The sequence below is a fragment of the Schistocerca gregaria genome, chromosome X, assembly GCF_023897955.1.
Source record: "Schistocerca gregaria isolate iqSchGreg1 chromosome X, iqSchGreg1.2, whole genome shotgun sequence".
In the NCBI taxonomy this organism is placed as follows: Eukaryota; Metazoa; Arthropoda; class Insecta; order Orthoptera; family Acrididae; genus Schistocerca; species Schistocerca gregaria.
The window spans coordinates 47,051,501-47,195,679 of record NC_064931.1 but is presented as its reverse complement, the minus strand read 5'-3'; the positions used below and the strand labels follow the sequence as shown (position 1 = coordinate 47,195,679).

General features: G+C 39.8%; 1 protein-coding gene across 1 annotated transcript; it reads right to left on the bottom strand.

Annotated features, from left to right (window-relative positions):
* Positions 1 to 29,388: 29,388 nt before the first annotated feature.
* Positions 29,389 to 96,208, bottom strand: LOC126299484 (uncharacterized). The gene is made up of 8 exons (XM_049991421.1): positions 96,094 to 96,208; positions 86,574 to 86,700; positions 85,179 to 85,325; positions 63,142 to 63,330; positions 57,471 to 57,575; positions 45,932 to 46,093; positions 30,122 to 30,344; positions 29,389 to 29,936 (listed from the first exon to the last, which is right to left on the bottom strand). Exons 2-8 carry the CDS (start codon positions 86,670 to 86,672, stop codon positions 29,905 to 29,907), a joined length of 957 nt encoding a protein of 318 aa, XP_049847378.1. The 5' UTR covers positions 86,673 to 86,700; positions 96,094 to 96,208; the 3' UTR covers positions 29,389 to 29,904.
* Positions 96,209 to 144,179: the final 47,971 nt, after the last annotated feature.

Sequence of the window (144,179 nt, the reverse complement as noted above, 5' to 3'; positions counted from 1 at the left end):
TCTTGCAATACTGTTCCATACTGTTTGCCCTTCCTTTCATGTATCTCCTGGATTTCTATTTCTTGTTTCCATAAATGTGACTTTATATCTTTATTGGTTTTATTTTGTTCTTCCAAGAGTAATTTTGCTTCCTCATTTCTTTTGATTTCTACCTTTTAAATCTGTCACTTTAAGAATATCTCTATTCTTACCTTTTGTTCTTCCATAGTGTGGCTTAGTTCTCTTACATCAGATACCAATATCTGTTTGTACTTCTTTAGTGATTTTCACATTTGTGTCAAATTTTTCTTCAATTTCCTTAAATGACAAATTTGTTTCTTCTAATTTCTTCATGTGACTTTAGAAACTTTCCATTTATTGCTCTGATTCACCTTCTGAATGACAATTTCTGCTCTTCCATGTTCTTTGCTTGCCTGTCAAAGTAAGTTTTGACCATTTTAAATATTAAAGATATTTCTGTCTTTGTCAGTTAACTGTATTTGACCTAGCTGAAACCTTTTCTCTTCTCTATTTCTTCTTGCCCTATTGTTTGAGATGTGACCGAGTTTCCCATGCTTATTGTTTGGGGTGTGTTCATGATTTTTACACTTTCTCCATTGTGCTATCTTACTATTGAAAAAGCTCTTGTCTCTTTTCTCGGTGAGTAATTCTTCCTTTTTGATTAAAGTTTTTCTATTTATTGCCTTATTTGCAGCTAGATCTCATACAACAGGTATTACAATTCTATTACACTGGGGTTCATAACACACATTTTTGATACACTTCATAGACTATTGTAGTAACTAAAAACACTCACCTAGTGCATCATCTCTGACTACTTGTCTACAGCAGTGATTTTAAAGTAATTAATGGCCTGCAGGAAAATTGAAACACTTATATTTGGTTGTTTTCTGTTATTGGTGGCTGTTGTGTGATGTGAAGTGGCCTCTGTTGGAACCATTGGTTTATTGTGTAGTCCATCTTCTTTTCATCTCTCCTTTATTGTAGCAGGTGCCTCCATAAATTTTGAACAGTTGTTGTCCCTGTTGTGCTCAGAGATTTGCAACAGTTTATTCCAGTTATCGCATTTGTAGAACATTGTCTCCAAATATTGAAAACAGTTTGATCAGTCATTATCACTTGTAATCTGGCTCCTTATCCTTCTATCCAGGCTCGTATCAAAATATTAAAATAGTCAACATTTGTCATGCAGCAACACTTGTAAGCTGCTCCTAGAAGTATTACATTATTGTAGCATCAGACTTTCAGATAATAACAACACAAGAAGGTAGCCTTACTCTCAATACACATGCCAGTTTACTAAAGTTACTAAATGTGCACCTACTGACATGTGTCCTAACAAATCTTTCTCTCCTTCTACCCATGAATTTACACCGAAATAATAAAATATGATGAATGGGTGCTTCTGAGAAAAGACACAGTTGAAGTTAACACTGAATTTGTTCTCATTGAAGCACAAGCAATGTGTCCCTACTTGGCCTAATCACACTCATACCACAACCACACTCATTTATTTTTAAAGCTTTTCAGAGTTTTCCATTCCTGTTATGTACTTTATGGTTGCTTATTACTGATGTATGCCCTTATTACTTATGAACCTATATCAGTTCTTCCAACTATACACTTTTATATTATCTCACACATCCTCACAACCAGCACAATATGTTGGCTCAAGCTGGATGTAAGTATTCACTGACATCAGTATCCTTACAAGTGGCAGTGCCTAAACATTGTGATCATGCAGTGGCATGGCCTGTAAGAATTTTTAGTGTTGGTCTGAGATAGTGAAGTATCAGTGTGCTTCTGCCTAGTGACTCCATATGTGCGGTACTGTAGTGCTGCCCTGACACGTGGGCTCAGTATTTTAAAAGTAAAGGGGCTGATGACCTCAGATGTTAAGACCCATAGTGCTCAGAGACACTTTTTAAAAGTAATGTATCACACCTTCTCTGATCTCAGAAATACATTGCTGCATAGTATTCAAATAATTTCATGCTGGCTTTATATCAAAATGAAGATTATTGTAGGAGAAGAAACATTTACATGTTTCTAGCACTTTGTCTGCACTTGTCATATCCTCTTATGCCGCCCAATGATAGACACCAAAGAAACTTCTGTATAACTACAAGCCAAAAATGTAAATGTAATTATATATGAATTTTTATTAAGTGTTTGGTAAATTATACTCTTTAAGTACATACAAGTTTCTTGAAATGCCTTGGTAGTTTCTTAACCAGTTTTACTTTTATTAAGCTGTCATATTATCTGTCACTGACTTAATACATAAAAAATCAAACTATAGCTGGAAAAATGCTGAAATGAGCCCATTTTGATTAATTATGATCATTCTGTGATATTTTATCTTGCAATTTCAGATTCACCATAACATTCAAACTAGGTGTTGATATTTGGACAATTCTCCTCAAGTGAATAATTGATTATGTGGTAAACACTATTAAGGCAATTGAGAATGAATAGTGAGGTACTTATCGCCAGGCCATCATCATAATTTAGATCATAGATCCCTCCCAAAAACTGACAGTATAGTTCCTTCAACAACAACATGGCAGATTCCAGATCCCCTTTCCTTCCCAGTTCAGTTCAAGCTGTTTCTCTGTCTCTAACGATTGTGATGCTAATGGAATGGTAAACTCTCTATCTCTTTAAAGTTTATTAAGTTTTTGCATTTCAGTCAAGAATATAGCACTGTCACTGTTATGTATAATATGCTGACTTTATTGGGTGGCCTACATGGAAACCAAATCATAAGAACTATGTAAAAACATATAAACTGCTGCCAACTTCAGAGAAGATTACATTATAATCATGTCAAAGAGTTTTATATCAAACCAAGGAAAAAATTTCATCAAATATAAACCCTGTATAGCTTTAACAGTTCCCTTCATTCAATCACAGTGAAACTAAATAGTTCAGTTAAGAAAGTACAGTTTTACAACATAAAAACAATAGCTTGGTATGGTCAGAGGGTTTATCATTGAGTCTGCTAATCTATCCCACGTTGAAATACACTTAACACTCAGATCTTACACCATCATTTTCAAATGAAGAAAAATGTAATTTTAAAATGTTTTGTATGATAAAATTCAAGATTTTGTGTCAATGTCACAGATGCTTGATTTTTATTCTGAAGGGCTTGTGCTTGTTTCAAGTTTCCCATTCCTCTGAATAAATAAGTCTGTCAGATAATTTCCTTACAGTATAATTTGCAGCAGTAACTTCCACTCTGTTGGTAAATATATCAGTGATAAACTGTCTTTTAATTAGCCATGAAATAGCTCCACCAAAATCTATTATAACACCATCTGATGTTCAGTGAGCTGTCATACTACATCCACCAAATGTAGTATGATTATAGCACTTTAACACCCAATGCTCATGTTCGGACAATAAATGATAGCCATATCATATGGTAGCACCAATATAGCATACCACCCTTTTCAATTGCACTATTCTATTATACTCTGTGGTAGCAGAATCAAGTTATCTTGAAAGAAAACTTACAGTATTGGCGAGATTAGCTCCCACTAGAATCATGAAGCATGTAGTAAGTGGGCTACTATAGTGGTAGTAGCCCACCAAGAGAGACAACACACCCAGATAATGACAACACTATTTAGTAAACAGAGCACTAGAACTGAGCATATAGTCAATTGCATTGATCAGTTGTCACTAAAGTCAACTAGTGCTGTCCCAAAGAGTTTCAACACCAATCCCATTAAAATGTTTGGTTCCTCTAGGACAAATTTTCCCACAGCATCCCCCACCAATAGTTTGGAACACTGTGAGTTGTGACAACTGGTCTGCATTGACAAGCATGAAAGCACTGAGCAGCATCACTGTTTGCAGTGTCACAGGTGCCTGTGACCAAGTGAGCTGTGTGTGATATCTGCAGATGTCCCAAACAGACCATTTCTCATGAAGTGTGCAGCAGCATACATGACTGATCACAACATGACTGGCAGTTGGACAAGGTGTGATCAAACCGTTTCTTGCAGACAAAGAAGTAGCATGGCAGAAGTCTGTATACATGGTAGAGGGTGAGGTGTTGTGATATTTTAGTGTGGCTTGCTTTATTGTGACATTAGAAGTGTGTGTAAGTTAGTCACCTTGTGCAGAGATATGATAGCATAACATAGGGGTTATGGCACCTGAAGTGAGTTGTGTGTGTCAGTTTTGTGGTTGTTGAGGTGGGTCTCATTGTCATTCAGTGACAATGGAGGATGTCCATCTAGCAGTATCCATGCCAGTTTGATGCAGTTAAAGCAGACAGTGGTAGGTTTCTCATTAGTCAAAATGTCAAAGGTGTGGGTTGCATGTCTGAGCACCTTTTAAGGTCCTGAATAAGGAGGCTGCAATGCAAGCTGCATCCTGTGATTATGCATCACCTGGTCACAGTGTCTGAGAGCTCTATGAATGAATAATTTCAGTATGGAATTTGTGTTGATAGCACAGGGATCCATTTGTGGTGGGTGTAATTTTTGATGTGTCATACCATTTGTGGAAGAGCAAACTTGCCAACATCTGTTGCAGGCAGAGTATAATCTACAGGGATTCTCTATACACCACTTTCTTGAGGGAAGCATGAAGGTCCTCTTTATATGCAGTCCATATGCCTAGTAGGTGCCATGGAACTGCCTCAGTCCATGAAGCTCCAAGGTACATAAGTGCCAGTTTCATTGTTTTATACCACCTCTTCACCAGGTCATTGTTTTGTAGGTAGTAAGCAATGGTGAGCATATGTTCCATCCCTCAGGGGTGGCAAAGATCATTGGAAAGAGCTGAATAAAACTGCCTGATTTGGTCAGTCATAGTATGGTCAGGTATGCCAAAGCAAACAATCCATAGTTTGACAAAAGTGTGTGCGATGGTTCCACCGTGATGGTGGAGGGGGGCCAACTCCATCCAGCCACTCGTTATACCAATGGCAGAGAGAGTGTAACTGTGCTCGCATACACCTTTGCCAGCACACCAATCAACACTAGGAAACATTGTAAAGCAGGTGCTGAACTAAGTGCACCTGTGGCAAGAGAAGACCAAGACACACCCCCAGGCTATGTGCTGATAACAGCCCCTGGGCAGCATGCATATAGGCCACCACTGCCGACCAAACTCTCTCAATCTCTCAAGTTGAGCACCTCAGTACATCACATCATGACTCAGTTTGCATTGCACCTCAATACATCACAATGTGCTCTAGTCTTCCACGTGATACTTGTTGCCTGGCACCTTAGCTAGCTATAAGGGAACATTAGTCATTGTATATAGTTATGATGTGGACACAGAGAAGATTTAAGAATTGGTACAAGTTATTTGATTGCTGTTAACCACAGAACTTCAGACTGGACATCATTGAAGTTAAGTAATCAATTGGTTCCTGTAATAAAGTGTATTTTAACCACATGTGCATTTTGTATTGTAGTGAGAGGAAATTGGCCACCACCTATCATACCACTGTCTCCTCATCCAACCAGGAACCACAAGACATAACAACAAGTCACAGCCACAACAAGTTGCAATGAGTCTGATTAACAAGTTTTGTTTGTTTTTCATGTGTTCTAGGTTGCTGCAGGGGAGCTGTCATTACAGTGATTCTATTTGTCCATTTATTCTTGTTGTTTGCATGTATTACAGGAGGGAAGCTGCAGAGCTAATCTATTTCTCTTTTCAGAGCTTTTGCACATTGCTTTTCCATTTATCTTTTCACATTTTGCTGCAATTTGTTAGCATTAGAAAGGCTACCCTAACCCCTCCACCCACTGTCCCTGTGCCTCAGCCACAGATTGCTCCTGCTCTGAAACTAAATGAGATTTTTCAGTTTCAGAACCAGAAAATCACCACATTGCTGCTTACTGCACTGCAATTGCTTGCCATACAAGCTGTGACAACTGCCCAACCACCCATTCAACTAATCCAAGAAGTGCTGCTAAACAGTATTCCACCATTTCAGTACTCTGATGAAAAAGAAGAGGAATGGCTTGAATATCTCACCCAGTTCCATGCCCACTGTCAAGTCCATCTAATTGAAGGTACTCTGAAATCTCATTATTTCATGTCCATCATGGGAACCACTTAAATAATGGCCAGCAGCATAAACTGTGACCAGCATGTGGTCGAATGCTGACCATTATGAATGTGTGGCTGACAGTTTCTTGGAGAAAAATCAAAGTGGTTGTGGCTCACTATTAACAATCTGTTGAAGAACTGCTAAAATTGCAGTGTCACTCATGCCCATTGCAAATGTCTGTTGTGCACCCAGTTGTGGATGTGCCATGTAACAGCTTGAACTAGGCAGTTTTTAGTGGAATGAAACATGTCTGTCATTTCTGTGATCCAAGGTAATTTCCGTTCCCTGTGCTTTTCGTTGCCTTTCAAGGGATTTTTTAGCAGGATCTTCACTTCATCTGGTTGTGGAAATAATTGGCAATAAAAGTTGAGAATCCTGAGGAATTGTATGTCATGATGCATTTCTGGTTGTTCCATTGTCAGTTTGATGCCAGCAGCATTAAGAATGTGCCTGAGGAAGATGACTTCTATCAGCTGATGTAATTTCACCTTGTTAATGACCACTCCACCCTTCTGCAATGCAGCTAGATCTTGTTCTAGGTGCTGTGAGCGCTTGTCCACAAGTCATGAGGAATGAGTATGTTTTCAAGGTTCACATAGCACAAGGTGGAGCAGAATGGGAGACTGCCAATAAATTTCTGCCAAATCTGCACAGCATTTTTAAGCCAATTCAGCATAAGAAGATACTCAAACAGTACAAACTGAGTCATAACAATAGCCATTTTTGATGTCATCAGGGTGCATCAGCATTTGTAGGTAGGCAATCGACTACACTGAAAATTGTAGTGCCTATGAAGACATGTATAAACTCCTGTATGTAGCAAATGAAGTAGTGGTCATGCTCTGTTCAAGAACTGAGGACAATGTAATTGCCACACAATCTGTTGAGCCATCTTTCTTAGGAACAAGCTTGATTCTGGAAGCCTAGAGACTACCTGAAGAGTGAATAATTCTGGCTTGAAGGAGTTTGTTAACCGCAGGTTTTGCAAGTTGTAGATCTGTTGTGGCAAACCATTGTAGTTTATTTCAAACTGTTGGTCCTTGCAGGGCAAGTAGTAACTATGTTCAAAATTTTCAAAGTGGATCATGAAGTAAACTGTCTGGAGAAAGAAGTTTTCAGTGTAAATAAGCAGATGCTAATATCCAGTGTGAATATGTTGTTCAATGCAGTATTCTTTGAAAAATGTAGTATGTTCATAGATTGAAGATTGAGAATAAAGGTGCTTGTGAATCCACACCACACAGTGACATACGTCGAGTGCCTGGGCTTTTCCTGCACAACATGCAGTTTAAATGTACCCCAAATTGGCAGTTTTGCATATTCACTGCTCTCTGTAGTATAAAATGTGCCTCGTCACTCCACATAATATTGCCCGGCCATGGCCATCAGTCCATGCCAGAAACTGAAGTGCAAATTCAGAAGGTTGCTGTAGGTCATGAGGTTTCAGTTATCTTGTACAGTACTTGTGTAATATAAACCACAAAACTTTCTGTACTGTTTACCATGGGATCTGTTCTGGCATAACCACAAATGCCAGAACGATGATGGAAATAAAACTAATAATGTTATTTCTATGAAATTGTTGTATAGCATTCCAAGAATTCTGCATCCCATAGGCACCCTATTAGTGATGGGTGGGCAAGACCTCTTCATTTGGCTGCATGTTTTTGGGTACTTGCATAGTTTATTTCACAAATTTTGGACGTATTATAGTATTTGAGAGTTGTATCATCGCGTTTTAGTACCTGTATAGTGTAAATTTTGCGTAGTCATCAGTCTTCTGTTTGTTTTGAACGGCTTGTGAGATAAGAGACAAGAAAAAAAAAATGTTAGGGATGGATAGGGACTGCGCCTGTTGTGTATGGATTCAGGAGGAATTGGCCACCATCTGTAAACAGCTGAAAGCTGTGTTGGCCATGGTCGACAGGCTCCAGGGTGTTGCACTGGGCTGTGGTGACATTGGTACACCCGAGGCAAGTGCTTTGGAACCTCTGGAACCTATAGCATCGCCTGGAAACTCTGATGCCACTATGACCTCAGATTCGTACGTCCCTGCCAGTCGACACTTGCCTGATGGTGATTGGCAAACCGTGGCTAGGTCGTAGGTCCCTGGTCCGAAGACAAAAGTTGGTGCTGGCTGCAAGGCTGTACCCTTATGCCTCCGTAACAGGTCCAAAGTGCTGCCCACTGCTGAAAGTACTTCTGAGCCAGCAAGGGCAGCCTCATCTGTTGCGGCAGTGGCCAGTCTTCCTGAGAGGTCTGGACAAGCACAGAGGGTGGGATTACTTGTCATTGGGAGCTCCCATGTTAGCCTTGTCTGTTGCGGCAGTGGCCGGTCTTCCTGAGAGGTCTGGACAAGTGCAGAGCGTGGGATTACTTGTCATTGGGAGCTCCCATGATAGGTGGGTGATGGAGCTCCTTAGGGATATGGCAGCTAAGGATGGAAAGAAAGCCAGTGTGAACTCCTTGTGCATACTGGGGGTTGAGTGCAGTCATCCAAGATGTGGAAAGGGTCCTTCTGGATGCCATGAAGCATACAGGATGCAGCCAACTGCAGGTGGTGGCTCATGTCAGCACTAATGATGTGTGTCACTATGGATCAGAAGAGATTCCCTCTGGTTTCTGGCAGCTGTCTGAGTTGGTGAAGACTGCCAGTCTTGCTAGTGGGATAAAAGCAGAGCTCACCATCTGCATCATCATCAACAGAACTAATTGTGGACCTTTGTCACAGAGCCGAGTGGAGGGTCTGAATCAGAGGCTCAGACGGTTCTGCGACTGTGTAGGCTGCAGATTTCTTGACTTGCGCCATAGGGTGGTGAGTTTTAGGGCTCTGCTAAATAGATCAGGTGTCTACTACACACAGGAGGTGGCTACATGGGTAGCAGGGGCTGTGTGGTGTGGACTGAGCGGTTTTTTAGGTTAGATAGTGTTGGGGAAGATCAAAAAGGGCTTCTGTCTCAAAGGGTACAGGGCAAAGAAATAATGAGAATGGACCAGGCAACATTCAGTACTGTAGTTGTAAATTGTCATAGCTGTATTGGAAAAATACCAAAGTTTCAAGTGCTGACAGAAAGCACTGAAGCTGAAATCGTTATAGGGACAGAAAGCTGGCTAAAGCCAGAGACAAATTCTGCCAAAATTTTGACAGAGGTGCAAACTGTGTTCAAAAAGGATAGATTAAATGAAGTAGGTGGTGGTGTGTTTGTGTCTGTTGGTAGTAGTTTATCTTGTAGTGAAGTTGAAATAGATAGTTCCTGCGAATTACTATGGGTTGAGGTTATACTCAACAGTGGTACCAAAATAATAATTGGCTCCTTCTACTGATCCCCCAACTCAGATGATATAATAGTTTAACGCTTCAAAGAAAACTTGAATGTCATTACAAATAAGTACCCCTCTCATTCAGTTACAATTGGTGGAGACTTCAAACTACCCTCGATTCATTGGTGAAAATACATGTTCAAAGCTGGTGGTAGACAGAAAACATTTTCCAAAATTGTACTAAATGCTTTCTCTGAGAATTACTTTGAACAATTAGTTCATGAGCCCACACGAATTGTACATGTTTGAGAAAACACACCTGACCTCTTAGCCACAAATACTCCTGATCTAATAGAGAGCAACATGACGGATACAGGGATTAGTGAACACAAGGTCATTGTAGTGAGGCTCAAAACCATATAAACCAAAATCATTAAAAATAAACACAAAATATATCTATTTAAAACAGCAGATAAAAATTTGCTTCATGCCTTCATAAGAGGGAGTCTCCATTCCTTCCAAGCTAATTATGTAAGTGTAGACCAGATACGGCTCAAATTCAAAGACACAGTATCGACAGCAATAGATAGATTCATACTGCATACGTTAATAAGAGACGGGACTGATCCACAATGGTACACGAAACATGTCAGAACACTGTTGCAGCAGCAACAAAAAAAGCATGCCAAATTCAGAAGAACATTAAATCCCCAAGACTGGCTAAGTTGCATGGAAGCTCAAAATTTAGTACAGATGCCAATAAGAGATGCTTTTAATAGTTTCCACAATGAAAAATTGTCTCAAAATATGGTAGAAAACCCAAAGAGATTCTGGTTGTATGTAAAGTACACCAGTAGCAAAAAACAGTCAATATCGTCACTGGGCGATAGTGATGAAAATGTAACGGATGACGGTGCCACTAAAGCAGAGTTACTAAATACAGTTTTCCGTAATTCTTTCACAAAAGAATAAAAAGTAAATATTGCAGAAGTCAAAACCAGAACAGCTGTTAGCATGAGTGACATAAAAGTAGATATCTTAGGTGTTGCAGAACAACTCAAATCATTTCAGAAAGGCAAGTCTTCCGGTCCAGATTGTACACCAATCAGGTTCCTTTCAGAGTATGCAGACACAATACCGCCTTTCTTAGCAATCACATACAACCGCACACTTGATGAAAGGTCTGTTCCTAAAGACTGGAAAGTAGCACAGGTCACACCAATATTCAAGAAAGGAAATAGGAGTAACCCATTGAATTACAGACCCATATCACTGACCTCGATTTGCAGTAGGATTTTGGAGCATATACTGTACTTGAACATTATGAATCTCCTTCAAGAAAGTAACTTCTTGATACATAACTAACACAGATTCAGAAAATATTGTTCTTGTGCAACACAGCTAGCTCTTTACTCCAATGAAGTAATGAGTGCTGTCGACAAGGGATACTAGATCGATTCCATATTCCTAGATTTCCACAAGGCTTTTGATACCGTTCCTCACAAGCAACAATTAATCAAATTGCGTGCATATGGAGTATCATTTCAGTTGTGTGACTGGATTCATGATTTCCTCTCAGAGAGGTCATGGTTCATAGCGATAGACGGTAAATCATTGAGTAGAACAGAAGTTATATCTGGCGTTCTGCAAGGTAGTGTCACAGGCCCTCTGCTGTTCCTGATTTATATAAATGATCTCGGTGATAATCTGAGCAGCCCCCTTAGACCATTTGCAGATGACACTGTAATTTACAATCTCGTAAAATCATCAGACAATCAATTCCAATTACAAAATGATCTAGAGAGAATTTCTGTATGGTGCGAAAAGTGGCAATTAGCACTAAACAAAGAAAAGTGCAAGGTCATCCACATGGGTACTAAAAGAAATCCAGTAAATTTTGGGTATACAATAAATCGCACAAATCTAAAGGCTGTCAATTTGACTAAATACCTAGGAATTACAATTACGAGCAACTTAAATTGGAAAGACCACATAGAGAATATTGTGGGAAGGCGAAACAAAGACTGCGCTTTGTTGGGAGAACACTTAGAAGATGCGACAAACCCACTAAAGAGACAGCCAGCCTACATTACAATTGTCTGTGCTCTGTTGGAATATTGCTGTGTGGTATGGGATCCTTACCAGATAGGATTGACGGAGGAGGACATAAAAAAAGTGCAAAGAAGGGCACCTCGTTTTGTGTTATCATGCAACAGGGGTGAGAGTGTCACTGATATGATACGAGAGTTGGGGTGGCAGTCACTGAAACAAAGGCACTTTTCTTTGAGGCGAGATCTATTTATGAAATTTCAATTACCAACTTTCTCTTCTGAATGTGTAAATGTTTTTTGACGCCCACCTATGTAGGGAGAAATGATCATCATAATAAAATAAAAGAAATAGAGCTCGAACAGAAAGATTTAGGTGTTCCTTTTTCCTACGCACCATTTGAGAGAGAAATAGTAGAGAAGCAATATGAAAATGGTTCGATAAACCCTCTGCCAGGCACTTATGTGTGAATTGCAGAGTAACCATGTAGATGTAAATGTAGATGTAGACACTGCACAAGCACTAGCACTATCCAGGGCACATGCAGCATGGTCAGTTACAGCAACAGCGATCTCATCAATAACTTCCACCAGCATTGTGTGCCATACTATACACTCGCGTTATGGTTTGTCAGATGGCAGTGTCGATATCGTACAAACAATGTGCAGCACCAACTCTGCACCTAATAGCCAAAGTTGGAACTATTTTTTCCAGCATAAATCAGTTCCACATTAATGCATTAGCATATCCACCAAGTTTCATTACCATACAATAATTATAGCCAACATTGGACCTCTGTGAGTAGAGAAACTTTAATTATAACCACTCAGTATAGCGAAGTAATGAATCAACAGAATATGGTGGTTATATTAATCAACAGCCGTAATGAAGTAAATATGATGGATATGAGGATTTTTATATGAAGCAGTGACAGTTAGGGACCCTGTCTTTGTAGTAGTTTGATTTTGCAAATGCAGTTCTACAGTCAACATGGATGTAATGAAAGAATGTGATGAGATAGTAGATATGAGTAAATAATAAGATACAGCTATGTGCAGATAAGTACATTTTTGTTGTGATAAGATAACTTGATTTGATGCAACACATGATTTATGGTACTGTAAGTAAAGTGTCACTCACTGGCCTATTCTATTTAACAACTAATCAAATACACACTGCTGCATTTTCTATTTTCAAAAATTAAAACCTTGGTATACACATTTCGAGTTGAATGATATCAATTAGTAATATTTCGAGAAAGATATAATGATAATTAACCAGTTTCAACCAATGAATTAGGTATGAAACTTGATTGTTTGAGAACAGCTTCCATTCCCTTAAATGAGTTAATTTTTAAGTATGTAAAGATTTTGCGTATACTTATAATCCATATTTCACCTAGAATAGTGATTAATTTATTTGAGATTCATAAATAAATGTTCTTATTTCTCTAATACATAATGTTTCATACATTCTGCATCCTTGGAGGCTGGGGGTCGGACTCAAAGCAGAAGTTTGTTCCAAAACTCAATGATACAGTGAAAGATCAAATCTGTGAGGTGCATCTTGTTGTGTATTGTCTAATGTGTCAAGTTTGAAAAGTAATTTCTTTGTTTAATTCTTTTATATATGTATTTATAAAGGATTGTGCAAAATTTTTGTGTAATGAAGGCCAATGTCCTGAAATAATTTCTCTCTCATGTTTCAATGCTATACAGAAATTTAAAATCTCACATCTGTACTTAATTTAAAATATATATAAGTGTCTGGCATTAAATCATCGACCCATCTGTTTCTCAGTACTTTCCTGTGTAATTCAATTTGGGTAGGGGTGGGGGGAGGGGGATGATGAAACAAAGCAAGCTATCCTATCTGCTATTACTGCACTCCTGTTAATAATTATCTTTTTTTCTGTTCCTCATTTTGTATTTTTTAAGTCAAAATGTCCATATCATGTATATGAGGCGTAGCCCAGACCTGTCAAAACATTATTCAGACCACATTTCATTACTCAGATGATACTTTTCAGTATGCCGATTACACTGTTGTGTTTAGTTTTTCTGGATACCATAATAATTAATAAAGTGTTGACTAACTGAAATCATCATAATGGCATGTAATGTTAGATTATGATTGAGCTAATCAGTAGTTTTGGACATATTAGCATATATCATTACAAAGATATGACCACAGACTTAACTGTAACAGAACTTAATTTTACGTAAAATAGTTAACTTAACAGATAATTAGTGCTGAAGTTCGGTCACACCTAGAATTACTGTTGCCTTTTGGGCCTTCATACATTTTTAATTCCCAAGTTTACCTTTATTCTTCTGTTGACGTAATTTCGTTGGACAGAATGACACCCTTTATGAAATGAGAATAGATTGGCAAGTTCTTGGAATGGAACTGAAGGAAATGATTTCCTCAGTGACACATTTTTATTTTTCAGTGTAGGCTCTCTGTGCACTAGTGCACCTGGCCCATCTAGAAAATAAGTCTGCTCCAGGCCTGCAAAATAACCATAAACTTCAGCTGTCAGTTCTTAATTTGATGGGAATCGCAGTCCACTGAGGAAATGTTTGAGCTTGAGGAAGAGACGGAAGTATGATGGAGCCAGATTATGTCAATAAGGCAGGAATAGTAACAATGTGTATCTTTGTTTGTGTATTTTTGCCACAACAATAACTCTCGTGTGAAGGCGTGCACTGCATTAATGACAGATTACTTTATTCCTTGCCAAACCTGCACATTTTTTGACTATTTTTGCTGCAGTTGATGCAGGTGTTTGGTGTAGTATTGTCTTATAATTGTCTGACCACTGGTAAGATAATCTATCAGCAGAATCCCTTTTGCATTCCAGAAAACTGGTGCCATGGCCTTTCCGGCTGACCGTACAGCCTTTGCTTTTTATGGTGGTAGTGAATCAGCATGTTTCCACTACTTTGACTGTTGATTTATCTCTGGAGAATAGTAGTAGACCCAAGTTTGATTGGCTGTCACAAACCAGTGCAAAAAAAAAAAAAAAAAAAAAAAAAAAAAAAAAAAAAAAAAAACTTGATGGCTCCTCCAAATATAGGTCAACCACTGTTCAGAAACTTCCATTCGACAACACCCATCTATCACATAATTTTCTCAGCTACAGTTCCATTGTTAAAATGTGATATGCCCACTCAGATGATATCTCTACAGTTTTAGCAATTTCTCATACTTTCAGTCGGGGGTCCTCCATGATCATTTTATGCATATTCACAATAATTTATGGGATTGTGACACATCTTGGCTGACCACTATGTGGATCATCATCTAAACTTCACAAATTACTGCACATGAACAACATCCACACTGCAGATCTCTACCCAGAGCACAGATGTGTCATGTGTTTACTCATAAAGGGTTACCTATAACTATGCAGGAAACTCATTACGCTAGTGCTGACACATGGCAACATGGCGTCTGGTACAGTTGTTTATAGTGAGAAAGTGAACAAAAGTTATAGTTGTGTGGTGAAAACCGGAACATACGTAAATTATAAGAGGGAAATAGTGAAGCTAAATGAACATGTATCAAGCCTGCAATTAATTGTAGATGTACTAAGGTGGGACATTGTGCATTTAGAAAATGAAAAAGCCGAACTGAAAAAGGCACGTAATATCCCGATCGCCAAAGAAAGTAAAACACAAACTGGGAGAACAGGACTAGCATGATCACGGAAGAAAGAAGCGAAAAGGTGATAAATACAATGAATGGAACGAACCACGGCAATAAAAGCAGATTCAGTGTCCTACCTACAATAAACGAGTGCTCTGAAGTGGATACAGGCCTAAAGGCAGAAACAACAAGGCAACATATGTTTACTAGGCCAAAAATGGGTTGGTCGTGTGAAACCCAGTGACTGAAGAATTCCTGTGGTAACAAGAAACCGTTTTCATGCACTAGATTCAGATATAAATGTGGAATTCACGGAAAACTGAGATGACAACACGCCGAATCTATATAGTGACAAGCACATGAGCAAAAACTTCCGCAATAAACGTGAAAACAAACTCGAAGTGAAAATATTCTCTGATAGCCATGGCCGTGAGATCGCAAAAATACTAGGTTACAGTCATTGCATACAAGTAACTAGTATTGTCAATTCAGGTGCACCCATCCAAGAATTCATTAGAAACATAGAAACTGGAAATGATCGTCATATTATCATCCTAGCTGGAGCCAATAATGTATATAAAAACGAGCTCCACAGTGCAACATGAAACCTTAAGGCAATACTAAATTCAGCAGAAGAGAAATCAGTTTTTGTAGTCAGAATTCCACATAGGCATGACCTTTCGGAATGGTCATGTGTGAACGTGGAAATCATAAAAGCAAACAGGCAATACTCAAAGATTTGCAGGGCTGTAACAGTTCTGCCACTAAATGTTAGTGGGTTTTCTCTTTTGATGCTAGTTAATTGTCAGGATGGGCATTACTGCAAAGGACATTTGAGTCTAAAGCATTATGTCAGGGTGAAAATACTAAATTAATTAATTTTTCTCTCTTAACAACATATGGGCAGGGTGGGTTCTTCCTTGGCTTGGGTATGAGGTAGAATCAAACAGCATTTTTTCGTAAGATAACTTTTATTGAAGATTTGTACAACTGTTTCCTTACTCGCTGTTCTGGTTCGGAGAGCGGCAGCTGTGTCGTTTGCGAGGCCTTCTTCTGCACCAGCAGCGGCGTCTGATAACGCGTGGCAGTGTGTATCTCGTGTCGCCGTCTCACCCAGTTGACTGGAGACGTGCAGTGTGAGGTGGCCCATTTAATTATTGGGAGCGAAATTGTGCATCTGATGGTGATACCTTGCATGTGGCATCCCAGTGTTAATCTTCTCTAAGCAACCACGTGCGTTGTGCGTCGACCAGCAGGTGACTGCTGATGTGAGGCCGTCTCCTTCCCATCCTCACGAGTCACCCGGGTACATAGAAATCAGACTTCAAATACCTTTTAACTTCTGTCTTCTGGCGCCGAGGCTGCTGCAGACTACTCCATTACAACGGCGGACTTGGTGCATCTGTGTATGATGTAGTCTCTTCTTGCATGATGGTCTTCAGCACCGAAACTGACTGAAAACTACTGCTACTCTTCTTCACTTCTCTTCTTCTTACTCTATCAGGCCCACTGCGTCTCGCATATTTATTCACTTCAGTCCACTGGTTGTGAACAACTTCATGGTCATTACCTCGTCTGTTACGTTGAAAAGCTTCTCGAAGAATCTTCTTAACGTCGGTCATTGGCTCTTGGAATGTAGGCGAGGTCCTTTGATCACATGTGATGACTGAGAAACACGTGAGCCGGTCATTGCCTCTTCTGTCACGTTGAAAAGCTTCTCTAAGAATCTTCTTAATGTCGGTCATTGGCTCTTGAAATGTAGGCGAGGGCCTTTGCTCACATGTGACAACTGAGAAACACGTGAGCAGGTCGGGCGATGCTCTGACGGCTGAATCGACAGCATCCGCTTATGTGGAACTTGCTGACTTCATGGTCATTGTCTCTTCTGCTCTGCTGTTCTGACCGCTGTTTCCCAGTGTGTAATTCTTCTAAACTAAACTATGTTTTTCATTTATTTTCTAATTTCTACTTCACTTTGATTTCACTAATTTATTTATCTTAAGTACCACTCAACAGGGCCTACCAAAATGCATATTTTATAAGTATGGACTCCTTGCAAAGAGACTGTTACACGAGACATGGCATGCACCTTAATAACAGAGGCAAGAAGATTCTGTGCCAAAACATCAGCATGATACTGAAAGCATCTGACAACCAAGAAGTAATTGCTGCTCTTCCAGTTCCTTGCTTGATGCAAGCAGAGCCTGAAGAAATGGTTATTTCTATTGCAGCAGTAGAGGTGGAAGCAGCAGTTGTACCTACACACATAAGAAATGCTGCAGCAGCAGTACCTACCACACTTCATCTACAGGATTCAACAGCAGCAGAAGATGAAACAACATCCAAATCTCCACTGTCACCAGCTGCCACAAAAATGCCTACAGCAGCAGCAGCAGCAGTACCTATCACACTTCATCAGCAAGATTCAACAGCAGCAGAAAAAGAAGCAACCACCTTATCTCCTGCGTCACCAGATGCCACAACAGTGCCTCCAGACAACATAACGGCAGTTCCATCAATTCCTGTAGTAGCAGCCGTATCTACAATATCATCACAAGGAGGGAAGAGTAGGCATACAACAGTAGATGTGCTACCACTCCAAGTGAACAATTTTTTAGTAAAAGGCAATAAGAGGCAGAAATCCAACAGATAAGCCCTGAAAAAGGTTTGAAAACCAATCACCATAGTGTTCAGTGTGTAAGCAATAAGAGCATGGATCTTAAAATATGTTACCTTAATGTTCAAGGACTGAAAGATAAAGAACTTATCATAAATGAGTTTGGTCTTGATAACCAGTTTGATATTTTTTGCCTGGGTAAACACTGGGCTAATGAGAATGAACTTGCAGTTGCCAAATTTGACAATTTTAGTATAGTAAATAGCTACTGTAGGAAAGAGCACGTTAGAGGTGGTGTGGCAATTTATTCCAACCAGTCACTCAATTGTACAATAACCAAACTAGACCTAAATTCCTTGTGTGATGAACAGCACTTTGAAGTTACAGGTATAATCATTAATAGTCATAAGCTAGTGGTAGTATCCATGTACAGATCACCAAAGGGAAGCATTAACATATTTTTAGGAAAAATGGACATGCTATTGAGTGAATTAAGTAATATTAAATGGCTATACTATGATATTGCAATAGGAGGTGATTTGAATACTGATTTTGATGTTACTAAATGTAAGGGTAGTGTTGCAGATCTGGAAAACTTACTAAGACAATACAATTTACATCATGTTAATAACAGGCCCACAAGAAACAAAGCATGTTTAGATAACATCTTTGTAAACTTCAAGACCACTGAAAACACATGTGAAGTTGTAGTGTTCCCATTCTCTGACCATGACTCCATATCTCTAAAATATGCAAGTAAAATTCCCCTCAATAGGAGCAATGCAAGCAGACCTGTTCCAACAGTTGTGATTACCACACTCGTAACTGAGGATAAAATTAACACATTTCGTAATTCCCTTGCTGACAGAGACTGGTTTGGCCATTGTAGTGTCGATGGACATTACACATCAAGTAATGACCTGCCAGCCAAAACAATATTTGATAGATTTTTTAATGCATTCTTGATCCTATTTAACCACAGTATTCCTATAAAGAAAATCAAAACAATGGACAGCAGCCACAAATCAAGATCTCAAAACAGACAAAATATATGGTACACTAAACAGCTGACAGATCTAAAGAAACAAGTTTTGTTACTGTACAACATATACAATAGTATGAAGTCTGACTGTGCCAAATCAGCCTATGTGGAATGCAGGAATGAATACAAAAAGCTGTCCTGCAAGCCAAAAAAACCTACAATGTCAACAGCATACATAATTCCGCCAATAAATGTAAAAACACTTGGAAAGTAATTAACTGTGCTGCCAAAGATACTAAAAAAGACAAAATTAATATCCCACCACAAACACTCAATGAGTTTTTTTATTAATTCAGTGAAAGAAATAGGAGACACAATTGTCAAACTAGACGTTAGTCCATCAGAGTTACTCTCCCAAAATCGGGGTAGCCAGTCACTAAATACAAGCATGCTAACCTTCTCCGAAGTATCACCTAGATATGTACTAGGGGTCGTAAAAAAACTGAAATCATCTGATAACTTAGATATATATGGCATATCATGCAACCTGCTAAAAAAAAGTCTGTGATTGCATTCTGTACCCTTTAATCCATTGCATAAACAAGTGCTTACTTGAGGGATATTTTCCTGATGAGTTAAAACTGTCTAGGATCGTCCCAGTATACAAAAAGGAAGATAAAGACTCTCCATCTAGTTACAGGCCTATTTCAATCGTACCCGCATTCTCCAAGGTAATAGAATGCATCATGTACCAACAATTATCATCTCACTTTGAGAATCTAGGAATTATTAATGCTACACAATACGGGTTTAGGAAGAATCTGTCGACCATTGATGCATTCAACATGGTAGTCAGTTACCTCCCCTCGTCCACCAATGTATTGTATGCAGATGATACGACTTTTCTTCATAGCAGTAACAATCTTAATGATCTTAAAACCTGTGCTGAAAATACACTCACTCATGCAGCATATTGGTTCAGAGCAAATGGTTTCCTGTTAAATGAAAATAAAACTCAGCAGATAATCTTAACTCTAAGAGACAAGCCACTATCTGATGACCCTAGTTCTGTTAAATTCCTGGGAGTTTATCTAGACAAAAAGTTATCCTGGGGCCAACATGTAAACTATATTAGTAGTAAGCTATCTAGAGTAATTTATTTATTAAGACAACTCAGAAATTGTGAACCTGAAACATACATCAGATCATCTTATTTTGCATTTTTCCAAAATATAATATCCTATGGCATTATCTTGTGGGGTAACTGTAGTCATATACATGACATCGTATTATTGAAGAAGAATGCCACTAGGATAATTACAAATTCTTCACATACGGCTCACTGCAAACCCTTATTTACTAAACAAAAAATTATGACAGTAATAAACCTCTAAATATACAATGTCTTAATCTTTACGAAGAAGAACCTACAAGATGTGAAACGTAGAGAAAATGTACATTGTTACAACACAAGAAGCATCAAACACATATACACGCCTTACCACAGACTATCAAAATCAATAAATAGCTATGAAGTCACAGGGAACAAACTATTTAATAAGCTGCCACATGTTATACAGGATCTTCCTGAACATACATTCAAAGAAAGACTGCATGAATGGTTTATTGCCCACCCGTTCTATGATATCAATGAATTTTTCAACTGTAAAATGCAGTAATCCAACAGATGACCCACTGTACCTTTATTGTAATTGTAATATAAGCTAAAATATTTCAGTAGTCAATACCTTATCACACTGTATTATAAATTGTAACTCCATTTGATGTTGTCAATTGCTGTAATGGTGTAAAGACAATAAAATCTTTAATAATATTATTCTTATCATAGTGGTGGTTCCATGAATTTTTCAAACTACTCTCATACAATTAAGCCATTAATTAGGAATTTACACAAACTACCATTATTTCAAATATGACAACCATAGTAATAAACACATAATTTCCAACGCAGACACACACAATAGTTTTGTAACTTTTTGTAATTTACTTACAAACCTCTTATTATGTAAACCATAATATTGCCTGAATATATGAAGTGTGTTCAAAAAGTAAGGTGACTTAATATTTTTATGAAAAAATATTTATTTATTAATCAAAATTCATGTTGTCCCCTTCAAAGTGATCCTCCTCAGATACAACAGACTTGTGCCAACCTATGCAATTTGATACAATTGAAATCTCACCGTCTTCTCCCTCTGAAAATAGGAAAATAATAAACTTGCTTAAAAGCAAAAACTCACATGGAATTGATAGCATTTCGAGCAAAATACTAAAAGCTTGTTCTCAACAGATAAGTAAGATTCTCAGCCACCTGTGTAATAGCTCTCTGGAACGGGGCATTTTCCCTGATAGACTGAAATATGCTATTGTTATACCTTTGCATAAAAAGGGGGATAGATCTGATGTCAAAACAATTACCGTCCAATCTCCCTTCTAACAGCTATATCCAAAATTTTTGAGAAAGTGATGTATTCAAGAGTAGCTTTACATATCTGTAAAAATGAAGTACTAACAAAATGTCAGTTTGGTTTCCAGAAAGGTTTTTCAACAGAAAATGCCATATATGCTTTCACCAATCAAATTTTGAATGATCTGAATAACTGAACACCACCCATTGGGATTTTTTGTGATCTCTCGAAGGCTTTTGATTGTGTAAATCATGAAATTTTGCTAGACAAGCTCAAGTATTGTGGCATGAGTGGGACAGTGCACAAATGGTTTAATTCGTACCTAACTGGAAGAGTGCAGAGAGTTGAAATAAGCAGTTCTCATAATATGCAAAGATCAGCACATTCCTCAAACTGGGGAACTATCAAGAATGGGGTTCAACAAAGGCCAGTCTTGGGTCCTTTGTTGTTCTTAATATATATTAATGACTTGCCATTCTATATTCATGAAGAGGCAAAGTTAGTTCTCTTTGCTTATGATACAAGTATAGTAATCACACCTGACAAACAAGAATTAACTGATGAAATTGTCAATACTGTATTTCAGAAAATTACTAAGTGGTTCCTTGTAAACGGACTCTCACTGAATTTTGATAATACACAGTACATACAGTTCTGTACAGTGAATGGTATGGTGCCATTAATAAATATAGACCTTAATCAGAAGCATATGGCTAAGGTAGAATATTCCTAATTTTTGGGTGTGTCCATTGATGAGAGATTAAATTGGAAGAAACACATTCATGATCCATGGAACTAGTATTAATCTAATCTAATCTAATCTTCCAATCCTCAAAGCACTTCTCATAAGTAGTTTTTTTTACAGCCTTGAGTATTTCAAGTGATGAGTTTTTATTTCCTCAGTTGTTGAAAATCTTCATCCTCTTGTAGGTCTCTTCACTTCTGGGAACAGGAGAAAGTCACAGGGGACCAAATCCGGTGAAGATGGTGGCTGAGGCATCATTGTCATGTTGTTTTTGGCCAAAAAATCTCTAACAAGTGACGATGAATGAGCAAGTGCATTGTCAATGACGCAAAAGCCATGGATTGTCTTTCCACAAATCCGGACTTTTTTGTTTATTGCTTCTCACAAACAGCACATAACATCAAGGTAATACTCCTTATTGACCATAAAACCTTCAGACAAAAATTTACGGTGCTCTATGACACAGCAACTGAAACTGAAAAAACAGGACAGTGAGCAAAACTTTGACATTTGATCAAACTTGGTGTGCTTTTTTCGGTCTTGGCTCTCTGGGATGCCTCCATCAGGACAACTGGGCTTTGGTTTCGATGTCATAACCATAAACCAATGTTTCGTTACCAGTTATGATCCTTTTGAGCAAATCAGGATTATCATTGACATCATTCAGGAGCTACTGAGGCATGCTCACACGATGGTTCTCCTGATCAGAATTGAGAAAGTTGGAACAAACTTCGCTGACACGTCTCATGCCCAAAACATCCTAAAAAATTGTGTAACACAAGCCGATGCCTATGCTAACATCCTCAGCAAATTTTACAATTTTCCAAAACAATTTTCTTCACAGCTTTGACATTATCATCTGTTGTTCACGTGCTGGGACACCCAGAGCGAGTTTCGTCATTGGCATCTTCTTGGCCATCTTGGAAGAGCTTGTACCACTTGTAAATTTTTTTTTTAGTTAGAGCAGACTCACCATATGCCACTGTGAAAATTTGAAGTATTTTAGAGAACGTGATTCCATTTTTCAAGCAAAATTTGATGCAAATTCTTTGCTCCATTTTTTTTATAATAATCAAAAATTGCTGAGCACACTAAAACAAGTCTAACATTTCTATCTGTCAGAAGCAAATGAAGTATTCTGTACACTTGAAACTGCGAACATATGTTCGGGACATGTGTACCAACATAACAAAAAAAGAAAAACAAAATCAATAATTGAATGTGCGTTGCCCACACAATTTGAAAAGTCATCTCACTTTCTGAGCAGCCATTGTATAGCTCATACACTCTATTTCAATCATCCAATTTTATAACCAAATATGTATTTTCCTAAATCCAAAAATATTCACACAAAAGTCTATTCATACCTCTTCCAACCCAAAAATATTCAATCTGCATCTGGGAATTACTCAAGTAAGACTTACGCATAACACGCCCTGGGCGAGCTAGTACATGACTAATATCTGTGTGAAAGTATGTGTCAGTCATGATGTAGTAAGGTTGCTGCGTAGAAAGTACTCAACTAACATTTTGATGAAATGAGTGTTCATTCAGATCGAGTTCTGCAGTAAAATGATAAGTCTCTTAGTATCATATAGGGAACAATTTGCATCATTCCTCTCATAAACAACTTGTCTATGTAAAATACGTCTATGGAAATATTTGGTTGTAATTAGTATGGAGTGTGTTAACGAGGCTGTACTCCATGGACAAACTTTTGTAGCCCATGCCACACTGAATCATTGTAGTGTCATTGACAACACAATGTACTCAGAAATGTGTGATCAAGTGAATCTAAATAACAGCAATGTTGCTTTAATTACTGTATAATACTGTTAAATCCCCTAGAAGTTTTCAGGGTGTTTACAGAAACTGGATATGCTATTGAGGCTTGAACCAGCTTAACACTGTCACGCAGATAGATGTTACAAAGGTCATTGGAGATTCTTGATTTGTGGCAAGCTAGTTTTCTCATGTAGTCTATTTCATCTCTGCTAACACATTTTCAATGGAGCTGAAGTCTGGTGCGAAAGGAGGCCAGCTCAGATAACAAAACTAATTCTGATCTGCAAAAAGCTCGTGCATGCACCATAGCAGACATGTACTGTAGAACGATACCGCTGGGAGTATAGTTGTCAACATTACACATGAAATGAGTGTACTGTGTAGTAAAACACACACACATTCTGCAACAGGTCTCTCGGGTATATTTTGGGTTAAAATGGGCACCTTGTGGCCTATATATTTGCACTGGACTATCATTTGTTGTGGAAAATATTGATTCATCAAAAAATATTACATTCAGTCAGTGATGATAAATATCTTCCACAATAAACATAATTGGTAAGAGCTGATCGTCACAAAGCTTCCCCTCAACAGGCACGCAGTTTACTTTGTACTCCAGCATCCTGAAGGTGGGTCTGCATCACATTCACCAACCTGGGAAACACAGTACTGTGTCTCAGTTACATCATATTTAAAAGATGATTTTGCTGCAGTGTTTCCCAGTCCATCATCTTGGACTGGTGGTGTACATCAACATCCAGTTCTCACATACCTATTAGATTATTCAGTATCACAATCTTTTATCCATTGTTACACAATGCTCTTAGGAATGTCATACCATGCCCCAGCCTCTGACAATATCAAGTTTGCTTTATTCACAGAAGGAGTGACGCACTCACAGATAACGTGTTTGAGAGACATGGTGCATGAATAAAGCAACTGGCTTCAAAGTGAGGTGAATAGTGTGCTGTTATTGGCTGTGTTAGACTGTGGGTCAATGCAGCAGAATACCACCACCACACATGGGGTAAATTACTCCAGAATGATGTTCCTCTGCAATCCTGTAGTATTGATGGCAATTTTGTTAACCACACCTGGTGTGCCGCTTACAGTTACATGGGAGAGGACACTTTTAAGCCTCTCACAAGCACACCACTGGATGAGCTTGCTCCTCCGGCACTTGCTGTTTTCTGACAGTTAGCACCACTCATACACACCAGTAGAGGACGCTAAATTGACACGATCTCACTGGTTACGACTGACTGGCCGACATGTTGAGTGCGGCTTCAGTTGCCTGAGACTGCAATCGCGTGTGTGAGTTGCATTTGCGTGTGCATGCATGCTTGCTTTTTGTGTGTGTGTGTGTGTGTGTGTGTGTGTGTGTGTGTGTGTGTGTGATTTATTTTTGACAAAGGCCTTACTGGCCGAAAGGTTTGTGTGTGACAGTTCTGTGATTCAACATCTAAGCTATATGGTGAGTGGCAACTCTTTCCTTTTCATAATAATGTTACATTTCGTCTTCTCATAATATTGTTACATTCCAGACTGGATTTTCCATTGTTTGATTATTTGTGAGTTTTTGTACTGGCCCTCTCTTTCCACCTAGCTGGGGAGTCTGCAGAAAAATGGTACATTTTGAGGCAGTTATTGATTTCCTCCAGTAGACACCAATTTGATCTGTGACATCATGATCATGTCATTCAATGTAGACTCTATTCCATTGTATGACGTACAGCCTGTATGTCTTTTTCTACAGTGATTTCCTTCGGTTGAGTGATGGGTACTGCTGCTAGCGCTTACAAAGACTTGGTCTGAGTTGACAGGTTCAAGAGGAAAAGCCTTCGTATAGCACCACTCACAAAATACATGTTTTTCTGGCAACATTAGCGGCCTACACAAATGAAGAAAAGTTTTTATTTGCAGCTGACATTTTAGCAACGCCACCAGATGTGTGAATGGAAGATTCAATGCTTCAATAAGTGTAATGTTGCCCATGTCCGGTGAGGGTGCCTGCAGTGGGAACACAACTGATACCATTGGCCCGTCACTCACATCCACCTACGGACTCCGAATGTTGCGACTGTTTATTGTATGCACAGTGCTACGAATTTTTAACTTCGTGGAAGAATGATTACTAACTGCAAGCCTATTGGCAAATAGTGCTTGGACTTTACTCATCTTAATCAGGAACAATCTCATATCATTTCTATTGTGGCTCAGTTGAATATTCTGTCAAGATTATTAAATGTATACAAAGCAATACATTAGGATCAAAAAGTTCGACATGAGAAGCAAATGGGGGCTTATTTCCTGCACAAGACCAAAGTAAAGCTTTATTGCAGAGCATATGGGGTACAATAACGACCAAAAGAAGTTGTCACTAAAGTTCTTGAGCCATATAGATACATTTGAAAAACAAGTAACAATAATCAGAAAATGTTTTCCCTAAAACAAAACCATTAATAGAAGAAATTATTACAAATAGGTGTCACACATACTTGACAGTGATATGGCGCACTGTCTACAAGGCAGTGCTCTAATGATAGCCTATCCCATTCCTGAGAAGACTGTGAGTGGAAGAGACACGTGGGACAGCTGACAGTTCAACTCTCAGATGCATCCATGATATAGTGCATAGGATGCAACTATGGATACCTTGCAAGTCAGTCCTTGTAATGTCCATCTTCAAGAGAAATTTGTTCATCAGAGCACCTCAGTACAGAAACGTACCATAGAAAACAAAAAGAAGTACGGATAAAATACACCCCCGAAAAGTTGCACATAGATCACCAGAGAAGATGCAAAGTTTGTATGGCCATCGGACATTGCTCCTAGTGACAATGGAGTTCTGCCACCACCAAATCTGTGTCTTTCACAATGTTCCTGAACTAGGAGCCACTTCAGCTCTAAATGAATTAAGGTTCCACAAATAATTGTCTTGGAGGTCCTCGAATTTTATTTTGCTCTTATCCCTTTAACTGCTCTGGACATGTTAACGCGTGTGCCTTTGTGCCTGTCTCTGTGCTCTGAACATGTTTACGTGTGCTACCAGTCCTTCTACTTGGTACTCTGAACGTGTCTATGCGTAGACACAGATTTCTAATATATAACAATAATTTAACCATTTACGCAAAAGACAGTAATGATTTCTTTTTTATTCTGGTGTATTACTCTACTTCCACGTATTGTCTAACACAACAAGATTAGGAAAAAATAAATGTTTAACAAAATCACATGTAAGGTCAGCATGTTGACAAGTTTGCATTGAGAGAGAGTACTATAATTGTAAGACTGATTCGTTCCACAGCATAGCAAAAGATTGCAAGTATGATTAATTGGACATGCAAACAACTGAACTAAATTACACTGTAGATTTAACATGCAAAATTTATTTTTTGCTTAAGCAGCAGATGTTAGATGCATTAATGAGTTGTTCTCCTGGCAATGTAGAATGACATAGATTGCACGGACATTCCGCCTATGCTCTGGAAGTATTCTTCTACTGCACAGTACACATTGGCATATCCCAGAACCAAAGCAGTGAAACAAAGCCCTGTTTCTGGCCTGCACCTGAGAGGGAAATGAAGGCATCTCAACAGTGTTCACTACAGCAAACAGCTCCACAAAGTTTTCTCCTCATAGCCACAAACGACTGACCCTAGCATTGTTTGTATGTAGACTTTGCAGTCCCATTTATCAATGCAGTGTGGTCAATTATTTTACTCATTTAGAAAGTTTCACAATGTCTGCAAATTACAGTTAACAGCAGCAAATTTGGCAGTCAAGATGTCATCCAACTTTTCTGTTGTAGAAGGCCTCCCAAAGCAAATTTGAGTTGCAGCAGGCAGTTCAGGTACATCATGAAAGATGAGCAGTCTGCACCCCAGAGTGACCAACAGTTCCTGGTAACAGCACCCAGTCTCTGACACACAGGTCTTACTAACAATTAAAGGATTTACTGTTAATAACAATCTTTTCTTCTAAGGAGAAGCAGTTCATAACAATAATTGTCTGCATTTATGTTCCTGTGTTATTCAACACTTTTGTCTGGGAAGTTTAAACAGCTGTGACAACCTTGCTGTGCTACACATGGTTCACACTGACGTACCCAGCCAGTTATAAGACCAGCTATAGTTGAACCAGGACTCCGAACCAAGGCAGACCTCAACATTTTTTCATATACTCAAATCATTGACAGAAGTGAAACAGAAGATAATGACAGAAAAAATCCCAGAACTGATTGGTTTAACAACGAATCTTCTGAATAGTCAACCAGAAAGTAATGTCCCACATTTTTTCTCCAATGGTTATTTATTTCACACAAGGAAAATTACATACAAAAAAATGTTTTATCTATACATCTTATTTTTCCACGTAATCTTTATTCAGCTGTATGGCCTTCATCCAACAAGGTATGTCCTTGTGGCACCAATCCATGTTCTGGTCATGTAGCCATTTCTTTACTGCGTGTATCACCTCCTCATCATGCTTTTCTACAATTGTTTTCCTTTAATGGCCCAAACAAGTTGAAGTCTGAGGGAGCTACATCATGGCTGTAGGTGGATGAGATAACGCTGTACAACACTGTTTTGCAACATGTTCATAAGTCCTAAGACCTGTGTAGGGCTGAGTGTTGTTATGTTTTATCAAAATATCCCCTCGTTTCTTACAGCACCAAAGTCACCGTAAACACTTAAGTGCAGTTAATGCGTTCGCATAAGCCTCAGAATTAATGCTTATTGTGTCTCTTGGCACATCAATGAGAATCACATCCTAACCATAATAAAACATAGTTATCATGATCTTACTGGTGGAAGCCGTTGCTTTGAATTTTTTCTTCTGTGGAGAGTGAAGGTGATGTCATTCCATCAACTGTGTTTTTGTTTAGTGTTCAAGTTGGTGAACCGAGGTTTCATCACTTGTCACAGTCTGGGACAAGATGACCTCCTCCTCTGCTTCAAAATGTTGCAAAAACTGGGAAAAATGTTTTTATGTTAAATATGTGTTCCGCCATAAGATTGCATAGAACCCATCTTGCACACACTTTTGATTATCCAGAGTGTGGATAATTGCAACAATAGTTCCTCTGCTGAGCCATAATGCATCCATCCTCACAAATGAGAACATCAGCACGCTGCAACATGTAAGGTGTAACAGCCACAAATGGTCTCCTCTATCGAAGCAAATAATTGAGCTACACCAAACTGTCGACTGATGGCCTCACCCTCTATGACCAATGGTCAACTATATTCCTGTTGACAGTAGATGTTTCATAGATTTCATACAAACATTAGTGAATATTCCCCACAGTTTCTTTTACCATAGTGAGAAATTCAATGACATGCTGCTTGTAAAATGTATCACTCACAGATGTCATTTCGAAACACTGGTGAAGCTAAGCTATTTGTTGGAGGAAATATACGTTTTGCATGCACATTCAGGAAACTTCAAAGAATTCATACTCATTGCTTCTCACTCACAAATTGTATTTGGCAGATAAAAGTGGGCCACTACTCTCTGGGGCAACCCTCGTACCTTATTAGGCACAGAAATGTGTAATGCAGTTCACATTCATAAGATGGTATTAAAAAAATGAAAGTACTTACTTTTGAAAACTGAAGCACTCTGTGGAATAGCATCATCTGGAACTATTATTTGAAGGGGTTAAAACATACAGAGAGCACTGTAAGGCAGTTAGCATATGTCATGGTTGAAACATTACAGGCACATGTAATACAAAATTCTCTGTAATCTAACAACAAAGTAGAAATAAAGGCCACAACGAACTGAAATAAATGAAGCATTTATTAAATATAAAAAAAGTACAATATGTGGTATAAATTGCACTTTTTACATAAAACAATACAAATTGCATAAAAACAGCTTTACTTGTCTCAAATCAAACACTTATTTCAGTCAATTACAAAACAGTCAATTACAAAAATCATCATCAAACAATTAACATTAACATAAAATATTCTATATAAAACATATAAACAAAATTTAACAAGAGATAAATTACGAAAACAATAAACTTTTTAAAAATAAATAAGTTATAGCTATTAGAGAATACTGTAGAGGTCCACTGGATCTTTTGTACTGAAAGTAACTTACATTCAACAGATTTTTCACTAAAATCATTCCACTTTAAGTCTTATTTCTATTTCATTAGACAAATGACTACCATTCATGCAGTGAAAATGAAATTTATATTTTGCTTTAATAACTTAAGACAGTGGTTCATCTGATGACCATTTTGATGGTTCACCACAATAGTGAAAAAAGCTTCAATTCACTCTCTCATTTTTTCTTTCCAAGAGATGTATTTCGATCTGCACAACAAAAAGGAAGATGAGAGGATGACTCTTCAAATAACAGCAAAGAAATATATTGAGAGGATAGCAAATTACAAAATAGGAAATAACAATATAAATTCAATCTTTGTAGTACACAGTAATAAAAAGAACAAATTCCTCAGCTTTGTTGTCAGGTAGATCCTTATCATTGTTAAACATACCTTTATCAATTATCCCCAGGAAGTGATTAACCAATTCCAGTCTTTCTGCATTCAGCTGTTTGCAAATTTTGCATAGCTGGCATATCTTTTCACCCCCTTTAATAGCTTGAGTGTTAAAAATTCTTACATCGTCCAGAATTTCACATAAGATGTTGTGATGTGCTTGCCACTGACGAAACATGGCTGTGTTATTCATCTCAATTTCCTTAAGATCAAATGCCATCTGAAAAACCATAAAAAATATTTTTTGATTATTGTCTTCATTTTGAGGTAGGTGTCATGACAGCAGATTATTTTAGTTATAAGAGGTAGTCAAATGTAAATTAGACTCATGGAAAAGTACATAAACTGTTTATTATTTCAAAGATAATTGCCATAACTGTTAATACATCTATCCCACTGAGACACAAGAAGGTCAACACATTCTGGAAACACTGTTTGTGGTTGTCTACAGAACCACAAATGCACCCTGGCATGTACTTCTTCCTACCTATGAAACAAATTGGCACCCACAAATGTCTTTTTTCGGGATCCAAAAATAATGGAAACAGCATGTGGAGAGATCAAGACTGTATGGAGGACATGTAAGAACTTCCCAGTGGAACTTCTGTAGTGGATCCACCTGTGTCCAAGATTGTTTCAACTACCCTTCCATCTGTGAGAACATGCAAGCAGTGTGCTTTTGCCATACCATCTGGCCCATAGCATACCACTGTTTGCAATCAAAATAATTCAATTAGCAATAAGCAATTAAATATTCACTTTTTCTATCTGCTGATGGCATTCCATTTATGCTTCAATTAAGTCACATTAACATTGCTGCACAAACATTATTCCTGCCTACATTCACTCTTTGATTAACAATGTGACATTGAAAAATGACATCAAAGTTTTCAAGTAATACTGACAAATTTTGTTATAAATCATGTCAATATATTGTCCAGAACTAATTAACATCAACTTTTCATAACATTTCTCAACTGATCTAAGTGGAAAAGAAAAACTTAGCCCTTTCTAACTGTAGTACATACACATAAGCAGTAACCAGTTAACACATTACAGTATCTTTGTAGATCATAGAAAACATGTAGCTTCAGTTCACCATACCATTAGTCACAATGCTTGATGGACTCCTGGAGCAAGCAATTACAACATAGGTTTAACCTCAAAACCACCTTGCATCTGAGGTAATTACATAACTGAGATGAATTAATACAGTAAACATATCAAACTGACATCTCCATTCACCAGTGTGCATTATTTTCTTCTTCTTCAAGGAGTAGACTTATAGTCTGTTCCATCCTCATAAAAGTCACCTTTTCCTTGGTCTTCCTGTACCTCTATTTCCTGTAGGTCCGTAGTCTGTTACATGTTGGACTACTCTTTCTGTCTCCATTCTTGGTGGAGCAACATTTTACCGCAGTTAACTGCTTACTTTGCATACTACCCATCAACTATACTGCACCAGTGTCTAGCTACAACTAACTGCTAGTGACTGCAAATCACTTTATGCATTGGTGCAATATTTTACTGCACTTAACTGCTAACTGTGCATACCAGCCACAAACTACACTGTGCCAATGTCTAGCTATGACCTACTACTAGTGACTGCAAATCACTTTATGCACTGCATGATAAGGCAAGAAAAAGGTGCCAACCTATAAGTCGTAGTACATCGCCTACTTTTGTGGTTGAAGACCATGCTCATGTATTTATTGGAGAATTGTTCCCACAGGAGGTGATCAATCATTTACAAACATTAATAATGAAAATAATTTGATGTAAAAGTTTCAAAACTCGATAAATGCAACAGATACAGTTTTTCATAAAATGAGTCTCTGTTTTCTGCTAGATAGATATGCTGGAGCTTTTGTATTTTCATATGACTACTAGATCTCACTTACATTAATACAGCATTGTACTGAAATATATTAAAATTTAACTTTTATAACAGTACATTAAGGTGTGAATTTTCCAGCTTTTTTTCAAAAGTCAATAAATGCTTACAATTACTGTTGGTATCAGTTATCCTGTCTTCTTTAATTCTGTCTATTTTTTCCCCACAGCTAATTTTTTATGTGCTGCATTGGTTATTAAATGCCTGCATTGTTGTATCTTACAAAGCAATTTTTTTAATTTATGGCCTTTGACTTTATTGAGAATACAAACAATAATAATATAAATACAGCGGCACAATACAATAATCGCAGTGATAACTGTTACAAATGTTAGCTTATATTATTATCATCATCAAAACTACATGAAATAAGAAATAAACACTACAAAAAGTATTGCATGTTACAATCACACTGTTGTTGTCCAGTTTTTCCCTTTTACATGTATACATTATTTGTTTACAACATCTTCATAAAACTCCTTTGTATCATCTGGAATATCAAAATACGTTAGCAAGGGACACACATCTTTCTTCTTTTCTTTGCATACCATATTCTGTTTTCGTAAAAGTGTAGATGTTACTACAGTCAGTGGCACAGGCCTAGGGGCGGCACTTTAAGGGGGGGGGGGGGGGGGGCATTTTTTGCTCTGTAATCATTTTAACCTCTTATATTTTTTTAAAAATTACAAAAGGCAAAAATTTTTAATATTGTTAAGCAACTAGCTAGTTTGAATAAGCCTTAAGAATGAAATTCAACAATACGAGCTTGGAATTTTACACGTTACTTAGTGACTGAATGGAAATTTAACATTGGGTTTCTGTCTGGTATCATCTTCATGATTGTTCAAAATACACTCCTGGAAATGGAAAAAAGAACACATTGACACCGGTGTGTCAGACCCACCATACTTGCTCCGGACACTGCGAGAGGGCTGTACAAGCAATGATCACACGCAAGGCACAGTGGACACACCAGGAACCGTGGTGTTGGCCGTCGAATGGCGCTAGCTGTGCAGAATTTGTGCACCGCCGCCGTCAGTGTCAGCCAGTTTGCCGTGGCATACGGAGCTCCATCGCAGTCTTTAACACTGGTAGCATGCCGCGACAGCGTGGACGTGAACCGTATGTGCAGTTGACGGACTTTGAGCGAGGGCGTATAGTGGGCATGCGGGAGGCCGGGTGGACGTACCGCCGAATTGCTCAACACGTGGGGCGTGAGGTCTCCACAGTACATCGATGTTGTCGCCAGTGGTCGACGGAAGGTGCATGTGCCCGTCGATCTGGGACCAGACCGCAGCGACGCACGGATGCACGCCAAGACCGTAGGATATACACTGTACTAGTGCCGACATTGTGCGTGCTCTGTTGCCTGTGTCTATGTGCCTGTGGTTCTGTCAGTGTGATCATGTGATGTATCTGAACCCAGGAATGTGTCAATAAAGTTTCCCCTTCCTGGGACAATGAATTCACGGTGTTCGTATTTCGATTTCCAGGAGTGTATTTTGAGGTAAGCTGTCAGGACGGCAATCTACAATACAGTGTTTGAAATGTTATTAGTCCAAGAATGTCGTCAGCTTCTATTTAACTCTACCAATTTCCACTGTGGAAATACCGGGACCCCTGAAAAGCTGTGATAACTAATCGGTAGTTTCTTACATGTGTGGACCTCAGTATGAAAAACCTGACTCTACTTAAATTTCTTGTAGAAATTATGGGGAAGTATCAAGTCAACCCCACCATTACTGTAATTAATGTGAAAGCTCTGTGGTTTTCAATATCTGAGCTTTGATTTAATGGCACCTGTTTCACAAAACATGTTGATACTGGGAATGTTTTACATTTTGAAATACATAAGCAGAATATCTGATAATGTGTGAAATACAATTCACAACAGTTCAAAAATTTATTTTATTTATTTACTTACTTAGTTACTTTTTCAGTGAAAAAAGAAGAAGAAACCAACTTTTGTTTGTCTCATTTATTGTGCTGCAGCCTGCACGATATCAAAGTTCCCACTCTGTGCAATCTAACAGCACATGGCATTGCAAATTTTATATTAAACTTTTTAACTAGGCTTTTTTTCTTCGAGGAAAGGTTATTTTTATTATATGTTGGAACAAAAGGTGCATTTGCATGTAGATATAACAGCAGTGTTCACACAAATGACAACACACCACATCAACTGCCAACAAGACTACTTAAACTTTGTAGTCTGCCTTCTCTGCCCACAGAAACTGCTAAAATGTTATAAGAATAAGTGAGATAAGAGTCGATCCAGCACACCTCACTGCAAGAAATTGCAAACATTTGCTTTTTAAATTAGAAGGACAGTGCCAAGAATATTCAGAACATATTTGCGTCCCAGCTAAAAATTCTGGCAACGCACGAAACAGAAGCCAAAACAGGGACTGTCCCGTTTTCTTTATGAGGCAAATTCCAGCTGGCAGCTGTGCTTCTACTGTTCACTGATAACAGAGAAAGAGGCGACAATTAAATTAAATTATTTTGCGTTATTGTTCTTTCATAGCACAGCTACATCAAGTAATCCAAGTCGGTCAGTTCATCATTCCGTGTTTAAAGGAAAACTCTGTGTGCTTGTGTGCCGTGTTTAAAGTAAAAAGCTTTGTGCTCAATGTGCGGTTTAGTATGATTGAAACTGGATACAGTAATTCTTTCTTTCTTTTCTTTTACAAACTTTTTGTTTTGTTTTGACTGTTGGTTGACAATTTTTTATGTGCCTTAACATGAACAACAGTGAAAAAAGCAAACATGCTAAATTAAGTGGGGCGGCATTTCAGAAATTATCAAAAGAAAGGTGAGAACAAGAAGATAATGTTCTAAAAATGTTTGGCAGAGTAGCTACATTTTTCACAAAAAATGTCGGTGGTTCCACTTCGAGTTCAAGTAGTGTGGATGATATTTCTGTCACTGCAGCTGTTGTAAAAGAAGTAAATACAGATGAAACAAAAGTTAAAAATGAAGAAAAATTGTTCCCGATTTAAAGTTTCATGAAAAACTAAGCGTCGAGTCAGACATTACAAAAGGAAATAACCTCATTAGTGATGATCCTGCAAAATGGTGTGTCAATAAATCAACAATCAACATTCTCTTACAATGTGGCATTAATCAAAATTGTAACTGTTATTTATCTAATTCAAGAAGATCAATAGGTGATCAAATCAGATATTTGAACAAAAATGTATTTTACCATAAATTTTTAAATGGTGAATCAACTTTGGATCATTTTCTAGTATACTCCTGTAGCAAGGGTGCTGTTTTTTGGGTACCATGTAAATTGTTCGGAGGTAAGGCCGCTATTGCTACTAATGGTATTACAAATTGGAAAAATATTGCTAATATTTTATCTCATCATGAGAATTCACTTGAACACAAAAATTCTGAGTTATCACTTGTTAACAAGGAAAAAAAGTCACTTGCAACAACAGATAATCACTTAGAGTCATATGTTGAGACAGAAAAAATGTACTGGCGCAGTGTGTTGAAAAGGGTGTTTGCACTAGTGAAGATGCTAAAAAGTCATGGACATGTTGAAGGATTCCATTCATTACATAATGGTCAATTTATGATCTCTCTTTCTATATTAGTAGATTCTATTGCAGACATTTCACATATTGATCAATTATCTTTCATATTAAGATATGTGAATGAGAATGGTGCACCTGTTGAACATTTCCTTCTGTTTTTACCAAACCCGGGACACAAGTCTGAAAACTTAGCTGAGGCCCTACTAAAAGTCCTGTCTACAAATTCCATTGATATTACTGACTGTAGAGGCGAGTCACATAACAACGCAAGCAATGTGTCAGGAACTTACACACATTTGCAGGCACGCATTAGAGAGCGAAATTCGAAAGCACATTATGTGCCTTGTCCAGCACATTCTTTGAATTTAGTCAGCACTAGTGTAGCAAGCTGTTGTTGGGAAGCATGTTCATTTTCCAATGTAGTGCAAAACCTTTATAATTTTTTGGTCTGCTTCTACACAGCGCTGGGATAAACTTCTCTCTTTCACGAAACCAGGAAGCAAAATGGTAAAAAGTTTATCAAAAACACGTTGATCAGCAGGAGAGGAAGCGTGTGTAAGTCTATATGAAAACTGGGAGGGCATTATCAATGCCCTCACACATATTGCCAAAAATACGTTTGAAAAACCATTTGTGCGAAATGTGGCTTCAGCTTTATTGAATCAACTCAGGAGACTTGAAACAGTATTCATGATGACGGTTTGGAAGGACATACTACAGAGATTTAATAGTGTAAATCTGAAATTGCAAAGTGTAAATACTGATACTGAAGTAGAACATGAATTATACGAATCACTTGTAGGATTTATCGCATCTGTTTGTGGCATGTTGGACTATTATGAAAATAAATCCATGGAGATTGTGACTGATATAGACTATTAATGCACCTATAAAAGATCACGAAAACACAAACTTCATGATGACAAAGAATCGGACTCTGAAGTTTTTCTGACTGGAAGGGGAAATTTTAAATTTGAAACATTTCTCCCAGTACTCAAAAACTCTTACACCAAATTAGTGAGGAGGAAGGAAAGCTATAGAACACTGTTGGACTCCTCCACACTTTTCAGTAACCTTAAGAACAGTTCACATGACGATATTGCTGAACGTGCAGCAAAATTCCAAGTGTCATACGACACAGATTTAGAGCTTTCCTTCCCTAGTAAATGTGTACATTTCGCAGAACTTTTGAAATCTTCTGAGATTAGTGATATACCTGTCCAAATGATTAAATTTTTACGAAAAGAGAGGTTATATTCCGTGTTTCCGAATGTTGACATTGTTCTTAGAATATTTCTATGCATGGCACTTACAAATTGTTCAGCAGAATGCTTGTTTTCGGCTCTTAAAAGACTGAAATCGTACCTACGTTGTCTGAGGAGACATTGAACATCCTGTCCATTCTTCACATCAAAGCCGACCTCCTAACTGATAACTATCTGAACTCTGAAGATATGATCAATGAGTTTTTTGCCATCAAAGCCAGACGCAATCTTTGCTGACTGGTAAATTTGTTTACTTATTAATATTAGTTTTAAAAATTTAAGATTATAATGTGATTTTTATTATAACTTAGAGCACATTAATTGGATTTACAAACTACATATTACATGTTTATTTACAATTGCCGGTGACAGAACATGGAACTAAACCGTGTTTGCGTGCAGATGTGACCAATGGTGCCCGGCAATACTAAACAATACCCGAATGAACCAGGCCACTCGGTGCTGTACAGTCAAGTCATCTGATACTGTAGTATATTACAACAGCTGCGTATTCTTGGCGTCTGCTAAAATGTATAGTTATCGCGGTAATATACGTTAACAGAGAGTACACTCAGATGAAAAAGTGTTAATAAATAACATAGTTCAGTTCTGTAAATACGTAAAAGTATTGCTAATACCATTAGAAAGAGCTATGGTGAGTGCAGTAGCTGCAGTACAAAACTGTTCAGCCTTACATGGATTAAAGGTATTGCATACACTTATTATGCAGCATCTCACAGACCTTAATGCTTTACACATTAACTATTACATTATAAAACAAATTCGATTCTTCCACACTAGTCGGTAAAATTATGTAATAGCAAATCCAGTTCTGTGTTTGTTCCTCTGTATTTAGTTATTAGTTCATGCTCTGAAATCTCTATTTCTTTTTCATTTCTTACGGTTTCCTATAGATTCACACATTAATGCAGAATGTGTTTTTTTATCTGCTACACATTCAAGTTATTGGATCATAAAACAACAGTTTAATTTTAGTTTTGAACAGATCTATGTGAAAGTATGTATTAATATCTAATTTATGACACATTCACTTCAATTTTTAGATTGTAACACAACTTTTTTATTTTCATTTTCAACAGTTTCATGTAAAAGAACATATTAAAAGTGCATGTGTAACAAAAATCCGTTGTCTCCTACATGCTCTGCTGAATTTTTGGGCTATAAAAGAAAAGTTATTTTCCTTGTGTTCATTCCTGTTGTCTTTTGACAGAAGAATGTGTTAATACAATGCAGATTTAAGTTTGTTTTATCTGCTGCTATACACTAAATACAGTTCATGAACCATATTACATTTTGATTGAGCATGACTAGACTGCTGACTCATCTTTCAGAACAATGAATAGCAGAGTACGGAAACAGCTCACAGCACTCCCACCCAAAACGGCAATTGTAAAGTGATCAGGTAATAGTTACTATTTAAAACTTTTTTTTTTTTTGGGGGGGGGGGGGGGGGGTTGGGGGGGCTAGATGTGCATATAATATGGTGTGCCTGAGGGTGCAAAATTTTTAAATCTGCCACTGAGTCCTGTTGGATGGAGTGGTTGCTTTCAACCCAGGATGTCAACTTGTACTGGACCTCCAGAGTATGTATCACTTACTGACACATGGTGGCTCTCCGTGCAATTTTTTTTTTTTATCATACTTAATAGCAATAGCTACTTCCTTATGAACCCTTCCTATTGTGTTGCCTCCTTTCCTTTCCTTTGGAAACCACCTTCCTTCATGGAACCTGCTTGCCTTTGACATACCACTTATTTATTGGAAAGTGGCAGCAGAAAGAGGCACTATTTCATCATTCTTTTTCTACTAGCACTTAACTGTCACTGTTTTCTTCCTTGTTGCATTCTGGGTGTCCATTACTCTGTGCCGAGGTGAAGAAATAGTAAGAAATTTGAACAGAAATTTATCTTGATCTATTTTATCTATATGATGTCATGGGTTGATGAAGTTGATAAATGCCTTCATAGCAGAGATCAGTAGCTCTGCATTTTTTAATTCCTTTAGCTTTAGAAGGAGAAACCTCAAATCCATGATCGCATTTAATGATAATTTCTTTTATACACTTCTTGCTTTACACTTCAGGTTGGTGTAAGCTTTTCTTGAATTTGGATTTTCTTCCATTGGAACATTCTTTGATCTATATGGCGTTTCCAGAATCACAAGAATCATCATCCATTCTTCTTCCACTTGCGAAACTTCTTTGTAGACGTACACCTGAGTGTCAAGTGAATATTTGTCTAAAACTAAACTACAGGTGTGACACCGACACTGTGGTCTGGTTGCAACCCTATTCCCACCAGTAAACATTGTTACGGCACCAAGTAACAATGCTCACAGCAACCACTATACTCCATTATAGTTTACTACTTGATGCAACAAGAGACAATAGGGAGCAATTATATTGCATTTGTTGACTTTTGCTGTAACTGTAGGTATGCATATATCATGTTTTACTAAAACCTTGTGATATGGAGTGTTCATACATACAGCAGTAGTCAACTTTTGCTAAAACTTGGTTCAGGGGTTGATGTAAAAGGCCAACAATATGGCATTACCATGTCTAACTCAATTTTGAAATTTTCTGCATATAGCGAGTTTTGAAAAAATGCTCCTCAATATCAATAGTTAATCATTGGTTTCATAGTAAAAGTATACAAAGACTAATCAATATTAAATTATGGATGTATAATCAAAATTTTGTGTTATTATGTCATAATACACTCCTGGAAATGGAAAAAAGAACACATTGACACCGGTGTGTCAGACCCACCATACTTGCTCCGGACACTGCGAGAGGGCTGTACAAGCAACGATCATATGCACGGCACAGCGAACACATCAGGAACCGCGGTGTTGGCCGTCGAATGGCGCTAGTTGCGCAGCATTTGTACACCGCCGCCGTCAGTGTGAGCTAGTTTGCCGTGGCATACGGAGCTCCATCGCAGTCTTTAACACTGGTAGCATGCCGCGACAGCGTGGACGTGAACCGTATGTGCAGTTGACGGACTTTGAGCGAGGGCGTATAGTGGGCATGCGGGAGGCCGGGTGGACGTACCGCCGAATTGCTCAACACGTGGGGCGTGAGGTCTCCACAGTACATCGATGTTGTCGCCAGTGGTCGACGGAAGGTGCGCGTGCCCGTCGACCTGGGACCAGACCGCAGCGACGCACGGATGCATGCCAAGACTGTAGGATCCTACGCAGTGCCGTAGGGGACCGCACCGCCACTTCCCAGCAAATTAGGGACACTGTTGCTCCTGGGGTATCGGCGAGGACCATTCGCAACCGTCTCCATGAAGCTGGGCTACGGTCCCGCACACCGTTAGGCCGTCTTCCGCTCACGCCCCAACATCGTGCAGCCCGCCTCCAGTGGTGCCGCGACAGGCGTGAATGGAGGGTCGAATGGAGACGTGTCGTCTTCAGCGATGAGAGTCGCTTCTGCCTTGGTGCCAATGATGGTCATATGCGTGTTTGGCGCCGTACAGGTGAGCGCCACAATCAGGACTGCATACGACCGAGGCACACAGGGCCAACACCCGGCATCATGGTGTGGGGAGCGATCTCCTACACTGGCCGTACACCTCTGGTGATCGTCGAGGGGACACTGAATAGTGCACGGTACATCCAAACCGTCATCGAACCCATCGTTCTACCATTCCTAGACCGGCAAGGGAACTTGCTGTTCCAACAGGAGAATGCACGTCCGCATGTATCCCGTGCCACCCAACGTGCTCTAGAAGGTGTTAGTCAACTACCCTGGCCAGCAAGATCTCCGGATCTGTCCCCCGTTGAGCATGTTTGCGACTGGATGAAGCGTCGTCTCGCGCGGTCTGCACGTCCAGCACGAACGCTGGTCCAACTGAGGCGCCAGGTGGAAATGGCATGGCAAGCCGTTCCACAGGACTACATCCAGCATCTCTACGATCGTCTCCATGGGAGAATAGCAGCCTGCATTGCTGTGAAAGGTGGATATACACTGTACTAGTGCCGACATTGTGCATGCTCTGTTGCCTGTGTCTATGTGCCTGTGGTTCTGTCAGTGTGATCATGTGATGTATCTGACCCCAGGAATGTGTCAATAAAGTTTCCCCTTCCTGGGACAATGAATTCACGGTGTTCGTATTTCAATTTCCAGGAGTGTATTTCACAAGTTCAGCAAATCACCTGCCAGTTCAGTGCAGGACAACTGGTAATCAGCAAAATTATCCACAACCACCACCTCATTATCTGGTTCAAAACCCATCCCAGCATACATCAGACAGTACAGAAATTAGCATGGACACCTACCAGCAATACTGGAGGTTTAAATTATGGAAAAAAGGCTGCATGGATTGATAAGTCACAAGACCAGTTGGTATAATACATTAATTCCATGTTAGAAGTACAATGGTGGGCAAAATTGAAGGACAAAACTAACTTTCACACGATGAGTCACTGTCAAGAGCACAGTTTGATGAAATTTGGACAATACATAGAAAAATTTCTTACAGTATACCAAAGAAGGTAACTGAAAGAATTATACAATGAGACAAATAGAAATGGCACTTTTATTAAAGACAAAAATTGCAATGAGTTCACTGCAATTAACGATGGTCCCCTGGACATTACAAAAGGTGAGAAAGGGTTCTTAATAGGGTGTGTGATCACCACAGGCATAATTGCATGCTCTCATGCTGGCCACAAGGTTAATAAGGAGTTATTGTGGTAGGACATTCCCTTCCTCTACCAACACACTTTACAACTACTGGATAGTCTTTGGTGCATGTGGACATACTGTACTACATCTCTGCACAGCATCCCACATATGCTCAATGGGATTTAAGTGAAGAGAATGGGCAGGCCAGTCCATTTGCTAAATATCCTTTTGTTCCAAGAGCTCCTCCGCATGTGCTGCCACATGCACATAGTTATCTGTAAAAATGAAGTCAGGGCCAAATGCACCCAAAAAGAGATGGACATGGGGAAGGAGTACTGTGCCACAATAAGGTTCACTGGGCAGTGTACTCTGTTCAAAGGTCAGGATATCAGTGTGCCCACGCAACATTAAGGGCACACCCCCCCTCCCTCCCTCACCATAAAACCTGGACCACCAAAATGATAATTTTCGACAATGTTTCTGGCTTCATTACGCATTCCATGTGAAGGTACATCCAGAGTCACTATTCAGATTGAATTAACTCTCATCTGAGAGGAGCATGCAACCCCACTCCCTGTTGGACTACTCCCTATGCTCAGGGCACCACTGCAAACAGTGTCACCAGTGTGTGGGTCTCATTGGATCACATTGTACTGATTGTCTGGCGAAGAGATCATCTCCATGTAGTTATTTTGTCACTGTGGAGCATGATATTGCATGCCTTGCAGTCCTGTTAAATGTAGTTCCAACTGCACCCACTCTCTGGTCTGGGTCCCTTCTTGCAGCAGTCATCTGCTACTGTAGCAGACCGTGACTGACCACTACTTCTCCCTTTGGACAGTAGTGCCCACAATTCGGAATGCTACCCACGAACAAAAACAATGCTATGAGCAATACCAAACTCCTCGGCCACTCTTGTCATACTTTATTCTAATTCTTCTCCCTCTCCCCTGATGATTTTTCCCCATGTGAAATGATCAAAACATTGTTTCCTGTATATGTTGTAATGAAGAACACCAGCACAGTATACCATAACTGCTCACTGATTGACACACACTATCTTTACCCGTTCCTTCAACTGCCTCCTGTTACAGAGCCAACCCCATTCAGCATTACAGTTGCACTGACATGCCATGTGACACCAAACTTTCTGTACATGACTGGGTGACCTATGGCAACTTCCTCCTGCACTTTCATTCATTTCCCCCAAGTATTTAATATGTTATGTTACTTTATCTACCTCATCCTTAAGTTCTGCAGAGCAGGGTTCGTTGTAAGCCATATGATGCAATGCACCCAACTTGCCAATAGGGCATCACACCGACTGGTAATGGAGGTTTCTTGTGTAGAAGACATTTATACGGCATGAAATGAGGTACCCTGATATTCATACAATTGGTTTACAGTGGTAAATAGTACAGGAACATACTGTTCCATCAAGGATAACTGGGTCACTAAAGCACCCACAGCCAATCAGTACTTTCAGTACAATGCACCTAGCTACCCAGTTCATTACTCGCAAATTTTTTCAGTACAGTAAACACTGTAGATATGAGGATGCTTGGCATTCCAAATATTCTAACGATGATCCTGTTGAGCACATCTGATATACTGTTATATGCTCCTTGGACCCAGCTTTGCCAAATCTTGAGCTGGAGACAGGCTAAATGATCATGGGTCAATATGGCTCCTCAACACTTCTAGTGTCCTTTGGAACCAATGCCACGAAATGTTTCACCCCTCATCTGAGCGAAAGGGGATTTTACAAATTTCCATATAAGTATGGCTAATTCAACTACTTGTGGATATAAGACTAGTGTAAAAATAACTGGCTATCCTGATTGGCTGACAACACACATCAGGAACTAATGATAGGTTGGGCACATACAAGGACAATAAAATGGTCTAGATCTGGTACCAGGCAGTCACACAACCCTCCATCGCTGACACAGGTCTCCGCAGTGAAGTGGTGCATATGTACTAGTCGGTTGTTGGCGTTGTCACAATACGCTAGATCAAAGCTACAGAAGGGCAGAAAGGAGTTACCCATTTGGAACTGCCAACGACAACACTGCGTACGAAGCTGTCCAATTTGTTGGGATATTGAGACAGACTATTCAACTCGTATACAAGAGGTGGCATGCCACTCGCAGATGAGTATCTCGGCTTAAGAATGGCTGAAATGGCTCTGAGCACTATGGGACTTAACGGCGTAAGAATGGTAGTCTTAAAAAGATCCTAGTCAACAAAAACCCGAGACAACTGTCACACCTTACCACAGAAAATTGGTTTCAAACCCAACAGGAATTGCTGCTCTATGTGAATGCAGGTCCACCTCGATCAGTTTACAAGTGAACACTGATAAGAGAACTGTATGCAACAGAAGAGACACGTAAAGCTGCATATCTTCAACAGGCCAAACAGTATAGAAACTATGTAGTAGTTGACTGAAAGCATGATTAGCAGTATCTCCAAGAATAAGAAACCAGACAATAACGGGACAAGCAGCGTGCTGACCGTATGCCCCTTTACAGTGCATTCAATGGCGCCATTGGCAGAGAATGACAAGACAGTCAGTGGGTCGCACTTGCGCCGTCTAGGGCCAGAATGCAGAACTTTATCTTTACCTTTTACCGATAGCATATATGAAGAAAACTGTCGATACTCTTCCAAGCGGTATTTGGAGCATTATCGAGGCTAGGAGCTGTGTTACACGGTATTCGCTTAATGTCTCCTGGGGAAGCTAAATTTTTTATCCTGGGTGCTTACTTTGGCACTCCACACTCCAATTCTGTTTTTAACTGCACTGCCCCATACTCTTCAGCTTAGTGTGGCAAGTTTCCATACCAAAAATAAACATTTAGTCAATCAACCTGCTGCACCAGTTTTTACTACTACTGTGCAAGACATTGCTACATACAAGCACGGTCTGTGATACAAAATGCAGCAGTTTGTGTATTTCGAAAGAAACAGAATTCACAATGGAGGGGATTTATGGAATGTGGCATTACAACACACTTGAGTAAGCAGAAGTTAACAACACGGTGGTAAGAGATAACTTTTAGTTCAAGCTTCGGCCAGATTTTTTCTGTTTTAGTGATGAATACAATACAGGAGAACAAGGAAAGAAGTATCCATATACAATGCAGCTTGAGAGGTCTTCATATGGATCACAAGTTTCTGTAACTGCCAAGAGAAGTTGGGCACTATTGCAGCATATCTGCATCTGGGATAGCCACAGTTTCACAGGGTAAATTCTTGTTTTTGACAGAAAGATTATTTTCAATATTATCAGATATTTATGCCCCACTGTAATAATGTTGATACTACTAGAACTACAGATGTGAACATGTCACACAACGTGTGCTTACATGCTGATACCTTTGCAATTTACCAGTTTCAATGTAAATATATAGGCAGATATTGGGCATTGTCTCTAATATGCATATGCAGGTTTTTTTCAGTGAATGAAAAGTGTATTAAGCTTATCCCTACTAAAAGCACTATGCATCAAACTAGTCTATAAATTCACTTGCTTTCAGGTCGTGTCCTTTGTTTTTTGTTTGGGGACTTTGTAATTTATTTGAGTATAATCACAATTAATCAGGCAAAATCAATATTATTCTCAACTAACTACTAAACTCAATTATACACCTACAGATAGCTCTTTTGGTATCTTATCCCACACTGTTAGTGTACATGGTTTGTCATGGCTGCTGAAGGCATTTTTCAATAAATGGGTGGCTCCTACATTTATCATTGTATGTAGTTGTATTATTCCACCAACAGAGTGGGTCTTTAGACGTGTTTCCTCAACTTGTTATTCTACTTCATATAGTGCTATTGTCTATCAGATAAGTTTATTAGTACTGGTATTATTCTAGAGGCAGCAGTGAAATAATTCACAGCCACAGTCTGTGTTCTTCATGCCATACACGACCGAGAAATAGGCACTCATCCGGAAATCCCACATGAAATGACCTGTCAGTTTACCTACTGCCCTCATGATAGCTGCAGTTTACTTTACAATTGCTACATCCCACCCATAGATATAACAGATATAGCATGCTAATTCCTTGTGAACTATGTCGCATGGCACCATCTGTCAAAACTGTATACATTAGCTGCCCATGTCATCCTACGTACAGTAAAAAGATGCACCTGTATACCAACTGAACTTTTTTTGATTGAAGCAAAGTATGATTACTTTTTTCCAGACCTTGGCAAGAAGTTTTCTAACAGCTTTCCATAGACAACAGTTTATACTCCCTTCTATGGAACTCTTCTCAACAATATTGATTTTCCTAAATTGATATCATTTTATGATAAACATGGCAAAACATTACTGAAATAATCTTCTGAATTAACAATAACTGACCAAACATAATCTGAAATTCAGTTTTGTTAACAGAGAAAGTAAAGAAATAACAGCATACTTCAGAATACCTTATTTATTTCAGTTTTAACAGGTGCCCAAAGTGTACTAGTGCATTTCTGTAAAATATTTTGCAGTCTGCGACACTCATCTTCATATCCACTCAGATCAAGTTTAATGCGAGCAAAAGTTGAAAGTGTTCTTTTCACTTTTTCTTCCAACTGAGCACGTTCCTGGAAAATCAGAAACTTTAGTTAACAAGTGTTTTACATTGTGGTACAGTATTATGTAACAGCTAGCATACAAAAACTACACAGTAACATCAAGTTAAAAATAAATGGTTTAAGATTATTTTCTCCAAAATTCTGCAAGATATCTTTAAAAAATAAGGGGTGTTTGTTTATATTACAATTCTGGCAGTTCCGAACAAAGATCCATAGACGTTCTCAATCTGATTCAATAGTCCTTTCACTGTGGGTGATAGCAAACAACAATGGCTTCAAAAATTGTTGCCAGCATAAGTTGTGTGTGAGCAAAAGGATCTCAAGCTACTCAGGTTAGCCAGGGGTTGTGCCTAGTGCATGGATCTATGGTACTGAGTGAAGGAAACGTAAAATTATGGTGACTTTTAAAGCAGCTGTACAAATGTACATGACTAAGACAGGAGTGGCTCACTCAATAACCAGACTGGTGAAATAGTGCAACAAATAGATCAAAAACTGCAATCTGATTCTCAATTAGTCCTCCAACACATTAATTTCCTGATGTTGGACACATCACTCTCTACAAAATTGTCACAGAAAAGCTCAGATACTGCAAATTGTGTTCAAGGTGGGTAACAAAATGCTTACAGAGAGCAATGAACGTGAAGACGATGAGTGTTCCTGAAATACAATCAACAAGTTTGGATGATTTGTTTTTCCACGTTGTTACAGGTGATGAGTCGATAATATTTTGAACAAACCTGCAGTCAAAGAACAGTCACTGCAGTTTTTTTTTTTTTGGTAATTTCATGGAACATCAGTCAACAATTACAGGTGTCAGTAAGAACAAAAATCAAGTCCAAGTTGCAATTTTTTTTTCTTTTTATTCATTTGATGACTAGTTTTGCGCTGAATCCATTTTCAAATCATGATATTTGTATGCACTGTAAAAGTACAATGCACATTTCTGACATCTCTAGAAATGCCACATTCAATTACATTATGATGATTTGAAAATGGGTCTCAGCCCAAAACTAATCACCAAATCAATAAAAAGAAAAAAAATTGCAACCTGGAGTAGCTTTTCGTTCTACTGATTAATAGATGTTGCTGACCCAAGCTACTCCAGCATGGTGGAAGTTCATAGTCAGCTTGGAGATTTAAAGGGCGAAAGACTGCATTCATTCAATTTCTGAGTGCAAGCAGCAAAAGTAGGCGTTTATTCTCAATGTAAATCCTTTGCCGATTGGTAGTAGATTCTGACTTCTCTTTGCATGTGTCATTCACAAATGAAGACAATCACACAGGATATCCTGCAATGCACAGATCTGGTGAAGAAAATGGGGATGTGTCACATCCACATGTCTACCATTAATGATTCTCCATCAGCAAATGGGTGGATATAGTACACAATTACACATACAACACCATGCAGATTTGAAAAAGTGCATATACAGGGCGTAAATTTTAAGCTGACAAACGAGAATAACTCGAAAAATAAGCTTCACAAGAAAAAATGTGTAGAATCCAAAGTTGATTATTTTCGAGGGGGACATCTGCTGCTCCTAAAATTTGCCTGCCATCCCAGCCCCCTGGGGATTAGCAGGAGGCAACATTAAAATTTCAAATGGGAACCCCCACTGTTTATTGCACAATCAGATTCTACATAAAAAACTACGAACATTTTGTCTTTTATTTGTTTTGATTCTTGGTAGTTGGCACTGTAATTCAAGAGAATCCATGAAATCATTTTTGTGTGGAAAATGGTTACTGATAAATAAAAAATACTTATTTACTTCATAAATTTTGATTTGCTAAAACCAAAACTCTCCCTCTCTCCTTTTAGTGAGGGGTTTGAGAGAGAGGAATTAGAGTTTTACAAATGTTGACCCAAATATTAATTTTTTCCGCAGATTCGGATAAGTTTCATTTGTTTCATGGTTATGAGGGCACACAACTTTTACTTACCAAACAAATCATCTGACTAGCTAACAAACTAACTAAACATCCTACTTACTAATGAGCAAACTCATTAACTCTCACAGAGTTAACAGACTAACTGAGGAAAGGATTAACCCACTCACTAACTAAAGATGAACGTATTCCCATTTAAGATTTGGTGGTCCTGAAAAGGAACGACTGGTTTCGTTTTATTGTTGATTATTTGAAAATACTTGCAAGTAAACGAATTTTGGGGTGCTTGTTTCCAGCTAGTACCCTCGCCTCTCACTTTCGGCCTGCTTGTTGTCCAGAAATTCCTTGCATCTCACCGTTTTATGAAATCAAATTTCCAAAGTGATGACCTCGAACTTCGATGCATTTAAAGACTTGTGCTGTAAATCCCTGCACACACCTTGATAAAATGTCTGGTGTAATTGCAGCACAAGAATCTCTTATTCTTTGCCTCATGTTTTCGCAAGTGGTAAGCATTTCCTGATAAACGATATCTTTTAGATAACCCCATAAGAAAAAATCTGGCAAGGTAAGGTCAGGCGATCTGGCTGGCCAATTCACAGGACCTGCCCTGCTGATCCAGCGACCATGGTAAAGTTGATCTAGTACATTGCGCGCTACTAATAAATAATGCACTGGACAACCATCACGTTGAAACCACACATTTTGTTTAAGTTCGATGCTCACGTCTTCAAGTAGATCTGGCAGTTCATTTTCAAGTAGGTTCCGATATTTGTTGCCATTCAAATTACCATCGATAAAATATGGACCGATCAGTTTATTGCTAATTGTACCACACCAAGGTCGCTGATGGTTGACTTCTCAAATCCAGTGTGGATTCTGTTCACTCCAATAATGCATGTTATGGCGATTAACTCGGCCATGGTTTGTGAATATTGCCTCATTGGAGAAAAGTACTCTGGCAAAAAAAGTTTTGGTTTGTTTTCATCCGCTGAACTGCCCAGTGACAAAATGTTAGATGGTTTTGGAAGTCATTGCCATGTAGTTCCTGATGCATGGATACATGGTTTGGATGAAATTTGTGGAGCTTCAGGATTTTCCAAACAATCATGCGTGAAATTTCTGATTGCCTCAATATTTCTCTTCTGGTCGCATGTGGGTTGTGAGACACAGCAGCAAGGACTTCCACTTGATTGTTTTCTCCACAAACAGTAGCTGCATCATTGAGGAGAGACAAATCCCCCACTGTGGGTGGTGGGCATGAAGTCTCCTAAGGAGGAGAAACATGGGTGTAAGTTGCTATATTAAGATAGACAGTTCAACAAAAGGAAGTGGCCTATCTGGAGAGAAGTAGACATTGCAAACAGTTATTGCCAGAGTCATTTGCACTCTAACCACTCTTGTTTCCAGGCTGGTACAAAGGGGATCAATTCACTAAATAGGAGCAAATCAAAGTGCAGACTGTGCTAGACACTACCCGGGGGCCAGCACAGTTGCGACAGAACTTCATTATATGTAACTGCATCACCTGCAAAATGTCTGAGGTCACTATCAATATTGTCTGCAAGATCATTAATATACAACACGAACAGCAAGGGTCCCAACACACAGCACCAAATTTGTTTTCAGTGTGTTTTATGAAGATCAATGGTTTAACCATTTTCCTAGAGCACAATATATATTGGGCAAACTTGGCCTACATGCTAATTATTCAGATCCAAGATCCTCCTCACCAACACAGTCACTACCTGGCATAGTACCCAATGCCCAGATTCCCAGACTAGGCCAACACATACTTCACAGCATATACATGGAGTTCACAGCACAGTTGTGAACAATGAAAACTATTGTAAAGGATGGGGGGGGGGGGGGGGGGGAGACATTACTATAAGGACATGTTAGGCTTCCCTTCCCTTCAGCCCACAGAAAGGCCAGATACCGGGTGCTGGCAATGACTCATTAAGATGAGGGGCTCTCTGGGATATAACACCCAGTGCATGATTGGTTTTACACTTTGCAAGACATCCCTGTACAGATGGCTCACATACCAATTGTGACAATACATTTTATAATCTAAAAGTGTTCCTTTTTTTTTAAGTAGCCTGTTACAGCAGAAAGGATACACTGCAGATTTCTTCTAGGCCCTGGTTGTACAGTGAGAGTTATAATCAGAGCCCTTAAATTCAAGCACTATATGCACATTTAGCAACATCATTATTCTTTATAAGATAGTGTTATTTTTAACTGTAAAAAAATATTGCATTTTTTTAGTTCACTCTGAATGCCATTCTCCCCAGAAACTTCAGTTACATAAAACTGGCATATTGTTGTTGTTGTTGTGGTCTTCAGTCCTGAGACTGGTTTGATTCCTTCTGAATCTGCTTAGTGAATTCATCTCTTGGTCTCCCTCTACAATTTTTACCCTCCACACTGCCCTCCAATACTAAATCGGTGATCCCTCGATGTCTAAGAACATGTCCTACCAACCGATCCCTTCTTCTGGTCAAGTTGTGCCACAAGCTCCTCTTCTCCCCAATTCTATTAAATACCTCCTCAATAGTTATGTGATCTACCCATCTAATCTTCAGCATACTTCTGTAGCACCACATTTCGAAAGCTTCTATTCCCTTCTTGTCTAAATTATTTATCGTCCATGTTTCACTTCCATACATGGCTACACTCCATACAAATACTTTCAGAAATGACTTCCTGACACTTAAATCTATACTCCACGATAACAAATTTCTCTTCTTCAGAAACACCAGTCTACATTTAGTATCCTCTCTACTTCGACCATCATCAGTTATTTTGCTCCCCAAATAGCAAAACCCATTTACTACTTTAAGCCTCTCATTTCCTAATCTAATTCCTGCAGCATCACCTGATTTAATTTGACTACATTCCATTATCCTCGTTTTGCTTTTGCTGATGTCCATCTTATACCCGCCTTTCAAGACACTGTCCATTCCGTTCAGCTGCTCTTCCAAGTCCTTTGCTGTCTCTGACAGAATTACAATGTCATCAGCGAACCTCAAAAGTCTTTATTTCTTCTCCATGGATTTTAATACCTACTCCGAACTTTTCTTTTGTTTCCTTTATTGCTTGCTCAATATACAGATTGAATAACATCAGGGATAGGCTACAACCCTGTCTCACTCCCTTCCCAACCACTGCTTCCCTTTCATGTCCCTCGACTCTTATAACTGCCATCTGCTTCTTGTACAAATTGTAAATAGCCTTTCACTCCCTGTATTTTACCCCTGCCACCTTCAGAATTTTAAAGAGAGTATTCCAGTCAACATTGTCAAAAGCTTTCTGTAAGTCTACAAATACTAGAAACGTAGGTTTGCCTTTCCTTAATCTTTCTTCTAAGATATGTTGTAGGGTCAGTATTGCCTCACGTGTTCCAACATTTCTACGGAATCCAAACTGATCTTCCCCGAGGTCGGCTTCTACCAGTTTTTCCATTTGTCTGTAAAGAATTTGTGTTAGTATTTTGCAGCTGTGACTTATTGACTTATTAAACTGATAGTTTGGTAATTTTCACATCTGTCAACACCTGCTTTCTTTGGGATTGGAATTATTATATTCTTCTTGAAGTAAGGGTATTTTGCCTGTCTCATAACTGGCATATGAGAACTGTAAATTTGTACAGTTATTCCTATCCATCAACTTCAAGTATTTCTAAACTTTACTACAAAAAACCTCTGTTCAGCATATGATTCCTCATTAAATCAGGAAAATGACTTTTTAGCTTGAACGTTGGTGGTTTTTTTTTTTTTTTTTTTTTTTTTTTTTTTTTTTTTTTTTTTTTTTTTTTTTGCTCTATTATTATATTCTCCTGTTTCCTTATGACACCTCTACTGCTAGATTAGTGAGAACACAGCAGATTATAAATTTTAACATTTGTGGTATGCTCCCCACTTGATCTTTGGAATTTTTCTGCTACCTCACATGTAACTTTGAGATCTATCAAAACTTTTTGTATTTAAAAAGGGGAAGTTGCACTGTGGGTCAAATTCCACATTAACCTGTACTTCGTTCTGTCAGAACTAAATTAATGTTCTGTTTATAATACTGGTTTTCTTATTACTATCACATTTTTGATTGATTTGACATGGTGGTGTGGGCATGAACATCAAGGTCTTTAGTGCTCATACTAAAATTTTAAGAGATAAGTGTGGAAGAAGGTCACATAATTAGTAAAACATAAGCTGTAACGAAAACCATATTGAAGTCCTCAAAATCTTTGGCCAGAATACAGATACTTTACAAAATTTTCTAAATAAGCTTTAACACATACAACTCGTCCATCAGCTGAACTAAAGGGCATACTCCCTCAGCCCCTCCTAAATTTGCTTCTGCCAACTTATCACAATATAAAATACACTCAGTTAAAATGTGGTGTTCAGTGATTTGCCAGAGTGATTGGCATGAGAAACACCACAGGCAGATAGCTGGCTTCACCAACTGCAGCTTACTGCCAATCACTGCCAGCCACCACTCTCCAATTGTATGGATCTTTGACTCACCAGCAAAATGACAGCCTGCAGGGGAATAGAACACTGTGTAATAATACGCTCCTTAAGAGCTTCCTCGTAAGCTCTGTGTGCCTGTTCATTTCCCCAAACTCCCATGTATCTTGATACCTTGCACAATGACACCTGCTTCCATCACTACTTGGGATGTACAGTTGGACATGTATCACCTGGACCATTTTCTCTGCTAAGAGCATATTTTGCAATGATTGTTAGGCACTAAGGGGCTCATTGCAAATGACAAACTGTTTGCCATGAATGTATCTCATTTGCAGCATTGCCTTCAGTATCACATGGATCTCTACAAAAAATACAGTGCGGTAAATCCTGATGTCGTGGTTAGAAAATGCTCCTGCACAGCCAAGGGAAGAACCTTGTTTGGAGTCATCAGTGTACACAAATTTAATAATGTGATGCCTATCTAAAAAATGTTAAAAAATGGAGATCAAAACCTGAAATCCAGAGTGCAATCTTTCTTAAAATTCATCAAATCTCAAATAATTCTGCACCTTTGTAACAGCCAAAGTAAAGACCTACTACAACCTTGGTGTGAAACATTAAAAGCGGCCAAGCCCATCTCTAAAAGGCAATCCTTAGAACAAATCCCATACAGCCTACACACTTAGTGTCGAGTAAAAAATAGCTGTTATGTCACAGAATAATTTCATTCCACATGTTTAAAATTTTTATAAATTTCTACCCAGCAAGCTCAGAGCCGAGAAGGTTAACCTGGGGTCAATGTGCCAATCAGAATGTCAAAAATACATACTGCCCATGAAGTGGACAAGATGGCATCCAGTAAGCAAGGCAAGCAGAAGTGCAAATACTGCAGTGCTACATAACAAGGTAGTATGAAGTACACTATATAACTTCAGCCTCAGAGCGCCATTGCAATAGTCAAATGTTGCATAAAGACCTAAGCTCAGTGACCTACAGTAATTATTGAATTACCTCAGTGAGACACGGAGCACTGATGAGACCAACAAACAGGGGCAAAAGCGATCACACACCCAGAGCCACCACATCATAGGTGCAGGCTCAGCTCTTTAAATAATGACGTTTCTGGAGCTCGAAAACACATCCAACCCTGCTGCCATTCTGTCCATCTCGCTAGAACAAGAGAGAATGATAGTACTAAGTTTCAGTGAAACCACAAGCCAACTAACAATGGTCTGCCTGTTGACTTCAACACCAAAACACGACCAACCTGATGCAAACTACAGCCACGGTCTGCAGTTACTGCCTACTGGGACACGGTGGGTGTGGAGAAGACTGGTGTGCAATCATTACCCCTCCACTGAGGGTCAATCGTGGATGACCTGCCAGCAGCGAGCTGTCATCTCCTGAACAACCAGGTGCTCAGCCCCCTGTCCGACTCACGAATATCTGCCACAGTCTTGGTCGACTCGAGCCTAGTCTTCACAACAACAGACATCCTGGACCACACAGTCGGCTGTTCTCAACTGAGTGCATGACGAGCTGTCTATGAGAGCGCTGCAGTGTGAGCCACACTGTACCACAGAACATCTGGGCAGGCAACACATTCCCAACCCCACACTGCTGCCAGCACACTATGTGGCCGTGACTCACTCACTTGGGCCTGTGACATCACGACTCACCTACGAGGCATCAGCACTTTTTTGTGACACGTGCTTATGCCTGGCCGCTGTCTGATGCACTGAGACAGTTTGTAACTCTGTAAACTCAGCCTGGGAAATAAAAGTTATTACAGATACTGCTGTGACACTAACACCTCTGGATGTGTACTGAACTCCTCTCTCTCAGTGCCCAGCCTCCCGCATACACTGCAACCCCAGCTCCCCCGGTCAGAACACAGCCTTTCCAATGGTGGGTGAGTGGCAGTATGGTATGCAGGTGTGTATGGCATGAACAGTGTTTTACAGACCTGTCGCAGCATTTGTAGTTGTTGCCTCATGTGGAGCTATGGGTCATCAGCCTCAGTCTAAAGGCTCGGTATGGGGCTTGTTTCTAGAGGCCCCTGCGGCCAGCCAAATTTCTTTATAGCGTGCTCCACATCCAATGTTCACAAATAAGAGTGTCATGCAGTTACATGCACCACACATCCATAATGAGGTTGAGATTGCACAAGGCCCTGTAAAACTGGAGCAGACACGTTTGGTCTGCTCTCCACGAATTATGATTAAGCCATTTTAAAATACTTAGTGCGATGAGGAACTGTCTTTTCAGGTCCCTGAGGTGTGGCAACTATGTAAGTTTAGAGTCAAATGTGAGACCCAGAAACATCATCGTGTCTTTAAAATTAACAAGTGTCCTTCATCCTCAACTCAGAAATGTTTAAAACAGAACTTGAACAGTTAAAAAGAATACACACAGACATTTTAGTTGATAATTTAAAACCCCTCCCTCTTCTCCACCTATGCATCCAGCTGAGGAACCAAAGACACAAAAGTCACTGTCACGCAAAGAACACTGGACAGGATATTTACAATTGATGTGATACTATCAATAGCAGTGACAAATACATTCACACTTAAAACGCTACCTTGAAGGACACTGTTCTCCTGCTCAAAGTGATCAGACAGGACATCGCTATCTAAAATAGAGTGGTGTGAGGAAGGACTGTATACAGATAAGAAAACATCCTTGAAAACCCCATTTGTGGAACTGCCCGAGGATAAGGCGCCTCCAAGTAGTATTGTAGGCCTTGTTGATGTAAAAAAAATATACCCAGGAGGTGATGCTAATACAAGGAGGACTGTCATATAGCTGCTTCCAGGATGGCCAGGTTATCAAAGATGAAGCAATACCTCCTGAACCCACACAGAAGGTGACTAAGGTACTATCTGGAGTCCAAGAGCCAGACAAGGTGGCAGTTTACAATCTGCTCCAAGGGCTTTCACACGCAGCTAGTGAGAGAAACACTATGATAACTACTCGAGTATGTGTGGTCCTTCCTGGGTTTTAAAAGTGGAATTAAAACTGCCTCTCACCACAAGTTAGAAAAGTGACCTGATGCTAAAATGAGGTTAAAAAGGGCGAGGAAGATTTCTTTTCTCCACCCTGCAAGGTGCCAGAACATGCTATAACGGACCCTATTGTGACCAGGTAATGTGTCATAAGCTGCAGATCAATTTGGCTTCCAGGTGGACAAGGGGTAGGTAGTTCTATGCTTCGTCAGTGGTATAACTGAAGTCTCAACTACCCCTTTCAGCAATCAATTGTGGTGCCTGAAAACTGAATCATGACTGGCAGTAGCAGTAACTGTGGCAAAATAGGCCACCATAATCTGGGTAATGTGTTGTGGGTTCATCTGGAGACTGCCATTCCCCACTACAGTAGCCATCGGGTACCTCCCACATCTCCCAGGAATCATGCTGATGGTCTCCTGTATGACCGTACTCTTAGTGGAATGGTTTATGGTGGTCAAAAACTGACAGATCTCTTCTTGTTTTCTCTAATAAATCAGTGACATTTAGCTTTTGCTACCCAAAAGGCTATGAGATTCTCAGCAGCTGACCCGCACTTTAACCAGTGTAGCATTGCCCACCTGATCCTGACTGCAGTATGACATTCATCACACCAGTGATGGAAAGACCGCCAATTCAGCTGGTCTTAAGACTGTGGAATGGATGCTTCAATAGTGCGAAGGATCATTTGGGTAATATGATCCACCAATTCCTGTGTTCAAACACAGCAAGTTGCCTATAAAGTGTCCAGTCTGCTCTACTGAGCTCCCATCATTACAGCTTTCTTTTGGGCACCAAATTGAGAAGTGATCACTTGAGTGCAAATTATTGATTACTTCTCACTGAGCAATTTGTGTACCGAGAGACTGATAGCAGAATCACTCTGTTGCAGTGGTGAAGTGTGTGCTCCACCACATGATCAACATGCACCAGAGGACATAAGAAGGCTCTCAAATTCCTCTACCCCTGTGCCAGGTGGTTGCACAGCCCCAAAGAACATTGTGTGCAGTAAAATCACCACATAGGATGAAGGGGTGGGAAAGCTGATTAAGGAGCTCACAGAAAACCTCTTTTTTAGGCACAGTCCTTACATCAATTTTGGTTTTGTGTATGCATTATCTTCCACAACCCAAATTATTGTGCCCATGGTTCCTATCAATACATTGAGTTGAAAGCAGTATGCCAGCAAAAACTAGAAGCCTTTTTACACCTGAATAGCATCAATTATGCACTGTTACAATATTTTACACCTGCATATTAGATATTTGTCTATGGCTGGCCCCTTTAATCTGATGTTTCTTACATTCACAGGAGTTTGTTACTTAAACAATGTGCGACAAAGTTTCAAAGAGTTTCATTTTGAGTTTATAAACTTATCTGAAAGTATACTATTTCTGTAATGTGTCCACCTCCGAACCGTAGTGGTAGTGTTTCCGCCTATCACGCAGGGGGCCCGGGTTTGATTCCCAGCAGGGAACTGCGTGCCGTGTGTCCATCACCATTTTCATCATCATTGACCCGCAAGTCGCCGAAGTGGTGTCAACTGAAAAGGACTTGTGATACGGCGGCCGAGGACCCTCCCCCGCATGGGGCCTCCCGGCCAACAAAGCCATACGCACATTTCCATTTCTGTTATACCGACACACTGCCATTTACCCTACTGACTGGTTTCAGAGCCCTGTGACACAGACCTACACCATTACAAGTATAAAAGGGAGCAAAACTACCCCTCTTATCTCATTCTTTTTCTTTATAACTGTGCTATTAATAAGAAACATTAGTTTCATGTCTCTGTCATATGGGAGACATGATCAGGAGAGCTGCTTTAAAACTGTATTAATAAAAGTTGTAAAGCTTGACTCTCACGCAGTTCACCCAAGCCATAATGTTGATTCTTTTTTAAATTATATGAGTACTGCTCTGGTCCACAAAAAAGTGTACATGATATAACCATATCAAGAATTTATAGCTATATAAAGGATAAGAAGGGAACTGTTACAGACTTACCAAACGCAGAAGCTTGTTTTGGTTTATAAGGTCCTCCTCCAAAACCGCCAGAACAGGGAAAAATTGCAAGCCCAAAGCCATTTCTGCCGATAACAACCATTTTGCCTGCAAAGGCAGACAATTTATGTCATGAAAACAGTATGTAAATTTTTTAAAGTGCAGTTTCAAATTTAATAGGAATTTTAAAAATTGCCATAACATGGCAGTTATAAATTTGTGTGCAGTGGAAGTTGTACACAGGATGGACAAAAAAGTACTTTTTACTTTTTGCAAATATCTCACATTATTTATTAGTTATTAGAAAAATGAACCAGCATAGCTGCTTATAATAACTGATCTTCATTCATGACAGACTGTTTCAGCATTTATTGCCATTGTCAAGCACCTACAAATACAATTTTGTAAAGTAACCATATTGTACTCATGTCTAAGCTAATGTGACATCCATATTATGTCATTAGTGAACTGTCATAACTATCACTGTTTTGATAAGATGGTAAGTGACATAAATATATTGAAATAATGTTAATTATGGTTTGCCAGTTCAACTCTTACAGCGATGTATGTATACAAAGACTATGCAGACGAATAGCGCAATATGTACTTCTGATTTATCCATCTAAATGCAGGCAAAATATAGTCATTTTAATATAAATTACATCCACATTCATGCAGATTCTCACCATAATTGTATTCACAGGTACTTGACAATGGTGATAAAGGCTGAAACAGTCCGTCATGAATAAATACTAGTTTTTATTAGCAGTTATTCTCATGCATTCGTCTAACAATCATGCCATTATCTGAAATATATTATGCTGCTGGCCCTAAAATAGAAAAACTCTAATTAAGGCACTGGCATAAGCTGCAGTAGAGAAAGTACCAGACATATACCATTCATATATGTGCTACACATAATGGAATCAAACCAAAAATAATAAAATGACATATTTCATGGATCTTCTCTGGTTAAGATAGTACCTCGGGAGCATTTATACAGAACTAATGTGAGAGAAAATACTGAGAAAATGTATGTCAACACAACAAATTTTGTCACTTCTGATTTTTCAGTTATGTGGAATAGTTGTAATAATTTCTAAATGTGATTTCTAATTCATCTTCATAAAATTTGCACAAACTGAGTGATATTTTCTACCTATGTAAAAAGCAGCTATGAACCTATATTACTCAAGTCCATCAGAAATGAACCAGCACCAGCCAGTGTTTGTGGGAACATTGATGAAAGGACAAAAACTCACATTTGACTGTTCCGCTGCCAGAATTGTAGTTATTATTTATTAACAGTGAGGACATCCATAACAAGGCCCCTACTAGAAGGCCGATGTGACAACAGTTCCTCAACTGACAGATTTCCTCAGCACTTCATTAGGCAATGGCAGTTCAAACAAGACAGCTGATTGTATACACCCCTCAACTGTAACTGTATCCACTAGACACACAAATAGCTAAGTAAGCATGTGAACCTTAAGAAATGCCAACATCACCACAATAATTTTCAAGGCAAAGGTCAAATCTCACTTATTATCTGTATTACAACATGATGTATACTACCTATTACGAAATAAGTCAGCAGAATGCCTGTTGCACATTAATTACCAATCCACATGCAGCTTGTACTGGAGTTTAGAGAACTTGCTCACACTTGAGCAACACAGCTGCTATTCAAATTTGTATTGTTTAAATGAACAAGAGTGTCTTTCATACACCCACAGAACAATTAGTCATAAGCCTCAATGGCTACAATGTAACTATGGAAATAAGGATTTATGTAGCTCTATTTCAATCAAGGATTGCATTCTCATCATACATGTAGTGAAACACATGTTGCAAAAATGTTATGTCATGAAATAAAACATATGAGGGAGGATCAGAAAGTAAGATTACAAATTTTGCAGTGGAACATGTACATTTTATTTGATACAATCAATACAGCCAACTGATAGTTTATACATTAGGTTATTGGTCTCTAAATCAGTTTAGGCACTTGTCGCTTCAATGGACAAGTTTGAGTATATCCTCCTGGTAAAAATCCTGTCCTTGCATGTTCAGCCATGTTGTTGTTAAGTGTTTCACTTCCTCATATGAAGTGAATAGTCAGCCTCCTAGGTGCTCCTTCAAGTGAAGAAAATGGTGGAAATCATTTGAAATGCAGTTCTGGCTGTATGGAAGGTGGTCAATGATGTCCCAGCGAAACTGTTTCAACAGTGTGGTGGTCTTCTTGGCTTTAACAGGTTGCTCATTGTCATTAAGGAAGATGATGATGCCTTTGGTGAGAAGTCGTGGCTGTTTCTTCCTGACTGATTCACACAATTTTGTCAAGGTTTCACAGTACTGGTCAGCAGCCACTGTCTTCCTCTTTCCATAAATTCCTCGAGTACAACACCTGTGCTGCTCCAAAACAGTGTGGCCACCACTTTCGTGGCATATGATGTCACCTTAAATGTCTTTGCCTTTGGAGAGAAGGGGGTGTTTCCATTCCAGTGATGACTGATTACTGTTGAGGGTGTAGTGACGGATCCATGTTTCATTACCCATGACAATGCAGTGAAGAGAACTGTTCCCTTCCACGGAGAACCATTCCAAAAGTTGCAGACTTGTCCCCATACACTTTTCCTTGTTCAGCCCTAAAGACAACATCGGTCGAATTTTGTGGAACCCATTGGGAACAAACTTTCTGGTACTGAAGAATATTGTGAACAATGTGATAAACACTTCCAAACAACAGTCTCAGTTCTACCATGATATGCTGTAACATGTCCTAAATCAGCTCCTCCGTGTGAGCTGTGCAAATCTGTTGATGAACCTCATCATTGACATTTTCCCTACTGGTTGCAAACTTTTGACAGCATTCTACAACATGCTGATGAGGCACTGCAGTCTCTTCACAATCTCTTAAAGATGCCACTGAATTCTGAGCTATGTTTACATGTTTTGCCCACAGAAATCAAATAAGTGAGTGGACTTTTTCACGAGACCAGTTTTCCAAATGAGTCACCTTACCTACAGCTTGCACTGTAGGTGGAGGGTGTCAAAACTGCCCAACTGCCAGCTGCATGTATCAGAATTACCACTTCAAAAATACGGGCCTGTAATCTTCAGTTCTGATCACTCCTCTTACTTACCTGGTTTACAATGTATATTAAACACTTGTCTTGAGGGTCTCTGTACAATTTAAACTAGCTTGTGAGAATTTCACAGTAAAACCCATAACATTCCATTACACACCAATCAAAACAATTTTGCTCCATGCTCATGGCTAGCATATTTTGTGATTATTATTATTATTACTACTATTATTAGGAACTTCTTTTTATATATTCTTTTGACCACAGGCAATCACTACGTGTAACATAAATGGTCTCAGGGGAGCACAGAAACGTATGCTGTTTCTCGAACATGAACAAGACATTGCAGCTTATGTACACTGTTCATTCTCAATAAGCCTTGAAGAGTCATTTCAAGTTTATACTGAGTGTAAATTATCACTTTACGACACGGTGGTTTGTCAGCAAAGGAAGTGTTGTTTTGAGCTGGTAAACACCACAGAAACTGCTATTTTGAGACACAACATGACGAAAATATGCCTCAGTGGTCACCTGTGGGAAATGGCACTACCTGATGATGTGTTCCCACAAATCATGGCTTTTAGGCTCTCCAAGAAGAAGGCGACAGAACCACAGCATGTGTGCGTGTGTGTGTGAAAATCAACAGCTAGAATGGAACCTGGAGCAATGGCGTTGTGTGCACTTCACCAATGAGAGCAGGAATTGTATGGCAACTGTTGCCAATGAGCGTGAATGCAGGCAGATGCCAATGCACATCTCGAGGCATGCAGTGTCACTGTTTCAACTGGGAGGTGCATCATTCATCTTTGAACCAACTATGCAGTACAGATGCCAGGTGGTTTACATCACTATCAAAGGTAATTTGAGGGTTTCCAGTATTGTGACAGGATCTTGCAGTCTACTGTCCAGCCCTACTTACAACATTTCAGCAATGAGTTCTTTTTCCAGGATGATAACACAGAGGCACTCCATACCCACATTGTGAATACCTTTCTCGGGGAGGCAGCAATCAACCCAAGGGGATTGCACGCAATATCTGTCGACAGAAACTCTACAGTACGTTTGGAACCACTTGAAACTTGCCATGCTTATCACAGGAAATCTTCAAACACACTAGATGAACTCAGGAGTGCATCCAACGAAGAGTGGAAAAGGCTACAGCAGCAATGTGGTGGCAAGCTTTGTGGGCAGAACGCCATGTTACAATGCACGGGGTGGAGTGACTCAATAATGAATGTTATCTAGCAGCAGATTCTGATTTCACAAATCAGCACTTTTCGACACACTGCATTTTTAAGACATTATTTGATTTCCTGTCCCACTTGAATGTCAGGCCACAAATTTCCACACATGTGTAGGGAAAGCAAAACATATTTTAAAAATTCAGAAGCTGAGCTTGAGATGATACAGTATCTTGGTAATAACTGAAACACATGACCCTGATCCACATTCTGAATGCCAAGACTTGCACCTGCTTTTGTGCTGTTAGTTGCACAAAGTCACAGATAAAACACAAGACTGATATTTCAGTATAAAATGTTAGCTGCTGCCTATTGATGAATGCAGTGAAAACTCTCTTCAAGATAAGTTCACTTACCATGAGAGCTATATGCCAGCAGATTTTTATAGAAACACTGGGTCAGCACTTGATAAAGAGATTTAGGTTCACCTTTTTAACGTCTATTCTTAGGCATTTTCCAACTGTTTACTTTAGTTGTTGGACAAACAAATGTACAAATTTAATTAAAACTGATTGTGAACTGTGCATCAAAACATATTAAGTTTTTTGAAGAACAACAATGATGCATCAAAAAACAAATAGTATGAAGAAAGACAGGTACATGTTCTGATGTGAGCATGACAAGAAGCCTGTCCCACCCTCTTTTAAGAGGAAAAAATGTTTAAAGAGTATTCACTGATTTCTTGAAAGAAGGCCAGGAAAAATACACACAGAATTTTGTGCAACGAATTACAGATATCAGTGAAACAGCTGTGCATGTGCTTTGAAGATACAGGTTAGAGCTAAAAGGTCTACTGATTACATTACTTTCCTCTCTTTCATTAGTTCACTTTGTTGCTACTGTTAGTGGGTAACTTTTGAAATGAGAAATACTATTGACAATACCATACCCATGCTACAGTTCCCTTGATGCTAAAGATTTTAATTGTCTTTAAAAGTTTATAAGTAATAAACATTATTATACACACCACACACAAATGTAACAATTTCAACAGCACTTTCATTCCTATAACTTTAGTTTCCCTCTTCTGTTTATTCCATGACTCTTGATCAAAATACAGACAGTCAATGGCCTTTCTGAGGTGGATATACCAGTTTTTACCAGATAACTGAAGTTAAGCACTGTCGGGCAAGGCCACTTCTTACATGGGTGACCATCCGGGTATGCCACACAACTTTACTTTTTACTTTACACAAAAAACACATTTTCTTAACAGTACCTGTACACCAAGCACACACACATTGTAAGAGTGGATAGGCATTTAAAGTCGTAAACTCAGTTCAGCATTACAAGGCTGAAGTACTTCTCTTATATTAATACAGAAAGGAATTCACTAACACTTACTTCGTTTCTGCGATCTTCTTGCTGATGGCCTGAACCCACACCCTGTGCAAGCTCTTTGTTTGCATCAGTTTCAATACTGATATTTCTCATTCTGTCAACAAGCACAGACATTGGACTACCACCATCTGGATTTCCTGATGCAGCTTTACGTTGTTCCCATGCTTTTTTAATTTCTGCCAGACTCCCTTCCTGCAAGGAGGAGTAAATATACAGTCATCAATGACAATCATATCTTGAACAAAAGCTAACAAGAATACACTATGATGATAAATGTTTCTCTTTCTTAGAAGAGAAAATACGTCTTTTGGGGAACGCAACTGTATGCACAAAGTTTAGGAAGAATTACTATCCAAATGCTGTCATTAACAGAATAACTGAGGATTAAAATATACAGACACTGACTTCTTAACTCTGTAGAGATAAAAATAATTAAGTTTCAGAAAGTACCACACAATAATAATATGGGCATATAAGCTCATTAGACAAAATAATAGTTACTTTCCTTTCCATAGTATATAAAATCTTCACTAGTCTTGATAACTGATGTTCCCACTGGGAAACGATTGTTGTATGACCACCTGACAGTAAGCAGTGCTGTAAGTCAAGTTTTTGGCGTGTGTACAGTAGATGATAGAACACTTTCTCACTGATCTAATTGCTTTCGCTTTGGCCACATACACATAAATTATAATCCAGCTATGAATTGGGGCATATGCTCTTTATAAAAATCTTCATGTGACATATAAATAACTACCAGAGTCTACATCAGTTCCACTAAGATTAGTATTAATTCTGATGAATTATGTAAACGTGAAAAAAATAAAAAAATAAATAAAAATAATTATGAGAGATGGGTCTCTCACTGAATGACTGCTGAACAAAAGCAGAAATGGCTGACGTCAGTCATGTTCAACATTTTTAAAATGAAAGGTGAGGTAATCTTGCATCAAATTGTCACGAATGATGGAGTATGGGTTAAGACATTTTAAGCCAAAATTGAAATCATGATTGCCACACGTGCACTCCCATAATTACTAGATTATTTTAGTGTGTGTGTGGGGGGGAGGGGGGGGGGGGGGGCACACACACGAGAGAGAGAGAGAGAGAGAGAGAGAGAGAGAGAGAGAGAGAGAGAGAGAGAGAGACTAAAATAATCTAGTAATTATGGGAGCTGATATTTGGATTTTCTATCTTTCCTCAGTTAACATGACTTAATGGCCCTTGGCTCATAAAATAATTTGAGAATTGCTTGAATGAGTGCTTTTTAAGAGTATCATTACCTATAACTTGATATCTAAAAACAATTAAACTTTGAGCCTCCATAAATTACACCACAAATCCAGCACAAATCATCGATACCACAGATGAATTAAACTGGTTGCAGTCCATTCCACGAGACACATCCCCTCAGTTCATTTATGCTAAAGGTGCTGCGTTGCACAAATCAAAACATTTATTCAAAGTACATGGTTTATTAATAAATGCGATTCCCAATCAGAGCCATCATTGATGTTTTTTCACTGTTACCAACTTAATTACAGGAGGCCTTCACAAAAATAAAGTACTGGAGATCTTAACAACCCACCTCAACATCAACACAGTTAGAAATAATCGAGGCATATAGACATGCCCCTTCTCACGAGTTGTGAGGTCACAAAAACCAAGTATAAATATATCCTTCACAGTACAATAAAGCTGCCTGGTGGCAAGTACTATTTTAATTTCTAATACTTTTAATATAAAAGAAGTTATCCCCTGTACATGAAATCAACCACAATGTACACAAATGTGGTAGCAACAATATCAGTCAGTTGTTCCTTTCTACAACTCAGTCTGCCATCTTAGCAGAATAAGAAAACACAGTTTTTATGAACTTTAGAATGACTGAAATCATGTGTAAAAGTACTCATCTTAATGGAACTGTTGTGATAATTTCAAAATTGGTCTTAGATTTCATGAGTCCGCATTATTTCCAAAGTTGCAGTGAATTTAATGTTGTGATTAAAATTTTAATAATATTCACCTAATGCATTTGAGTTCCAGTTGTATGTGTAAAACAAGATCTTCTGTCCTCTAGCATCAGTGGAAAAGAACTATACCTTTCAAAACATCGTGTAACTGAGTTTTCATATTGCTTAACATATTCCTTTCTTAATATGTGATACGGTTTTGTTAACAGGCGAAAGAGTAGGTCTCTCACAAAAAATATCATATTATGGTTATTAGTTGTTATAGATTCTGAATTCATGGTAGCAAAATAGGGGTAATTAATTTATCTGGTATCAACATTTGAAACATGGATTTATTAAAGGTATCATGGTAAACAATTTCAAGATAATTATGTGGTATCTATGGAATCAGCAAGAAATCACCAATGCTGTTTTATTGTAAAAAAAAAAATATATCTTACGGATAACAAAAACAGACTACATGTAGTGTTAGCTCAGATTACAATGAAGAGTCTGTCACAAGGTGCTGTGATCGACCTTGCTACAGTAATCAATAATCCGTTACTCTAAGTTCGCGTTGACAATATTTTAATAGTAACATTGAAAAGTCTGACATTGATTCAGTTACCTATAATGAAGCTGATGTACCTTCACTCATGACATGTGTGATTTCACAGAGCCAAGTCCATACAGTTCACAGGCCCAATTATAGAGGGCTCCTGCGTCGGCCCCTGGCACACACTGATGAGCCGCCAAAGAAACAGCATTATTTAAGCAATCAGAAATGAGTGCTCAGCCTATTCTTCACACAGTACTACTGTTGTCCAGTCAATGTGATGCACAACCTGCATCTTATGTGTTGCTCTATGAAGTACCATGCTTCCTGCACCGTGTTTGTTCTTGCTATAACAAACTTCGCGATGAGTGAGAATTACATTTTTTCTGCATGTTAGTGTCAGTGTTAAGTCACCTGACAAACATCTCGATAGAAGAAATAATCCAATGTCTCACTGCTCAGCAACAAGTTTTTGCAGAACAACAGCAGGCTCTCGTCACCAGTCTTAAACAAGTGACGTCTGCATATTCATGGCAGGTTACTCTCCAGACATTGCAACTGTCGCCCTTTCTGGCATATGATGAATCAGCTGAAGATTGGGTCTGCTATGAGATACAGTTTAGCCAACATTTCCAGGTCTTTTGAATAGACAATGCAAACCTGTGTATGGCTTGCTTTCTTTCTTTCCTGGCTTTTGCTGCATACATATTAGCTGTTGTGCCAACTTGCACCTTTGCAAGAACTGTCCACCTTATCATTTGATGAACTGTCAAGCTTCCCTCAACCAATTACTGTGACACAACTTAAGCCATCATTGTAAATTTATAACTAGTACCCATCACGAATCCTACGATGATTTTATTCATCTGGATCTGGCCCCGGATAGGGATGTCCACGAAAAAGCACTTCAGTGTGAAAATCCAATGCCTACAGATGTTCTCAAAAAAGTACAGTCCTTTGAAGTGTCATGGGCCGAATGCGATCAGGTTGCTGAATGGGGAGGGGTACGGTGGGGGGGGGGGGGGGATGGGGAGGGGTCGGCAGCTACTCAGTCAACCCCTATTAGGCACACTGCAAGTGTTCAGGATGACAGGGAAGCCACTGCAACAGTCAACGTTCAACTTGTCGTCGCATGGGAAAGCGTTGGTTACAGCCACAGCAGCAATAGGCACCATCACACCAGCAGCCACTTGCCCCCTTCTGCCTTGATCATGCTGCTTTGTCCAACACAACCCTGCTGTGTGCTCTAAGCGTTGGGCAGTTTGCACCACGTGTTGCAAGAAAGGCCACACTGCATCGGAATGTAACTCCTTTTCCAATGTGGCACACACAGTAGAAGTGATGGACATAAATTGTGTCTCTGCAATGATTATTTCCCTGAAAAAATTATTTATTGACTTGAGAGTGCTTCATAAACCGCTAAAACTGCATGTGGACAAAGAGGCTGCAGTGACCTTAGAGAACACACAAATTTATGTGGACTTAGGCTCCTTTAACCTCACACAGGTTTCACGGAATTTGGTTAGCTATAATAAACAGCAGAATCCAACCCTAGGTCAGTTCTCCACTCTTGTATCTTACACATCTGTTGTTTGCTCTCTCACCTTCCTTTCTGTGGATCATCCCCAGACCACAGACCTGTTCGGGTTAGGTGCATTTAACGCTTCAGTTTTCTCGATTGCTGACGAGGTAAATTTAGTGTCACATCAAGTTATGTATCAGCTACTGGAGTCCCTCAGTCCTGAGTTTTCATTGCTGTTTTCCCCTGGGCAAGGCTGTGGTACTGGTTTTCAGACCCACATTACCATGAAAGTTTCTGCCCACCCTCGTTTTCTTTCAGGTGAAGATGCCTGCCGCGTTGCACAACTCTGCGGAGGCCAAATTAGACCTTTTGACACTGCTCGATGTCTTTCGACCTATTTCTTTCAGTGAATGGCCTACACCACTAATCATTAAGAAGCGGAGGGTGGTAAGCTTCGTCTCTGCGATGACGTTGGTGTCATGATTAATAAAAGTCCACGATACATACATACCCTTTGTCCCACCCTGACAAACTGCTCGCCGAATTGTCAGACGGCCACCACTTTTCCATGATTGATTTTTTGTAAGCATACCTCCAGCTCCCCTTGGATGAGGCCACTATGTTTTCTCATTGTCAATACACCATTCGGCATATACCAATATAAATGCTTGCCTTTTGGCTTCCCAGGTACACTTGCAATTTTTCAACATTTTTTGATCAACTAACAGCCTTTGTACTCGGCTCCACCACTTACCTCAATGATATCGTTGTTTCGAGTACTTTCACCGAAGACCACCTTGGCAATCTCTGATCGTCGTTTTCTGTTTTGCAGTCTGCAGCACTCAAGGGAAACCTTGCGAAGTCGCAATTTTTTTTTAGCTGTCAATTGAGTCCATAGGTTTTGAAGTTTCTCACACAGGGGTCAAGCCGTTGCATCAATGTGTTAACACAATTGCAGTTTTGCTGAAGCTGACTTCCATTACGAAGCTGCAGGCATTTCTAGGTAAAGTTGCATACTACCACAAGTTTTTACTTGACACATCCGATGTTCAGCCACTGCTTGCACTTTTGTGTAAAAATGTTGCTTTCTCTTGTTCCATGCTTGTGACCAAACTTTCACTTTGCTTCACTCTGCTCAGCCACTTTTCAGCCATGTTAGCATATCGTGTTGGCACACAAATACGTGCATAAATCTGAATGATCCATTGTTTATGCTTCTAAGACTAACTCCTGCTCAAAAGTTGTGTTCTCAGATTGAAGAGGCTTTTGTGATTGTTTTTGCTCTCAAGAAATTTCACGTCTTCTTGTATTGTTCTAAGTTCCATTTAATCGTGAATCACTTGGCATTAGTTGCTCTTTTTAACCCTTGGACTTCTTTGCTGGACAAGGCAGTGCATTGTTTGCAGCAATGGGCTCTGTTACTCTCCTGATATCATTATTAGATCTGTTACCGGCTGACAGAGCAACATTGCAATCGAGTTGGACCCAGCATTTGATAAGGGCAAGTTGCTTTGTTTCTATTCACATATTGAGAACCAGAATGCGGTCAATAGTTTTCCTATCACTAGTGCCAAGACAGCGTAGGCTGTCACCACGGACCCTACACTTTGTCAAGTCCTCATTTGTGCAGCATGGTTGGACAGAAAGAAAAAAACCAGGCTGTGACTTCGATTCCTTGCGTAACTACTTCTTCCTCCAGCATTGCCTTTCTGTGTTTGACTGGGTTCTTTTGTTACCTATGAAGGACACTGCCCACAGGTTAGACAGAGAGAAGTCTTCCAAAGTAAGAGTCATTTCAGGTCTGCCGCAGGGGAGTGTCATAGTACCGTTGCTACTCACAATATACATAAATGACCTTGTGGATGACATCGGAAGTTCACTGAGGCTTTTTGCGGATGATGCTGTGGTGTATCGAGAGGTTGTAACAATGGACAATTGTACTGAAATGCAGGAGGATCTGCAGCTAATTGACGGACGGTGCAGGGAATGGCAATTGAATCTCAATGTAGACAAGTGTAATGTGCTGCAAATACATAGAAATAAAGATCATCGATCATTTAGCTACAAAGTAGCAGGTTAGCAACTGGAAGCAGTTAATTCCATAAATTATCTGGGAGTATGCATTAGGAGTGATTTAAAATGGAATGATCATATAAAGTTGATCGTCGGTAAAGCAGATGCCAGACAGATTCATTGGAAGAATCCTAAGGAAATGCAATCTGAAAACAAAGGAAGTAGGTTACAGAACGCTTGTTCGCCCACTGCTTGAATACTGCTCAGCAGTGTGGGATCCATACCAGATAGGATTGATAGAAGACATAGAGAAGATCCAACGGAGAGCAGCGCGTTTCGTTACAGGATCATTTAGTAATCGCGAAAGCATTACGCAGATGATAGATAAACTCCAGTAGAAGACTCTGCAGGAGAGACTCTCAGTAGCTCGGTACAGGCTTTTGTTAAAGTTTCGAGAACATACCTTCACCGAAGAATCAAGCAGTATATTGCTCCTTCCTACGTATATCTTGCGAAGAGACCACGAGGATAAAATCAGAGAGATTAGAGCCCACACAGAAGCATACCAACAATCCTTTCCATGAACAATATGAGACTGGAATAGAAGGGAGAACCAATAGAGGTACTCAAGGTACCCTCCGCCACACATCGTCTGGTGGCTTGCGGAGTATGGATGTAGATGCTGCATGTCGGTCAATGGAAGCGGAGAGGGGGGGGGGGGGGGGGGGAAGCTTTGGCTCGCCAGGTGTATTGGCCAGGTATAGATGGGGACATTAGATGGTTTATTGATGCTTGTACTCACTGTGTTCTGGTCATCTTTTCCTCCCCCTGGCCAACACCGCAGTGCTTTTGTGAGCATCTGCATGTCGATTTTGCTGGCCCTTCGTAAATCAGTATTGGCTCATTGTAGTGGACAACTATTCCAAGTTTCCCTGTATGGCATGTTGTCCACTAATGTCCACAGCAGCCACTATTTTAGCCCTGTCTAAGATACTTCTGCATACTGTGGTTACTGGAAAGACCCCCAGTTTGTTTCTCGAGAATTTGCATTTCTTTTCAGGATAGTGGTGTTCGCCATCTCATAGCTCACCGTTTCATCCTAAATCTAATGGTGAGGATGTACGCATGGTTTGGATGTTTAAAACTCAAATGCACAAGTATGTATCTGGCAGGTCCCCTGAAGCTGCTGTATAGCAATTTTGAGTTCATACTGTTTCACTCCAGTTGCGGATGAGAGCCTGGCGGAGCTGCTACACGGACATCAACCACGGACACTCCTCCACCCACTGCATGCGATACTGCATACCCTGGCGTCACTGGCTCTGCTACGATTCCAGCAGGGTGCGTCTGTTTGGCTCGTGGTTTCAGCCGCCAGCCAAACTAGGTTCCTGCCGTCATCAGGCATTGACGGGGCTGGTGCCTGTGATATTGTCCACATTAAACAATGCCCAGTCCAATTAATTAATAATCAAAGTCTTTTATGAAAATTTGAGAGGAGATTTCAATAAACTTTTAAGTTTACTTAGCTCGTTAAGTTAAGATGGCTCTAGTTCTTCTTAGAGGTCTGATTCTTGAAGCTGAAAATCTAAAATCAGGTCCTCAAAGTTGGTTTCAACTAAATAAATTGGAAGAGTGTTGTTGCAGATTTTTTTTATATTTTTCACTGATTTTCTCAATTTTTAGTGTATCATACAGTATTTTCATTTTTCACATTAACAAAGCTAAATAACATTATTCACACCTATTATACAAAAATATGTCCAATAAAATCCAAGGCAAGCTTATGACTCTCACACTCTGCGGAAATAACAGTATTCCGAAGAGTTTACAATTTTTCTTAACAAATGAATTTCTACTAGTTTTCTTTATAGTATTAATTTTGATTATTATTTCATAAATGTATCCAGATATAAACATAGTAAACAGTACAGGATTGCATAATTAATAATAAAAGTTTTAAGTTCAAATAATTTGTAATTTCAAATGTCTTTACAAAAATTATTTTGCTGAACATTCAGAAGTAGTACTTATCGATAATAACATTGCAACTAAAATATTTTATAAAGTAATTCCTTTTCATAATTTTAGCTTGAAATATAAAATACTGTGTATAAAATTATATGAAAGTTTTCAGAACAGCAACTGAGATAATACTGACCCGCCCAAAATTCAAAAAATAATATTGGTATCAACAATTAATCTTGAGGAAAAAATATGCTACAGAGGCTGATGTCCCATTACAACAGCCCGTCACTTTGACCAGCTGCAGCTGCGGACGGCAGGGCCTGTTCCAGAGGGATCACCGCCATGCCCGTTCCTGTGTTGCAGATGGACCGGTTCGCGTCGCAGAGGGGGTCGCTGCCTGGCAAATCACTGTCTGGGGTTCCTGTGAGGCCATCGTCCCACGAGTGGGGGGATGGTGTGCCAACCCGCCTCCTCATCTCTTCCACCCCTACTCCCTGGGCCCTGCTCACCACACGCTGCTTCAGCACCGTCATTGGTGTTTTCCACGACTCATAATCCCAGTGCCTTGCGAGATCAATTTTGATAAAGTTCTTGCGCGAGCTTTTCCCCTCGTTTGATTCCGTACCTTTTTTAATTATTTGATCCAGTAGCTAATTTACACCATTCTTCTTTAGCGCATTTCTAAAGCTTCTATTCTCTTCTTTTGTGAACTGCGTATCATTCACGTTTCACTTCCACTGGGGCCTACAGAACAGATTTCTCTTTCTCAGAAATGCTTTCCATGCTGTTGCCAGACTGCATTTTATATTTTCTCTGCTTCGGACATCATCAGTTATAGTACTGCCCAAATAGCAACATTCATCTACTATTCTTAGTGGCTCATTTCCTAATCAATTCCTTCTGATTTAATTAAGCTGAATTTTATTACCCTTGTTTTCCTTTTGTCGATGTTCATCTTGTAACATCTTGTCAAGACACTATTGATTCTATTCAACCATTCTCACAAGTCTTTTTCTGTCTCAGACTGAATTACAATGTTTTTATTTGTTCTTTCTGAACTTAAATGCCCTTTTAAAATATCTCCTGCGTTTCCTTTAATACTTGTTCAATGTATAGCTTGAATTACATTGGGGAGAGGCTACAACCCTTTCTACTCTCTTCTCAGCTACTGCTTCACTTTCATGTCCTGGCTATAGCTTTACGCTGTCTGTATTTCTTCCCTGCTACCTTCAAAATTTTTTTAGAATGCACTTCAGTTAACATTCTCAAAAGATTCCTCTAAATCTAAAAACCCTATACATATAGGCTTGGCATTACCTTCTAATGTAAATCATGGTGTCAGTACCACCTCCAGTGTTTCTACATTCTCTGGAACTTAAAAGGCGTTCCCAACAACTGACTTCTACCATTATTCTGTAAACAATTCTTGTCACTATTTGCAACCATGGTTTATTAAACTGATGGTTCAGTAAAATTAACACCTGTCAGCAGTTGACTTCTTTAGACAAGGAATTATTACATTTTTCTTTAATGTCTTAATGTATTTCACATGTCTCATACCTTGCACAGCAGATGGAATTATTGTAGATCTCCTGATGATCTCAGTAATTCTGAGGGAATGTCATGTACTCCCGGGTTCTTGTTTAGACTTAGGTCTTTTAGTGCTCTGTCAAATCCTTTTTGCAGTGTCATAGTCTACCTGCTTACCTGAGTGGTAACATGTCTGCCTCCCATGCAGTAGGCTCGGGTTTTATTCTTGGCTGGGTTGGAGATTTTCTCCACTCTTGGACAGGGTGTTGTGTTGTCATCACCAGTGCGCAAGTTGCCCAATGTGGTGTAACCTGAAAAAAAAAAGACTTGCTACCTGGCAGCCAAAATTCCCCAGATGGGGCCTCCTGGCCAACAGTGCCACACGATCACTTCATTTCATTTTGCAGTGTCATATCTCCTATCTAACCTCATTCAGTTTCTCTTCTCTTTTCATAATACTGTCTTCAAGTTTGTTTCCATTTTGCAGACCCTCTATTCATTATGTTTCAGTTTTCCTTTGTCTGTTTAGTATAGGCTTGCACTCAGAGCTCTTAATATTCATATAGCTATTTCTCTTTTCTCCAAGGGCCTGTTTAATTTTCCTATACACTGGATCTATTTCTTCCACAGACACGTATTATTATTCTATATGCCTGCATTTCTCGTCTACCCATCCCTACTTTGTGACTTTGCACCTTCTGCTGATCTCATGCTTTACACTTTTTGCATGTTTCACTTGCTGCATTTTCAATCTTCTCTCTTCAACTAAATTAAATCTCTCTTTTGATATGCATTGATTTCTACTGGATCTGGTATTTATTTTTTGCTTATCTGCTTCACTATTTTGTCTCTCGAAGCTGCCCATTTGTCTTCTATTGCATTCATTTCCATTGTTTCTGTAATTACTGCCTAATGCTGCCAATGAAACTTTTAACAGCCTCTGTTCATTTCAATTTATCCAGGTTCTGTCTCTAATTACTTACCTTTCTGCAGTTTCTTAGTTTTAATGTGGAATTTATAACCAATGTTCACATCCTCTGGAGAAAAGCTTGCTGTTTAGAATCTGGTAGCAAAACCTGTCTTACCTTTACGCAACCCACCAGAAACTTTCCAATGTCAGCACACCTCTTCCACACATACAGCCTTCTTTCACAATTCTTAAAATAAGTAGTAATTATTAAATTGTGAGCTGTGCAAAGTTCTATCAGGTGATTCCTCCTTTCAGTGTGACTGAAATGCATTGACTTTTTTTGTATTTCGGTGGCTGTCCTGGACAGTGTGGATACTACAAACTGACAGTTGGCCATGAGTGTATACAAACTAGAATTATTACTGCCAGAGAGTTTGGAATGGTTTAAGAAAACACAATTAGTTTGCCTCTCCCACAGTAGCCAACATACACTTGTTCTGTGTTTCTGCAAAAGCAGACCTGACATGCAGTCATAGGGATCACTGATCCCTTCTGTACTGTGAGGGTCATAATCAAACTCCATGACACACCGACATTAGTCTTTTCACTTATTTCAAAATAGGAAAAGAAAACATGAGAAATGCACAACAAAAAGCACTTGGTGCAGGCTAATGCAAGATTGCATGCTGAGGTTAGCAGTATCCTAAACGAGGTAGTCCAGGGCTGACCTCTACCGATATTTGATGCAGTCACAGTTCAAAACAGCAACCATGTAAAATTGCCACATTAAAGTGCCCACGTTATACCAATTTTTCAACTTCAGCTCACAGACACAGACACACACACATTTCTTTGTTCTAAGATGCTAGGTGCCACGGTTGAGTCCTATGTTGCATTATGTGGTGTATATCTTATACAGGACATTTCACCACCACCCCCAATCGGCATGGCACCAGAGCATCAAGAGCACCAGTATGTCTATCACATTTGTGCACTTTTTATTTTGCAAACATGTTCTTATGCACATTATCTTCTAAAATTGGGCTTCCCCAGATGATATGCATACCAGTAACTGAAAATTGGTTACATTATCAACATTTATACACAGAAAATAAAGGTATATCAAACCACCCCTGATGGAAGAGTTAATCTGGATACAATTCACCACGAAATACCATTTAATAGTTAATGTTGCACTTTTGAATTTTTTTAAGCAGAATTCACATCTATATTTGCATTTATTGGAAATGCCAATTTTTCAGTTCCCTAATAATGAGAAAGAATATGTGACTAGTCCTTACCTTCAGAGGGCAAAATGCACAGCACTGATGTGAGAAATATGAAAGTAAAATGACACATTACCCAGCTTTCAGAACTTTTAGCTCCCTTGTCAGGGACATGTTGGAGAAAGTTAAATAGGGAGGGCGGGTCGCTCACACCACATAATCAGGTACACCCAACTGTTGTGAGGGTAAAGATAGACAATAATGGAGGGTGACACATAAGAGAGAAAAGGTAACAGATTGTACAATGGTAAGCATTTGAGTGCTTGCACAGTGGATACAAGAGAAAACTATTTCAATTTCAAGATGCTATATGGAAGTGGAGATGTTGGAGGAAGTAGAGTACCTTTACAATGAATATGAACTTGCCAGCACAGCAGCAGAAATGAGCCACAAGGTTGTACGGTTTCAACAGAACACTGCTTTTGACTGTGTTAACAGATATGATGTATTAACAGTCTAAGAACTTTTCGCAGTGTATTTGATAATGGTACAAAAGCCAAAATATAGATAGTACAGAAGACAATTACAGTAATACTCAGTCAAAAAGGGATAGAAAATGTACTGGACCCAGTGAAAGAAAAGGTCGCATCAAGGTACTGCACATTCAGAATAAAAGCTGTGTAGAATTTACCGACGAACCACTGATGGTGTCACTGTGGAAGAGTGGATTAATTGTGGATGTGATGCTGAATTATTTGCAAGAAAATGGCTTTCTGAAGATAAGACATTTGAATAAATTTTCTTGAAAGCACTGACATTGCTTCAAATGACTCCTTCATTAAAGAGTATTCTGAAAAATTTAGTACTTGAGAAGAGGACACTTAAACAACAATAAAGTGCATTAATTGATATATTTTTGTTCTTTCCCCTCTCCAAAGTTGCAAAAGCTGTTCCCTTTAACTGCTCTTGTCCTCTACCCTTTCCTCTCACCACCTAAAAAGTTAACACGAGAGCCAACAGCTGCCATAGGTGCTGCTGTGTTTTATCATGATACATGCGGGGAGCAGAAAACCTGTTTTCAGCTTTTCACTAAGGTTAAAAGTAGCACGCAAAGCTAAGTAATGCTTAAATGTTAGCATAATTAAAACTGACACAGCTCACTTAACACAGAAGCAGTGCCAGTCTATTTTGTTGTAATATACATTACGAATATGGAGAGAGTGCTCTTTAACTACAGCGTTTTCTAAATATTTCCTTAAAGAGTATGGTTTTGCTGACATACTTAATTGTTTAAATGAAGACACTGTCCATTTCTGGCTATCAAATCTTTATTGCAATGTGCTGTCTGGCTATTCCAGCTATTGTGTCATTTTCAAATGAGTGTCTTTTGGATTGTACAAACGTGTCAGACACTAGACGACAAGCTGGCCTATGGGCTACAGGCTTCTGACTTAAGACAACCAATGTGCACAGCAAGAGCATGCACAAAATGTGAAGAGGGCACCTTCTGTAGTTGCTCTACCAGCCACCAGTTTCACTATTTGTAGGGTGTACATTATAGTTAGAACTTTTATATGTGTGGTGCTGAAAGCTCTGGAGCAGTGTGTTTGCAAACTGTACACTGAATGTTCAACACTTTACCCATACCCCACAACTACAGGTAATTTAGAGTGTTAGCAGTTAACTAAACTCACTTTGTCCCACAGCAATAACTTTATTCATAACAGAACAGTTCTTTCTTCTGTGTTGGTTGAGAATGCCTAATGTCCATCTAAGCACACATTGAAATACCTGTTTACCACATGCACAGGTGCGCTCATAGTTTGGTAGTTTTAGTGCACTACATAAATGACATTGTAAATGATAGGCTTGCTGGTACTACTGATAGGGAAAGAAACATAAATAAATATACTCTTGGCCGACAATGCCCACACCTCCTCCCATAACATGGCATTTCTGTTCGCTGTCCAATGCCGCTGCATGTGCATTGTATGGAATTTTTTATTGGTCCAGTTGTCTACATAGCAGCTTAGGCATAAGACATTGGACAAGTCAAGTTATAAATATACAGGCTGAAAGTAATTTCAAGTCATACATATTTAAGGTTACAATATTACACTTTACACATAAGTATTTATACACTCCTGGAAAATGAAATAAGAACACCGTGAATTCATTGTCCCAGGAAGGGGAAACTTTATTGACACAGTCCTGGGGTCAGATACATCACATGATCACACTGACAGAACCACAGGCACATAGACACAGGCAACAGAGCATGCACAATGTCGGCACTAGTACAGTGTGTATCCACCTTTCGCAGCAATACAGGCTGCTATTCTCCCATGGAGACGATCGTAGAGATGCTGGATGTAGTCCTGTGGAATGGCTTGCCAAGCCATTTCCACCTGGCGCCTCAGTTGGACCAGCGTTCGTGCTGGACGTGCAGACCGCGTGAGACGACGCTTCATCCAGTCCCAAACATGCTCAATGGGGGACAGATCTGGAGATCTTGCTGGCCAGGGTAGTTGACTTACACCTTCTAGAGCACGTTGGGTGGCACGGGATACATGCGGACGTGCATTGTCCTGTTGTAACTGCAAGTTCCCTTGCCGGTCTAGGAATGGTAGAACGATAGGTTCGATGATGGTTTGGATGTACCGTGCACTATTCAGTGTCCCCTCGACGATCACCAGAGGTGTACGGCCAGTGTAGGAGATCGCTCCCCACACCATGATGCCGGGTGTTGGCCCTGTGTGCCTCAGTCGTATGCAGTCCTGATTGTGGCGCTCACCTGCACGGCGCCGAACAAGCATACGACCATCATTGGCACCAAGGCAGAAGCGATTCTCATCGCTGAAGACGACACGTCTCCATTCGTCCCTCCATTCACGCCTGTCGCGACACCACTGGAGGCGGGCTGCACGATGTTGGAGCGTGAGCGGAAGATGGCCTAACGGTGTGCGGGACCGTAGCCCAGCTTCATGGAGACGGTTGTGAATGGTCCTCGCCGATACCCCAGGAGCAACAGTGTCCCTAATTTGCTGGGAAATGGCAGTGCGGTCCCCTACGGCACTGCGTAGGATCCTACGGTCTTGGCGTGCATCCGTGCGTCGCTGCGGTCCGGTGCCAGGTCGACGGGCACGTGCACCTTCCGCCGACCACTGGCGACAACATCGATGTACTGTGGAGACCTTTCGCGCCACGTGTTGAGCAATTCGGCGGTACGTCCACCCGGCCTCCCGCATGCCCATTATACGCCCTCGCTCAAAGTCCGTCAACTGCACATACGGTTCACGTCCACGCTGTCGCGGCATGCTACCAGTGTTAAAGACTGCGATGGAGCTCCGTATGCCACGGCAAACTGGCTGACACTGACGGCGGCGGTGCACAAATGCTGCGCAGCTAGCGCCATTCGACGGCCAACACCGCGGTTCCTGGTGTGTCCGCTGTGCTGTGCGTGTGATCATTGCTTGTACAGCCCTCTCGCAGTGTCCGGAGCAAGTATGGTGGGTCTGACACACCGGTGTCAATGTGTTCTTTTTTCCATTTCCAGGAGTGTATAACACATTTCATAAATTTAAATATTCTTCAATGTAGTAAAAGCAGTGATGCTGTAAATACGACTTTAGAGATTTTCCAAATGTATTGACCTCAATGATAGCTTTTATGTTTTCAGGAAGTTTAAAAGCTAACTCCCATGTGAAAAGTGCCTTTTTGGCACAGTGCTGTGCTGATTTGAGTCATATGTAAGTTTCTGTTTTGTCTGGTAAAGTGATCATGTATATCACAGTTTTTTTGCAGTCTCCAGTCCTTGCCTATTACATTTATTTTAAAGAACAAGAGGATTTCCACAATCTATACACATGGTAATGGAGAAATACCAGATTTCTTAAACAGGGGTTTACAAGAGTCTCTCGGCCTGCACCCAAACAAAATTCTAGTGGCCCTTTTTTGTAGCTTAAAAGTGCTATTAGCTGTTTTGGAGTTTTCCCAGAAGGTGACCCCATATCTAAGACGAGAATGAAAGTACGCATGATATGCATTCAATACTGTTTTCTCCCTACAGCATGATTTTAATGAACAAAGAAGGTAACATGTTTTGCTCAGTTCTGCATTGAGATATTCAATATGCTTATTCCATCTGATGTTACTCTGCAGCCAAAGTCCTAAGAATTTGGTTTCAGTATTGTTACTAACTGGTTCGTCATTGATAGAGACTGATGGGATAAACATGTCCTTGTTAGGAACATCGTGAAATTTTAGAGCAATGGTTTTCTTACTGTTTATTACAAGCTGATTACTCTGTGCCCAGCTGCTAAGCTGTTTTGTGACCATGTTTACTGTCTGCTGCAACTGTTCATCATCATTTCCTTTTAGTAGGATCGTGGTGTCATCTGTAAATATGATTGTTTTGTGTGCATCAACATTTAAGCTTAGATCATTTATCTACAAAAGAAACAGAAGGGGGTCCCAATACTGATCCTTGGGGTTACACCACATTTAATTTGTTTATAGTCAGATAAGTGATTAGATACAGTTTTTAGTTCAATATTTGTGTGTTTGATGCACACTGCCTGCTTACGATTAGTCAGGAAGGAACTGATCCACTTGTTGGACAGACCTCGAATACCATATCTTTCTAGCTTTAATAACAGAATTTTATGGTACACCATGTCAACAGCTTTTGACAAGTCAATAAAGACTCATATTGTTTCGTGTTTTTTGTCCATCAGGTTTAGGATGGAATTGAGGCACTCATAGACAACAGTTGTCGTTGACCTCTTATTTCTGAATCCATGTTGTTCATTACATAGGATGCTGTTTTTATATATAAATTTCATAAGTTTCTCATACATAACTTTTTTCCAATACTTTAGAGATGCAGGAGGAAATTGTGATGGGTCTGTAGTTATTTACATTGTCTTTATCCCCTTTTTTATATACCGGAATAACTTTTGACATTTTCAATACATCGGGGAAAGTGCCTGCCTGAAGGGCATAAGTGTGCGAGTACTTCAATTAGGTTTGATGCACTCTTCTTTAACATTGTTGCAGCTATATCATCAATACCTGCCGATTTGGAATTTTTTAGTCCTTTTATTGCTTTAGCTACTTCATCTTGTGAAACAGAACTGATGTACATTGATCCTGTACATGCACTTATTTTATATTCATTTTGCCTGGGTGCTCTTAAAGTTTGACTGTAACATATCATCAGCAACACCTGTGAAAAAGTTGTTAAATGTGTTGGCTACTTCTAAGGGGTTTGCTACTTGTTTATTTTTATGTGATAGTGTTATATTTTTGCATGATTGTCTGTATTCTCCACACTTTTTTTTTATAACACTCCACAGAGTCTTTGATTTATTAGCTGAATTATAAATGATTTCATCATTATGCATTATTTTTGCTGCTTTTATTACTTTTCTTAATATTTTGAAGAATTTCTATACTATGCGTGTACTACAGGTGAGGAGTTTTTTGAGTTACATATTTCATGAAGTAGTCTTTTTTTCTGGCATAAAACCCTTATTCCCTTTGTGATCCAGCTGTTTGTTCTAGAGATCCCCCGTATGATTAAATGTTTTCAGTGGGAATGCAAGTTCAAAGAAATGGGTTAATGTTTCAATGAAAGTGTTGAATTTTTCATTTATATCATTCATTTTGTACACTCCCAGCCATTTTTCTTTCTGTAATAAGTTGTTGAAGTAGTGTACATTATGCTGATTACAACTTCGATATGCTGTTCTGAAAGACATATTGTTAATAATACTGCCTTTTACTTTTATGCTTAATATTTGAGCAAGATGTTCACTAAAACCTGCATGGAAATTTTTTTGTGAGGTGTTGACTAGAAACTGATCAAGAGCTGTTTGGCAAGCTTCTGTTACTCGGGTAGCTGCTTTTACTTCACCCTTTAAATTGAAGCACGTTGCAAGGTTCAAAATGATTTCCCTATGTCCGCTATTCATGAGGAAATCAATATTGAAGTCTCCACAGATTATCAATTCACAATCTATTTTATTTACTTTATTTAGCAATGACTCCATTCTGTTTAAGAAAAGTTCAAAATTGCCGGATGGTGATCGGTACACTGTAGTAATAACCAGGTTGAACTGAGTAATTTTTATAGCTGCAATTTCATAATCCTTTCTGACATTTGCCCTAGTTAAGTCAGGTAGTGTAATAAAATCTACATTTTCCTTTGTGTAAATTGCTACCCCACTCTGCTTGCCGTTTTTCCTGCAGTAGTAAGCAGCCAAAACAAATTTGTTTATTTTCGTATTCTGGATTAATTCTGGGTTAAGCCAGTGCTCAGAAATGCGTAACACTGAGATATCATTAAGTTCATGTCTTAATAGTACGTTAATTTCATCGATCTAATTATGCAGGGATTGTACATTATGGTGATAAATTTTTAGTTCAGGCGTATTCACAGTTTGGTAATTGGGAATCATATTTACAGCATCACATACCTCTCGTTTAAATTAGGAACGTCAGCAGTGTTGTATTTTCATTCTTCTTTCTTGTATATTTTGTTTTCCTCGCTGTTGTTGTAAGGATGTTCAGGAAGCTGATAAATTGTTCTATCCCTTACAAGTCTTTCTTTAATTATTTCACTAACACGATCACAAACAAACCTTTTCCCTTCATAGTTCAAATGCATTCCATGCTTCGTGTGCAGATTTCGATGCAGCTTGCTTATATCCAGTACATCATACTTAGCGTATTGAGAACACAGTTTCCTTATTTTAATGTTTGTTTGCTGAATTTCTTTGTTTACACACGAACTATAAATCAGATCATGCCTATGAGGAAATGTGGCAACTACTGTGTTTCTGCATTTGTTAGCTTGTAAAAAATTCTGCAGCATTTTCTTGCAAACCTCTGCTTCATTTTTTGCCACATCGTTTGAACCCATTATACAGATGATAAAGTCATTTTCTTGCATTAATTTCGTTTGAGAGTTAATGTCTACAACATTTTTACATCCTGCTCCTGGTTCCACTACACTAGTCACTGCTATGTCGCGATTTTTCTCACGGAACATGCTGGATAGATTTGTGCCATGACTGTCTGTTAGTAATAGTACATTACTCTTTTTCGATGATGATCTGTGTTTGTTGTTGAGATTATTTGCAAAAACTATTCATTTTCAGTTCACTGACCTTTTGAAGTTCACGATCATTTGGAGAGTTGTTATCACAGTCACTTGTTTGCAAGACATGATATTTGTTTTTTTCCAAAAATGTGACAGTTTTAGCAGACTTTGTTATTCTTTTTGTAGTTGGAACACTATTTTTGTACGACACTTTTACCCACTCTGACGATATATTACTTTTGGCTCGCATCACTTCACTTAGTGTTGGCTTCGATCGTAGAGCCCGATTTTCTTTCCTGAGTGAGTCAATATCACTACTTAAGGAACTGACTATGAATTGTAACCTAGCAATTCGTTCTATTAGCGTTGTTATTTCAGTGTTACAATTCTTTCAAACTCCCTTTTAACAGCATAACTATAACTATTTCTCAAGTTAGAATCACACACTTCTACACTCGCGACCATCTTGCCTCAGTGCTGTATGATAACTGATAATATCATTCCAGATTCATTATACATATAGTTTCGTGGCAGCCTTCGGCCTTATCAACTTGCAGCCACAAATAAAATCGCACAAGCACCACACCCAAAGTGACATCAGTGCAGTACCGTGCCTGCGCAAATCAAGCACTCCAGCTCGCATAGATACCCCGGGGTGCCTTGCACAGAGAGCACCCCAGAGTGTCCATGACAATAACAACACCAAGAAGAATTGCCTCTTGGCTATTGGCAAGATCAGTGTGTACTATGATCAATGTGTATTGTTTTCCTTAAAAATAAATAAATACATAATTTTCACAGGAGATAAGGAAAGAAATGGTACATTACTGTAATTAGGGTAATAAAACTTATCACCACCATTAACATCACCAGAAACATTAATATTTTTACAAACACCATCACCTCTAAACCATACAGCAACGGACTCCGACTCATTTATTTTACGATGATTCCTGGTACTAACAACAAGTGACATTGTAGACGTAAAATACAACTTCTCCATTTTTTTGTTTGATTGATCGACTGTTTTGTACATAATTAGAACTGCACATCATTAAATGTTAGTCCAATGTGTATTGTTCATCCTTATAGAATATAAACTGCATTTTGTAAGTAACAGAAATCAGTCAATTGTTTAACTTCTGCACTTTTATATAACCAAAGCAATTACTTTTGATGCAATTACAGTTTACATGCATGAACATAAAAAAATTAATTATTTTTGTTATTCGGTACTCAACAGGATGTTCATCATAACAAAGCCAAGATTTTCCTGTTATTATTGTTAAATGCAAAAGTTGTTTATGTCTCTGTTTCATGCTACAAATCAACAATTTTCGAGTAGAACCTGAATTAAACATTGAAAATTTCGGTTTTGTTATAAATACTGTTTATTCTTAAGTAATAGACAGGAGGATAACTATGTATAACAAATTTTATTTTTAGGTCATCCTGCCTGTTATGTATCCTCATTCAGTTTTTAAGACAGTGCACAGCTTCTTCCAGTTTTTAGGGGAATCCAGTAAGACAAATACTGCATACATAAAGAAATCAATTGTTATGCGGTAACGGCCAATAGTATGCAATACACCCAATGAGTATGACTAACTGACTGGGGAAACTACAGTAGTCTCCACTTACTTATGATAGCATGCCTGCAAATTATTGTCCAATTTATTTTAGTAGATATGTATCTTATCACTCTTCTTTTATGGTACAAATGCATTGATTTCTGTGTACTATCTTGAGTTGCACCCATGTACAAGCAATATTTGAATAAGTTTGCCACAGTCTTTTTCTATCATATGGTGGCTGCTGGCATACACAACAGGTGACAGGTTGTTCACAAAGGCTGAAACTTGTAACAGTTATTGTCTGTTTTGTAATTGATAGACTGTTTGTTCCAAGTTAAAAATCAAAGAATTCAGGACTCTACATAAAATAGCACTCGGGCAGATCATGCGGCACAAGTAAATGTGTCTACAGCACAATGGGAGTATGTTATCAATAGGTTTCAACAAGTCTACAGCATGTTGTTGAAGTTCAAAGAAAACTATGGCATTTGAGTTTATGTTTTAAGTACATTACTGTAAGTTAAATCAATACTTCACAATTTGGTTGACAATTAATCAAAATTTTTGAATTTTAGACAATGTTGAAGTTAATTTACACCACTACAGTCTATAATTTTCTTGAAGAGTTGCAAATAGTTTATTGTGCTCCATCCATTTCTAAAAGCTTTCTTTTGTTTGACTGGACTCCTGTTTTCTTCAAGTGGTTTCTAGTATTGATGGTTAATGCTGTGTAGAGGAGGATGATAGGTGGATAGTTTCATATCCCTGATCTGTTTTCCTCCTTTTGACATAGAAAAATCACAGCATTTTTTCAGCTTTTGTAAACTACTTTCCTCTGAAGACCTACCACAAATAATTTTCAAAGTTGACTTTTGTGGTGCCGTCTGACAGGCAAGGTGCCAAAGCAAGGTTAGTACCTCGCAACACAACCACAAGTGAGCACAGTCGCTGCCAGAAGCATCAATGAATGAGCAACATTGGCACAGACACGCCCAGAAGAGTTTCCATACGTTGCTGCTTCCGCTCTCTTACTTAAGGCCAAGCAGAGTACTGCTCAGCATAGTCCGTGATTATCTATGAAGATGACACAATCATCTTTCTTCTAGGCCAGCATTGCAAACATTGAATTATTCAGAGCTCTACATAAAAGATTGTCAGTAATACTTCAAGTGAAGAGATTTGTACGTTGTCAGTATCAAGTGATGCACTGAAGTTCAGTGACAGTTATAAGTACTCATGACATTCATGTGGAAATGGATTGTAGCAAAGTTAAGTAATTAATCTTCTCTATGTTATGATAATGTGCTCTAATATTTTACGTGTTGTAATATCCACTCAACCATCTCCCACAGTGGAGTACAGAATCCACTACTGTACCGACCTTGTATTACTTTTCCTCCAGTTTTAGCAACTTCTACTGAAAGACTAACTGTTGCTGCCAATCCTTTCTTCAAACCTCAATTAGCTTTACATTTTCATATCCCATTGTTTCAGGAAGAATCAATAATTATAGTTTTTTGATAAAACAATCAATAGCTGCTTATGGAGCAGTAACAGAAACTCAACTAACCACAATGGTGGAACATAAGAAAATGAACAGGCCAACACGTAATATGGTGGATCTCCTCCACCAAGATGTGGAACAGTATGGAAAAGGAAACAAATTAAGTGGAGGCAGTGTACTTACCCTCAACTGTTTATTTGCTGTCAGGAAGGACACACACAATACCTCTAAGAGATTTGAGGCTTCTGATATTTTTTCATGGCGATAAAGCATTTTTGCCTGTTCATTCTTCAGTGCCAGAATTCTCTCCTGCGTTTCATCTATCTTCATCTACAAATAAATGTTAATATACAACCTTGTTACTTAAAAAGTAAAATAAGTCTTAGAAATGTCAAATGTGAACAATGGTTAATGTCTTCTCTTGAAAACTACCAAGTGCACAGTAGGAAAAACAAACTAACATATAAAAAAAGAGAGTATGTCAGGGAAAAAACTAGGTGTTCTTAATTACTAAATCAGAATCAGTTTCTTGTAGTAAAGTCCAACCTCCCCACTGCTACAGAAGGAAAACAGCGTGGTTCAGGGAAGTATTACTGATTTGTACTTTTTGCAAAGGAGCAAATAGGCCATGATGTTACATTGTAACAGAGAAAATTATTAACATTCGAACTGTGGGAAAGGAAAAATATTCTGATATAAAATAAAATTACAATTAAATGCTGACTAAAGTCATTTTTTAAACTTGCAGTAGGCACAACAAAAAGAAAGTCACATAAACACATCCATCAAAAAAGTAATGGATTTAAGGAGACAAGATTAATCACACAGCCATCCAGACAACAATGACAAGGGAGGCTGACCACAAAATGATTAGGAAAGTAGACAACAGGTGAGATTTACACACCTGAGGTTTTAATGGCAGGAGGGAAGACAATATGGAGGTAACGAAAGGACAGTATCTTACTTATTGCACACCAAAAATCGGGAGCAAGGTGGTAGAGGCAGGAGTAAAACAAATCTACCTAGGAATCAAGATTACACAGGACAGTTGAAACAAGGAAGATTTTGGGAGATTGCAAGAGACGAAGAAAGTTTTCTGTGACAAAAAGAGCTCTACTGATATCAGCTATTGGTATGGAACTGAAAGAAGATCCTGAAAGTCTACATCTGGAGCACAGAATTATATGGAAGTGAAATATGGACTACTGGATATATGGGAAGCAAAAAAGCGAAAGTATCTGAAGTGTGGTGATACTGAAGAATGTTACAAACTAAGTGTGCAATGAGAAAGTACTTTAAGAATAGGTGAGGATAGGAGCTTATGGAAGTCACTTATCAGGTTACTGTGACACCTGCTACTTCATCTACCACATAGTAGTTATGTAAAAGTGAAAAGATTAACTTGACCTCCCACTCAGTTTTATGATTCAATATTCAGTTAATTTGTAAATGCATACATTATCAAAACAAAGCAAACACACGTAACAACTTCAAAGGCAGATGTTCCCACATCAATTATTTCAAAACATGATTATAATGTCAAGTCATATCAAAGTATATGGAGAAAGATATAGTTACCCCGATGTCCTTGTTTTTAACTAATACATCAACAAACTTTATCACCATCCACGAATATTGCTCTTCTACACCAACAGCTCCATCCATATTATTTTCCATGCTTGTCAGATTACTTCTCTGTGGTATCCTACAACATGATATAATTATGTAACGTATTAAACATGGCAAATAATCAAGTAAAGAAGGGTCTTCAAATTACTTCATTTATGAACAAAACAGGAAATTATCTACTTAGTTTACAAATGATTTAGATTTTATTTTACAGCTGATCATTTTTCTTTTATGTTCTTTACCTCTCCATTAGTGGGGTACATAATGATAAGGGGCAAAATAAAGAAAATTGACAATAAAAATTAGTTATGTGAGAGAAAATGAATACAAGACTGTGACAAACAACCAGCACAGCTGAAATGTACAAGAGTGTCAACATCAGTAAGTTATCAAAGAATTTCAGAGACTGCTCCATGGTGATGTTCAACTGACATTAAGTTCAAATAACTTTTAAACTATAGGGAAAAATTTGGCTCACATCCCACTAATGCTTCATGAAGTGTGCCCCAGCTTTAACCCAATTGAAATTAGTAACAATAATAGCTGGATTAGAGTTGATGTAGATTGTTAGTCAAATGGTTTTATTTTTATAAAGAAATGTTTTGGCTCAAAACTACTGCAACTGACAAGTTCTCTTACAACAGTAACCGTTTAGTTGCAAACATAATGAAATTAGATTCATCATCCCATATTGAGCACAATTGTTGTGACAAAATTTAAAAGAAAATTATTGCCACATGGCAAAGAACAAACATCAGTCACCTGGTGTCCATGGAATGGAAAAATTCACAAATTTTATGGTATTTGTTAAAATTGTCTTTGCATAATTTGTTGAATTATTGTTTGTACTCAATTGTCGTGGTCCTGAGTTTATCGTACATTCATATAAAATGAAACAGTGCTGATATTTCCATTAACCCAATGAAATGAGGCCATCTGTGTTGAGGAAAATCAATCATTGTATGCTTAAATCAGCTTCCAGATCCTTCACTGTATGATTAAATGAGCTTTTATTCTATAAAAAAACCATAAACTGTATGACCTTGGCCATACAAAAAAGTACAATAACAAAACAAAGTGAAAGCAGAGAACTCATGTGAAAGTCAGGAGTGGGGTGTTGTCGACAGAATGAGGGTCTCGTGCAATATTTGGTACCTCAATATGGCATGACAAGTAAAGACAGTGACTGCCTAGTGCAGCAACGAATCGGAGACATTGGTGTACACACCCCCAGTGTCCCTTAAGCCATCACGGCAGGAAAATTATTTATGTTAAGAGTGTAGTGCCATTCTGCCAACTCTTGATGTAACCAGCTACAAATTGTAATCACTGCTTAAGACAGTATCGCCATAGTACAGATCCTGCAGCATGAGACTATAACAGTTATTCTGAACTTTACATCAGTTAAAGAACTGAAACCTGATGTGAAACTATTATTCTATAATGAAATGTTAAATGTTACAAGTGTCTGCAACAGCATCAATTTCCAATTGCATGTAAACTGTGTGAGTTGGGTTGGGTTGTTTGGGGGAAGAGACCAAACACCGAGGTCATCGGTCTCATCGAATTAGGGAAGGATGGGGAAGGAAGTAGGCCGTTCCCTTTCAAAGGAACCATCCTGGCATTTGCCTGGAGCGATTTAGGGAAATCGTGGAAAACCTAAATCAGGATGGCCAGATTCAGGATTGAACCATCGTCCTCCCGAATGCAAGTCCAATGTGCTAACCACTGCAACACTTCACTCGGTAAACTGTGTGAACACTATGTGTTTCCAAAGTTGAGTATTTAACACATTCAAGCTTAATTAAATAGCTAACAATCTGTACGTGTGTTGTAGTCTCTGCTCGACCTTCTCCTGAACTAGACTTGCTAGAATATATCTGAATGCCAACTAAGATAGCTCTTTCCAGTTTTTCTTCTGCCACATAATGGAAATCTACATCTACATCCATACCCCGCAAGCCACCTGACATGTGTGGCGGAGGGTACCTTGAGTACCTCTATTGGTTCTCCCTTCTAATCCAGTCTCATATTGTTCATGGAAAGGATTGTTTGTATGCTTCTGTGTGGGCTCTAATCTCTCTGATTTTATCCTCGTGGTCTCTTCACGAGATATACATAGGAGGGAGCAATATACTGCTTGATTCTTCGGTGAAGGTATGCTCTCGAAACTTTAACAAAAGCCCGTACCGAGCTACTGAGCGTCTCTCCTGCAGAGTCTTCCACTGGAGTTTATCTATCATCTCCGTAACACTTTCGCGATTACTAAATGATCCTGTAACGAAACTCGCTGCTCTCCGTTGGATCTTCTCTCTGTCTTCTATCAATCCTACCTGGTATGGATCCTACACTCCTGAGCAGTATTCAAGCAGTGGGCGAACAAGCGTACCGTAACCTACTTCCTTTGTTTTCAGATTGCATTTCCTTAGGATTCTTCCAATGAATCTGTCTGGCATCTGCTTTACCAACGATCAACTTTATATGATCATTCCATTTTAAATCACTCCTGATGCATACTCCCAGATAATTTATGGAATTAACTGCTTCCAGTTGCTGACCTGCTATTTTGTAGCTAACTGATAAGGGATCTACCTTTCTATGTATTTGCATCACATTACACTTGTCTACATTGAGATTTAATTGCCATTCCCTGCACTATGCGTCAATGCACTGCAGATCCTCCTGCATTTCAGTACAATTTTCCATTGTCACAACCTCTCGATACACCACAGCATCATCTACAAAAAGGCTCAGTGAACTTCCGATGTCATCCACCAGGTCATTTATGTATATTGTGAATAGCAACGGTCCTATGACACTCCCCTGCGGCAGACCTGAAATGACTCTTACTTCGGAAGACTTCTCTCCATTGAGAATGACATGCAGCGTTCTGTTATCTAGGAACTCTTCAATCCAATCACACAATTGGTCTGATAGTCCATATGCTCTTACTTTGTTCATTAAACGACTGTGGGGAACTGTATCGAACGCCTTGCGGAAGTCAAGAAGCACGGCATCTACCTGTGAACCCGTGTCTATGGCCCTCTGTTTCTCGTGGACGAATAGCGCGAGCTGGGTTTCACACGACCGTGTTTTTCGAAACCCATGCTGATTCCTACAGAGTAGATTTCTAGTCTCCAGAAGAGTCATTACACTCGAACATAATACGTGTTCCAAAATTCTACAACTGATCGATGTTAGAGATATAGGTCTATAGTTCTGCACATCTGTTCGGCATCCCGTCTTGAAAACGGGGATGACCTGTGCCCTTTTCCAATCCTTTGGAACGCTACGCTCTTCTAGAGACCTACGGTACACCGCTGCAAGAAAGGGGGCAAGTTCCTTCGCGTACTCTGTGTAGAATCGAACTGGTATCCCATCAGGTCCAGTGGCCTTTCCTCTTTTGAGCGATTTTAATTGTTTCTCTATCCCTCTGTCGTCTAATTCGATATCTACCATTTTGTCATATGTGCGACAATCTAGAGAAGGAACTACAGTGCAGTCTTCCTCTGTGAAACAGCTTTGGAAATAGACATTTAGTATTTGGGCCTTTAGCCTGTCATCCTCTGTTTCAGTACCATTTTGGTCACAGAGTGTCTGGACATTTTGTTTTGAGCCACCTACTGCTTTGACATAAGGCCAAAATTTCTTAGGATTTTCTGCCAAGTCATTACATAGAACTTTACTTTCGAATTCATTGAACGCATCTCGCATAGCCCTCCTCACACTACAATTCGCTTCGCGTAATTTTTGTTTGTCTGCAAGGCTTTGGCTATGTTTATGTTTGCTATGAAGTTCCCTTTGCTTCCACAGCAGTTTTCTAACTCAGTTGTTGTACCACGGTGGCTCTTTTCCATCTCTTACGATCTTGCTTGGCACATACTCATCTAACGCATATTGTACGATGGTTTTGAACTTTGTTCACTGATCCTCAACACTATCTGTACTTGAGACAGAACTTTTGTGTTGAGCCGTCAGGTACTCTGTAATCTGCTTTTTGTCACTTTTGCTAAACAGAAAAATCTTCCTACCTTTTTTAATATTTCTATTTACAGCTGAAATGATCGATGCTGTAACCGCTTTATGATAGCTGATCCCCTGTTCTGCATTAACTGTTTCAGATAGTTCGGGTCTGTTTGTCACCAGAAGGTCTTATATGTTATCGCGACCAGTCGGTTCTCTGTTTAACTGCTCAAGGTAGTTTTCAGATAAAGCATTTAAAAAAATTTCACTGGTTTCTTTGTCCCTGCCACCCATTATGAACGTTTGAGTCTCCCAGTCTATATCTGGCAAACTAAAATCTCCGCCCAGAACTATGACATGGTGGGGAAATCTACTCGAAATATTTTCCAAATTATACTTCAGGTGCTCAGCCACAACAGCTGCTGAGCCTGGGAGTCTATAGAGACATCCAATTAACATGTCTGAGCCTTCTTTAACTGTGACCTTCACCCAAATCATTTCACATTTCAGCTCTCCGTCAAATTCTTTCGATACTATTGCACTTCTTATCGCTATAAACACGCCTCCCCCTTCACTGTCCAGCCTGTCTCTGCGGTATACATTCCAATCTGAGTTTAGGATTTCATTACTGTTTACGCCTGGTTTCAGCCAACTTTCTGTCCCTAGTACTATATGGGCGTTGTGACCATTTATTAATGACAGCAGTTCTGGGACCTTTCGATACACTCTCCTGCAGTTCACTATTAGCACATTAATATTGTTATTCACTGTTGCATTTTGCCTACTCCTACCTTGCCGCGTCTCAGGAGGCGTCTTGTTGGGCCTAGGGAGGGAATTCTCTAACCTAAAAAACCCGCATGTGCACTCCACACGTACTCCGCCAACCTTGTAGCCGCTTCCGGCGTGTAGTGCACGCCTGACCTATTTAGGGGGACCCTACATTTCTCCATCCGATAGCAGAGGTCGAGAAATTTGCACCCCAGATCTCCGTAGAATCGTCTGAGCCTGTGGTTTAAGCCTTCTACTCGGCTCCAAACCAGAGAACCACGATCGGTTCTGGGAACGATACTACAAATAGTTAGCTCCGATTCCACCCCGTGAGCGAGGCTCCTGCCTTCACCAATTCCGCCAATCGCCTGTACAAACTGAGGATGACCTCTGAACCCAGACTGCAGGAGTCATTGGTGCCGACATGAGTAACAATTTGCAGTCGGGTGCACCCAGTGCTGTCTATCGCCGCCGGTAGGGCCTCCTCCACATCTTGGATGAGACCCCCAGGCAAGCAGACAGAATGAACACTGGCCTTCTTCCCCGACCTTTCTGCTATTTCCCTAAGGGGCCCCATCACCCACCCAACGTTGGAGCTCCCAATAACTAATAAACCCCTCCCCCCGTGTGCCTGCTCGGACCTTGCTGAAGGAGCAGCCACATGTCCACTCACAGGCAGAGCGGGCGATGCCACACAGCCAGCCTCCACATTGACCCTCCTTTGTCTATTATATCTACCACAGTGTTTAACCACAACTGAGCCCCCACAAGAACTGTCTCTTAAACAAAATTATTTTCGTTTCACGCACAGAAGATTGATCAGGAGCTATCCCCGTGGGCACCACCCAGCCACAGCAAGAGCCGCCTGGCACGGCAGCTGTTGCCAGATATTCTGATTCTCCAGACAGACAATCAACCACTCCTTCGCATACATGCGGAGGGAACAAGTCAGGTATCAGTAACATGATACCCGTGTTGTCAGAGGGCTGAACTCCACCACACGGACTGGCTACACATGCTGGTGACCAAATAGGGTGGAGGAGGGATACGGCGGGGAAGGACGAGAGGAGAGGAATCCCTGCCGTAGACACTAGGGAAGGAGTTCTTCCCGAAACACCTCAGACTAAAAACATAAAATATATAAGTGGTCAAACCCCAAGCAGGGACATAAATGCGAAAAAGGATGACAGAGAACATGCAGAAGGAACAAAATTGCAAGCAATGCACGGAACCAGGCGGATAGCCAGGTCAATATAAATCAGAACACCGAGAAAGGGGAAGTAGGGGGCAATGAGTAGGAGTGAGGATAGGGAGGGAAGGGCAGTGTGAAAGAAATGCAGCCAGGGAAGGAAGAATGAGTGGCCCCATGTGCGCCACGCATGAACTCACGAAAGAACCACGAGCCCCCTGGGGCGCAGTCTCTTAGTGCAACTAGTGTACTTCAGAATAATGTGAGGAAATCTTGTCCTCAGCGTTTTTCTATATGTAATAGACAATCTTGTCCTTGACATAATTCAACGTGTTTCCAGTGTGGTAAGCAAGGCCACATACAGAGCTTCTGTTTACAGCATTGCATTTCAGAGTGCCAGTCTAATGTGACGCTGTGATGTGACACTTAGCAAGTACATGTGGCTGAGCCACACATGGAGGCTTTTCTGCTTTGTGAGAGACCTCTGTGGTAGTCCACAGACAGAACAAACTTTTTGCACAAAATCAAACACTGGAAACTCCAGGTAGGAATATCAACAATGTAGGAAAATACAGATTATGCGCTGTCACGAGTGGCTCAAAAGGTATTAAAGTTCCCATTAGACAGAGGTATACATGTTTCCCCCGTCAAGACACCTATGATCTGACCTGTAGTCCATATGAACTGATCAATAGCCCACAGCTACGGGAGCCTACTTCTGCTTTAATGGCTGTCATGCTGCTATGACAAATTTGTTATTAGTAACAAATAAAAAAACTAAAAATAAATTGTTATAATTGAGACCAAACGCATACCAAGAAATATCAGGTATCCAGAACTAAAATAGGATATTGCTTTTAACTGGCCAGTCTTTCCCACCCCTTACGGGCATGCCCTCTGTGCATTTTTTTTGGCAGGTGTTCCTGATCATTCACAAAATGGATACAGGGGTGCAAACAACGTGTTGCTACCAACCATCATTACACTCCATCCTTACCCCCCACCCATCATTATTCAGGCCTTTCCTTTGTATAATGTAGTTACACTTTTTATATGCTTTTACGTATGTGCCTTGCTGTTAGAATAACAACTTGAATATGTACATAAATGAGAATGTGAATTATCAATGTGTGTGTATATAATCATGAAATACAATATGCACATTTTTGGACATGTCATTGCACTGTGCTTCTGCAAAATTTACTGACACATGGTAAGCCAATATCGAGTAAATTTTTGTAATAAACTTTTTATCCCAAAATAAAGATAGTTTAGCAACTGATGACTGAATTTTATTCTGAAAAATAATGAAAAACTCAATTTAAATTAAAATAGCATTCAACACTTCAGAAAGAATTGAAATAGAACAAACATGCAATAATCAACTTGTATCATCTGCTGCAGTATAAATTGTTGACAAATAATTCTTTTGGCAACCAAAATGCTCAAAGGACCAAATTTAGCTACATATATTCTAATCTTCAAATTTTCCAAGAAATTGTGTGGTCTGATCCATGTGTATCTCACTCTCTTATATTACTTTAGTATTAGTACAACTGATGCTTACATTCTGACCTCAGCAAAACATCAGACTGTCTTAAATATTAATCATTCAAATGCTTTACTGGAAACACACACGCCTGAGGGAGGACTCGAAGCTCCGACAGGGAGAGCCACGTGAACTGTGGCAAGGCGCCTCAGACTGCACAGATAATGCTTTACTGACAAGTGCCTCATCAATCGAGAAATCATTGTTGACAGCCCAATATTTTAAGTAAAAAAAAAAAAAATGATCACAGAACAATAGTAAAATCTCATTACTTGAGTTAACCTCAGTAGTATTGTAAAAGTCAGGTTACATTTGTTTTCAAACATGAAGTGTTTAAAAGGTGCTCAGAGATTAATTAACTTTCTCATCAAGAGTCACATAGACTGCAGAAAATGTTAATATTTGATAATATCATAAAATAAAATGTCGTCTTCTCAAAATTAAACTAAAACCAATGACTTATAGAAATGAGCACTAAAAATAATCGCAGCATAACTTAAGAATATAATATTCTTTCACATATTAAAAATCTGCTTTATAAGTGACGTGGATATTTAGTAACCTAGTAGGTCAGAATGTCCAACTAATTATTTACATTCTGTTTCAACTAGTACATTTCTAAAAAAAAATCATAATAAAACGTTCTACAATTGATCACTTCAAAGCACCATTACAGCAAAGTGAAAACCAAAGGATGTACTTAGCTGTAAACAAACTGTATGAGAAGTCAAGCACGTATGTAATCACTAGAAAGATCTTTTGAACAAGAAATGTCACACAAGTGACTGCACTAGTTGTTGTTTGCTCTCTTTTTTCCCTCCAAAAACTCAACTAATTCATTTACCAAACAGTTATGGAGAGGCTTACAGGTGAGCATGGAATTAATTCATGAAGCAACTGGTCATCTCTCAAAAACACGAATGCTTCTTACAGGTGAAACACCAATTATGTTTTAATTTTTTTTTTCAAAAAAAGTTCCAGGTCCACATGTGAAATGAAAGCAAAGCCTTGCAGTTATCGAACTGGCACAAAACCAAACTTACCATGACCTACAAAATTATAACTTTCCAAATGAGAACATTATAATCACAGTTATCAAAATACGTTTTATGCAGTAAGCTGTTATATTTTCAGTACATTCAGCCTTTTCTGAGTAAAAAGCAGGCAAACTGCACGAGTCCTTGCACAACTGCAGTGATCGCCATATAGTATATTCTGCTTTGTTTGGTTCACTCAGGCTACACTCCTATGTACTCATCAAACCATACTCATTACCTTATTGAAACTATGGCAGCATTTTAACAGATGGTAAAAATCTGTTACATGTTCAGTTCAACAAATTACACTAAAGTATGGAGTCAGTAGTGAAAAACACTCGCAATGTGTGGCTGATAAAATACTGAATCTATGCAACAAAATACTAGATCCACTGTTTACTAACATTTCAGCACTCCACCCGAGTCTTATTCCAGAATTAGTATCTGGTCTGCAGACACTGCCCAAGCTTTAAAACATAGTGTCTCACAGATCACACTTAATCACAATGATTTTTTTTTAAGAGATGTATTGAAATTATAGATATTATTTATAACTCTGAGAAGTTCTAGTTTCCGCAACAACTTACATTTAGCTCATTTGTAGCAAATTTCATCTTTGTGGGTACAAGTAGTAGGTAACAATCCCAAAATTGTACCTACAGGGAGGCTACCGTTTTACTTTATCTCCCGGCACAAAACGCAATGCTTCAGCGCTGTTTGTGACGTATTATAAAGGGGAGAAATGTTTATAAAACTACGTAAGAGGGCGTTTTCGGGCTTTAATGTGTTTCAACAACACATTTTCCGACCTTGTAGGTTACGTATTGTGTAGGAAACATGGCTAATTATATCTGTAATTTTATTTAAAATCCACAGGCACACAAATCTATTTGTTTACAATGACATTCAATTACAAGTTTTAAAACATATAACAATTTACTGTAAGATATTTTGTATACTTACACTGCTAATGCTATACACAATTCTACACAGTTGGAACAGTTCAGCCTTTAACCAATATCGACCGACGCCCCACTGACTACCGGGAACTAACAGATAAACAAACATCTTCGTACAGATCGATGAAGATATTATAATTTGAGGTGTTCCATTCGACTCTAGATCCATGGTCGAAGGGTGGCCGTGGTCGAACGGTGCTTCCCATTTTGGGAGACCTTTGACCAAAACATGATTGCAAGTGGAGAACATTAACTTTCGACGAATTTTAAGAAAGAAAAAGAATAATATTTATCTATATTTTGATCAATTTTTGTTATGATAATAACAAGTCTCTTCTAAAAACGTATCAAAATTTAAACAGAAAGGTGCTGCTTGCTGCAATATCACCAAACCAGGTTTCCACAGACACGAATTTCCTACATACGCATCCCCTCAACACTGCCCTAATGCACGTCAGCGTTTCCACACGCCTTAGTCGAAAACACTACTTACGCGACTTTCAAGACGACCACAAATGAAATTATTCGTACGGGAGTTGCGCCACTTTCAGACGAAGATATTATAGTAACGTTGATGAAGACAAAACGGGCTCACAGATGTTGGATATGGAAACGGCCATCACGTAGGAATCGTTTGCGAACATCAAATATACTAATAAGGCAGTTGTCTAACGAGGATGACGTTTAGTTGAAAATAATTTTTGAATGACTAAAATCTATTTTCAAATCATTTTGATCCATATTTCTGACTCTGTACGAAAGACTAATACAAGTATGCGAGATGTTGTGCCAGCTGGCATTAAATTACACATAACATTGAAATACCTGGCAAGGGGAGTCACAGCAATATACGTAAAGCCTGGTCTAGACAAGCATGAATTTCTTACATGTGTGCGCCCCCACCACCAACCACATAAGTCAACTTGCATGTGAAAGCTCCCGACTTGCACACTATAACACCAGTTCACGCGTAAGTTGCGGAAGTTAAAGGTCGTTCTACTTTCTTGCACGATGTCGCTTTCCCCGCCATCAATTAAGCAAATAAATACGTCCTAAAGTGGCAAGTTATTCTCAAACACTGTGATAGGAACAGCTTTCTAGTATTCAGCAACTCTTTATAATCACTTATTTGTAACAGAATGACACAACATCGTTTGAAGTGACGAAATGGATTAAAAATATTATAACTGAGAGTATGGCCCTGTTGAGGTTCATATTACTGTAGAACAGTCAATACTCTGAGGGTATTTTTCATTTCAGAATAATGATGATAATTTTTGCTTTAGTCCTTGAGTGCAAATATTACTGTGTAATGGAAATTTATTTGTTGCTTTAGAGATTCAGATCTGCTCTTGACCCTCATTAAAATAGTATGCACACATGGTAGTGTTTGTTTTGGCGTTATCACTGAGTAATGACTGTTCTGCACAGTGGACTGAAGTTTAGTTTCAAAATTAAGTACTGTACGGGCAAAATAAACATACATTTACAGCAACAGTGACTTATCAGAACATTGACTAAGCCTGAAAATAAAAAGAAAGCTGAAGTGTTGAGATAAAACCTCACTTTCTGGTACACCTTCAATATATTGTATGTGTTGTCGTCGAGTATCGAGAGCGATGCAAGAAATATCGATCACCGCAGAGATACTGCATAGCAAAGTGGTATCATGAGGTGCCAATGAGATGCTAGGAAAAAGCCATGCCTCCCGTAGTTCCGAGGAGCCACTGCCACGCATCTGCCTTGTAATAGTGTTGCCAGAAGCCAAGAGGGTGGTTCTGTTTGGGGTTGGATGCTGCCCACTTCCAGGAAGTTCCTGAAAGTAACGTTGTTGTGCTACCTACACGCCACAACACAGACGGTGGCAACCATTGAGGAATGCAGAGACTTCTGTATCCAGTGAACTGTGTCAATGCGCCAGCACCATCAGAACTGTGTTAAGAAGTGTCTTTGAACTTGTATTTCCGAGTGACTGTAGTGAAGCCATAGTATGCTCATTCTGTACTTGTATCAATACGTTACTCAGTAATTGTGGCTCATTTAGTGTGCTCTAAACCAGAAGTCCATATATGCCGTTTCATAGCTGCAGTCAAGCATAGCAAGCAAAGATAATTTTGTTTTTAATTAATAAAATATCATTTATCCAGAATGTTCTAATTAACTATATTATCACTATCCACCTCAGTGTCCAAGAAGTCGCACACAATAAGTAAAGTAACACCAAAGATGTAGTGGCGACTATCCCACTGTGACACGCTGTGTAACTAACCCTTTTTTGCAGCGGTGCTAGTTTTCTGTTTGTGTGTGTTGTTACACTGAGTGTTCATGATGTTTCTTCTGGATGAGCCTTTAATGCAAGCTATACAATTATTACAAGCACTGCAAGAAATTGGAACAAAACCATGATCGCCACTCCAGCCTGTTTAGTTGGGAAAAAGTTAACAAACGGTTCAAATTCAGACAGTTTCTCGAGCAAAGCAAGGACGATGCCCATTATGTTGTGAAGTTGACAGCGCATTTCAGCACCTAGGTGTATTAGGTAACCAGTGTACGTAACATTTTTTCTCCACTGTAGGCTAAGATGTATTTCGGTTGGTAGTAATACTGTTTCCAGATCGCCAATCTCATGAGGTCCCCCATGACGAGTTAGCTAACAAACTATCAAATCATTTTAAAAGACAAGTGCATGTAATGGCTGCTGGTTTTAAGTTTCTCAGATTAAAACAGGAGCCAGGAGAGTCCTACAAACGGTGGGTAGCCCACAGCTTCAGCACCCATGTAACTCATTGCCGGCTTACAATAGACAGCCAATTCCAGTGCTTGGAGTGTGCAGTTCACCAGCCATGCTTCATGGTATTACTAAAACAGCATTATTTCGTGTGCTGTACTCTCACAAGTCTCCAACATTTTTGGCAGGGATAGCATTGACCTTTTCGAATTGTCAACTCATAGGAAGGTGTTACAAATTAATTCATCTGGGTTTCTGCCCAATATTAATACATTATGTGACAAGTGTAGTCCTCTTCTCCAAGGCACTTAAGGCACGGACCAAGTGTTCGAGGTCGATGTGATATTGAAAGACGATGCACAGTCCAAGTTTTTGTTGTTGTCATCCTGTCCCTTATGCATACCAAGACTGAGCTGCTGCAGAGTTGTAGTGGTTACAGGACAGTGATGTCATCCATCCAGTGTCGGCCAGCCAATGGGCAGTGGTGGTTTTTACTAAAACATTGGTGAGTTGATACTGTGCGCAGACCCAAAACCTGTTGTTGATTCTTTTCTGTTGCCCTGAGATGAGGACTTGATGGACAAATTAGGTTAGGATCTTCTTTTTCAAAACTTGATTTCCAGGTTGCATCTCTGCAGCTGCCTTCAGATGAAGGGTCAAAAAAAATTTTGTGATCAACACACAAAAGCGATTATTCCAGTTTCAGCAGTTACTATTCGGTTGCGCTACCTCCCTAGCTATTTTCCAAAAGTACCTTGAGCAACTTATGTTGTAAGTACCTTCTTGTTCTAACTACTGAGATGATGTAGTTGTCTCTGGTCATACAACAGCAGAACACTTACAAAATTTAGAGGCATTGTTTCAAGTGTTGTTCAAAGTAGGATTGATGTGCACCCACACTAAGTGTTCCTTCTTTCTCACTGAAACTGAGCATCTTGGCCATGTGATTAATGTGTGTGGCATCCATCCATCACAGTCACACGTGGTGACCATTCACGACTTGCTTGTGCCAACCAATGTATTAGAATTTCAAACTGTAATGAGAAAGCTAACCTATTACAATCGCTTTATGCCAAGTGCTGCTCAGATCACAGTGTCTCTAAATTGGTTGCACTCAAGGGCGTCCTGTTTGTATGGTCAGCTGGTTGTCAGACAGCACTACAGGGGCTGAAGGACACACTACTAAGTGATGGGTGTTCAGTCCACTTCAACCCCAGAATGTCTGTCATTCTTTAAGTAGGTGCCTCATCTTATAGCGATGGCATGGTGTTCTCACATCGAGAGGGCTACAGTGACAGACCAGTAGTGTCTCCATCAAATACATGGCCCAATGCAACTACAGATAACTTGAAAAGAAAGCGTTAGCTATCATTTATGGGGTCACACTCTTCTATCAATATCTGTACGATCGCCACTTTTTTCTAGTTATGGACCACAGACCATTGATGGGGCTGTTTGGATCCTCCCAGCATGTACAGCACAGAAGTTACAATGGTAGGTTCTTCCTTTGTCCATTGGCGTATTGGCCCACTACCAAACACTCCAATGCCGACCTCCTGTTGAGGCTTTCTATTGGTTCTGATGCTGTGTTTGATTCCCCTAAAGATGCCTGTTGTCACATTGATTCAGAATAAATCTGGCTTTTGGAAGATTTTCAGGTCAGCTTCTGCTGTGTGGCGCAGGATACGGCATCGGACCTGCCGTTTTAAATGGTGTTCAAGTTAGTTTGTTGTGATTGGCAATGGAATCTGAAGGGGATCTGCTACCTGGCGTTTCGTCGCTCTTTTGCTCATTGGCGTACCATCTCTGCACAAATGGACGTCCTCCTGATGCACACCAGAAGTAGCGATGCATCAGTCATGATCACTCAGTCCTGTCAGTGGGAAGTTCTTCGGTTGTTGCACCAAGGACACGGGGTATTGTATGCACCAAGCAGTTGGCAAGACACCATTGTACATAACTGGAAATGGATGCACAAATAGAGTCCATGATTTCACTGTGTGCCATGTGTGCAGAGTATCAATTTGCTCGTTCACAGCAGTACTTTGAGTGGTCTCATGTTGACAGACCTTAGCAACAGCTTTACAAAGATTTGCTGCGCCATAGTGGGGCATATGGCAGCTAGTGGTTGTTGATGCATACAGCAAAGTTTTCCTTCAACTTCCCCACGAAGTCTACAACATCAGTCAGGACAGTATCAGCTTTTATGTCGATCTTCTGCACTGAAGGCTTACCCGAGGTAATAGTGTCACACAATGGCTTACAGTTCACATCTTGGAAGTTTGAACAGTCTTGCACTGACAGTGGTATTCAACAAGTCCTTTCATCCATAGTTGTATGGTGAAGCTGAACTCTTTGTACGGACCTTCAAATCACAGATAGACTAGTTGTGTGCCAACCACAAATGGGACTAGACTTTGAAAGTTTTTTTGCTGTCGTATCGTTCCCTGCCCAAGTTGGAAAGTAGAAAGTCGCCAGTGGAGCTCCTGTGTGGTCAATGTCATCAGCAACTGATTTTCTTTCTTGTGTTTGGCAGGGGTCGCAGATGGGAATGGGGGATGGTGTCTGAGGTGTTGTCCATTCCACCTACATCATCCATGGCCCAATGGGGTTTCACAGACAGCTTTAGAACCAGCTTCAGCCAACCTCTCAGAGATTCTGCTACCCCTCTTTTTGTGCACAGATCCTGCATGCAGCAAGGGCATGCAGTGGCCACCATCATAGTCACAGACATCGTGTCTAGTAGCCTGGTCACTCCACAGTGGGAGACACCCATGGAAATCCATCTGACTTCTCCACCAGCGCCGCAGTCATGCTGGCAGGCTATGACGCAGCCAGCAACAGGGTCTCACCCAGCCATCTGGCCGGATGACCTCAAGGACCCAGAAATTGTCTTCAGTGAGCCACCTGAAGCATCGCCTGTCTCTGCATCTATGGCCACTGATGCATACTCTGTCGCTGATTTCCTGGCCTGTATTTCCAGCTGTGTGCATGGTGGATACTGGGGTGTAATTGGGTGCTTGGCGCTGACTTAAGCTTTGGCACCTACCTCCACCATTGCATCAGTGCTACGTCCTCTCCCCACGCTGTTGTGTCCCAGCTCCATTCCTGAAGCCAAGGTGCAATATCGGCCATTAAATATTTCACAAAAGTAGTACTTGGCAGTGTTGACAAGGATGACTATGTTATTGGCATGTTCCTAGACTTGTCCAAGGCTTTTGATATTGTTGATCATAAAAGCTTCTAAATAGGTTGAAAGCTCTAACTTTAAGAGAAATAGCAAATGAGTAGTTTCAATCTTGGTTAGGTCACAGGGGAAATAGGTAGAGGTAGTTCACATTTCTGCTGATGATAAATTTTTAGTAAAACTATTGCAGCCAAGAAACGTATAAACATAGCTGATCCTCAAGATAGCGTATTGGATTCGGTTCTGTTCTTGATATATGTACATAGCCTGGCAAAATCAGTGAAGCACCCAGAAGAAGGGGAGGACACGAAATGAAACTTAACAGATTGAGATAATATGTTATGTTATTTCAATGATTACGAAACTGAGTCGGGTTTACAAAGAGCCCAATAATTAGTCTGAGCTTATACCCATTTTGGGCTCGATCCATGCGCTGATTCTGTTAGGAATGGTGTCATAAAGTCTTATCCTAACTGAGGCAAACTGATAATAATTGCTGTAACTGGTCCATAATTTCCTGTATACTGGCACTCAGATGGAGTCGACATCTGATCTGTCTCACACATTTTCTGATGGGGACAGCTTATGGGATCTTGCTGTCTAATGGAGTAACTCAACATCATGCAGACAGATCATACAGATACATACCATGTGTGGACATGGATTATTCTACTTAAAAATGACACAGTGATACTGCCACATAAATAGTAACACACGTGGACACAGAATATTGTCTTATCACAGTTCCATTAATCACTACCAGCTGTGATCTAATGCCACACCTTGTGGATGCTCATACTATGATGCCAGCAGTAACGCAGCTGCACCTCTCCAAAAAACTGTAAGAATGGAATCTCTCTCCGAGGTGAGACCATACTCAACGATGATGGTCATCTGGTACAGTGCACAACCACAACAGTGATTCTTTACTTAACACAATGCAATGCCGTTTGTCAGCAGCCTATGCTTCCTGGTCACGCGAACACTGCAAACCGAATGCAGTCATTCATGTTGTGATATTAACAGTAGCCTATGAATGAGACATAAATTTATTAGTCTGGTTGTGGCAAACTTGTGAGAGATGAAACAAAATTAATTACTTGTTCTCAGTTACCAGTTGCACATGTGAAAGGTTTACTACAACATACTTTTTGCATATTATGGAGATCCTCCCTTGTGGTGGTCAGATGCAGTCGACCTGAACGATGATGAAGACTATGTCCACCCTCATGTTCCCAAGCTGTCCAACATTGTCACATGCAAATGCCCCACAAATGGACTAGCTGCCCAAATACAGACCCACAATGCACCCCATTTCAAACTCTGATAGTATCTTACAGCAGTGTCTCACATGAGTACATGGCGTCTTTGTGTACTTTGCAGTGCTGACTCAACATCTAGCTCCATTCACACACTTCATATACTCTACTAGACTTGATCACAATACTGAGCATGAACGATGTTAATGGACATTGATGGCTGTTCTACATGGCACAGAGAGAACTGCAACTGTAATGGTGAGTACAAGTACAAAGTTACATTATTATCTGACTGTGTCTTATGGGTGCTTTACCGTTTTTGTCAGGCAGTGCATATCAATGACTTTCAAGACAGTGTAAGACATGGGAAAAAAGTCTCTTTGCTGATGACATCAACATCATAGTCACTGCTATAGCACCAGAAATCCTATTAGAAGAAGCAAATGAAACCCTCAAGGATGTTTTCAATTGGGTAGTATGTAACATCAAATACACTCCTGCAAATTGGAATAAGAACACCGTGAATTCATTGTCCCAGGAAGGGGAAACTTTATTGACACATTCCTGGGGTCAGATACATGACATGATCACACTGACAGAACCACAGGCACATAGACACAGGCAACAGAGCATGCACAATGTCGGCACTAGTACAGTGTATATCCACCTTTCGCACCAATGCAGGCTGCTATTCTCACATGGAGACGATCGTAGAGATGCTGGATGTAGTCCTGTGGAACGGCTTGCCATGCCATTTCCACCTGGCGCCTCAGTTGGACCAGCGTTCGTGCTGGACGTGCAGACCGCGTGAGACGACGCTTCATCCAGTGCCAAACATGTTCAATGGGAGACAGATCCGGAGATCTTGGTGGCCAGGGTAGTTGACTTACACCTTCTAGAGCACGTTGGGTGGCACGAGATACATGCGGATGTGCATTGTCCTGTTGGAACAGCAAGTTCCCTTGCCGGTCTAGGAATGGTAGAACGATGGGTTCGATGACGGTTTGGATGTACCGTGCACTATTCAGTGTCCCCTCGACGATCACCAGAGGTGTACGGCCAGTGGTAGGAGATCGCTTCCCACACCATAATGCCGGGTGTTGGCACTGTGTGCCTCGATCGTATGCAGTCCTGATTGTGGCGCTCACCTGCACGGCGCCAAACACGCATACGACCATCATTGGCACCAAGGCAGAAGCGACTCTCATCGCTGAAGACGACACGACTCCATTCGTCCCTCCATTCACGTCTGTCGCGACACCACTGGAGGCGGGCTGCACGATGTTGGGGCGTGAGGGGAAGACGGCCTAACGGTGTGCGGGACCGTAGCCCAGCTTCATAGAGACGGTTGCGAATGGTCCTCGCCGATACCCCAGGAGCAACAGTGTCCCTAATTTGCTGGGAAGTGGCGGTGCGGTCCCCTACGGCACTGCGTAGGATCCTACGGTCTTGGCGTGCATCCGTGCGTCGCTGCGGTCCGGTCCCAGGTCGATGGGCACGTGCACCTTCCGCCGACCACTGGCGACAACATCGATGTACTGTGGAAACCTCACGCCCCACGTGTTGAGCAATTCGGCAGTACGTCCACCCGGCCTCCCGCATGCCCACTATACGCCCTCGCTCAAAGTCCGTCAACTGCACATACGGTTCACGTCCAAGCTGTCGTGGCATGCTACCAGTGTTAAAGACTGCGATGGAGCTCCGTATGCCACGGCAAACTGGCTGACACTGACGGCGGCGGTGCAAAAATGCTGCGCAGCTAGCGCCATTTGACGGCCAACACCGCGGTTCCTGATGTGTCCGCTGTGCCGTGCGTGTGATCATTGCGTGTACAGCCCTCTCGCAGTGTCCGGAACAAGTATGGTGGGTCTGACACACCGGTGTCAATGTGTTCTTTTTTCCATTTCCAGGAGTGTATAAAGAAATCAGACAGTATGCACTTCAGCATAAAGAAGGAAAATAACTATTTTGAATTAAAAATAGATGATAAATCTGTAGATTCTGTACCAAACAAAAAGTTTTTAGGGATGGATATTGGTCATCAGTTAACTTGGGAATCAACACAAAAATACAGTCAAAAAGAATGTCACCAGCATATTAGGCTCTTGAGACTCTATCAGCAGTTTGTGGTGACATAGTATTTCTGTGTACACTTAGTTTTAGCTATGTGATTATTTTTAGGGATCGAAGGCACAAAATGTGGAAACAGTTTTAAACTGCAGAAAAGGGCCCTCAGAATAATAACTAGAATCAGTAGTCAGCCATATTTTAAAGAACTATTTAAAAAAATGGGCATCACTACTGTTCCAAGTGAGTACACTACCAATTTGCTGTGCAAATGAGGGAAAATGTTGCTAAGTATTCCACTAATAGTTATGCACATTGTCATGGAACAAAAGGCAGTCTGAATTTAAATTTACCAAGGAAAAAGAAAAAAAACACAAAACAGAGTTTTTTTGGGGGATATAATTATAGAGTAAATGCCGAAAGGAAATGGAAAAATTATTAAAATACATCTTTTTATAAAGGGAGCTAGAACATTCCTCACAAGTAACACATACTACACAGTTAGCGATTACTTACAGGACTCAGAGTAATGTAATTACGTAGGGTTTCGCGGCGTAATAAGTCTTGAAAATCTCTTCGGGTTTGCTGCTGGATCCTAAAATCAACTTGACTTGATATTTCGGCGATCCAACTGGTCGCCGTCTTCAGGAAACTGCTGCTTCTGCTGATGAGTCCCGCTGAGAACTAAAGCCAAGCTGCAAATCGACGTCATATATAGGCCACCGTTCAGTACACAGCGCATGCGCCGCCCGTCAAGGTTGCTGCCCACCCTTACAGGGAGGTGGCGCCGCCCTTAGTGGAACACTGCTGGCAACGATATATAGGACTCAGGAGATGGTCCAAACTCCATAGCTCGACGAATCTGCTTCATGGAGTATCCATTTTCCTTAAAAACAACCATCAAATGTGCAAGTTCTTGGGTTAAGCTATCCGTCTCGGAAATGGCATATGCTCTCTGTACCAAAGTCCTAAGGACGCCACTGCATTGGTGTGGTGGATGACAACTCTTAGGATGCAAATACCAGTCTGTGTACGTCGGCGTTTGGGGAACACTGTGTCCCAAAGTACCATCTGGTTTTTTATAAACCATAACGTCTAAAAATGGAAGCATCCCATCATTTTCAACCTCCATAGTAAATTTGATGTGGGGATGAAGACAGTTGAAGTGGTCCAAAAATCTATTAAGAGCATTTTTGGACCACTTCAACTGTCTTTATCCCCACATCAAATTTACTATGGAGGTTGAAAATGATGGGATGCTTCCATTTTTAGACGTTATGGTTTATAAAAAACCAGATGGTACTTTGGGACACAGTGTTCACTGAAAGCCAACGCACACAGATTGGTATTTGCATCCTAAGAGTTGTCATCCACCACACCAATGCAGTGGTGTCTTTAGGACTTTGGTACGGAGAGCTTATGCCATTTCCGATGAGGATAGCTTAACCCAAGAACTTGTGCATTTGATGGTTGTTTTTAAGGAAAATGGATACTCCGAGGAGCATGTTCGTCGGGCTATGGAATTTGGACCATCTCCAGAGTTGTATGAAGAGGGACATAGATCGGTGGCCTTTCTTCCTTAAGCTGGATGCTTATCGTTTAAGATTGGTAGAATTTTAAGGAATTTTAACATTAAGAATGTGTTCCGTCCATCTTCTAAGATTAGCGCAGTGCTCAGCTCTGTGTAAGATGATTTGGGGCTTAAGAAACCCGGTGTGCACAAAATTCTATGTCAATGTGGGAAAGCTTACATTGGCCGTTCGATTCGCACAGTGCATGACAGGTGTGTGGAACATCGCCGTCATACAAGGCTACAACAGCCGGAAAAATCGGCAGTAGCAGAACACTGCTTAAATGAAGGACACAGTATGAAATTTGATGAAAATGCGGTAGTTGCCAACATTTCGGGTTTTTGGAACAGTGTCTATAAAGAGGCGATTGAAATTAGATTGGCGGATAATTTAATCAACAGGGACAATGGGTTTCCTCTTAGCAAGACGTGTAATCCTGTATTTTCTCGCACCAAAATTGAACGTTCTAGGTGCTGCCCTGACTGCAATATATCGTTGCCAGCAGTGTTCCACTAAGGGCGGCGCCACTTACCTGTCTTGGAGGGCAGCAACCGTGATGGGTGGCACTTGCGCCGTGTAGTGAACGGTGGCCTATATAGGACGTCGATTTGAAGCCTGGCGTCAGTTCTCAGCGGGACTCATCAGCAGTAGCTGCATTTTCCTGAAGATGGCGACCAGTTGGATCGCCGAAATATCGAGTCAAGTTGATTTTAGGATCCGGCAGCAAACCCCAAGAGACTTAAAGACTGAGAGTAGTGGTTAATAATAAAGAGGATGGGTCCAACCAAAAGATACACTGTAATTCTTAAGACTCGGCCCTCATATTCATGAGGATGGAGTTTACAGTATGTCCATCCTGATTTACATTTTTTGTGCTTTTCATAAATAATTTCAGGCAAATTTCAGTATGGTTCCTTCATTAAGGCCATGGCTGAACACCTATACTATACGCATAGAAGAATAGTTATATAACATTATGTAAACATATTTTGAGCTATTCCTTTCATTGTATTATGAACACAAATGCCAGATGTCCAACACAACCTCCCTACTGAAATCCATAGGCCCTTTCCGAAACCTCTCTCTCAAGTCCATGTCCCTCATCATCCTAGTGATACCCTCCATACCCACTGTATACATGCCCCCCAAAATCCAGAAACCCAACAATCCTGGAACCCCATGGTAGCTGCCTATTGTACTTCCGCTGAGAGAAGTTCTGTTCTTGTTTACCAACACCTCCAACCAACTGCCCAAAACCTAGGTTCCCCATTACAGATACTAACATCTTAGTTCATCGACTCTTCATCATTCCCACCTCTTTACCTCCTAGACTCCTACTCATCTCTGTTGATGCCACCTCTCCATACACCAACATTTATGTCCATGGCACTGCCACTATCGAAAACTACCTCTCCCAACGTCCTTGAAACTCCAAACATCTTACCTCATTTATTATGTACCTTACAAATTATATTCTGACTCACAACTATTTTTCTTTTGAAGAGAAGATATACAAACAAATCGGTGGCACAGCCGTGGGCACCTGCATGGCAGCCTCCTATGTCAACCTCTTTGTGGGTCATCTAGAGGAAACTTCCTAGCCTCCCAAAAATCCCAGTTACTAGTCTGGTTCTGGTTCATTACTGGTATCTTCATGATCTGGATACAGAGTAAAGAAACCTTATCCTTCACAACTTCACCACCTCTTCCATCTGCTTCACTTGGTTCTCCTCAGTACAACATGCCACCTTCTTGGACACTGACGTCTGCCTTTCTGATGGCTCCATCCACTCCTCTGACCACACTGAAGCCACTAACCACGAACAGTACCTAGGATTTAGCTAGCTGGCATCACTTAAACCCCAAAAAACGCTCCCGTACAGCCCAGCCACCTGTAGACAACATATGTGGAGCGCTGAGACCTCCCTTTTACAATATGCTGATGGTCTCACGGAGGCCTTCAGAGCCAGGCACTATCCCTCAAACCCAGTGTGTAAACAGATTTCCTGAGCCATATCCTCAAATACCCCCAAACACAAATCAGGTACAAAAGAGTGCCCCTCATCACCCAATATCACCCTGGTCTGGAACAGCTGAACTGTATTCTCTGTCAAGTCTCTGACTGTCTTTCATCATTCCCTGAAATCAAGGACATCCTACTCAAGTACTTCCCTCGTTAATGTGGTATTATATCCTACACAACATTCCATCTAGTCCTTCAGTGAGTTAGACAAAGGTGCGAGACCCTCCCAGTCCACCCACCCAACACTTCATACCCCAGTCCTGTTACAGGCTTATCCTACACTAACAGAGGCTGGGCCAGCTGTAAAAGCAGCCAACTCACATACGATTTCTGCTGCAAACAATGCACAGCTTTTTATGTCTGTATGACTACCAGCCACTTGTCCACCAGGACGAACGCCTACCACCAAATTGTTGCCAAGAACAAAGGTTGATCACCCGGTAGCACAATATGCACCTGATCATAAAGTGCTCGATTTTGATGGCTGCTTCAATCCTGGACAATCTGGATTGTTCCCTTCACCACCTGCTTCTCCAAACTATGCATATGGGAGTTATCCTTGCAACACATTCTTCACTATTGTAATCGTCATGTCCTCAATTTCTGATGCTGGTAACGCACTGTTTTCACAACCTCCACGCAACAGTTTTCTCTTCCTCTGTCCTGTCACCCTCTTCAAGTTCACACATCACCTTCAGTGTGTGGCACTCCCCACTACATCTGGCAACCGTACATCACATGCCTAGCCCATGCACCTGTCATCCCTCCCTCCCACATTCCTAGCTGGCAAACTTTATACTACCCTCTGAGCCACTAGCCACCCACCCCCAATTTCTCTTCCTGCTCTAGGCCCTGCAGTCCGGAACTGCGGGACTGCTATAGTCACAGGTTCGAATCCTGCCTGGGGCATGGATGTGTGTGATGTCGTTAGGTTTAAGTAGTTCTAAGTTCTAGGGGACTGATGACCTAAGATGTTAAGTCCCATAGTGCTCAGAGCCATTTCAACCATTTTTCCCTCTCCCTGCCTCTCGCCTTTCTCTCCCTCCACCCACCCAATTCCAAACCCAAAATTATTTAAAAGATATATGATTGTGAGATGATCACCAGATGAATGGATGAATAAATAAATTAAATCAAATTGATGTAAATAATGGATATAATATTACACAGGAACTAATTGGTTTTCAAATACAGTGAACATATAATTCTTCCACACAAAGTATATATTAAGGGCTTATTTCAATAGTCCATTACCTCCACTTTTCTGTCTATGATGCTTCTGAAATTAATGGTCGAAACAAACAGAAAGAAAGTTTCATCTCTAGCAAGACGCGATATGCTTAAGTATTTCTGGTGTCTGAACTGCAGATTTTTCAGCGCTCATTTAACTTTAGGACCCTGTATCTCAGAATGAACAAAAATGGACTTATACCACTATTCAAAGAAGCCCTTCATATCACCTTTCTGGGTACCTGATTACACTGAAACACTCAAAACAGAGAAACAGCAGTAGAACCATATTTTATATGAAAGAAATGGAAAGCAAATCCTTCACATTCTTGAACAGTGTGTCAAAGCAGTGACTAACACATGGTTTGTTGATTACTATAGGAATTATTTGACATTAGCATCTTTTCTACCTTTTTCTTAAATAAACATTATGGTTATATGCTCTTTAACTCTCCAGGCAGTGCAATGAAGATTATTCAGTTTGTACCAAAGTACATATATAGAAGTTTGGTTTATACATATTTTTCTAATACAGAGCCATGCTATATACTTCTGTATAACAATCACATACTCAAATTTATTCATAGAAAAGACATAATGTTAAAGTCTTTAAAGATGTTCCTGCACAATTCCTTATTGGTAGTGCTTTTCATTAACCTTATAGCTTATTTTGGAATTTAAAATTACTGTTTCGCTAAATTTGCATGTCCCAGACTAACATGTTGTACTGTATTAGGACATGCATATTTCCACAGTAAACACCTATTTCCGATTCAGCGTTACACTAGTTCCCAAGCATGTTTAAGATGTAACAGTGTTTATTCAATATTTTCTTAAAGAGTTCAACATGTTTTTCCGATCTTAAAAGATAAATCTAATCATGCTCTTCAGACTTGGTGTAAGGTGTTGCTTCAATGCTGTGGCCTCCAAATTCTTGCATTATTTTCCTTTCAAATTTTGTTTTTATGTCTTCAAAGCTCATAAACATAGTTTTCATCTCATTTACCTTCACACAATTGACTCTAAACTACAGCATCTGATTGAAAGTTACCGAACACCCCTATGTAATGCGGATTCGACAGCTATTTATTACCAGTGGCAGACCTACCAGTATAAAAGGAGGCGAGACATATTGTGTCAGTGGAGACACGACAATAAGCAGACTCGGCCAGTGTCGAGAGTTTAGTGGCTTTTAGCTTACTCATTGTATGTCACATTAGTAACAAATGCATCAGGGACATTTCAATCCTTTTGAAGCTGCTCAGATCCACTGTTAGTGATGTGATTGTGAGGTGTAAATGTGGAGGAACAACCAACTGCAGCAAACCCAAAACTGGACACATCTCATATGCTGATGGACGGTAATCGTCGAATGTTGTGGAGGGTGATCGTAAAAAGTCACATGAAATCTACAGAAGGAATCTTTCATGAGATCCAAAGTGCTACCAGCAGTCCAACCAGCACAATGATGTGCAAAGAAAGTTAAAAAATGAGCAGCTTCTCATAAGCCACACATTTTTATAGTCAATGCTAAGTGACATTTGCGGTGGTGTAAAGAGCGACCCCACTGGAGAGTAGATGTCTGGGAACGAGTGATTTGGAATGACGAACCACGCTATACCCTGTGGTAAACCATGAAAAGGTCTGGGTTTGGCGAATACCTGGAAAACATTTCTTGCCATCATATGTAACGCCAAAAGTGAAGTACAGAGGAGGTGGGATTAGGGTATGATGGTGTTTTTGTGGTTAGGGTGTTGTCCCCTTATTTCACTTAAGAAATCGCTAAATGATGAAGGATATGAACAAATTTTACAACGTGGTGTGGTGCATACTGCAGAGGGACACATCGGAGATTATGATTGTTTCTGTCCGCATGACAATGCACGCTGTCTGAAAGCAACATCTGTGAGGCAATGGCTTGTGGACAGTAACATTCCTGAAATGGACTGGATTGTCCAGAATCCCTACCTGAACTCGGTGGAACACCTTTGAGATAAGTTAGAAAGTTGATTTTGCTCCTGACCCCAGTGTCCAACATCATTGCCTCCTCAGATATAGGTTACTGAGTAAAAATGGGCTGCCATTCCTCTACAAACATTGAGATACCTGATTGAAAGTGTCTCCAGCAGAGTCCAAGCCACCATCAAGGCGACACACGGAAGAAACCGCATATTAATGTTCATTAACGGATACCTGGATACCTTTGAACAGACAGCATGTGTTTGTGCTTCCTCTGTTGTTTGATTAGATTTACTTCTTGAAATAATATTTAACATTAATGGATATTTTATTTTCATTTAAAAATTAAATAACTTTCCATAGATAGTGTCGGAAGTTCCATGTGGCTTTTTGCGGATGATGCTGTGGTATACAGAGAAGTTGCAGGATTAGAAAATTGTAGCGAATTGCAGGAAGATCTGCAGCGGATAGGTACTTGGTGCAGAGAGTGGCAACTGACCATTAACATAGACAAATGCAATGTATTACGAATACATAGAAAGGAGGATCCTTTATTGTATGATTATATGATAGCGGAACAAACACTGGTAGCAGTTACTTCTGCAAAATATCTGGGAGTATGCGTGCGGAACGATTTGAAGTGGAATGATCATATAAAAGTAATTGTTGGTAAGGCGGGCACCAGTTTGAGATTCATTGGGAGAGTCCTTAGAAAATATAGTCCATCAACAAAGGAGATGGCTTACAAAACATTCGTTCAACCTATACTTGAGTATTGCTCATCGGTGTGGGATCCATATCAGATCGGGTTGATGGAGGAGATAGAGAAGATCCAAAGAAGAGCGGCGCGTTTCGTCACAGGGTTATTTGGTAAGCGTGATAGCGTTACGGAGATGTTTAGCAAACTCAAGTGGCAGACTACAAGAGAGGCGCTCTGCATCGTGGTGTAGCTTGCTCGCCACGTTTCGAGAGGGTGCGTTTCTGGATGAGGTATCGAATATATTGCTTCCCCCTACTTATACCTCCCGAGGAGATCACGAATGTAAAATTAGAGAGATTCGAGCGCGCACGGAGGCTTTCAGACAGTCGTTCTTCCTGCGAACCATCCGCGACTTGAACAGAAAAGGGAGGTAATGACAGTGGCACGTAAAGTGCCCTCCGCCACACACCATTGGGTGGCTTGCGGAGTATAAATGTAGATGTAGATGAGATGTAGACATCAGTCTTTCAGCTACAGTAGGAACACTAGTCTGCAGTTTTGTAAGTCTAGTGTTTTATCCTTTTTATGAAGTGTCTTTACTACTGACAGTTTTAGGTTTGTTGAAAGTATTCCTGTACTAAATAACACACACGAGTATAAGTTACCTGAGAGTCTATTTTCCTCAAACTGTTTTTAGTGATCAACTCTGATATATCACTAGGACCATCGAATGTTTCACGATTTTTGTTTACTGATTGCATTTCTTACTTTTATTATGGCCATTATAAATATTTAGGCATACTCCCATAGAATTATTACAGTCATATAGATAAATGATTAAATTGTGTACTGTATTGGTAGATTATACATTAAATTTGTTAGCAACACACACGATATCTTCAACAGTTCATCTTCCACTTTTTGTTATGAACGAAGTCCAACTCTGAAAGCAACATTGTCAACGAAATACAGAACACTCTAACGAAAGCATGTTCATTACAAACACCAGCTTACAACCAGAACTGAAATGAACTGAACTCATAATAATTATACAAACGTAGAATATTCCCGAAAATACAACAATTATAAACATCAAAGTTTTCGAGAACATTCCAAAACTGATAAATACTGAACAGAAATTAAGTATGGAAGATTAGGTTTGAACTGGCGACCTGCACCACGACAGCAAGCCAGCAGCAGTAACCACTATGTCACACTGCAAGCAGCACAGCTTGCAGCATTGCTCACTCTCCTGTACAAACAGAGACCCGCTGCTTCAGAAGCAGCATCATTTAATACAGCAATGAGCGATGTTTTATTCATGCTGCTGTATTACACCAAAGGACTCCTTGAAAGGCGGTCAGTGTCGTTGTGTTTGCATCCACATTTGCATACCATTCTGATGTCGCACTCTTGAAGCCTCAGTGACCATGTCAACAGATGGCGTAACTAATCCTTCAGAATAGTCAGCCAACATAGAGAATGATGAACCATAACAACAATGAAGGGAATGCCAAATAAATGTAGCCCAAACTTCTTGATGGACCAAGCAACGTCAAGGCATCCGTTCTTGATTGTAGAGCAGTTCCTCTCTATCTTGGAGAGCACTTTGTAAACATGAGCTATCACCTTTACAACACCTTCCTGAACTTGATCTACAACTTCATCTATCCCATAACAGCTAGCATCGGTGTGACGTTCTGTCTCAGCAGTCTCATCATTCAGTGATGGAACTGGAGGACAGTCCCATCATTGTCCTTAAGGACAAGGAAATATTTTTCGTGCACCTTGTTCCAGGAAAATTTAACATCTCTATGCTCCAATGTGGTTAATGTGTTACAATTTAAATGTCATAACTTTGAGCTCATAGAGGTCATCAGGAGTCATGGAAGCCGTTTTTTCCTGGTCAATCTTGTCAACCTCGATTTGCCAGTAATCTGTTTCTGCCTCCATACTTTGCTCCTCTCAAGCATTCTAGGGTGTCATTATTGTGCGACAACTGGTAGATATATTTTTTAGTACTTTTGTTCAGTTGCCGCTAGCCAATGAAGGAACGCATAACAAAACTTGCTCTAGCCACTTGTTTGCAGTTGAAGATGTACCACTGGAGAGAACTAAGGACTTTCTTAAGGTTAAATAATATCATCTTGCAGCATCTGCTCTATTTCCTCCCGAATTATGAGTCGTTCAGCTGGCGACACCCTATATGAACGCTGGCTAATTGTTGGATGATCCCCAGTGTTGGTAGTTACCTTACACTGGGCCGTTTGGTCTGTCTTCTCTTTGACTTGGATCTGAGAGCATCTGAAAGTTGGCGCAGAACAGCTAGCACTCACCATGACTGTTCCTCAGTCAGGCAAGATTCTACTGGCAGCTAGAGAGCAGCTTCCAAGCCTACATTTTCTTGTAGTGGCAGCTGTGCACGATTATTCATCAATGACATTCAGCAGTCCTTCCTGGACTAGTTCAGCTGGCCCTATGCACATATCCTTAGGGATGAGTTGTTGCTGCTCATACAGCAGTTTGACTGAACATCTAGACTGACGACTGAAAGTCTTCTCGTTGCTGACGGTGGGATAATAACATCTTCAACTGCAAACAAGTGTCTAGAGCAAGTTTTGTTATGTGTACTTCTTGAAATAGATTCGGCAGTCTGGAGATCTGACCTTCCACAAGCTGTGTAACGCCTGTAGAAGTCCCATCTGAGAATAACATTATGAATTATATTCTGATAAACCAACATAAATCCGAAGGATTGATTTCTGTTGTTGATAGTTATTCTTGCAATATGTATTTCAGTGAGGTGGACTTATTTACCACTTGTATTGTTCTGGTATTTGGCCACAGAGATTCGCGATGTGGTGACAGCTGTAGGACCACCATGACAAAGAGAATGAAGAAATTTCCCAGCACAGTCGCTTTCGTGCCACAGAACACAGTCGCCTCTAGCTTGCGAGGGCAAACATTCGACCAAAAAAGGAAGCCCCGCGAGGTTATTAGCACACGGAGAAATTAGCCATTGATGATGACGTGGATAACATTTCCTGACATCTTGGTAGCATTTGTACATGGAGGAACTTTATCTATGTCGTGCCTTAGCTTTAGTGAATTCGGAGGTGAGGTGAGCGGCTATCACCGCTGTGTGCCAACAGCGGCTGGCTATGGCATGCTGGGGAGTGACTTTGTCCTGGGTAATGCAATGGGCTTCGTCACATGGGTCGATTCCAATGTAGTTGACTGACGTGAATAGAATTGTTGTTATGATTGACACCTGATGGCGTTATAGTCATCGAAAACTCGTTTCATTCTCTGCAATAACATGCAACATGTCCAGAGCGTCCAAAGTGGAAACACAACAGTCTGTTGTCCTTTGTCTTTTCTTCTGCAGGTCGTTACACTTGGCAGAGGAGCTGATTGCATTTATGTAAGGTCAGCTGCTGGGTTGTTGTTTGATGGAAATGGCGTAACTCCGAGTTGGACGAGTCCAGTCTTCCTGGTGCCAGAGATTGGTGCTAAAGATCAATACATCTCTTCTTGAACGTCCTCTGTTACCTTCCAGTGTATGGTCTACTCTGATGACTGTCATATATTGCTTATTCGGCCTGACAGTTCTGGCTGTGATAAAAATGCTGGATCTCTTCTTTTACAATCTGTAGTATCAGAGATGCACTGCACTGACACTGTTATAAAATTATCACTTAAGGGTCTTACTAACTCATCCATATTTCTGCTTAAACCTTGTAAATTCTGGCACAGCAGACTATGAGGAACCTACAATTTCTATCTTTTGCACGCTGTTCACTGTAATAATTTCTTCATGCTGTTTGGTCTCCTCTTTTTTTGTATGCTTGTAACTTGGGTGCTGCTACTCCTACAAGTATCGTCTTCCTGACAGTATCATTGTGGTTTTCCCAAACTGCCATAGGGACCACATTTGCGAGTTGGTCATCCTTCTTTCATATGACGCTTTTCTGCTCAATTTTCTCGGTGTATTGGCACCCGTTGATGAATTCTCCCGTTGCTCTGACATCTATTACGAGAAGAGCTTGGTACAGGCCTCCTGAAACTCCTTTCATCAGGTGTGAGATTTTATCAGCTTGTGTCATATTCAGATTCATAAACTGGCATAGGGCTAAAAAAATTGTGTGTAGGGCTGTGTGATTTCCCTTTGACGCTGGGCCTTGTTCTTCAATTGTTCTTCCTGTAAGTGGAGTTTCTCATTGTTACCAGACGTTTTCTTGAAATCGATGTAGAATTTATCCCCACTATTGAGCTTCGCTTCATTGCTCTCAACTTTTAGTTTCGATGTGTGACACAAAACTGTCCAGAAGCTTCTATCTGCATTCATGCAGAAAATATAGGCTTGCATAATTGGATGAATCATTTTGAAACAGCTAGTGTTTTTGTTTTTATTTAGTTCAGTACGTTTTTGCGTAAATTCAATAACTGGTATTCTGTTTTACTGTTTGACGTAGATAATATGACTTATGATTGTTCATTTTCTTCCTTCTGTCCTTTTTATTAGTTTCTATACTACAATAACTATTAATTTTTTTATAAGTAGCATTAATATTTCAGACAGAACATCATCGTTTTACACATCTGTAATCTAGAAACTGTATATTTGTTACTTTCTAGTTCTGGTGCTTGAATGTCACCAGTCTTGTTCTAGGTAGAAGAGGCCAGAGACTGAGAATGACGGCAGGATCACAAATATCAGCGTCAAGACAACTGTCAGTAAGACACCATTTGTAGGAGTAGCAGCACACATGTGACAAGCATACAAGAAAAGAGCATTAATACAATAACATCTAGAGGAGACCAAACAGCGTGAAGAAATAGTTAAGTGAACAGTGTGCAAAAGAAAGAATTTGTAGGTCCCTCAAAATCTGCTGTGCCTGAATTTACAAGGTTTAAGTAGAAATATGGATGGTTGGTTGGTTGGTTGGTTGGTTGGGGATGGAGACCAGACAGCGTGGTCATCGGTCTCATCGCATTAGGGAATGGTGGGGAAGGAAGTCGACCGTGTCCTTTCAGAAATATGGATGATTTAGAAAGACTCCTAAGTGATAATTTTATGAGAGTGTCAGTGCAGTGCGTATGTAAGTACTGGCTTGGGTTGTGCTGTCTGTGTAGAAGTGCACATAACACATAATGTCATCCCCCCATTGTATCTGGCAAACTTGGTAGAATCCTTTCTGCCATTTAGTTAGGTTCTGATCAGCACCTTCAGAAAACACTGATAGGTCCCTGCCGGCCAGAGTGGCCAAGTGGTTCTAGGCGCTACAGTCTGGAACAGCGCGACTGCTGTGGTCGCAGGTTCGAATCCTGCTCTGGGCATGGATGTGTGTGATGTCTTTAGGTAGGTTAGGTTTAAATAGCTCTAAGTTCTAGGGGACCGATGACCTGAGAAGTTAAGTCCCATAGTTCTCAGAGGCATTTGAACCATTTTTGATAGGTCCTGATGTGCAGCCGACTTACAGATGTCTTGGAATCCTTCCGTCCCCTGAATATACAGATCGTGGGAAAGATGTGCTCCTTGTTTTCTGGGTTCTGTCCATGTAGACAATGACTTTTAGCTTGTCTAACTGGGACCATGATGATGTAGATGTTTCGAACTACCTGGCGTCTCCACCAAATAGTGTCATATCATAACAAGAATCAGTTCCAAATTTGAGAGCAGGGTGGTCAGTGAAGTATAACACTTAGCACTGAACGTGCATTAATTACAGACAGTAATATACAGTCAGAAGAGAAAGGAACTCCTACATGGAGAGTGCTTATATTTATACAAACGGTGAATATTCCAGAATATAGAAAAGAGAAAATCATATTTCTGGATACACCACATCAATGGCCATCTACGACTGACCTATTTTAGACTTGGTGTAAGATTCAGATCCATCTACCCTGGTCCTGGATTCTGTTGCTCAGCTCACATTCATTACGAACACCTCCATGAATGCCATGACAAAGAGCTACCTGCATCATGACCACCGCTCAGCAACATGACCATCTTGCAGAACACAATGTACCAGACCCTGTACTACATGAACGGCATTATGGGGTCTATAACTGCACCACAAATGTTTCAGGACACCTCTTCTGTCATACATTTTGCACGACTCCCGTACTACCACCACTTGTGGGCTGTACATTGCTTCAAGGATTTTCTTCCCAACTCAAACTACCCCCATTTCGTTGTGAACAACTGGTCCGGTGGTTTGCATTAGCAGAATGCGCATTTGCATCACTAGGTATTTTAGATGACAAATGAAAGTTTGCTGCCTGGCTGAGCACACCGACGTCTTTAGTGACGTCTTGCAGGCACCTCCTGTGCACAACAAATATGCAATGACCAAATGAAACTGGCTTCAATGTGGCCACCCAATCACACCCAGTACCACCATATGCACAACTCATGGTCACAATGGATGCTAGCGATTCTTCCATTGGGGTGGTCTTACAAAAACTTATGAAATGAAACCACTCAGCATCTTTTCTAGGAAGCTCACAGCTTCTCAATCAAAATGGTCCACATTCGATCACAAGTTACTCACTGTGTATAATGCAGTTCAGCATTCGAGAGAAGATATTGAAGACAGATATATATTAATCTATACAGATAACAAACCACTCGCCAATGTAATATGTCACCTATAATAAGATGTGAACCTCCGCTGCTTTCGCCCCCTTAACCTCATTGCTCCATACACTATGGTGGTCAGTCACTTACATGCAGCCAACAACATAGTCGCTGAATATCTCTCCCACATCAGTATTATCTCACTTCACCTTGACTTAATCAACCTGGCAGATGAACAAAACCATGATCCATCCACTACAGAGTTACTTAAGAGTGACAACTCTAATTTGCACATCAAACGAAGAATGATTTCCGACACTGACGACCACATCCTCTCCAACGTCTCATAGAACAGAATATGACCTCTCATCCCCACACCTATGCATCACCGGATCTTAAAGCATCCCCACAACCTGGCCCACCTATATGTCTGACCGGTGGTCTAGTTGATAACCAAATGGTTGATTAGTCCAAATGTCAAACGAGATTGCTGCACCCAGACACATGCTTACTTTGCATTCCAACATAGCTTACTTAGTATGCCAACATAGCAAGCTCAGTTGCCATGTGCAGTCTCATCTTGGCTGCTTCGATATGCTATGTGTTCGATTTCGACATGGGCACGTCACCTCCCAAAATCGGATGGCTACAAATACGTACTGCCAATAACTGATGGAGTTTCACACTGGGCTGGGCTATGAAAGACATCTCATCAAGAATCAATTGTTTGAGTTTTCTTCGGCAAGTGGACATCCCACATTGGTTGTCCTGAAACAGTTACCATAGATCAGGAGAGACAATTCGAACCTTATCTGTTCAGTGCACTCTGCCACCTGTCCAGTATTACCCATAATCGCAGAACCACATAACATTCACAGAGAGATGGGCTCATGGAGAGTTGGCATCACACCCTAAAGATCACACACATGTGCAGTGGTGGGTGGTGGATGGAGGCCTTGCCATGGGTGTTGCTTGGAGTTTGTATAGTGTTTACGGAAGACCTATTGGCTTGTCTTGCAAAAGTCTAGTATGGCCATTCACTTACACTTCAAGATTAGTTTGTCCTACTGCCATCAACCCCTGGGCCAGCAGACATGCTGGTGTGAGTACAACATGTGACATGTCACAGTCAAGATTCGCAGGTACTGCCACTTACCACTCTGAAAGCCTTTGTACACAAAGCTCTCATGGACTGCTACTACATCAGTTTACATGCTGACATGACCTGACCAGCTCTACAGCGACCATACTCTGAACCATTTCTAGTTGTCAAGTATGACCCTCATACCTTCGATATCTTGCTGTATGGGAAAACAACGGCGGTCTCTTTGTAAAGGGTCAAACCAGTGTGGGCCTCCATTACTCTATTGACACATACCCTACCATTCCTGACATGACGCAACATGATCAAGATAAGAACTTCTCTATCAGTGCGACATCAATCACCATGCAGCCCAGCATTCCAGTACATTGATCTTGAAGATATCAGTGTCAAACTCGTTGATGACAACCTCATAATAGACACACGCTGCCTCAGTCCAGACACACCCAGTACTCTTGTTGACTGTCTCCTCACCCATGTTTACTGATTACTGCCAGATGTTGACTATGTGTACTTTTCCTCTCGTCTGTTGGTTGATGTCATGTTCATCATTACTGAATCAGCACAGTCTTCCAGCCAGCTGCCACCTCATACTATGCCACTGACTCTGCCTCGAACACTGCTTGAGGCACCGCCCGAGCCAGCATGCCCACAATCACTGCCTGTGACCAAAGTACACCTCTGCAGCCATCCTCAGTGGCTGCCCCCTTGTTGTGTCATATCATCTCTACACCACCATGTCAGACACTAGACACTGAGAAATGGGCCTGTCATATCCTGCTTTGCAGTCAGCCACAATATGACTGGTCACACTCATCTGCACATGGTCTTCATAACTGACAGCATTTACTAATTTTAATACTGCCTGTGCTCTTCACTACGGAGTGAGAGGGGAGGAGAGAGAGGCTCTGTGTGGACATCAGCACTAGTGAAACCACTCACCAGAGAGTTTTCATTGCAGAGTGAAGTACCTGTCAGTGGTGTGAGCAAGACAGTTCAGTTTAGAACCTGATGTAATGCACTTATATTGTAAGATGCTCTGTGCTAATAAAGAAGTGTTACCCTATATCACATCACTAACGTTTATGGTGCATCTCCTCTTACTGGTTACGGAAATCTACCACAAATAACAACTGACAAATAATTGTGGGTGGATGGGTTTGCACTGGTGACATCATAGACCAATGCTATGTGCTGAGCCACACTTCATGGAGTACAACTGGTAGCATTAACGGCTTTTCAGACTGATTTAATTTTGTTACTTCCTTATTTTGTAACTGAGTAATTGGCTTTTATTCTGCTACAACTTTCCTGCATACCTTTCTGTAGTTTGCAATAAATCATTATTTTGCTTCTCTGTTAAAACTTTGTTAATGTTTTTGATAACTTACTGGTATGCTGCAACATTGATATATTTGACTTTACCTAAACTTTATTTTCTTTACTGAGTAAGCAACATCAAACCAATATTTCTAATCACAGAAAAATTGGTCGACTGAGTTGTTAGCATTATCTGAGGATAGCTTTTTATATGTCAATTTTTGTAGAACACAGTTAAAACTCTTATTGTGTGGCTCGGTGGTGACTCTTCTTGTGATATAGTTTTCATATGTTCTGCAGTTACTGCAAAACCTATTTCAAGGAAAAAAAATTAGTAATTTAATACCTAGTCAGTTGCTCATTTATCTGGTGCTCTTATGTACTGTCAGTGAGAAATTATAAATTATTTGTGATATTTAGCTGACTATTGTAAGAAATTGCAGTTCTGATGTTTACACTGAAGTCATCAACTATTACTGCGTATTTTAAGCAAACTGTAAGTTCATTTAAAAGATTCCAAATTTTCAAAAAACAAAGAAGAATTACCTGTGCTGAACTCTTTATAAACACAATAATAGTACCCTTTTCCACTGTACACCTAATCATTTTCAATGAATTTCACTTACTTCATATTTATATTTTTTTGTTTACCACCCATTGTAACAAATACATATACTCTATCACTACTATGGTTTATCCACAAAAGTAGCTTAACACTTCATAATCTGTTTCTTAGCGATGAATGTCTGTGTTATTTTGACCAGTACATACTGATGCACTGCACACACACTCCTTTAACATGATCACTTAAGAGCACTTCTAACTCATCCATATTTCTACTTAAACCTTGTAAATTCTGGTACAGCAAATTTTGAGGAATCTACAAATCCTATCTTTTGCACACAGTTTGCTGTACTAATTCCCTTCTGCTGCTTGGTCTCCTCTGGATGCAATTTTATTAATGAATTTTCTTGTATGCTTGTAACTTGGGTGTTGCTACTCCTACAAATGGTTGTCTTACTGACAGTTGTCCTGATGCTGATGTTTGAGCTTTTACTGTTGTTCTCAGTCTCTAGTAAAGTAAACTCTGAGTCTTCTACTTATAACAACATCAGTGACATTCAAGCACCAGAGTTAGAAAGTTACAAACGTACAATATCCAGATTACGGGATGATGCTCTGTCAGAAATATTAATGATATTTATACAACTTGAATAGTTATTGTAGTATAGAAACGAAGAAAAAGGACAGAAGGAAGAAAATAAACACTCATAAATCTTATTATCTCCTTCAAGCAGTAATAGAATATAGCAATTATTAAACTTACACCAAAATTTACTGTACCAAATAAAAATATTAGCTGCTGCAAAACGATCCATCCAATTTTGCAAGCGATATTTTCTGTAAGAATTCAGGTAGAAACTTGTGGAAAATTTGGTGCCACATACAGAAACTAAAAGTTCATGTTGTCACCAGTTGTAGGTTGCCAGATATTTTGTTTCCTGTTGCAGCTACCTAGGTCACTTACTCACTTGCTCATTCAGTACTCATTAGTTGCTGAATTGAGATGGTGATACCACACCAACTAAAGACAGTTTGTGTTCTCCATATGAAAAGGTACAATTCAGTTACAAGAGTATGTGTATGTGATCACAATAAAAATTTCGCCAAAATAGAGAAAACTTTGATCCTAAATGTCATTGTAAAAAGTACCCAAAGGCAGTACATGCATGCATGGAAAATGGTTATCCTTGTAATATTAGATGGTGCTTCTGAAAATTAAACATTTGTAGTTCTAGGCACAAGTTAAGATCTACAAGTCTCAATCTTCATTCATGTAAAGGTTATATTGTTGTTGAATTGAATGAACCGTTTTGAAACATCTTGCATTTTAACTTCTGTGCTATAAAATTGTTTGGTGTCTTTATATACAATTTATGTTCCCACTAGAGTAGGCCTGCAGTAAGACATAGAGTCTTATTGACAAGAGGTACAATCTTAAAAGCAATAATATGGCAATCAAATGACACATGTAGACATATTTCATGCACTAAATGTAGTTACTTCAAAATAAACAGTGTTTCATCTACAAAGCGATTTACATTGCATACTTGCTGTAGTTGTTAACACGTAAATACTTTGAATGTCTATAGTACTTTGGGTTAAAAATAACTAATGTTACTTGCAACAATTTCAAATAATTTCACTAAGGGGGTGGCTATGTATTGGATAATCACTGTGAAAGATGAAGTGCGTCTCTCCCTGAGTATATAGAACTTACATTTTCACTGAGGAGAAGGGAGAGGAAATACGTGCCCTTCAGGCATCGTTGGAAGAAGCAAAGAAGGAAGAGAGGAGAGGAGGATGGTTGGGTACTGGTTAGTTGGTAAGAACACGTGAAGAAATAGTATGATATCTGATAATTTCGTCATAAACACGAGGAACATGTATCAACAACTAGCAGAGTTTCTAAATTCTATTGTAAAAATCATACATCAGTTCCTCAGACAAATCAAGTATACTCTTGCCCACATAAATATGCTTATTAAATTTCAGCAACAAGTTTTTCATTAATTATATTTCTTCCTTTAAAGTTAGGCTTTGCTACAAGTTTATCATACTTTTCTTTATCTGACACTAATTTTATGTCCATCTTTTTTGTATATTTTCCATGGTCTTGCCAAAAGAAGAATCATTTATCAACTTGTAGAAATGCTTCCACAAATTATTTTTTTGCTTTAGTTCTCGTTTCTGTATTTGAATTTCAGACTGGTTAAATTTTAAGATTTATTCGTTTATGGTTAGACTATTTAGAGTCGCCCTTTATTAGAAATTTTTATAACAGAAAAATATCAAATCATATATGTTTCCTCTAGATTTTTCAATACCATTGTTATTTATTAAATGTTTGTTCAATTTAATTCACAGCTAATTATTTTAATATTGGTTTGGAACTTGACCAATAAAATCTTTATTATTCTTGGTGTATAAAAATTACCCACTTGGATATCAAATAAAAGAACAAATAAGTTAGTTAATTAATCTCTGTTTGTATGTTTATTAATTTCAGAGGATAAATTTAATTTAATGCCCATTTATGTGTGGACTGATTTATCTGTGCTGAGTCAATTAATTTATATTTATTCTAAATTTGGTAATTCTTATTCGTTTCAAGCTGATTAATAAAATTTATGTTATTATAGTCCTCTGAAAATCAATTAAAATAATAAAACGATTGCTTAATTGGTTAATTTAACGTCCATTTAATGAGTTAATTACTATCATGTTCGTTTCTGCTCTATTCAATAAATGAAAATTATTCACATAGTTCCTGAATTCACTATAGATTTTTAAGAGCCTGGAAAGATGCACCATGTAAGTAGACTAATTATATTAATTTTGACTATAAAGAAATGAAACATGATAATCTATAAGAAATCAAGTAATAATAAAAATGAATTGATTAATTTAATTTCTGTTTCTTTTTTGTCGAATAAATTAGGATTATTGTTTTAATTATCTATATTCAATTCGAAATGAATCAAAAAGTTCTTGTTGTAGAGTTAATTTAGTTGCATTTGTGACAAGGGACTTTTTAAACTTTTGTTAGAGTCCTTTATTTTCATTGCAAAAGATATTTTTACTTCATTTATGAAGATTTTGTGCTATTAAATTTGTAGATTCTTTTAATAACACAGGTTATTCCAGACATAAAAGAATTTATACGCCTTCTCTTAAAAAAACTTTTGTAATAATATACACTTCTCAAAAAGTGAAAACCCTATTAGTTTATTGCAGAATTAATTTATATGTAACATTTATTCATTATGGTGTTTCTGCCGATCTGAAGATAGTTGCTGAAATTAATAATAAACTTTAAAGGAATTTAGGATACTCTTTAAATAATTCCTGAAAAAATTATAAAGATTCACTTGCTTTAGAATATGAGTGTATAAAGAACGAAATTGAATAAATTCATGTCCATTTCAAGTTTAATAAACTATTTTGCGAATTTAGTTTTAGTTCCATTGAATAAATTGCCAAAAATTAATTTTCACTATTATATTGATTGTTTATTCTTTTTTGTTTTGAAACAGAGCATCTGAATACATGTACTGAAAAATATGGATTATATTAAGAATAAATATATCAATTACTAATAAAATTTTGTGTTTCATTCATTATGGAATTCCAATGAATGACGTTACTCTCTCTGGAAAATTTACAACAGCTAGAAACTTTAAATACTTCCTGAGATAAAATATGAAAGTCACTTGTCTTAGCATAATAAAGCAGGTTTATAAAAAAAGCTCAAAACAAGTATTATCTTTAATTGGCAGCTTTAGACATGTGTCAGAATCTATGATGAATATCTTTCAGTTAATTCAGAAGACCACTTTACAATTAAATTTAGGAAGTTTTTAAGAGATGGAAACTGTAAATTATTGGGTAATATAATAACTTTCTATATTACTCTTATAAGTAAATATATTTCGGAATATAATGAAATAATATATGATAATCCATCAGTTTTATAATAGGAATATATATAGAATGATAACAACTAATAATTTTAGCAAGAAAAAATGGATTTTAATACCTGTTAAAACATTAAGAAACTTGTAATGAGTTGAAGAGCAAACTTTGCTAGTGAAATTAAAGAGTACTACAGAATGATTAATAATATAGTATTGAATTATCTGAAGTAGACTAGGACTATAGATCAAAATAAATCTCATCAACTTGAAAACAAATTAAAAATAAAAGAAGAACAAAAACATCAACTTGCTAAGAACTAGAAGAAAAAAACCATAACAATTTTTTATTTACTTGTTCGCCAATAATCTTGATTTCGTTAATTTAATTGTTGTTCCTCCAACTTTAAAGAAGTCATAATTTTGTAAATCATCCATAATACTAATATACATAGTATCATTCAGTTCCATTTTAGGTGTTTTTTAGTTTACCTGTGGCAATCTTTTAATATTAAAGTTGGAGGAACAACAATTAAATTAACGAAATCAAGATTATTGGCCTATGATACTGGCAAACAAGCAAATAAAAAATTCTTATCTACGTTTCAGAGGATGTACCCATTATAAAGTAATTCAATGAAAGTTTGAATCTCATTTCACATGCTTGAAGATTGATGAAGGCAAACAAATATATAATATAAATTTGATGATACAAAATATTAAATAGACAGTTTTGATGAGGAACTAAATTATTCATTATTTGGCAGTCACAACCTAAATTGTGAAGATATTAAAAGTAAGTTATATATAAATATACTAACACCAGTAAAATGTATTCAGTCTGTTCTCATCACTCAAGAGCTCATAACTAAAGCAAACAATAAAATAATTACGCATGATTTAATTAAAGATGAATAAACTGCAAATATTTGTGGTTTTAATGAAGAATAAAAAGATGATTAGAATGTAGTGAGGAAAACTCTAGAAGAACTTTAAATCTAAATAATACAAAATTAATGCAAAGTTTGAGATATGGGATAAGTCAAAGAATATTATAAGAGAATCTAACCGAATCGTCAAAGTGAATTTGAAATACTATAGTAAGTAACTTACATTTTTTTTTTTAAATTAACAATATAACCTTCTCTTCCATCGAGATTGTATAAATAAACCACATTATCACCAGTTAATTGATTTATGACTTTAAAGACTATATTTTCATCCTCATCAGGATAACATACAGATAGAAAGTGTATATCATGATCTCTATCTCAAAACTGTGTCTAGTTATAAATGGACTCAGTTGGGAAATGTTGGTGGGTGCAAACGTCTTGCATAAATATGAAGGATGGCTAAATCTTGGGTCCAATGATGTAATTATAGGAATAAGTGGAAAATCTGTAGTTATTCCATTCATTGGAAAAAGACAGTGTAAAATAAGAACAAAGTGACATTCATATACGATACTGTAGGGCTGCTACATTGATTGAAGGCTATAATGAATATGGTGAAAGAAAAGAAGTGGATCTTTCTGAGCTAGAGAGTGTCAGAATGAGGAATGAGAAGAAATTAGAGGAACTTACAGAATTAATTGAAATGCGCAAGGACAATTTAAGACAAATTTTGAATAAACATTGTGAGGTATTTACAAATCAGCCTGGATTAGTTCGCAATTATGGATGATATTCAACCGTGAAAGGAGATGCACATTTTTTCAAAAAACCACTTGCTGTTTCCAGAAGTGCATAAGGAAGCCGTTCGAGAATTAACACAGAAAATGCTCAATTGGGGGATAACTGAAAAGGCTGTTTGTGTATACAATAATCCATTTGTTGTAGTGACTAAGAAGGATGGCTCAGTTAGGCTAGTTTTAGACGCTAGGGCGTTGAATAATATTGTTTTACCAGAGACTGACTGGCCAGAAAACATTGAAGAACTATTACAGAAGTTTAAACGGGTTAAATTTTTTACTTCTATGCATGTTACGTGTGGATACTGGAATCTACCTCTGGCTGAAGAATCCAGAAAGTATATGGCGTCCTGTTTGAAGGACGATGTTACCAGTATAAGGTTGTGCATTTTGGGTTGAATATCAGCCTTTGTGCATTTCTCAGGGCAATGTCTTAGGTTTTAGGTGATCAGTTATTGAGGTGAATTACTGTTTACATGGACAATGTATTGATTTCGATTCCCACTTTGAAAGTGCACTGTTTATTGTTAGACAATGTGTTTAATGCTATTAAAATGGGGGGAGGGGGATGAAATTGAAGTTAGGTAGGAAAGAATTTAAAAAAAGAGATTAAATTCCGGGGACATATAGTAAGTGTAGAAGGACTTAGGCCTGATCCAAGTGAAATAAATGCTATTTGGGACTATGCAGCACTGACCACATGTAAGGAACTAATAGGAATGAATGATTTGTTTGGATTTTATCGTAAATTTGTGGCAGGGCAATTATTTAATGATCTTTGTTTTAAGGGAACAGTTGAAGACAAGTGTTACCTATAAGTGGACCCCAGAATGTCAAACCGCTTTTGAAAAACGTAAGGAAGCACTAGAGAACAGCCAGATTTTGAATCATTCTGACGTTTCAAAACCTTTTTGTTTAGGATCACATTCCTGTGGTTACCGATATAATGCCACTTCCTCTTATGAGAAATAAAAATAAAAAATTAGCTGCCAATACCCCAAAGATTTTCCCAAGTCCCAAATTCCCAGAAAAGTGAATAAGCTAACGAAGTTCCTTTTATCATTATTATTAGGACAATAACAAGTAATTAAATTAGGAATCTATGACTTGACATTTTAGCAATCTATGAAAGAAAGATTAAATTTCAGTAAAATTAAAATCAAAATCATAATAAATCGCAAAATTATTATAAATTAACATTCGCAAGGTAGAACCAACAATCCCAAAGAATACTCTGTGTGAGTATTCTTTGAGAATAGTAAGTAATGACTAAGTATAATTCAATGCATTGTCACTAGGTTACAAGAGTTAGCCAAAGCAGGTCATATATTTGAATGCTCGTACATGTAGGCGCGCTTAGATTGTTTTTGAGATTGCACAATTGCGATCTATTATGAGGCAGTAATACGATCTTCTGACTTCAAATATCATGGCATTAGAATTCGAATGCAGGCCTTTCACCTACTAGAATAAAGTGAACTTTTAACTAGATAATTGAACTAAACATTACTTAGACAGTGATTTAGGCAATGAACACTCATAGACAATTTTCATTCATAATAGACAGTGGTTTATGGAACATCAGTGATAGGTCTGAAGCATATAATGTAAATCCCCCAGCACCTGTGAAAGTTTCCTTCTCAAGGAAGTTACTGATATTGTGCAATAAAACACCCTCTCATGCCAAGTTGTGCATTTGCGATTTTAAATTCTATCAAATTATTGACATGAAACTACCGAGTAATAATTAACGGCAGCAATAATATTTGACTGTAGAGCTCGGCGCTTGTGTAGAGTTTTTGGCTCAAGTAACAAGCCCACTGTTACGATTTCTTAGACACTTGAAACTACGACCAGCTTGTAGGGAATTTGTTGTGGATGTGACTGTATTGGTTTTATCATTAATATTTCATCAGTAATCAGTAAACATCGATTACGAACGATTAATTACGATTCTTGGTGATGTAAATATCTCACGCACGTCGACATTTCGGTTCAGCAATGTTATTTCGTGTAACGTCGTCTTCGTAACTTGATAACGATCTCAACACTCTACCGACTGTCACCGAGTTTTAGCCGAGGCCAAGTACAAATCAAACCAAATCATCAAGAAGAAGAACCAATATACAAAATGTCGCCCTAAACGTGGGGCCCGAACATGACAACGGACAAGAAAGAAGTTACAAAACGCCGCCCTAAACCAGGGGCTCGAACAAGAAGACATATTCAAGCGTCTGGTTATAAAAAACCTGACGTCCTAAAGGAATTATACTACAACGCGAGATCGGCGTAGGCGCTTATTTTGCGTCACGTTCTTCACCGACGCAGAACTTCGAGCCGACGTCGTACGACGCAGCCCGCACCAACCTAAATCGACGCGCCGACTACGAGAGGGACGACGTGCGACGCCGTGAAGATCGGGGGAGGGGGGGGGGGAGCTGAGGCTGCCTAAAGCTGACTGCGCGTCCATCGTCTCGACTCAACGCAGCAACAAACAGTAAAGTACTGTACAACTCAGGTTAGTTAGTAGTAGATGAACTTGTTATGTGTGTGGTGTAACATTGGAAACTTTGTACCACTGAGTATTTGTAAGATCTGGTGGGCACCTACATAGACAACTGAATAAGTATTACTAGATAAATAGGTTTTGTAAACTGGTAGTTGTCGACTATTAATCAAGATGTCTAGAAGAACTAAGAAAAGTACATTGGAACCTGACAAGGAGGAGTTCCATATTAGAGAAGACCCAGTGGAAGAGATAAATCAAAACGTGCAAAACATTCTTTCTGTTGACCCTGAAATTGAGTTAATAGTACGAATGGATGAACTGAACATGCCCACAACATCCGATGACGAAATCGAGTAAGTTCCGGACGTTGTGGAAGCTCAGGTAACAGTAATAAACGAACCAAGAGAAATTTCAGGGATGGCAGATGCTTCTCCTGCGTAACACTTCGATCTAAACACATTATTCAATTTTATGTCGAAGGTGGAGGAAGATCTAAAACGGAGAGAACTAGCAAGGCAGGAAAATTTCAAACTAAGAGAATTTATAAAACAGAGAGAATTAGAAAGGGAGGAAGATATAAACCGGAGAGACTTAGAAATGGAGGAAAATCTAAAACGGTGAAAATCAGAGAGAGCGGAAGATCTAAAACGGAGAGAATTAGAAAGCAAGGAGAATAGAAAGTTCAGACAGGAATTGTTAGATTTATACAAGAATTGGGATCTTAAATGTAACCTAAAGATGGAAAGGGTACAGAATGAGACGGAAGACCAATAGCAGCGGTCAGAAGACCGCTGGTGCCTTCACGTCGCGCCAACCCTGCCGGTGATGGAAGTAAAACTGCTGCTTCTCGAGCGTGTCCGAGATTTGGAGCCGCCGTCTAACGACCCTTGCTCATTGGAGAGAAGACACCGTGGGCAGAGGAGCTCACCTGTTCATTCAAACATTCATAGTCTTCTGGACAAGAAGAGGGCGAGGTTGGTTGCTAGCCATTCAAGAGGGAACCAAGAAGAAGAATTGTGTCGACTGCTAGCCATACAAGAGGCAGCCAACTAGAAGAACCGTATTGAATGCTGCTGTCTGTTGCTAGCCAATCAAGAGGCAGCAGACAAGAAGATCTAAGTCTACTACTTTACAAAGTAGAAGTAGCAGATATTGAAATGATACGTCGCTTGGGTTTCTGCTGCTGATACAACTGGACCGCAGCAGAGGTAGCAGATGATCAGGCCAGTCTTGTCCAACTCTCCTGCATGCTAAAAGTCCTGGTGGGGAGCTGATCATCACTTGCAGACCATCGTTCCAGACGGCGTGTGCTGAAAACGTAGTGGCTGATGCGCTATCCATAAGGGTAAAGAATGAAGAGCAGGGGATGGATCCTGTAACTAACAGGGATTGTAATGAGATATTGATCGCAGTATTTCAACTACAAGAAGAGGGATCGATTAAACGCATATGTAAGAACCTTAGACGAGAACAGAATCAGGATGATAATTTTAAACTTGTGAAAAGTAGAATAGGTCAGCCCAATGTTTCAAAACTAGCAGACTGTGTCCAAGTTTACAAAGATATTCTGTTTAGGAGTACAAATAACACTAACGAGAATTGGCGTATTTGTTTCCCTGAACAACATGTGGATATGTTAATTGATTTTGTACATAGTGATTATGGGCATTATGGAGCAAGTAAGTGCACTGCCAAGCTAAGTGAAGTTGTGATATTTGACAACATGTGGCGCAGATTGCAGAAGAGGCTGGAATACTGCGACAGGGGTCAAAAGATAGGAGCTAGTAACAGAACTATACAGGGACAGATGTCCTCTGTTGAACCCCAAAACAAACTAGATTTAGTAGCAACAGATCTTTCCAGCCCACCACCAGTTTCAAGAGGAAGTTGTGAGTATGTGTTCGTACTGGTAGATGGATTTACTAAATCTGTGAAATTTTATCCACTTAAGAAGGCTAACTCTAAGGTGATTATAAGTAAACTAGGGACAGACTATTTTGTCAACACTGGTGTGCAAAAAGCTGTTTTGTCAGATAATGGTCCACAGTTTATGTCTAAGCGTTTCGAAGAAAGTGTAAGTAAGGACAACATAGAGCACACCAAAATTTCGGCCTATTTTCCACAGGGAAACATGTGTGAAAGAATCATGAAACAACTCAACCGTCTCTTCATAAGAAGCACTCAGCATGGGCTAATTACTTTGGGTACTTTGAGAAAGTACTTAATAATTTAAAACATGAATCCACAGCTTTTGCTCCAGTAGAATTAATGGGAGAGATTAGACCTAATAACATCCTATTTCATTTAGTAGAATTCCCTAAAATGACATAGTTGGCTGTGGAAGAAAAGAAGAAGGTTGCTCGTGCCAATATCACAAAAAAGGCGTTGGAAAGAAAAAGGAGACATGATGCGAGAGCTATTCCAACGAGCTTTCAGGTTGGTGATCTAGTGCTAGTAAAGACTAAGGAAAATATCTAAGAAACGTATGGCTGAAACTAAGAAATTTACAGACGAGTATGTAGGACCCTTTAGAGTTAAAGAGAAACCGCATGCTAATGCCTAGAGACTGAAGTATGCGAAGTCACATAAACTTTTTGGATTTAAAGAGATACATTCAGAAAGAAGTCTAAAACCGTAGTAACTACACGGGTTTACTACCCTATTCTCTGTCCCGCCCTTTTTCCTCCAAGGCCTTGTGTCTTGCACGTTGCGGTTTGCACCCCCAGAGTGCCCAACTGATCGGTTTATTCCTTCAATCTTCATCTTCGAAAATAGGTCGCCTATCTGTCTCTTTAATCTATGCGTCCTTGCTTCTGATCTTGTGGGAGTGGGAAAGAAACACTTTTCTATCTATCCATTGCAATTCCTTATATTGCCACTCAGCACTACCAACAGGCTACGGACCTACTGAGTGATGTGAACACTGCGACAACAATGCTTCTTTTTTTTCCTCCCTGGTGTGAGGAAGAAGCAGAAGCGCTTTCCAGCACTGTTTCTTGGTTAAACCATTGACAGCGTCATTAGATGGTCTTCCCATTCTTGTGCAGGCCCTTGTATGGACCCATGACGATACCATCTAGTTACAGACTTGTTGAAAGTGAGAGAGACGACTGTGGCAACAATGCTCCTCCCTCCTACCTTTGGCATACGTGATCAGCAGAGTGGTTATTCAACCAACCAGTACAAACTTGCATTGACACATTAATTGTAATAGTGACCTAAGATGCAGACCAAACCTAATATATACTGTATTTTGATCATGAGATGATGAAGAGCCACAGTAATTGGCTGGCAGGTTCAATACTGTTCTATAATTTTTTTTAAAGTTGTCTTGAATAGGATAAACGTAAGGACTTTGCTCAAGCCACAGATGATGGCAGGGATATTTTTCAGAGATTTTATAAGGACTTTCTATAGACTATGTATTCTTTATATGTAGTAGTATGTAAGAAGTGTCTCAGAGCTTCTGAAGCTAACATAAGTAAATTTTAGTAACGTGATAAAATTGTTTTATCTTTTTGCATGTTGTTTGACTGTAGGAGGTGGGCTGAATGATTTTCAGTGCACAATAATTTTGTATTTCTTTACATAATGTGTAATTATGTTTTCAGAGCCGCAGATGGTGGCACAGATAATTTTGCAGGATATTCTATTATGTATTTTGTTCTTTGTGTACAATAGCTTATTTGTGTGAAGGCAAGCAGAAAATTTTGTTTTCTGAAAGAAAGTTAAGAAAGAGTAATATTTTGAGTTAGCAGAATCTGTAACAGTAACCTGCTTAATGATTAAAACAGATTTTAGAAAAAGAATTCAGTGGTGGTGCCAATTTTGGGTACTGTAGATTTTTTGAGGACAGTTAATTCACTTTATACTGATAGGATAAGTATTAAATTTAACTACTGTATATCAGATGATGGATTTTATGCGAAAATGAATTTGTCTGAGAAAAAAAGCTTTGTGTAAATAATAAGTAAATTGTAGAGGACAGTAAAGTTTTCGAAAACATTTTTCATGGAATTCTTTACTTTTGAATGGAAAGCAGCAATTGCTGACTAAAGTATATATGTGTTTTAGGTTAGGATGTAAATATTAAACATGGACACTTGGGCGTACTGTATTTTACAGGTATGAAAAAACTGAACAGAACCTGATGCAAGACAGAGAGAACCCCAGTCTATGACTGAGAGATGAATTATGTACCCCAGTGACGAGAATATAATGCTACTGATATATAAGTGTTGATCAGAAGAAATTAGAAGCGATTTTTCTTCATCAGAGACAGTTATCAAAAAACCTAAAGTTTTGTGAAGAAAGTGTTAAGTAAAAGAGACGAATCCCATATCAAAGTGAAGATTTTGTAAATAAATTCAGAGACAACCCCATATCGAAGTGAATATATTCTGTTTAGGTTCAGGAAAAGACACCCTACACAGTGCCTAAACTGTATTTTATTATCTTTTTGAATGCTGATGAAGAAGTGTAATAAAATTACTATTGCTTAAAGTCAATGTGAATAATAGAGATTTTTGTTCCGAGAAAATTGTAATTTCAAGAGGAGTTCAGTCAAACGTGCACCTGGCACTGCCTGCTGTGGGAAAGCTATTCAATGTCTCTTACTGAACATATACATTCACCACCTATAAGAACCTAAATAAACGATGTTAAACATTATTCAGTCATTTTCAAAATCGGTAGACTACCTTTTGTTATCCAGGAGAGGATTCTATAAAAATTTCAACATTGTAACTATAATAGTTTCAGAGACAGAAGAAATTACTTAAAAAGTAAAAAACCGACACTTCGGGAATTTAATTCAGTTAGGAACTGTAATAATTTATGTTTTGGTATCATTTAAATAACATAAACAGAACTCAGATTAGGCATAATTAATTAATTGAGATTTTCATATTAAAACTTAAATAATTTTTCGTTTTTATAATATTAAAATCAGCAAAATTATAATTTGGGAGTAAATGAGAGTGTGTACGTGGGACATTCATCAAATTTTAATGTTGCATTTTATACCATCTTAAGTAACCTGCAAGAGTTACACAAGCCTGTCGTGGGAAAATGATCCTAGGGGATTTACCCACTTTGGTGATGATGTAAGCCTAGTTGTGGTTGCTACTGTAACAGAGCAGCCAGAAAGTAAGGTGGAGTAAAATCTGTATCTAAAGAAAATTTCCAGAATTATTGTCTTTTCGTTTATTAAACATTAGTTTAATATTTGAATGTCAGATTGACGCAAATGCGTCTGTGTGTAAGGATTGGTACAGACCACTTTGGTCGCCAGTATGATCATGAACGAGTATTCTGATTGGCAGCGAGTATGGGCAGCCAATCAGAATTGAGACGGTTTCGGCTCGTTACCTGATAGTTATCCTGGGAGTGAGGCTGGAAGAGGGGAGTCGCTCGCTGGCTTTGAACTCGCACAGTCATGTTACTAGTGCCACTCAAAATGATGTGTAAGGTGAAGAAATACTTAGTGTTTGAGATATTGGTGAGCTAAGTTGATAGCAGTTGTTGTTGAGGACTGCTTGGCAAAATTACACAGATTTTGACTAAATCTGTTGGACATATATTCACGTGTGAAATATTGGCCTTCATAGTATTCGCGTGGCATGTTTCAGTATTCAACCACTGAGCATTTATTGGCGAGCATTTTCTTTTTTAGAAATTCACTGAAGGACCGAATGTAATAACTCATATTAGTGGGGACATTAGGACATTAATGACTGTGAAAACGTTTAATTTGGGTCGGGTTGGGCAGGTTTCTGGTTGCTGTGTGTGTGTGAAGTGTGTGTATGAGCTGTGAACTGGGAGAAATAGCCAATAGTTTAAATGTGGACTGAATAGTACCTTTTCTTTGGATATCAAGGATAAAATAAACATTATTGTGTGGAAATTTCGGGCATAATTTTCCAGAAGTCAATCCATTTTCTTACCGTCCGATAAAACTTTTAATACTGTATTTCTACAGAAATTTCTTTCATAACTAGAGTTGTGTGTCATCAGTAATTGTAGATATTAGGTGGTGTTTTTCATCAACGCTGCTTTCACATCATCTTGTAAGTATCTACATTGCCGAGTGAAGGGACATTGAGCAGACGACGTTCTGAGGTAGGTGAATTTTAATTTGCAGCTTGCTTCACTCAGTGCATAGCGAACAATTTAAAACCCCGCCATGTCGAAACCAGAAGAAGACCGCTACGTTCTGCATCTCGTGAATGAATGGAGCTTGCCGAGTCCTCGCTCATTCATGTGCACAAGATTTCTCCAGATGTGCCCATGTCAAGGAGGTTAGCACGCCTTATTGGTGTATAGTAGTAGATTTTAAATTGTTATGATGTAATAGCATACGGTTAAGAAGAACAAGGAACGGGTGGTTTTGATGCGTGATGGAGCTCCAGATGGATGCAGTTCGAAGCAATTTATGTAAATGAACTGCGCTACCAATTTTGAAGTATTGTTCTAGGTCTGGGATTTGTACCAGGAGTGTATTGGTAAGAGAGAACAAAACACACGTGCTCCTAAGGCTACATGGTTCTGCACTTAAAACAGGCTATAACGTTAGTTCACTTCAGTTTCCGACCTATCAGTCATGAGGAATGCAGTGCTGTTAACATTCCAATGTACGAAATATATTTCCAGCGCATGACATACATCCTCCCTGCAGGTTTCTCTATGATAAACTATGGTAAAAAACTGTAAAATGAAAAAAACTACACCCCTGGAAATGGAAAAAAGAACACATTGACACCGGTGTGTCAGACCCACCATACTTGCTCCGGACACTGCGAGAGGGCTGTACAAGCAATGATCACACGCACGGCACAGCGGACACACCAGGAACCGCGGTGTTGGCCGTCGAATGGCGCTAGCTGCGCAGCATTTGTGCACCGCCGCCGTCAGTGTCAGCCAGTTTGCCGTGGCATACGGAGCTCCATCGCATTCTTTAACACTGGGAGCATGCCGCGACAGCGTGGACGTGAACCGTATGTGCAGTTGACGGACTTTGAGCGAGGGCGTATAGTGGGCATGCGGGAGGCCGGGTGGACGTACCGCCGAATTGCTCAACACGTGGGGCGTGAGGTCTCCACAGTACATCGATGTTGTCGCCAGTGGTCGGCGGAAGGTGCACGTGCCCGTCGACTTGGGACCTGACCGCAGCGACGCACGGATGCACGCCAAGACCGTAGGATCCTACGCAGTGCCGTAGGGGACCGCACCGCCACTTCCCAGCAAATTAGGGACACTGTTGCTCCTGGGGTATCGGCGAGGACCATTCGCAACCGTCTCCATGAAGCTGTGCTACGGTCCCGCACACCGTTAGGCCGTCTTCCGCTCACGCCCCAACATCGTGCAGCCCGCCTCCAGTGGTGTCGCGACAAGCGTGAATGGAGGGACGAATGGAGACGTGTTGTCTTCAGCGATGAGAGTCGCTTCTGCCTTGGTGCCAATGATGGTCGTATGCGTGTTTGCCGTTGTACAGGTGAGCGCCACAATCCGGACTGCATACGACCGAGGAACACAGGGCCAACACCCGGCATCATGGTGTGGGGAGCGATCTCCTACACTGGCCGTACACCTTTGGTGATCGTCGAGGGGACACTGAATAGTGCACGGTACATCCAAACCGTCATCGAACCCATCGTTCTACCATTCCTAGACCGGCAAGGGAACTTGCTGTTCCAACAGGACAATGCACGTCCGCATGTATTCCGTGCCACCCAACGTGCTCTAGAAGGTGTAAGTCAACTACCCTGGCCAGCAAGATCTCCGGATCTGTCCCCCATTGAGCATGTTTGGGACTGGATGAAGCGTCGTCTCACGCGGTCTGCACGTCCAGCACGAACGCTGGTCCAACTGAGGCGCCAGGTGGAAATGGCATGGCAAGCCGTTCCACAGGACTACATCCAGCATCTCTACGATCGTCTCCATGGGAGAATAGCATCCTGCATTGGTGCGAAAGGTGGATATACACTGTACTAGTGCCGACATTGTGCATGCTCTGTTGCCTGTGTCTATGTGCCTGTGGTTCTGTCAGTGTGATCATGTGATGTATCTGACCCCAGGGATGTGTCAATAAAGTTTCCCCTTCCTGGGACAATGAATTCACGGTGTTCTTATTTCAATTTCCAGGAGTGTACTTCATTAAAATATCGATTCTGTGTGATACATGCACAATGCAACTTTCCAGAGATGTACAGCGTCCACTGTTCACATCCGATCACTGTTTAGGAATTATATTATGTTCGTATCAGTCCTATACAAAATGATCATTAGTAACAAGGAATGCCTCTTACAAGCAAACAGATAAACGCATAGCAGCGGCGTCCGGCATATGAAATTACACACCATGCCGCCACCAACTCTGTAAACTGGACATCTGTCAAGCAGATGTATACAGGGTGTTACAAAACAGTACGGCCAAACTTTCAGGAAACATTCCTCACACACAAACAAGGAGAAGATGTTATGTGGACATGTGTCCGGAAACTCTTAATTTCCATGTTAGAGCTCGTTTCAGTTTCGTCAGTATGTACTGTACTTCCTCGATTCACCGCCAGTTGGCCCAATTGAAGGAAGGTAATGTTAACTTCGGTGCTTGTGTTGACATGCGACTCATTGCTCTACAGTACAACCATCAAGCACATCAGTACGTAGCATCAACAGATTAGTGTTCATCACGAACGTGGTTTTGTAGTCAGTGCAATGTTAACAAATGTGGAGTTGGCAGATGCCCATTTGATGTATGGATTAGCATGGGGCAATAGCCGTGGCGCGGTACGTTTGTATCGAGACAGATTTCCAGAACGAAGGTATCCCGACAGGAAGACGTTCGAATCAATTGATCGGCGTCTTAGGGAGCACGGAACATTCCAGCCTGTGACTCGCGACTGGGGAAGACCTAGAACGACGAGGACACCTGCAATGGACGAGGCAATTCTTCGTGCAGTTGACGATAACCCTAATGTCAGCGTCAGAGAAGTTGCTGCTGCACAAGGTAACGTTGACCATGTCACTGTATGGAGAGTTCTACGGGAGAACCAGTTGTTTCCGTACCATGTACAGCGTGTGCATGCACTATCAGCAGCTGATTGCCCTCCACGGGTACACTTCTGCGAATGGTTCATCCAACAATGTGTCAATCCTCATTTCAGTGCAAATGTTCTCTTTACGGGTGAGGCTTCATTCCAACGTGATCAAATTGTAAAATTTCACATTCAACATGTGTGGGCTGACGAGAATCCGCACGCAATTGTGCAATCACGTCATCAAGACAGATTTTCTGTGAACGTTTGGGCAGGCATTGTTGGTAATGTCTTGATTGGGCCCCATGTTCTTCCACCTATGCTCAGTGGAGCATGTTATCATGATTTCCTACGGGATACTCTACCTGTGCTGCTAGAACATGTGCCTTTACAAGTACGACACAACATGTGGTTCATGCACGATGGAGCTCCTGCACATTTCAGGCGAAGTGTTCGTACGCTTCTCAACAACAGATTCGGTGACCGATGGATTGGTAGAGGCGGACCAATTCCATGGCCTCCACGCTCTCCTGACCTCAACCCTCTTCACTTTCATTTATGGGGGCATTTGAAAGCTCTTGTCTACGCAACCCCGGTACCAAATGTAGAGACTCTTCGTGCTCGTATTGTGGCCGGCTGTGATACAATGCGCCATTCTCCAGGGCTGCATCAGCGCATCAGGGATTCCATGTGACGGAGGGTGGGTGCACGTATCCTCGCTAACGGAGGACATTTTGAACATTTCCTGTAACAAAGTGTTTGAAGTCAAGGTGGTACGTTGTGTTGCTGTGTGTTTCCATTCCTTGATTAATGTGATTTGAAGAGAAGTAATAAAATGAGCTCTAACATGGAAAGTAAGCGTTTCCGGACACATGCCCGCATAACATATTTTCTTTTTTTGTGTGTGAGGAATGTTTCCTGAAAGTTTGGCCGTACCTTTTTGTAACACCCTGTAAATGGGGAATACAGTGGCTCTGGCTCTGAACACTATGGGACTCAACATCTGTGGTCATAAGTCCCCTAGAACTTAGAACTACTTAAACCTAACTAACCTAAGGACATCACACACATCCATGCCCGAGGCAGTATTCGAACCTGCGACCGCAGCAGTCGCGCGGTTCCTGACTGAGTGCCTAGAACCGCTAGACCACCGCGGCCGGCTGGGGAATACAGTGTCTCACAAACACCTATCGCTAACTTAGAATCATCTTAGTTATGAAACTGAAGTTTCGATTTTATACCCAAGATGTGGCAAGGGAATGGACTAGATCACATAAATCTTCGTTCGTTTAGAAGAATGTGTCGAAACAGGATGGTCACGTTTCATCACCCATGAGATGGAAGTGCTCTGATGACCAGAGGTTTGCTGTTGACGATCGCAAGTAGACAGTGCTCGAAGTCAAATACAGAACACGTGATTGTATACGAGTCGAACACAGGCTATGTCATGTGACTCATACAACCTAACAGAATAGCGTAAAAAATGGTCAAATGACCTGTACCAACATCTCCCTCCCTCTCTACTATGCATCATCAGTCTGCCATTAATTCGTACCTTGTTACAGCTCCATCTCAATCGATAACCCCGTCCACTATTTGTTATCCTTTAATCCAGATGTATGTAAGTTTAGAGGCAGATGGTTCTCTGTTTTCACTAAAAGCGTCAAATACAGTAGTCAACTCGCGTGTATCACTGTCACCTCAGTAGACATAGAGTAGAACGCTGCCTCGATGGAGATAAAGCAATTGTTTCCCTGGTTCCCTTAGCTTCCTTCTGGGATTCTTCTTGCTGTCACATACTTGTTCCCATGTACGAGAATTGTGCTGCGCCAACCAGAAGACACGCAATTACTTCCTCAATTTCCCCGTATTTCAGTCCATTTTCCCTCAGTTTATACATATTGTCCATCGTTTTTCGCAATTCTATCGATATTTTATGTCACTTCTACCCATGCGATCATGACATAACCTCTCGTTCCGTGTTCTAAAACTGCTTGTAAATGTAGTGCGGCTGCCAACAACCAACAAATTCACTATTTTTTTGATGGAGAGGCGTAGTATAGCACTGTACTCGATTGCATCCAGTCCGCAGCTCGTGGTCGTGCGGTAGCGTTCTCGCTACACATATTCCACTTTTGCAGTGCGTTTGTTCTGTTTTCTGTATGTCTGTGTATGTGCATGTGTCGCGGACGACTCCCAGGACCCAGTCCTCACCCTGGTGGACCTAACTTCGAACATAGAACACGTCTTCATATGTAACGCGCAGTTGGTCCCCCTTCGAGCCCTATCCCAGATGTAACATGTGGTGGATCTACCTCCGAACAACGGTCTGGATACAAACTGCGTGACAGATCCACACTCGATCGCTAACTCGGGTGTGGTATAGCGTGGATCTGCATCCCAACATCACTCCGTACATTGTGCGTGGCTGATCCATCTTCGCCCGCATCTCGTGGTCGTGCGGTAGCGTTCTCGCTTCCCACGCCCGGGTTCCCGGGTTCGATTCCCGGCGGGGTTAGGGATTTTCTCTGCCTCGTGATGGCTGGGTGTTGTGTGATGTCCTTAGGTTAGTTAGGTTTAAGTAGTTCTAAGTTCTAGGGGACTGATGACCTAAGATGTGCTGAGAGCCATTTGAACCATTTTCGATCCACCTTCAAACCCCATCCCGGAAGTGGCATATTGTGGATGTGCATTCCAACATCACTCTGGATATAACGTGTTGTGGATCCAAACTCGCACATTAACTTGGGTCTACTGCAGGTCCTTGAAGTCATTTGCGACGCATGCACATATAATGACATACAGAAAACAAAGGAAATGTGGAATATGTGGCTGGAGGCGACTGGACGCTGTCGGTGCAGTGCTACACCATGCAACCCGATGAGAGGCAGTTCTAGAAAACGGAACGAGAGGTTATGTCATGATCGCATGAGTAGGAGTGACATAAGAAATCGATGCAATAGCGCAAAATGATGGAAAATACATATAAATTGAGGGAAAATGCTTAATGACAGACTGATGATGTTTCAAACAAGGACACAGTGACACAGGGAGTGTCTCTTATGACTTATAGTATAGTTTGTGGGATACAGTCATCCTCCTACAGTACAGGTGATGCAACTTTACATTGGTCTGTGCAATGGATCAATACCTGTATGTTTAATACGATCGCCACATGTGCTCTATCCTGGCACACAGACGGTATTTGTTTTCAATATATGGGAGGAGAGAGATGCCGTAAAAATCTTGTGGAGTTCTCTATCAAATAAAGCAGGTGTATTTCTTATAGTTCGTAATTTTTTCTCTATTTCATTATCCTCTCACAGAATAACGATGACAGCATGCTGGGGCGATAGACGTGAATGGGACCTGAGGGACACGGATCTGCTTCGGACTGCAGCATCTGGATGAAGATGGGGGACGCAGTAGCAAAATCTCCGTCCTTCTCGCAGTCCCTGCACTGTCTTTTTAAAATGGATCATGTTACAGGAGCAGGCTTCGTTTGGCGCTCACCTTACACATCGTAGACATGTTGGTGGAGCTATGACAACGTGTTCCCATTTTCACCGAATGGTCAAAACACAGTCCTCTCACACTAACTTCGGTACCTCTGTTTCTACATGGGTTACAGAAGGTGGTGGATATAGCTCTCTCCGACTTCTGATCAGTTCCAACTTAAATTGGAACGATTACATGTGCAAAGCTACAGAAATGGCAACAGTTGCTAGAGGCATAGGGCCTATCTAAAATTTTACTGCAGCAGATAGGTACGAAAAAGGCGACTCGTTTCGAGATATGATGGTGACAGAAATATGATTCACTAGTGACTGTAATCGTTAAAGGACTTCTCAATCGGATACAACACAGGTATGTGGTTGACTGGAAAGACTTGATTCCAAATCATAGACATCATTTCTGCCGGAAATCATAGCACTAGATATCTGGAAAGCTAGTGTACATTTCTTACGACGTCAATCTGTACACCATCTACTGTTTGTGATGCTTCTCAATCAACTATCGCCTATAACCCAGTCGATATAGCAGCGAACCTCTGACGTGGCATTGAGACAGTGTGTGTTACAAATACTGGAGAAATATCTAGCGGCGGCGTGAGGGAGTTGCAAATACCGGTTTCATACCATGCTCCTTAGCCAAATCACTTTCTAAATTCTGTCATTTTATTACGAAGTTGCACCGTCGACGGTGTGAAACCGCACTGTTGGTCTGGCGATCACCATCTATATTCAATGTCGCGGTATTTCTTTGGAAAAACCACTTCATTTGGAGATAGTGGCATACCTCGATTTATGAAGCCAGTATAGCTTTTAACATGGATACTTGTGTGCCCCTGTAGAACCAAGACCTCTTGTGACAGTAACATACAGTAGTTGTTGTGATCGTGTTTTTTAACATCTGGCGGTTTGTAAGAGATTACGCCTCTCTTTCTAAGACACAGTAGTACCACTCGCAAGAACAACTTATGAGACATGTGCACCCATCGCAGATTTTCGGTCAGTATTATTGCGTATTGCCAGCAATCAGTTATTGGCGAAGTATTATACTTAGTAGTAGGGGATGTGTGGTAGGTTCGCATTGAGCATCAGGCTTATAAAGTATGTGATTGTGTTCCAACATGTGCAAAGGAAATG

Bases quoted from the DNA above. Each gene is read 5' to 3' on its own strand.
- LOC126299484 (XM_049991421.1), bottom strand. From the start codon at position 86,672: ATGGAAAATAATATGGATGGAGCTGTTGGTGTAGAAGAGCAATATTCG. The intron at 85,326-86,573 runs GTAACTATATCT...ATTTATTTGTAG, and splicing joins TTAAAAACAAGGACATCGGG to ATGAAGATAGATGAAACGCA. The intron at 29,937-30,121 runs GTATGTTTAACA...TTTGTTGTGCAG, and splicing joins CCTGGGGATAATTGATAAAG to ATCGAAATACATCTCTTGGA.